The sequence below is a fragment of the Stegodyphus dumicola genome, chromosome X2 (genome assembly GCF_044657685.1).
Source record: "Stegodyphus dumicola isolate Sdum_Otavi_A_Nest chromosome X2, ASM4465768v1".
Lineage (NCBI taxonomy): Eukaryota > Metazoa > Arthropoda > Arachnida > Araneae > Eresidae > Stegodyphus > Stegodyphus dumicola.
In genome coordinates, this window is record NC_140781.1 from 106,849,021 (window position 1) to 106,971,257 (window position 122,237).

The following is a 122,237-nucleotide window of genomic DNA, read 5'->3' on the forward strand; positions in this document are numbered from 1 at the left end:
TCTTTCAGTTTTCTTATATTTCACCCCTTAGTTCTCCAGATTTTCAAAGGGGCAAAACGTACATTACATTATGGTAAAAATGTATATTCCTCATATTTGTGTAATATTTTCACAAAATTAATTTTGATTTAAAATGAATTTATAATACCCTTTAATTCAAAGACTTTAGTTTAGTTCTCTCGCTCCTCCCTCAAATTTAAGATTTAGTTACTATGTCTGTAAGAATGGATAAATCATAGAACCAGGTATGTTCAATAATTTCTTCATAAGTTTCGTTTCTGGATTTTTAAAATTCTTCTATGAAACTTTTGTAACAGAAGCTGGGATGGAACCCGGGCAGCCAGACAGAATGTCCCTTCCCTGACTGAAAAGTTCTATCATTTCTTTGAAAGTGACCTTATAATATTTCAGAATAAACCCTCGTAACACTAATAAATGTATATACATTTTTTAATGTTTATTTAATGTGTGTTTGGTTCTTAAAATATTTTGAGCTATTATATTACTAATTCTGTATGTGAATTAACACAGTTTAATATAGAACACCTGCTTCAAGGCTAAAGGCAAAGTATTTGAATAATGTTCTACCTTTCGTCTGTTTTCAGACGCAGGTTCTATTCTACAATTTACGGAATTTCTGGGTATTGGATATCTCACATTGCTGACAACATTTCATTCCTATGTTTAGGTTTTATAGTACAATAGGCTGAGCATCCCTACATTAGTATATGACTTTGATTCCTTCGAAAGAAAAAGGAGTATCTTAGTTTTCTTGAATTTTTGGTCAAAATTTTAATATGTAGGTAATTGCAATAGCTCTTTCACGAAATTGCATTTAAATTTCTTGCAACATTCTAAAATGCTGTATCATTCAATGGCACTTGATGTGTTTTGGCTTTCTGTATTAAAGCTGGGCTGAAACCCGGGCAGCTAGGCAACATGTTCTTTCCTTAAGTAAAAATAAATTCTGTTAAAAATACATTTAATTCGCTAAATGAAGAGGCTAAATGAAATATTCAAATCGTCTAGCTTCTACATTTAGTGTGATAGTAAAAAGTCTGAAAATAATATTAATTCTTTGGTAAAAATATCTTTGATTTGCAACACTTGGTATAAACAATCTCAAGTTATTTCTCAGAATAATATATAAAGCTGCATCCCTGAAAGTAAGCATTAAGTATTTAACAAATAGATTTGATCATATTTTATGCATCATGCAGACTATATTTCCAACTCTTTCATTTAAGTGCAATTTATTTCCAGTGTATGAACATGAAATATCTTCTAAAAACTGTACAAGCTTAGTCACTTATTCGTAATTTAATTCAGTTTTCATGTGAGAATTAAAATTTACCAGGATGTTGCTGTAATTTAACACTTTTGATTTTAATGTTTTCAGAAATTTGCTAAATCAAGTTTATCTTTGTGTGACCTTGCATCAAAGGCACCGATATTAAATTTGTTTTGGCATTCACTGGTTAAATTTTTAAATAAAAACTTATTGATGTAAAAGAAGGAACAAATTATATTTATCTTGGTAATATGTCTTATGTTATCATGTCTTATGATTATTTATGGTATCTCATGATATTGCAGTAACTTAAAGGGCATTTCATAGAACTTGTTGTTTCTTAAGTTGCATAACATGTTTTCATAACTTCTTGTCATCTGTATGTTCTACTGTTCCATGTTATGAAATATATATAAAAGGTAAATTTCTAATCAAATATTCTTCTATTCACAGCACAGTAATATAATGTGTGTTTGCATTTATTATACAGTACTGATCATTATTCATTATTGAGTTTTTATATATTATATATATTTAATTTATATCATTCTGTATTATATGATTTTGCTTTATAGAATATATCACAATATATATTTTGAGTTGCTAATAGAACTATTATGTTTTCCGTATGTTAATGAGATCTGTGTGTCTTTTAGGTTAATTATTTTCATAAAGGAATTAAAATAAAATCATACCCTTTTAATGCAATTCACATTTTATCATAAAAAAGAGGAATTTTTTAAAGTCACATTTGATAACATTATAAAAAATGTTGGTAGAAACTTTAAAATTATTCCTATTTTTATTCGCAAGTATTAAATATTCTTCACAAAATTCCATTTTTCAGCACACACCATCACAATTAATTTAATCAGTTTCCAAATAAAAATGAAATTCAGTATGTCGCAGAGTAAGTACCAAAAGTAGAACTGCATAAAACACACAAGAACATATCCATTTTTAGCCAATCACTGTTCACTTCTAACTGTTACTAATTGAATTTAAAAGAATACAAGTTCTATGAATAAAAGAACAGTTACACAAAAGAAAAAAAAATTTTAATATACATTACATCTTAATTCTATATAATTATTCTTTTGTTTTTCACTTGCTCTTGACATTAGTTGATGACAACTGATTCATGTAAGAAATATTTTTCCTTATTAAAAAAAAACATAAATTTTATGTTTTATATATAGAAAAATCTATGTACTCTTTTGTTATAGGGACTGGATTCAGAAATGTATGTATGTGTGTATGCACTTTTATATGTGTGTTTATACACAAACATACGTGCATATGTGAACGCATTCATACATACATTTCTGAATTCGGTCCTGATAACAGAAGTGTACCAAATTTTGCCGCAGTTGTTAAATGAATAGTCTAAGGCAGAATGGTTTTGGTTTATTTGATTACAGCAAAGCTTTCTCAGGCTCATCTATACCTAAGGGTATAGATGATGCCTTTGTATAGTACTTTCCATTGAAAACTGGCACACATTAATATTACATGTGTATAATCAGCTATGAAATATGCACCAAGAAACTGAAATTGTCAACAGTAATTTAATATACTTTATTCTGTGTTACATACGAATAATACACTGTTTTTGGACAAAGCTATATGAAGCATACACAATCAACCTCATTCAAATACTAAATATTTAAGTATTTTCTGAATATTTAACCTCTAGTTTCAGCATTTTATAAAAGTGTTAGGGTTTTTTTATGCATTCCTGTTACACATGCGACCAAAGACAGCGCATACAAATGGTTATGATTTTATAGTTAACCGTCATTTCACTGGCAAATAGTTTTTTTATCATAATAAATTACAATAGAATTCTGGAGTCTATGTACTTTTAAGAAAGAAAGTGTTGGATTTCTTTAAAAATACAATGTTTTCCCTAAGAATAAAGAATCAAAAATGTGCATTCTATGAAATTGTACTTTTTAAATGATAAAATTTTAAAATCTACAATCTAAATATTAGAATATGGTTGGAAAATTAGTGTAAAATTTCTTGTTTCTACCAAAGTGCTTTTAATATTCTGTGATGGAACGGGATTGCTCTTATGAAAATTGTGTTATGGTACTTGAAATGGTTTCTTGTTTGCTTAAGAATTCTAACCAGATAATGAAGCTCTTACAACAAGTTTTATCTGATTAATATAATTTATGCCTTTTTTTAATGAAATGGCTGTTGTATATAATGATTGTAGTTGTTTATCTAAGAGGTGTGTTATATTTTCCCATAAAACTGTTATGGCATACTAAAATTCATTAAGTATAATTTTTTTTGGTTGTTGCGTACTATATTTCTATTGCAAAGATATTATGGTATATTGATGATTATCTTCAAACTCCTAATATTTTTACTCAACCTTCGACCATTTTTGGCAAACAAAAACTGATAACAATGTATGTTAGCCCCAATAATGGATAAACGTGATATCAAAACATACTCATGAATTCTCGGTGGTTTCTTATAACACTGAGAAATCTTTAATAAACCACTTTTATCTGTTGATTATCAAACCAAATAAATAGTTTCTCCCAAATTTCAACATATAATTTTTCAAAGTTTTTTATATGCTATATCAGTATAGTTCCTGTTGATCATGTAACTCAAAAAGAAATATTTGTTTCTCCAAATATATGTCGGAATAATTTTTGTAAGGGCAATATTTCCATCAAACTTCTTGACTGACAGGAAAGTGTGTAGATAATGTGTGAAGTTATTATAACATAGGGAAAGACATGGCACACATTTTACAACAAATCTGAAATTTTTTTTGTGTGTCTTTGGTTACTCTAAATGCTATAATTTATTTAGGAAATTTAAATAATTCTTTGGCATAATGTAATTTATATCATCTATGTTGCTACAATTCTGTTTCAATGCAAGAGCATCATGTCAGTGTAAGATTTCCTAAGTGGAGACTTGGTTTCTAATCTTTGTGTAATATAATATGGAGAAGCTCGTACTGTGAATTTTGATATGTATAATTTATTCTTGTATTAGATTGGAATGGACTCGGTGTTTTCATTTAGGATGTTTCATATTCAAAGAGTTAGTTCAGTGTTTCATATTCAAAGATGATGAAGTTCATACAATGTAATTAATAGACTTATCACACTGATATTTTTAATAGACTTATTCTTAAATTTTTGGTTCAGACATAAAGTTAATAATTAGAAACAGCATTAGAAAAGCAAAACCGGTTAAAAGAAAACTTCAGTTATTTTTAAAATTGATATTTTATATTTAAATGCTTTGTTAATATAAAAACAACAATAAACACATTTCTAAATAATAAGGTTATTAAGAATCCTTAAGAAAATTTGAAACATTTATAAAGGTTTGCAAGGTGAAAACATAATCGATTTTGTTATAAATCACATGGTTTTGAGTATGCTCCTGCTGGAATGGTAGGAGCTTGGTGGTCCTGTTATGAACAAATCTTAACAGATAAAGATATAACATGTGAATATAGAATCTAAAGGAAAGGTAAGGTTAGATTAGGGTCTTTGAATATGACTAAGCACATTGGTTATCAGCCTGAAGAAGAATGTCTTTATGAAGAACTTTATAGGGGAAACTAGTTCATATTCAAAAAAAAAAAAAAAAAAAAAAAAAAAAAAAAAAAACTGCTTGGTTACCCGGATTTGAGCTGAGATTGAACTACCACTTTTAACCACTCGTAGGACAAATCTAAGGTGTTGGTGTATTTAATTATGGCAAAGCACACGAGGGCTATCTGCCTAAAGGGAGGGATGCCTTTCGTGGAGGACTTTCTAAAGGAAACTGGCTCGTATACACGTTACACATGGGGAAAACCACGAAAACGCCCATGCAGCCAGCCCGTTCGCGGGATTCGAACCTCAGACCGAACTACCAGTGTTCAGTGTCTTTACCGCTCGGCCGCTGGTGGGCAGACAAATCTAAGGAAAATGCTTGTTAATATTATGTCAAAAGTTAACTACATGTTATATGGCAGGATTGCTTTCTCAAGTACTGAGGTAGGGAATACTTAATCTGCTCTTTTTTTTTTAATTGTTTGGTAATGGTATTATTCATTGCATATATTTTCTATAATACATATAGAACACTAATATTTCTATTACAAGTGTCTTTTTTCATTTTCAAGTGCTTTGCTTGTTGATATTCTCAAAATTGCATCTGATAATTAGTGCTATTATGTATATAATAGATACATATATATTATGTATAAATTAAAATATAATGCTAATACATATAATGCTATGTATTATGTGTGCTATTATTTATAAATACAATAAACGCATATATAGATCAATATATTTTTAGTACATGATGATTCAAAATAATTTTTATGGAAAAAAAAAGACACTTTTGATAGCAAAGTTTTTTTGGAAATCCCAAGTTAAACACATATGAAATCATTTGTTTACAATCAGTGAACGTTAAAATCAAAACAGCGACACAATACTTACAACAGCCAGCAGTTCCTCCTTTTCATGAACAAGAAATGTTTTTTAAAAAATTTTATTTCTCCTTTTTCAACAATGAAATGTCCTTCGATTTCATGCAATTATTACGCTATAGAACTTATCCTTCAATAGGAAGCCAAAATTTGTGCATTGGGTTTTTCATGTAAAATTCCGTGCTTTGCCAAATGATGTATGTGCTTTTTAAAATTCTCTCTGCTTCAGTAATACAGCAAGAATTTATGCCTCCTAGAACAAATCAAACATTTCGGGAAAGCTAAGCAACTCCATTTTTGGATGGGCGAAATCAGATCACAAACCAAAATACCAGTTTTTATCCGCCATACTAATGTGTGAAAGTGCGACCTATATGTGAATTAAATCGCGGATAGAAAGAAAAGGAAAAGTAGTAGAAAATATCCTAAAAATATTATTGTGTCCATGGGTGTAGTCAAAAGGAGAGGAAGCTGTGATCATTTACAATAAATAGTGTCTCACAGTTGCATGTAGTGAGTATGTTTGGTAAGGCTGAATAGATGTGATGATGAGGTGGGGGGAAATGGATAGTGTTGAGATGCTTCATATTCAAGGTATTTAGCATGGAATACAAGGCAATATGTATGCTTTCATCCTAAGACACACAGCAAAAGACCTATAACATCAGACAAAAATATGTACAGTCAAAAGTCTTTAATCCGAACTCGTCAGGACTTTGCCCCCTCTCCCGTCAAAGCAGCGTGAAATTGATAAACATATTTCGGAATGGTTAGAGAATCAAAGGATATGCCTTTATCCATTTTTTGCAGCAATTCCACTTTTTGTTTGATAGCGAAACATGCTTTCGCATTGTAGATCCTTTAGTAGCTCCAGAATCAGAAATTCTTTTTGACATAATCGAAAGTTCAAGCTTACTTTTATAAAGTTGCGCTAACAGTCTGCAAAAAATAGCCGGATTCAAATAGAAGATTAAGGAACAACGCAATCTGCAACATTAACTGAAATAAATAATTAGATAATTTTAGCTTAGCTTATACCGTCCGTTATACATTTAACGTGCATGTGTAAATGTATTATGCACATGCGTAAAGGTATTATGTGCATGCGTTAACGCATTATGTCTTGACGCATTCGCAGAAGGTTTGTAGCTTTGAGGTCTGGATTATAGATCATTCCGGATTAAAGACTTTTGACTGTATTACTTTAACTAAAATAACTAAAGACAATAAACATAGATCCATGGTATTTAGTAATATATTTATCATAATTTATTAGAAGTTTATGGATAAGGTTCGAAGAACAGCCTTAACGCCAAAACGGGGAGAATCAGCTTATTATGGTAGACCACGTTATGGTTGTCATCCGATGACGTACTTCTTCTAGGAGGACAGCGTGATACTTTTTCCCTGCTAAGGGATTATTCGTAGCAGCAGATCGGGATACGTATTCGGAAAATATTATTATGTTTGCTGTTTGCTTATCAAGCAAAGAGTATTAAATTAGAAATAGCACATAATTGAATAAAATATAAAATATTGATAATATATGTAAAAATAAGTGTGTTGCACCTGTAAATATTTATTTAATGCTTTATTTTCTGTTTTTATTTGCTTTGTTATGCTTCCCTGTACTCATCGATGTTCAAACATGGTTTATTCTATAGCTTTTTAGTATTTATTTTATGTGCATTGATTGCAAGTAATCTATAAACATTTTATTGTACTTTCTTTCTTGCAATGTGTGCTTTCATATCGTAGTGCAATAAAATAAGTCAATGTGTGGTTTCATATCATATTCATAGTTATGTACAGTAATTTGAATTCAGAGGAACTTTAAATTTGCCTATAGAGTGGCAGTTTTACTTCACATTTGCTAGAAATATCTGGCTTAAACAGACCTAAGTTCGCAGACTAAACATATTTGCAGTATATTTGTTCTGGGACATTTGTAGCCTCAGTCTGATATTTAGTTTATAGCACATTTAATATTTTTAGTATTTATTGTACGAATTAGAAATAATAATGACTTTTTAGAAATATGTGTACGATAAATTTGTGTGCTGTTAGACATGGTAATGCTCTCAAGTCTTAATTGTTCAAAATTCGACAAAATGCAATGGTATTGTATTTCATTTTTTAACTGCAGTACAAATATAAAAATTTCATTAAACCTGCTAGAAGGATACATATTTTGTAGTATTTAAACACATATTTAGTTACATATGCATTATGTAATGGAAAGAGTAATTTGCATTAAACATTTCCTCATCTTTATAGTATTTTATATATATATAATGCATTATAAACTGAGAAGTCTCAATAAATTTTAATAAATTAATATTTCCTGATGTCATAAAATAAAGCTGGATGGAGTTAATAAAAGTGGATTTAAATGCTATAAGAATAAACTAAAAATAGTTTGTTTCATTTTTTATTTTAATTGTCATAAATATAAATCATCTCCAACTTGCAGAATGTGATAGTGAAAATTTTGCAGCATTTTCTTCATGATTTATTTAATTTAATTAAGTAAACTGAAGTCCTTGGTAATTGTTTATGATTATAGCAAGATATTTGAGAATTATTATAAATGAATTGTACAAATAGATAATGCAAACTTCCTGCATTACAAAGACAGTGGATCTTGTTTACAAAACAGAGATTGATTCTACTGCAGACCTTGTCAGCCAATTAGCATCACTGCAGCAGAGACTTGCTGAATAGCTTTCAAAGTATATGCCAGTCACTTCTTTGTCATTGTGATACATGTATTGCAGTTAGTAAAAGTTCATCTGAACAATTCTGATAAATATCAAGCATTATTTCTTGTAAATATCTATGATTAAAATGGCATTTTATTCTCTATGTTCTTTTCACTTAATATGTTTCTATATTCATGTTTCACATTCCACAATACATTGTATTGCAAAAATTATTACTTAAGCCATGCTATATTATACCTTAGAGAGTTGACTATAGAGGCAAATAAAAATTAAATTTTATGTATATTAGAAATAGTATTTATATGATAGTTGAATATAGAGTTCATAAGTCATATACATAACTACCTATCAAAATGTTTTGCAATGAAATTTATTATCCCCCTTTTTACTATATAAAAACAAAATGAGGCATTTAACACCTGTAAGCTATGTAAATAATGAGGCATAAAAAATCTGTAAGGCATGTAAATAATGAAACATGTAAAATCTGTTACTCATGTAAGAGCAATATAGTTATTCAACTAATATGTTTAACAATAATATTGATTCTAGATTAGCTAATTGCCCCCTTTCTTGGAAAAAAAAAAAAAAAAAACATATAATGCATAGGGCATTTTACAGAATTACAGCTAAACTCAAATTACATACTTTTTAATTTACTTATTTAGTAATAGTTTGACTTATTGGGATTTTCATTTTTATTTTAATTTGATTTGGCTTGGTCTGCATGATTTGTTTATGGCAAAGTATGTGAGAGCTATTTGCATAAGCAGAAGCATGCTTTCATAGAGGACTTTCTAAAAGATATTCACTCGTATCCTCATTACACATGCAGCCAATCTGTTTACCTAGAATTGCAGTTAGGTCAAACTACCAGCTTTGAGCTGTGATATTGAGACTATTGTGGTGTCATTTTGCAAATGACTTGTATTCATACATGTGCCCCCAATAATGTGTGTAATTAAAAACTTGCTCAATGCTTATTATGCAAAGTATTCAGTTTAAAAGTGTACCCTTCATAAATATCATAATTGTACACATTCATAAGACATACCTTGTATATACATTCAGGTTTCAGCCTTAGAAGGCCAGCGAGTGATGTTGTTCCATTTGGAAAGATTGATTGGAATGAGCCGGTGCGTGAATACTTCATAACAAGATAGATACTTCATTTACTGAAGAATACTACTGAATTATATAGATATTGAAACTATCAAAGTGGTAGTACAAGAATTGGATCAGAGTATGGAATCATTAATCAAGGGATACTATGTATGGCTCGACAAATCTACTCCATAGATTGATCTTTGCATAAATTCACCTTTGAAAACTGCCAAAAATATTTAACAAAAAAAAGGGGGGGAGAACTCTTAATGTTATGCAATGAAAGGAATGGGTTTTTATTTCTATAGCACACTTCCTGACAATAGATAAATTAAGTACACAAAGTAATGAAATCTGGCATCTTAAAAGGAAACCAGATACTTTTTCTGGTAGTAATGAAGATAATCTGAAGGTATTCCTAAAGGTTTTCTAAAACTGCCAGAAGAAAACTTCCAAAAAATTCTACTAAATATGTAAATAGTAAAAAAAGGTTGTCATCTTGTTTCATCTAAACCTCAAGATAGCAGTCAGCCTTCTACAAGTAACCCAGATAATCCTAATAGTCAAACAGAATTTGTTACCTCAACCTAGTTCAGTTTCATGCATCAAATGTCACAGTAGGCGTGAATGTCATTCTTTCTGGCATGTAGGCATTTGAATTCTGCTGAAGCAAAAGTTTCGTAGAGCAGCCGATAATAGAAAAAGATAAATACAAGACCATTGGCTAATGAGTTGCACTTTATTTTACATACACAGTCTTATGCTTTCAAATATATTTTCATTTCAGAGCACGTTTGCCAAAATGGGACCTTCATTTATTACTTACTTATCATTTATTATTTTTAAAAATTGTATTTATTACAGAATTTCAAAATTTTAGTGATCAGTTTATTAATTAAACTTATTTAATTTTTACAAAAGTAATTATTGATATATCTCAGGCTATTATAAATCTCAGTATATCAAAAATTTTAAGGTATGTATATATCTGGAACTGTTAATAAGAAATTAGCACATTCACATTATGTAACTAAATTCATTTCATAAACTTGGTATATTTTTAATATATTGGAGGTATTTTGAACTGTGAGTCATAATTGGTTGGGTTTAGTTGATTATAGCAAAGCAAACTAGAGTTCTCTTTCTAAGGGGAGGATGCCATCGTGGAGGACTTTCTCGGGGAAACTAGCTCATATACATGGTACAGGTAGGGAAAACCATGAAAACCCCCATGGAGCCAACCCAATTCTTCTGAAATGGAATAGGAACTGCCCGTATTCAGTGATTTTTTACCACTCAGCCACTGGTTACCTGTGATTTATAAGACATGTGCTCTCATTTACACTGAGTAAAATAAATTCGGCTTTATCGTAATTGATGACACTTTTGTATGTCTTGCATTAAACTCGTATTTAAAATTCTTCTACCGTAAATGCAAAATTCAAGGAGGGGAAAAATCTATCTCTTTCAAAAACATTGAGATTAATAGTTTTAGAAATTTTTATAATACCAAGAGTAATTTCTTGTAAATAGTTATTCAGAATACCAAGAGTAGTAAATTACAAATTACAATGTTATATAGAGAAGGGAATGGAATTCTAAAATAAAATGCGTTATAGATAGAATCATTGTACAGTATAGATTATCTTGTATAAATAAAGCAACAAGAAGAAGAAAGTTCACAAAGCTTTCAACTTTACATATCAGTATTGAAAAATGTTCTACAAAAGGATGAGAAGTTTTACACTGAATTTTGACCATGTGGTAATTTTTTATTTAGGAAATATAGCTACAAAAGCAAAATAAACAACGCAATGGCCCATCTTTAGCCCTAATGCAAGCTCTAATTCGGTTAGGCAATGACTCGTAGAGTTGGCGGATGTGCTCCTGGAGGATTCCTTGGCATATGCTTTCAAACCGGCAAGTTAGATCGGCGCCATCCAGGGAGGGTCGGACATGGCTCCTCAGAGCCCAAACGTGCTCAGTTGGGGAGAGATTTGACGATCGCGCCGGCCAGGCAAGTGTTGGAGACGCACGAAAACAATTAGTAGAAAGGCATGCCGTGTGCGTCCGAGCATTACCCTGCTGAAATGTAAGCCCAGAGATCCATGAAAGGAAGGGCAAAAATAAAGGGCTAGAATCTCATCGAAGTGCTGCCGTGCTATAAGGGTGCCGCACCAAACGAGGCCGGCTGTCAAATGAAATGGCACCCCATACCATAGCTCCTGGATGTCTCATTGACAGTATCCAGATGAGTATGCATTGCTGTTCTGAACGTCTCCAGACATGTCTTCGCTAGTCGTCGGAACTCACTTCGAAGCAGGACTCATCGCTGAAAGCAATTAATTATATTCCAGTCTGTTAGATCACAGGTCGAATACCTCTCGACCTGTGATCCGGTATTCGATCCGGTATCCGGTATTCGACCCCACAAACATGCTTAATGGTGTGCAATGATGATGGGTAGCCTTCTGTGACTTCAGCCCCGTTCCTAGAGTCTAATTATCACTTGTCATTGCACTGATGTTCCGGCTACACGTCGGATTAAAGCATCAGAGGCTGAGGTTTTGAAGCGTGTTCGGACGATCACTTTGTCCTTGCGTTCTGCCGTCGCTTTTGCTCGACCGTTACATTCTTGACGCTCTCTACAACCATGGTTCACCCATTCCTGCCAACATCATAGAATGGTCGCATCGCTCGGATCCAAATATCTAGCTATCCTGCGGCCACCCTCATTCCTTTATTATTAAATTGTGACAACTGCTCATACTTTTGACGAACCCGTCTACGAGACGTTGGTACAGTCCACCTAGATCGACAGACCCATACTCGCATGGAAGTTATGCATTATCAGTGGAATATCTTCCGTTTTATGTACCATCCGTCCATAGCTTAGTTGGCAGAGCAGTGGAGTGTAGAGGTGGTGACACAGTTATCCATTTCATCTGGATGCTCCGCTGGAGCTCCATAGCTTGTCAATCATTCAACACTAAATGTTAATCATTTCCATATTTCATCGTAAGGTATAGCCATACACAATTTCTACCTATTTGGATAACTTCTCAATGAGTCAATTTCTATGTTATAGGCTGTATGTATATCTGTATGTACGTACGATAGATTTCAATTTATTTACAACAGTACTTATTTGTCAGCTGATAACATTACGCTACCTCCTATTAAAATTGCAACATCATGAAGGCGACATGCTATAAATGTCAAATTTGCATGAACCCCAAGTACTGTATCCTGGTTATAAGAACAATTAGCATTCCAGCCCATGCGCGCAAAGCATGTATGAGTAATACCATCTGCATTGCATGTAAATGGGGGGAAAAATTGATAAACGGGTTTTTCATTCAGAAATCGTATTTAAGGGTTAGTTGCTCTGATTAGATTATATTACGCCCCCTATAAAAAGAAGAAACTCTTACTACTATGCATTGGAATTCGACCATGGCAAGATCGTGGACTCTTTGGACTACAATTCATTCTTCCGCAACATTGCTGTCCGTGTTGGTCGGGATCCCATGACTGTAAGTCGAATATGAGATTCAATGGGTCCATATTGAACGCCGTGCAAAATCTCAGCGTCCTTGGGGCATTAAAACCCGAGAGAACGTTGCTGGCAGTGAGATGACATCTGCAGCACCACGGACAGTCAGCTAGTTGAGCACTGTTGCTGCTTCCCATGATGCTACAACAGAAACAGGTGCACCTACAGTGGACGTCATCGACGACACTGGGCACAGGAGTGCACCATGTCATGATTCACACGAAACCCATTCTGCGTACAGCATGATACGAACGCATTCGTGTGCCAGGCACAGAGGAGAATGACGTTGCCAACTTGCATTCGTGAAAATCACATGAGCCCAGCACTTGTCGTGCTGGTATGAGGTGCCATTCTGCCTTCATCCTAGTTACGTCTTGTTCCCATAACCGGCAATGTGGGCAAATGGCTTTACATTTGATGTGTTAATGCCCGTAGCTGTGCCGTCTTCAAGGCCTGCGTGACACCATCTTTCAACAAGATGATACACGACCTTATGTTGCCTGTGCTGTCCTGAAGTTCCTCGAGACAGAATGTGTTCGAGTGTTGTCCTGATCAACATATTCTCTAGGTCTAGATCTCTCACTCATCTTATCATGGGTTGCCGGGAGATTGCCATGCCATCACTGGCCAGAAAATAGAATTGAAGCTGCATGAAATGAAGTACCTGTGTTTGCCACTCCATTAGTTCCATTAGATGCTCAGCAGGATTACAAATGTTGCCGCTGCAGAGAAGTTGGGAGACCCTCGAAACACCCGCAGGGCCATCTTCCATTAAAATCTGAGATGCAGCTTACTAGTTAACAAGACTCAGCAATACACAATGTACTTTCGGGAATGGACGGGTGCTTACCAATTAACTTAACCTACAATTGCCTTTTCCAGTTGGGATGTTATGAATGAAACTTCTATATGATAGAATATGTGAAAAGATTTATTTCCATAAAATTAAAGAGTGTTTTTAAACTTAATAGTCCTCAAATAATATTAAAAATGATTATTAACGGAAACATAGTGAGATATACCTAAATTTATTTACAATCTCTCCTGTATTCCCGAAAATTCTTATAAATGCTGTTAGTACAGGAAGTTTTGAAAGCTAAAAATTAAGAGCAACATAAATAAATGTACAGTGGGGGGGGGGGAGGTAAGAATCCAAAATGATTTATATAGTTTTTTGTGGTCAGTACAAAATCTTAATTCAGAGTGAATTAGTTTCGACGTTATTTGACTGATTGATAAATAGCGCTCTAAAATTATATTGGCTGGTTAAGTTTCGGATTACAAAACATCACCAGCATTATGTAGACAGACATTACTAGAAATGTGTATGTAGGAAGTCACTTGACATGGATTAATAGAGGAATGACGCAGTCCAGAGAGGTTTATTATAAGCAGTTACTATTTTTAGTACAGAAACTGAAAATACCTAAATTAAAAGGATGAGTTAAGGGCAAAACAAATTTAAATTAGAATTTTGATTTACATAGTTTTTATCTATCAATCTCTAGATATACGGTTAACAATATACAAGAAACATTAAAAAATTAATATTCTATTTTCTGAGGTATTTTTTAAATATATATGCGGAAAAAGACTTATATCTATAGTTCATAACATAATATCTATAGTTCAGATTTCAAACACAAACTGTCTGCCTAAAGAGATAGTTCAGATTTCAGACACAAACTGTCTGCCTAAAGAGATTTGGATTTATTAAGTTATGGAAAAGTATGCTAGTGTATATTCCTTGATGGAATAATGCTGTTAAGGAGGGCTTTCTGACGGAAACTGTCTTGCACTCATGTTATGCAAGGGAGAATCTATGAAAACGTGCATGCAGCCAATCTGTTTCCTGAGAATTGAACTTGGACTGAACTATCAGTGCTCAGCTGTCTTGCCTGCTGGGCTGTGAAGGAAAAAAGATGCCTTCATGATAACTTTCTACGAAGAACTGCCTCTGTTCATGTTATATATAGGGAAAACTACGGAAGCATCCATAGAGCGAATTTGTTCACCATAATTTGGGGTTTGTCTAACTATCAATGTTCAACAGTCTTACCCACCAGATTCCATGGTAGGCTGTATATACAGTCAAAAGTCGTTAATTCGGACACCCATAATCCGGACCTCGAAGCTACAAACTTTCTGCGTCAACGCGACGCATGCGCGTAAGACCTTTACGGCTTCCAATATGCGTGTGCGCATACCTTTTTCATGTATTAAGGTTTACTTTGTTAATGTAAAATTTACTATGAGAGTTTGATACTTTTAAATGAAACTTCTCTTTAAAAATTTTTCTCAACTGGCAAAATCACCTAATTTTTACCTATTTCAAAGCATCTTATTCAAAAGGCTCTCATGAATTTTCCAATGGACTCCCCGCCCCTAAAATGTTTCAATCTCATAACCACTTTTATACTTTTACCCTAACGGAAATGTTTTAACCCATGACATACTGTTATCTATATTTTATCCATAAGTGAAAAAAAAAATAGACCCATCTTTACCTTAAAGTTACATTAACACTAAAAAAATGAATCTAAACAAAATTTTGTAATATGCCAAAACAGAAAAAGAAAACGCTTACCATAAAAGATATTTCCGCAATCAAATAAAGTAAAAATAATTCAATTTCTTTCTCATCGACACTTGATAATATCATTCAGATTTCTTAATAATTACTTAACAATAATCCAGGAGATCCAAAATTCGATTTATTTATGTTACAAACATATAATGGCAAAATTCTTTAGGAAATTTCATGGATAAAAGTCTTCCAGCAGATCTTATGTCCAAATTTCAACTTTTTTTTCAAATTAGAGAAATCTCATGAGTAGTAAAGTTTTCCAAGTTACAGTAACACTAAATAAATTATTGTAAACAAAAAACTACTAATTAAACATATTTCTCCAGCCAAGATCAGTTTCTTTCTGACCAATACTTGAAAATATCATTTAGATTTCTTAATAATTTACGAGATCCAAAATTCGTTTCCTATTGATATTTAAAACATACACAAACTATATCCATTTTATTCATTATAAAATCGGTGTTGCATAGAGCTTTATTGGAATAATTGATCCATATAGTATGAAACAGCTTAAATTCTTTATGAAATTTCATTAGTATATTTTCTGCAGATGATACAGCAGGATGTGAAATTGTATTATGTTACTATATAATGATTTAATGCAGTTGAATTGCCATAACTAAATTGCATAATTAAAAAATGAATTTTAGTGCCTTGTTCTAAGTTACATTAACACTAAAAAAATGAATCTAAACAAAATTTTGTAATATGCCAAAACAGGAAAAAAAAAACACTTACCATAAAAGATTTCCGCAATCAAATAAAGTAAAAATAATTAAATTTCTTTCTCATCGACACTTGATAATATCATTCAGATTTCTTAATAATTACTTAACAATAATCCAGGAGATCCAAAATTCGATTTATTTATGTTTTCCAAGTTACATTAACACTAAATAAATTATTGTAAACAAACAAACTACTAATTAAACATATTTCTCCAGCCAAGTTCAATTTCTTTCTGACCAATACTTGAAAATATCATTTAAATTCCTTAATAATTTACGAGATCCAAAATTCGTTTCCTATTGATATTTAAAACATACACAAACTATATCCATTTCATTCATTATAAAATCGGTGTTGCATAGAGCTTTAGGAAATTTCATGGATAAAGTCTTCCAGCAGATCTTATGTCCAAATTTCAACTTTTTTTTCAAATTAGAGAAATCTCATGAGTAGTAAAGATTTCCATTAACACTAAATAAATTATTGTAAACAAACTACTAATTAAACATATTTCTCCAGCCAAGTTCAATTTCTTTCTGACCAATACTTGAAAATATCATTTAAATTTCTTAATAATTTAAGAGATCCAAAATTCGTTTCCTATTGATATTTAAAACATACACAAACTATATCCATTTCATTCATTATAAAATCGGTGTTGCATAGAGCTTTATTGGAATAATTGATTCATTGACAGTGTCTCACAAAAGTGATGGGACACTTGTGCTTTACAAAAGGAAACTGTAGTAAAATAAATTAAAAAAACATGTAAAAATTTTTTGTGGGTATGTTTCATACTTAAATTTAGTAACAATTATTACATAACATACATTTTCTAAAAATATTAAAATATTAATTTAATAAAAACACAATTGTTTAGAACAGAGCAAAAAATGGCTCACATGTGATGGGACACTTACTTTTCCATCAAATATTTATCCAAAAATTTTACTTTTTAGAAGGTTTTAATATTTTGTTCGATTTCCTTTTAAAACATGATTTAATCTTTTTGGTATGGATTCGACTAATTTTTTTTTTATGATTTCTGAAGCGATTTTACCCCATTCTTCTTGAAGCACCGATTTTAATTGTTGCTTTGAAGAAATGGTGTGTTTGCGAATTCTTGATTCCAATACTTGCCAAATATTCTCTATGGGATTTAAGTCTGGAGATTGTGGTGGTGTTTTTATTATTTCAGGATAGTTATACAGCCGCTAGAGTCTAACGTTCAAAGCAGTGTGCTTGGGGCCATTGTCTTGGTAGAATTTAAAATCATTATGAAGGTTCAATTTTCGTGGTGAAGATTTCAAATTTTGATTTAAAATGTCAATATACTTGTATTGATCCATTATACTGTCAATAAAAATGAGATTACCAACTCCAGCGGACGACATACACCCCCATTCCATAACTCCTTCTCCACTATGTTTTACTGTTGGCACCAAGTTCTGTTTGCGAAATTCTTCCCTGGGTTTTCTCCACACCAAGATTCTACCGTCAGAACCAAATATATTAAATTTACTCTCAACAGCAAATATAACTTCATTCCAGTAATCAGAATTTTTATTTATGTTGGATTTTGTGAAAGCCAGTCTGAGTTTTCTATTCTTTTCACTTACGAAGAATTTTTTCCTGGCTGCTCTACCGTGATATCCAGCAAATCGAATTACTCTTCTAATAGTCTCAGGATTAACAATTACTCCATATAATGCTTGTAAATCAGCAGGAACTTTAGGAGCACTCATTCTTGGATTTTTTTTTAATATTTCGAACGATAATTCGCTTTATTACATTGGATAGCTTTGATGGTCGGCCAGGTCTTCTTTTATCCTGAATCATGATTTTTTTTATATCGTTTAATGATATTGAAAACTGTTGAATGACTCAAGTTAACTGTTTCAGCAGTTTCTCTAATAGATTTTCCACGTTCAATATGCAAATTAATAACTAATTTTCGAATTTCAGGCAAAGTTTCTTTTCGTTTAGCATTCATGGCTGCACAGAGCTAAAAAACACAAACTGGAGAGAAATACTGCAGACGATTTTATAAATTATTGCCAATTGCTTTCGAATAAAAATAAAAACACACAAAAAAATATTTTTATTGTACTACGTAGTAGTATCTAATGGTGTCCCATCACTTATGTGAGCCATTTTTTGCTCCGTTCTGAGCAATTGTATTTTTATTAAATTAATATTTTGAGAAAATGTATCTTATGTAATAATTGTTACTAAATTTAAGTATGAAACACACACACACAAAAAAATTTTACCTGTTTTTCAAATTTATTTTATTACAGTTTCCTTTTGTAAAGCACAAGTGTCCCATCACTTTTGTGAGACACTGTAGTATGAAACAGCTTAACTTCTTTATGAAATTTCATTAGTATATTTTCCGCTCATGATACAGCAGGATGTGAAATTGTATTATGTTACTATATAATGATTCAATGCAGTTGAATTGTCATAACTAAATTGCGTAATTAAAAAATGAATTTTCTTTCGGGGATCATATAAATTCATTTATAATTAAGATTCCCCCCTCACAAAAAAAAATATACTTCTTTAATGTGTACTGAAAGTTATCGCATTAGTGTAAAGTCAGAATACACGTCAGATTGCCATTCTACAGATTGGTAAAAATGAAACTCTCCAGAATTTAACGTCAACACTTTTGGGAATCACAATAAAAAAGTTATAAAGAGAAAAAGCTAGTTTAAAAACCTCATTTTTCGAACGCATAACAATTTTTAAGTTATAAGTGAATAGCAAATTACCCTCTGAACGCGCATACATGCAACTCAGAAGTAAAAAGAATCGAAGGAATTAAAAAATAGGGAAAGCCTGATTCATCTTTCAAACCTTACAAAATTTTACAATTTTTCAAATCTTACAAAAAGTTACTTCTTTAACTCTTCTAATTAAAGAAATTCTCATGAGTAGTTTTGCGTCAAGTTTAATAATGGCTTCTTTTAATTAAAGAAATTACACACATAAATTTTTTGTGTATGTGTTTGTGTTTAGGGTATGTTAAAAATGTAAGAATTTGGTAAAAAAAAGAAAGAAATTGTTCTGTTTGTAGATTTTTTCCCCTCACATTACAAGAATTTGAAAAGTAATAGATTCATCTGGTAAATAATACTTTCAGTATTTATTCATAATAAAAAATGAAATAGTACATTAAAAATGAAGAAAATATTGGTTGACAAGATATTTGGAGTCGGGTTGAGGAGACGGTATGGTGTGTCTCGCAGTATCATTCCAGTAGAATTTTTCTTGAGGTAGATGAGGAGGAGGTACGATGTGTCTCGCAGTATCATTCCAGTAGAATTTTTCTTGAGGTAGACGAGGAGGAGGAATTATGTTTCTTGCAGTACCGTGCGCCTAGTTAGTAGATTTTGAAAGATCGGGATACGAGTTGTCCCCTGTAGTATCGTCCTCCCAGTAATTATTTTTGTCCCTTTCCGAAGTAGGGGCATATATTTTATGGACAACGAAATTTCCTGCGGAAATACTCGTCCAATACTTTGCAGCTTTGTTTCCCGCACAGAAATAATACCTTTTACTACAACTATGAAAAGGGCATTTGCTCATAGGTGGTGATAGATCACTATTTGTATAGTTTATAATTGTTATTTCATGAATTTCCCTTTCCAATATATCTAAGAAAACCTTTGCATTTTCGCTACCTTTTACGTATATATATTGAAAATTTTTTTGTTAAATTTTGCAAGATGTTTTTTAAGTCATCCTATGGAATATCTCCATCATTCCAATGTATTCCATGTCGCATGCGCGTTAGCCATTCGTTTGTTTTTTTATCTTTCGGGAATAATTCATCCCAACTAAAAGGAGGACCAACTACAAGGGACCCTGTGTGCTTTAGGTCAGATGAAACGTAGCCTAGTTCTTTCAAAATGTACTTGTAAACACTGTTAGGAGCCTTATGCTGAAAACCATCTAACGTTAGTACTATGAACGAATGACAATGACTGGACATTATTTTTTTTAAGCGTGGGTAAGGAACCTAGAGAGGGGGAGAAAGAATATTTTAAGAAATTATTATTAAATTTAAGAATTATTATTAACTTTAAGAACTTTTACAAATAATTCAAAATTAAGAAATTATTATTAAATTTAAGAATTATTATTAACTTTAAGAAATTATTATTAAATTTAAGAACTTTTACAAATAATTCAAAATTAAGAAATTATTATTAAATGAAATTATTATTAGTTGATCTTTGGATTATGGTAACTTGGCGATTTTTGGCGACCAACTCTGCTACAGCAATTCTCTATTTTTTTTTCGCCGCCATTTTGTCTTCACGAAGTAAAGACATGTTTCTTTTCTTTTTATTTACTCAACACTTTTTCCAACAATCTACTAGCCGAATTACACTGATGCTAGAAATTTTATGTAACAAAATTGCTTAATCATGACAAATATTAACTGCAAAATTGGGAAAAGTGCATAATCGCAAACTCCTTGAGCGTTTTTCAGTATAGCACATACACATAAACCATTTACATGTCAACTTATTTTTACTTAAAAAAACATCCCAGAATTGCACACTAGTTGCCTTGAACTAAAAAGCATCAGCTTTGTATAATAAACTTTATTGCCATTCTAAAAGATGAAATATTTAAGAGAAAAATTGCCTGCAACGCAGTGCGGCTAAGAACTATTCTGGAACATAAACATGAACAACTGTTGCCACTCACACAAACTTAATAGTAAATAAAGCACGTTGCCAGTAACAAGATTATTGCAAAAATCATAACATAAAATTAAGCAGTGAGGAAATAAAATATACAAAGAAAAAAAAAGGAATGCAAATATTAAACCTACATCCAACACACACACTCTTAACTTTATTCATCTACACTGCTATTTTCTCATAAATTACAAAAATTTGCACGAAAATTTTCTTAACCTTTAAACTCGATAAAAAGCACATATATGAAATTACCTGATCGCGAAAAAGTACATACCCTTTCCAAGGATGAACATTTCCACGTATAAAATAAATAAAATATCCAAAAGCTTTTACCTCTAAATTATCCATTATATTATAAACGTCACTAACGAATTTATACGCAAACATTAAAAATAGTTACAAATACTTAGTGTCAAATATTAAATTATTTCCATACACGTTTACTTCAACTGAAACGTATACCAAATTCCTACAAACATAAAATTCACAAAATAACTATCATTTAATTAAAATATCACTAAACCATGTACACGTCGACTTATTTTTACTTACAAAAACATTCCAGAATTGCACAAAAATGGCATTGCGCACACTCTTCACTATATCCATGTAAACTGCTTTTGTGTCATAAATTAGAAAAATTTTACGAAAATGCATGAAAATTTTGCGAATCTTTAAATCTGGTAAAAAGAACATATATGAAATTACCTCATCACGAAAAAGTATATACTCTTTCCAAGGATGAACATTTCCACGTATAAAATAAAATATCCAAAAACTTTTACCTCTAAATTATCTATTATATTATAAACGTCAGCAACGAATTTATACGCAAACATTAAAAACAGTTACAAATACTTAGTGTCAACTATTTAAATTATTTCCATACACGTTTACTTCAACTGAAACGTATACCAAATTCCTACAAACATAAAATTCACAAAATAACTATCATTTAATTAAAATATCACTGAACCATGTACACGTCGACTTATTTTTACTTACAAAAACATTCCAGAATTGCACAAAAATGGCATTGCGCACACTCTTCACTATATCCATGTAAACTGCTTTTTTCTCATAAATTAGAAAAATTTCACGAAAATGCATGAAAATACTCAACGTATACTACTCAAACGTATTCCAAAATACTACAAATATATAACTCACAAAATCACGATCATTAAATTAAAATATAATTAAATTAAAAAACACTACTTAAAATATAAATAAGCACATACATTAAATTAATAAAAATTAGATTACAATCCTAATTACTTTAAACTAAATCATTGATATAACAATTTTCCAATAATACCACATTAATTTATTTACTCCTTACATTTAGAACAATGCATAAAAATAATATCCTCAAATGATTAAAAATACTAACTTACCTAATCTTCTTCAGAATCTTCATTACGTGGCTGCAGTACTACTGCTAATTTCTAAATCCTAAATCCAGTAGTCAACTGGCAGTCTATTCACCCAGTAATAAGAAATTAATAAAATTTCACCTGTACTCAAACTACTTTCAGCAAACCACGTACCCTTCCTTACACTCCTTTTCACAAAATGTCCATTTTCACCATATTTCTTGCACCGCCATTTAAACTTAACTGTAATAGCCTTCCTTTCACACAATCTCAACTTATTATTATTATCAGATAAACGCATTAAAAATTTAGAATTCACTTTACATAGCGCCATGCAATCCGAAAATTAATCAACACTATTTCACACAACACACAATGAAGCTTAATACAAAATAATTTTTCCAAATTAACCCCCTTTTCCGATTAAAGAATTGTAATTCGTCCATTAATGTCGCGTTTCACACAACACAGAATAAAGCTAAATACGAAATTTCCAGATTTCCCCCCTTTTCCGATTAAACAACTGTAATTCGTCCATTAATGTCACATGACATATCTCATGATCTCTCATTTCCCTCACACAAAATAATGCGTAATCTGAACTGAGTGCTTCTCACATTATTACCAAAGTCCTAGGTAGTAACCTTTATCGCCTCTAAAATGTCGCCAAACTACCAGTTACCATATTCCAAAGATCAGACTTATTATTAAATTTAGGAATTATTATTATTTAAAAATTATTAACTTTATTAAATTATTTTTTACAAATAATTCAAAATAAAAATAAAAAGAAGGGTTTAATCCTAGTATCCGGTGCACACGGGATTTGGCTACTTTTGGCGACTTCTATAATGAGCAGTAAAAACAGGACATATACGATGAGTAGTAAACGGGTCATTCAATGAATATATATAGTTATACACAGTATATACTATGTATATAGTGATAGTATATAGTGTATAGTATATACATAGACATTCTTTGGGTCATTTTTGGTTTTGGCGATAATTTTCAAAAAAGCGCCAAGGCTGCACCGTATACTAGGATTTTACCAAAAGAAGCACTTACCAACAGCCAGTTAAGAAAAAATCCCAAGAGTTTACTCCTTAATAAGAACGCTTATCTGGGAAAGGATTTGAAAGCTGTCCGGTGATGCGTGAATGGTGAGGTCGGTCAATGACCCCGTTCGTAGCGTCTTAAAGGCGCTCTTCTGGTAGAAACAGGTTTCAATAGCAGACCACCTCCTTTTATATGCGCTGAAATGATCTTATCAGAGGAAGTGATACCCTAGAATAGTATTCATAACAAGCCAAAAATAAAAATTGAGGTTACTTTACCACGCCCAGTTCTTTTTATCAGTTTCTAGAAATCAAATTCGCAACGGGATATCTTTTCATAGAACCACAAATAATTTTTTTTTTTCAAGGAGAATGTCTTACCTTGTGCTTGATTTCGAAGGTTTTTAAAATTCCAAGATTCAATTCGTAGTGAAAGAATTAGCATATAGTAATTAGCTAAAAAGTAAAGAAAGATGTATTCTTCATCAAGGAGAATGTCCTACCTTGTGCTTGATTTCGAAGGTTTTTACAATTCCAAGATGCAATTCGTAGTGAAAGAATTAGCATATAGTAGTTTAAATGGAACTTGTCGAGGAATATTTGTTTTTAAACCTCCTTTTCCATGGTATTATATGGATGACCAAGAAAAGAAAACAGCCGTTTGGGCAAGTAATTACTATCACGGTTTATCTTGGTACGAAGGGGAAATACCTTATTGCCATTTACAATTTATTTTAAACATGTTGAGTAGGACATTTAAACAATTTCCAATTTATTGTTGAGGGGAAGGAAAACGCTTATTCTTGGGAAAATGGCTTGGGAGACCCGTTTATAATATTTCAGGATCGAAAGAAGAAATTAAAAAATATGATGAAATTGAATCGGTATCTTGCCCTAATCGTACAAAAGGATTTCATCATTGTGCTTTGCAGAAGGTGGTTAGATATTGTGATATCATCCCGTTCTTCATCCACCGCCTCATAGAGAAATAACTCCACCTTCTTGTATTTTTAAACATTTATTTTACAAACACAAAACTAATACTAAACTACAATACTAATAACTGAAATATATAAAGTAATAAAAGTGAATTTCGGTTTCATTAATGGCTCCCACGAGCCTTCCGTATGACCTCTTTGTCGGTCTCCCTCTTGGAAACTAAACCTTTGGCGCCTCTCCAGACTGAGAGTTAGCGCCCTCTATACATCTCGTTGGTTGGCGTCACCCATACATCACAGATATACCCATTATTTAAAAAGCAAAGGACCTTGAATACAAAATTCTAAATTAAAAAAAAAAAAAACACTTCCTTTGGTTGATTATAATTTGATGTCAAAACTTTTTTTACTTTATAAGAAACTACCCATCTCCCCGCATACTGAAAATCTATTTTTAGGTCCCATATCACGTGGTCTTCTGATATATAAAGGCGTGTGGAAAACATTCTTTCATATCATGGCAATTTATGGAGCCGGACAAGCGGCCATGTGCTGCATTCTGGCAATATACAAACAGTCAGTCAGTCAGTCATTCTTTCATACTTTTTTGAGATTACTGCTGCTGCTGCTACACACTACATAATGTTCCGTGTTTTGTACAATGAATTTGTATCCGTTCGCTGTTACGTAGATGAAGAGAGGCTGTTTTGGAATGCGGCGGATATTTTGCCATTGATACCTAACATCGAGCAAACGGACATTGGATGTTTTATCCGTATTTTTCCCCAAACCCCACACGTATAAAAGGATAAAGGATCTGAAAAATATCGGAAGAAAGGAGGATGGACATATCCTAACGAGCGAAGAAATGTTGTACCTAGCGGACAAAAATCCAAGTAATGACCAACTTCTCGCATGGGTATATACCATTTTGACACAACCACTTGTTCGTGTGACAACCAAAAAAGCGTTATACCGGCTCATGTATCCCGGGAAATGACTCAAATTTATAACCGTTTATAACTTGGGAGTTCGTGTTCGTCACGTACCGCCCCATCCTGGTATGAGAAGTACAACGGACCACACCAAAAGATATGTCACAGGCGCATATCAAACAGATGTACCCGAAACAATGGTTGTGGAGACACAAACAGATCCACCTAAAACAATGGTTGTGGAGACACAAATTGACACCATTGTTCTGGCTTTAAATTTCCACGGAGAAGTGCACTTCTGAAATGGAAAAATTTGATCCTCCTCCAAATTTTTTCAGGAACTTCAACTACTAGCCTCTTTCTTACCCCTTCTTCTTAAGAGGGGGGTGGAGAAAGAGAGGTCTGAGGAGGCAAAAGAAATGGGTCTGGAAGGAAACGGGTGCATTGGGAAAAAGATTATCTTTTTCCAAATGCACTCTTTTCCTTCCAGACCTTTTTTTTTTTGTCACTTCTTTAAGCCAATCTTGGAGAGTGATATGAGAAATATTTTTTGCACAAAACCCGTTAAATTCTAAGTTCCCTTTTATCATCTATTCTGAATTTTGAATCACTTCTTCAAGCCAATCATGGGGAGTAATATAAAAAATATTTTTTTTGAAAAATCCGTTAAATTCTAAGTTCCCTTTTATCATCTATTTTGAAACTAGATCGTTTAAAAAAAATTATTTTAAGAGCTGTGAAGCCAATCTTGGAAAGTGATATGAGAAATATTTTGAATTTAACTCTTTTACATCTATACAGGATCTTTTTATTTTATAAATTACGTCTTCGATAGAGTCATAATAACATTTTGAGTTCAACCCTCCCTTTTCTATGTATACAACTAAACCTATGAATGAATAATGAAATGTGGAAATTTTATATAGATAATTTGATTATTGAGAAACTAGTAACCTGTCACCGACTGTAAAAAATTTGTGAGAGCTGAGAGAGAATCTATAGTCTTTCTTTTTGCACTATAATTTGATGTCTACACTGTTTTGATTTTGGAATGGAAATCTATTTTTAGAAACCCAAGGTCAAAAAAGTGTCGACATCAAATTATAAAGAAGAAAGGGAAGGTTCTTTTTTTTTTTTTTAACATATTATTGTTCGAATTTTCTGAGCTAACAGAGATTGCTTGTAGCCATGTTTTGATCCAATGTATAGGCAGACTCGTTTTTTCTCCTTTCACAAATATTGCCCCTGCTAGGGCTGTTTGGTTCTACATTTACTCAGGAGTTTAGTCCTGCCATGGAGGATATCTGTACTAGAAAATCGATAATTTTACCCTTCAGGTTCGAGAATATACCCGTGACAATCTTCATTAATGAAAGATATTTATGGTTTAAAGCTTTGGACATTTCAAACTGCCTCAAACGACTATTTTTGAGTAACAGAGGAGAATCAGTCTTAAACGAATTTATCTCGAATGAAACGCTTCCATTCAGGGATACAGGAAATACCCCTGAACCCATCTTGTACCAAACGAGGATATTAAGAAATACCAGGTTCCTGATGTATCCAAAACTGAAGAGCCTCCTAGAGAAGTTGGGCCAAGACGCAATTTTGTTCTCAAACTGGCTAAACGACGTGTTAAACAGACCGCTTCAAATAAATGAAGATAGAGTCACTGGAGAACCCTATTTTACTATTATGGAAACTGAATCAGATTGTAAATTCCAAAATTTTTAGGAACTGTTGGATACTGCCTACCTATATGAACAAATAAACGTTCCTTGAATAGTATTATATGTGCATTTAGTTTTTTCCCGAAACATATCATTATGAGATCAAAACATAGATGTAAGCAATCTCTTTCAGCTCTGACCATCCTAAGGAACAAAATAAGTCAATTCTCATCTCCTTCCTAATTGATTTGGAGGTCTACTACGTCCCCAAAATGGTGAAAACGCAAAAAGGATTCCTATTCTCCTGTGGATTATTGAAACGGTAAAAATGTTCTCCTCATTTCCCTATTCAAAATTCTGGAGAGTTTGATAAGGAGATCAAAAAATAGGTTTTGGAAGGAAATGAGTGCATTTTCTTATCAAAAACAATGCATTCTACTTCCTTCCAAGACCCATTTTTGGGGGTTCCTTTCTCACCCAACCTGGGAATAAAGAAATATTTGTCAGTATCTTATCTCTTTAAATAAATGAATGTATTTTTGTAAAGGTTTTGGCATGAAAAGGAAAAGACCCAATGGTAGTTATCTTGGAAAAAATGAATCCCAGAGACGAATCGAGATAATCTCGGTTGGGTAAGGAGGTTCCCTTTGGAAGAGTAGAAAAGAAAGCTTTTTTAAGGGAAAATATCTGAACGGTAAACAAGTAAACAAAATGGTAAACAATGTAAACAAAATGGTAAACAATGTAAAAAAATGGTCAAGTAAAAAATCGGCTGGAGAAAATTTTCTCAGGTAGGAAAAAAAAAATAAAAAAATCTCTTCCTTTTTCCCATTATAATTTGATGTCTAAACTTTTTACTTTGGAATGGAAATCTATTTTTAGAAACCCAAGGTCAAAAAGTGTAGACATCAAATTAATATGCAGAAAGGAAGGAGTTTTTTTTTTTTTTTTTTGAGTGAGCTGAGCTTAAAGTAATGACATTTGCAAAGAAAAAAAAATTAATATATGGTACACAAATTATCCCTTTATAAAGGATCTTTTATTGGGATTCAGTCTGCTCAACTTATTGTTATGAATTCCTTCATTGTTCTTAACATAGAAGGTTTTGATTTGGTCCAACATAATGATGAAAATTACCATGATATGTTAGAAGTGTATATAATTAAGGAACTCGCATTTATCTTGAGTGATAATGCCAGAGGAGTTGTATACGTTAAATCGCCAAAAGCATGGAGTGATTTAACACCTTCCATGAGACGACGTTTTGTTTCTACCTACCTCCACCTAGCCTATTCTACACACGGATTTTCGTGGAATGAGGGCCATCTTCCTTACAAAGCGTTACAATCCTTTCTCGTTTCTTTAACGGCAGGTTATAGTAAAATTTATTGGCGAGAATTTTGGAAAGCTAATCTTTTACAAAAAATAATTGATCGGGATGTTGAGAATACATTATCATTAATGTCCATTAATGTATGTCAGAATAATTTAGCTTCAGATTTATATTCTTGCCTGAAACATTTAGGATTGAAAAATTATTGTGCTTTACAAGGTGCCGTCGTCTATTTTCGTTATCTTAAGGAATATCTATTGGACCGGCCTAATCAACTAAATGATCGACAATTAGGAGTAAAACAATGGATTAATGACATGAGATTACAATAAGAATTCTTTTATTTCCTCTCAGCACTTTGGAAAAAAAATAAAAGAATTTAATTAATAAAAAAAGAAGGGAATATTATTATACTCTCCTCTAATTTTCTGTTGTCACGGTGCCAATATTTAAAATTTTTTAGGCTCAGAAATTTTTCCTCAAGATGAAAATTTCTTTTCAACTTATTCCGATCTTCCCCCCCCCCAAAAAATAAAACAATACAACATGTTTAATTGTTAAACGGTCAAGTTTAAGCCATTTTTCTTCCTGTTTGATAAGTAACTTTTAACACAGGAAATGGGAGAAGGAGCTTGAAAACAGGAAACTAAAATACAGTTCGATTTCTGAGAAAGAGCTTCAAAACAGGAAATTGGAAATACATTTAGTTTTCTGAGAAGGAGTTTCAAAACTGGAAATTGGAAATACGGTATAAAACGGGAGGACAGAAAGCGTTACGAGTCATTGCCTGCTGAGCTTCTTTGACTAGCTACGTATTGAAAGCCATTATGGAGAAGTTGTGCGATGTGTTTCCTTCCAAATGTATCGAGTCCGTTGACGAGTTTCAACGACTGTCCAGCTTTAATGATGAATATTTTAAAGATCACTGCTGCGCATTTATACCTCATATACCCATGGATAAGAGAAAACTGTACTACAAACAAATTGATACCACTCAATTAATTTTGCAAAATATTGAACGGACTATGCTCGATTCAAGATTAGCTCGTGAGTGTGATCCTTATAAATGGAACAAAATTGATCTGAAACTTCGTCTACCTGTGAAATCCTAGAGTGCGGAAAAGAAATATACGGACACCTGGACAAGCTTCAGGTGGAACAATATGTTTCTAACCAAAAGTTACTTTACGTTTGGACTTAGAAGAACGGAAAAGGGAGAAGTACATATTTATCAAACAACTGCAGCCCCTATGGTATATAATGAACTTTGCCCTTCTCCCAACAATTCCTCTATGTTAGATAGAACGTTTAGGCCTGTAGACGAACTTAAATTTAAAAGGTACATTTTTCAACCGAATAGGCTATACCTTATCCCATCAGATACGGCATATACAATTTTGACAACTCAGAAAACATTGTTCGCGGTGGACAGGTGTGCTGCTGCTTTAGCAGTACAGATAAAAATGAAGCTGAACATAAAATTCAAAAACTCGCACAGTTACACGAAATTTGAGCTCTCAAAGGATAAGCCTATCGATCCCTATGAGAAACCACCTGCGACTCCCTATTTAGACGAAGTGGCAAAGTGGACGTCAACCTCGGTACCCAAAAAGAGGAAGAGTGAAAAAGCGGAATCAAAAGCGAAAATTGCAAAGTTGTTTGAAAAAGCAGAATCCGAATTCTATCAGTACTTATCAGATGAAGAAACGGGGAGCAACAAGAGGGCGGAAGAAGGAGAAAAGAAAGCGGAAGAAGAAGTATTTAAACAGCCACTTCCATCCCCTCCTGCTGTTGTCAAGAAACCAGCCTGTACTGAAGCATCTTCAACTACTATTTTGCTACCGGAGAATTTCATAACACCCATGAATGGTTCCATAATACTTAATCTAGAGGAATAAACATGGGCAAAAGATACCATGTCTAATTATACGGACTCTGAAATTCCCCAAACAGAACTTTTGTGTTTAGAAAAAAAACCAAGATACTTCACTGCAAGCAGAGTTAAGTGGTAATCCTACCACGAGTTTTAGTAATGCTCAGCCTGAAAACATTACATCAAGTGACTGTGCATTAGTTTCAACCGAAACGACTATTGACTGAGACTTTTTTGTGAGTGCTCTAAATGATTATAATAATACGGACGTTGAATCGTACAACTACTCATCACCACAACTAGTACAGACTGTTGTACAAGAATCGTCTTTTCAGCAGACTTTATGTTTTAAACAAACCCAATGTACCTCATTACAAGCAGGGGTAAGCGACAATTCTACAGCAAGTTATAATGACGTTCAGTCTCAAACTGTTACATCGGGGGACTCTGCATTAATTTCAATGAAACCTGTTGAAGATTGGAACTTTTTGACGGGTTCTCTAAGCGATTATAATATGGACGTTAAATCGTATAACTCGTCATCTCAATTAGAGTAGACCGTTGTACAAGGAGCTTCTTTTTCGCATCCTTCATGTATTACAGAAACCCAGGAGGCCTTACTACATGGAGAGGTAAACGACAATCCTACAACAAGTAATGTTCAAACAATTTCATTCACTGATGACTGGGACTTTTTGATGATGGACATTAATTCCTACAACTCGTCACCACAATTAACACAGACCGTTGTACAAGAATCTTCTTTTACGGAAACAAAAACTGAAGAAGAAAAATGTGGGAAGAATTTATGTCATTTTCCTTATCTTTAGTTTAGAATTGTGTATATATTTAATATAATTCATTGATTTCGTCATTGAGAATTATATTTAATGAAAAAAAATGTATGTATATCTTCCCATTTATTGGAACTCAATAATACTGTTTTTTTTTTTACGGAAATTTTGTGTTGTTATTTTGTCTTTTTGTTTAACTTTTAAAAAGTTTTTAAATATTGAAACATTAACGAATAAGAAACAAATTACACTCACTTGGTATTTACCAATAAATTATTATTTGTAGTAACTTAAAATAATCAATATATACATACATAAAATATTTAGAAAAAATAATTTAACACTAGTGGAACTGGCCAACTTTAGTCTAATTTCTCTTGTAATCTGTGTGTGTGGGGGGGAGAAAAAATTAAGCAATTCCCTCACTGGACTTTTTTAAATTTGCCACAAGTGTGTTATCTAGTTACAGCATTGTTAAGTTAACCCTTTGCGGCATGGTGGGTCAATATATGTCCCACCTAATTAATATTTATTTTCTCAGTTAGCAATTTCCGTTAGAAATTTTCTAATCTTTTAAAAAGAATCTATTTTAGTTATTATTTTTCTCAGTAGATGTCACTACTATATCAGGGCTTCAGTTTATAAGCAAAAAATATTCAAAATAGGATCACAAGAGTGATATCCATGTATCTCGCATTTTTCAATATTTTAAAACTTTTGGTATGCAATTTAGGATATGTATGATTCTTTTTAATATTCAAAGGTATTTTATTTTCTAAAATCTTAATTGGATTCAATATTTTATAACATTAATTTTGCAGTTGAAATAAGTGGGTTAAAATTTGTCCCACCACACACTAGAATTTCCGCTCAATAGATGGCAGCACTCACGATTATTTTTCTTTTCTTTTTTGCATCTATTTTTTTCGTGATTGCGCGCGCTTTTACATCCGTTGTATGCTCTGATGTGCTAAAATGTCTAGAAAAAAATTAACAACTCAGGAAGCTTTGGATCTTTTCGCTGAATTGCCATCCGATTGCGACTCAAATGCTTCAGATGTCAGTTCTGATTCAGATGAAATTGAAATCCAGGAGAGAATAACTGAGGTTGAAGTTATTGCTGAAGAAGAAAGGGAAGTAACTATAATTTGTTTCGCTTTTTAAAGACACAGACCCATCTATGCATGTGGCAGTGTTAATATGAATCGGAAGTATCTACTCACAAATTTATGTCAAGAGAATATATAGACTTTTCAGTTAGCGATGATTCAATTTATTGCATAAAATGGAAGGATAAAAGATCTGTTTCTATCCTGTCTTGCTTGGAAAAGGCAACTGAAATGAAAGAAATTAATAGAAAAGAACGAGATGGAAAGACAAAAAAAGTACTATGCCCAAACAGCACTATTTCATACAATAAGAACATGGGATATGTTGACTGATTGATCAACTGAAAGGACTACATGAAATAGACCGCAAAAGCAAGAAATGGTGGCACATGATTTTTTTTTTTTTTTTACATTTGTTCGTGAACCCGATCATGATGTAAACACAATGAAAGATTTTCTTCTCTCAGTGATAGAAGGTCAAGCAAGAAAAGCAGAAAAGAAAACTAAAATCCCCAGTTCAAATAAAAACCCGTTCGTACAACCAGAAAAGAGACTAAAAAATATAAGTCACACGCCAAAGAGAACGAGCAGGAGAAGATGTGCATATTGTAGCACATTGAAAGAAGAACGACGAACATTTTGGTTGTGTGAAACATGTGAAGTGCCTCTATGCTTACAAAAGAATGAAACATGTTTTTCAAAGTTTCATGAAAAATGACTTTTTTTCAGTTTTAATCATATATAAATGTTTGTGAATCAAGTGCCAACTTCAATATTTTATTTAGTATCATATGTATGTGTATCAAATTTTAATCTTAAAATAATATTCAAGAAAATATTTTCTTTTGTTCCTAAAATTTAAAAATATTAAAAATATATATATGCAAAATGTGCATATGCAAAATTTTACAAGTCATGCATATATGCAATATGTACAAAATGCATTTTAGTGTGTTTATTATGAATGTTTTAGAATGCATGCTTTATTTTGTTTATTCATTCCACATATGATTTTTTTTCCTGCTATACACAAATATGCTAGTTGCATGTGCTAGTTGCATGGTGGGACAAACGGTATCCCACCTTCCCCCGTAAAAAATAAAAGCGCAGAATTTTTTTGAAGCCTTAAAGACACTTAAGTAAGTCCATCTGACTTATTCTAAGGCATTTTTTTAAAGATTAAAATATATTTTAAATATGCGTGTCGCAAAGGGTTAAGGATATGAAAACAAAACAGATATTACATTAACTTTTGTTTTATACAGTTAGGGCTTTTAAAAAAAAGTTAAACAGCATTTAGTGATTTTTGCGTTTTCAAGATGGGTACCGGTGTTCAAATACTTTTTTTGACAGACTGTACATACAATACATTTTCTAATTTTATTTGTGTAACCTGACCCTTTAAGTTTCGAACTTTAAAATAGCCTTCACAAATACCATAAGAATTTAATTTAGCACCATTGGCTACAGTTACTATTTGTTTATTAGAGTCATTTAACTGAGAGAAAAAATTCTTATCACTCGTCATATGAGTTGAGGCTCCCGAGTCGATAACCCATTCTTGCGTTTGCGTGTTTTCATGCTTATTTTCCACTTTTAGAACTTGATTAAACTGAATCTGTGTATTTTCAGTTTCAATACTTTTAAAATACTTATTTTCTTTAAGTTTTGTTATGTTTTGTACACTTTGCGTATTTGCTATTTGGCATGCATTACTTTTATAATTTTGAGAATAATTTCTTACTTTACTATTATTTACATCCGTTTTCGGGGAAGTATTAGCGTTGCGTTTTAAATGAAAACAGTCATTTATCGTATGGTTATTTCTCTTACAATAATTACAATATTGTGTACTATACTTTGATTTATTTGCGCTTTTACTTTTTAAAGCAAATGAATCGTAGTTTTGTACTTTCTTAGTTTCCACACGTCTACAACACTCATCTATTAATTTGTTTTTAACATATTCTAGCGACAATTCAGCTTCCGATTTACTTTCTATTGCAGTTATTAAGGAGTTGTATGAATTTGGTAAAGAACATAGTAGTATTGCTATTAAGTTATTTTCTTTAATTTCTTCACCTATACTACGCAGCTTTTCAGCCAATTCTAGTACTCCTTTGATATGTTCCTACATTTTAGAACTTTCATTATATCTAATGGAATATAGTTTTCTAAGAAGAAATAACTTATTTGTTAAATTTACACGTTCATGGACACATTTTAACTTTTGCCAAACTTCTTTTGCAGATTTACTATGTAAAACATGGATAATTTGCGAATCCGAAATGTTTAGACATATTAAAGCTTTAGCTTTACGATCATTCTTTAACCAAATATCAGTATCATTTTCCGGTTTTTCTTCGAATACAACATCATCTAAACCTTCTTTTATTAGAAGTTGTTTTATTTTAAATTTCCACACTGAATAATTTTCATATGTTAACTTTGCTATACAAATTGATTCTTTTAGAATACACATTATTTGTTACAATTATTCTTTTAAACTTTGTAACTAGTATTTTCAACAAAGCGTTTTAATACTTTATGCCCCTGGAATCTTACAACATTACAAAATTTCAATTTATCAGTCTCATAATCTTTTGTTAGTTGTGCATTAGCACTGAAGGCGTAATGAGTACGTTTCCTCAAGCACAGAATTAAAGAATCATAAGTCAAAAATTTTAACTACGAAATCTTTATTTAATAAAATAGGATAATTCTGCTTAACTTAAGGATAACAATAAAGTAATAATCTTCACAGACATTAAAATTGAAGTATTCAAAAGAATAACTTACATAGAATCATCATCAGTACTAAATATCATCAGGCTTACCTATATTAGGCAATAAAAAAAGGAGAAACACGAACATACTTTGCCATCGTACTTGAAAGAGAAGAAAGTACTACTGGATTAGACCTTTGGCCAGGTACAAGTAGCTAGGGTGAAAAATCAAATATACTGCATTGCACAGGAACTTTACTTTCTCTCGCCAATATATATCTTGGTGCACCGTTCGTTTCGTATGCCTTTCGAGTTTCATTATGTAAAACACCTAAATTTATGCTAACAAAAGGTAATACAAGACATTCTGATGGTTCTGATGAAGTCATACATGTGTGCTGATTCATTTCAGTTAGCAATATTTCTTGAAATGTGTTGGTCCTGAAATCAGTTTCTCATGTATTTCAAGGTTTTGAAAAGAAGTAAAAAAAGTATCAAATTGGTTAAAATTTATTCAAAGGGGTTAAAACAAAAAGAGCGGCATTTATCTCATGTACATATTTTAATTCTTTTAGAACTTGTATTTTAGAACCATCAAAAATTGTTTTCAGATTTGTTCATTAAATAGCTTCACAAAACTCACTTCATTCTCTGACGACTGAAAGTATTAAATTATATTGCTTGTATTATTTGTTACTGTACTAAAAATGGTCTGCCTTAATAGATGTTGTGTATTATTTATTTTTAGATTATTATATTAGATTAAGTTTATTCTTATAGGAAAAAAAAAGTAATAATGTATATATGTGCAAGATAAGTTGATAAAAAGGTTAATCTTTTTGATTGTTTACTTAAAACATCCAACAGAAGTCATACACTTAAAATTTATATGTATAAATTGATTCAAATATTTGCATTAAACTGAATACTTTTAAATACATTATCTTAGAATAATAATGTACTTATGTAGAATTTACTATTATTTTACTTTATATACATACAAATATATTGCACTATTTCAGATTTCCATATTTAGATATTTGGATAAAAAAGGCCAAGCATTTTTAGATGTCACATCCGTAAATAGTATAAAGCAAAACTCTTACAGGAAAAAAAAAAAAAAAAAAAAAAAAAAAAAAAAAAAAAGGGGGGGGGGAAAGAAAAGGACATTCGAAGTACAGTTCTTAGGTGCTCTGAACCTGTAAGTTCTTTTGATAAAGTTAATGACAAGACATAGTGCTGCCATTTATTTCTTAAATAGATTTCTTAAATAAATTTTTCTTAAATTATATAAATATGTCATCTATTACTTGAATATAATATATATATATTAATATATAAATATGCTTGAATATAATGTATAATTATTTTCAGGAAAATATTTTTTTAGAAAATATTCATAACATTATAATTTTTCTAACAAAAATAATCATCTGTTATCATACTTCAATACCATAAAATATATTTGGAGGTAAAATGACTTTCCTGTATAACGTTTTATTTTTGAGCTTATGGGGGCAGGATATGATAATAAAACAAATACTGCATAAGTCATTTGTATTTTTTATATTCAGATTATTTTCTATATTCAGAGTGTGTAATCAGTCACATATATTTATAAAAAATACCTTAGAATTATCTTTATTATAATTTTGCACATATCCCCCTCCTTCTTTTCAATATTAAATATAAGAGAGTCAATTGTGTTTTAATAAATCATCAGGTACACTATCAAAAGGTCAAAAATTTTCACGTCTTTATATTAAAATTTGAGTTCTTCTAAGAGTTTAAAACAAACCCACCCACAAAAGTTTGCTGTAGAAACCAAAATTATGATAAAAAATTTCTAAACTTTTTTTTTAAGGAGCTGGGAGGTTTGTTTACATTCTTTTTCAGCAAGACTTTTTTCGAGACCAGACTCAAAAATGTATGTATGCATGTATATCTGTGCACACACACATATACATATGCTGCATGAACACCTACATCCGTACATACAAGCATATGCACATACATTTCTGAATTAATCTCCTGAACACACTCTTTATGTATATAAATGCTTCTGTATGCAATTTTATAGAAATATTTAGCTACGCATGACAGAAAAGTTACACAAGGTTTTAAGACGATTTTTCAATTTCGTTTCATAAGAATGTGATTTTACTGCTTGCATGCATGATTTATTTAAATCTGTTGATAAGAATTTCAAGAAATTTTGATTATTTGTGTAAACTCCGCATCAATATAAAATGATCAAACATTAGCAATTTAAAACAAGAAATAATATTTAGATATATTTAAAGTTCTTTATTTTATATAATGTTTTAGATATCTATCAAAGAATGATAGTAATTAGTCATCAAACGAAATAAAAAATAACTTTTTCTTGACATTCTAGCACTACACGGAAAAGCAATTCAACACAAATGTAAACAAACATCTCTTTACGACTGGTCGGGATGCGCAGAAATCACGAAAGTGTCTCTGCGCTACTAGTCGTACGTTTAGCATTTTTACCATGTTTCAGCTAAACGTCCGACGTCGTACGGGTAGACACAGCCAAGAAGAATCGAAACTTCAACGTTAAATGAATCGATTTAAGGAATCGCAATTTTTAAATAGGGTGCAAAGTTTGTTAAATGTTTCTCAAGGTTTTGTTGTAAATCGTACCGTTATTTCATGTTTGACTCGTCTTTTTATATGAATGCAATATTTGTAATTGATTTTTATATACACAAGTCCAATTCTTTTGTTTCTTGAAGCCATCAGAAGAAGCGTGAGGTAAATATTTATTTTTAATGTTTAGAGTATTTTGAATTGGGAGTGGTTCTATATTTTAATGTCAACATGCACCAATTTCCACCCTCGTTGGATCATATTAACGCAATATGAGTACTTAGTTAAACTCAGAAACTGCGAAATCCTTCACTCTCTTGAGATCATTAAAAAAATTAGGAAATATATGTGTATTAAATATAAATATTTAAAATTTTGATTGGGAGTGGTTATGTAATTGCAATGGAAACACTTATTAAATTTGAAAAATATGTTGTTTACTGCTGCTAATAATTTTTGATACATTTTAGATTTACCATTTTCAGTCGGTCTATTTTCTTGCTATTGCAAAACGAGACACTTTTAATATTATGGTATTTTTCAGATAGACTGAATTTTTCAGTTTTATCTGTAAGTTTATGTATAATGTATTTCTTACAGTTTGAAATATATGCAGACATACTTGGAATTTGATGTATGCTGAATAATTCGGTCAGTTCAGAAAATTTTAATGAACTGTTATAAAAATTTGCAGAGTTATCAAGTGAAGGTGGTTCTTCATAGAAATAAAATTTTGTAATTTGGCAGAGTCGTAGCTAGGGTTTTCAGCGCCCAGGGACAACTGAAGATTTCGCGCTCCCTATTGGTTGCCAAGGATGGAAAACATTTAATTCTAAAATGTCGAAACATCAGTTTTCCGCCCCTTGGTTTCTGCACCCGGGGACAGATGCCCCCCTCTAGCTACGCCCCTGTAATTTGACATTTGAACCTTTCTTAGATTGAAAATATAGATAATGTCTTATAGCCAAAAATTTTTATCCTACTGTAATTCATGGGAGCCCACCAGCAACAAAGCATGACATCCCTGAACACTGGTAGTTTGACCTGGGCTCTGTTCCTGGAAAATGGGCTAGCTGCATGGTCTTTCTCATGGTTTCTCGCATGTATAACTTCGCTACAATCCAGTTTTCCTTAAAAAGGCATTTCTTCCCCACTCAGGCAGAGTGCCCTTGTGAACTTTTTCATAATCAAATAAACCATCCAGATCATGGTTTGATTGTTGCAGGTTATCATAGTAACCATGGTATTCTGTTGATAAAAACATTTTTAGAACCTGCAGATCATTGAATTTTTGTCGTAGATAATAATACTAGAGCATAATAAAGCAATGGTCTCAAATTGCTTATGGAATGACTGGATGGGCAGGATTGTTTCATTTTTTTAACAAGACAAATTTGGTTTTTAAATAAAATAAAAATTTTTAAAGTGAGTTTTAAATTTCATTTGTTAAATATTTATAAAATCATAAATAAATGTATAATAATAATAATCCAAAGGAAAGAATTCAAATTTATATTTATTTTTTTTATCTGAAATCTAAAAAGAAAATTGGAAGAAATTTTTGTTGGTTACATTTTTTAATTCAAACATACTGACATCTAATTATTAAATTTTTTAGCCTGATATTTTTTTTAAATAATTCTAATATGTTAAATTGGCCACTAATGAACTTACTTAAACTGTAAATAAAAAAACTGTGAAAGCTTTCGAAGTGGCACAAAATGTGGGAATAAATAATGACAACTGGTTCTCTTTCTTACAAGTTTTTCTTTGACACTTACAAAAAGAATATGTGTGTTTGTATGTAAATAATTATAAACTTTTTTATTTCTTCTGACTACTTGCTATTTGGTAGTTTGGTAGCATTTTGATTTGGCTAAAGTGTGTAGCCTTGGTGAGAAATGACTTAAAACCTGTCTTCATCATAAATTGACTGTAGGAGCACGTCAGTCAATAAGGTTTTTTTTTAGACTTATCAATTTTCATATGGAGGGGGAAAAAAAACTATTTCTCATATAAATGTACTTTTAAATAAGGTATTATGGTTGATCTTTGGATTATGGTAACTTGGTGATTTTTTGGCGAAAATTTCGCGACCAACTCTGCTACAGCAACCCTCTATTTTTTTTCGCCGCCATTTTGTCTTCACGATGTAAAGACATGTTTCTTTTCTTTTTATTAACTCAACACTTTTTCCAACAATCTACTAGCCGAATGACACTTATGCTAGAAATTTTATGTAACAAAACTGCTTAATCATGACAAATATTAACTGCAAAATTGGGAAAAAGTGCACAATCGCAAACTCCTTGCGCGTTTTTCAGAATAGCACATACACATAAACCATTTACACGTCGACTTATTTTTACTTAAAAAAACATCCCAGAATTGCACAAAAATGGCATTGTACACACTCTTAACTTTATCCATCTACACTGCTATTTTCTCATAAATTACAAAAATTTGCACGAAAATGCAGGAAAATTTTGTGAATCTTTAAACTCGGTAAAAAGCACATATATGAAATTACCTGATCGCGAAAAAGTATATACCCTTTCCAAGGATGAACATTTCCATGTATAAAATAAATAAAATATCCAAAAACTTTTACCTCTAAATTATCTATTATATTATAAATGTCACCAACGAATTTATACCATAAACATTAAAAATGGTTACAAATACTTTGTGTTAAATATTTAAATTATTTCCATGCATGTTTACTTCAACTGAAACGTATACCAAATTGCTACAAATACAAAATTCACAAAATAACTATCATTTAATTAAAATATAACTAAACCATGTACACGTCGCTTTATTTTTACTTAAAAAAACACCCCAGAATTGCACAAAAATGGCATTGCACACACTCTTCACTATATCCATGTACGCTGCTTTTTTCTCATAAATTAGAAAAATTTCACAAAAATGCATGAAAATACTCAACGTATACTACTCAAACGTATTCCAAAATACTACAAACATATAACTCGCAAAATCACGATCATTAAATTAAAAAACACTACTTAAAATATAAATAAGCACATACATTAAATTAATAAAAATTAGATTACAATCCTAATTACTTTAAACTAAATCATTGCTAATAACAATTTTCCAATAATACCATATTAATTTATTTACTCCTTGCATTTAGAACAATGCATAAAAATAATATCCTCAAATGATTAAAAATACTAACTTACCTAATCTTCTTCCGAATCTTCATTACATGGCACGCACACTTCCCTACAGAAAGAATTCCAATCGGCTGCAGTACCACTGCTAATTTCTAAATCCGAAATCCAGTAGTCAACTGGCAGTCTATTCACCCAGTAATAAGAAATTAATAAAATTTCACCCATACTCAAACTACTTTCAGCAAACCACGTACCCTTCCTTACACTCCGTTTCACAAAATGTCCATTTTCACCAGATTTCTTGCACCGCCATTCAAACTTATCTGTAATATCCTTCCTTTCACACAATCTCATTTCATTCCCACATTTGGGACATTCATACTTATCTGCAATTAAACCTACACTCATACACCATTCAACCAGTTCTTTTGAATTATCAGATAAACACATTAAAAATTTAGAATTATCTTTAGATAGCGCCATGCAATCCAAAAATTAATCAACACTATTTCACACAACACACAATGAAGCTTAATACAAAATAATATAGTATTATTTTGTATTAAGCTTCATTGATATTTTTCCAAATTTACCCCCTTTCCCGATTAAAGAACTGTAATTGGTCCATTAATGTCACATGACATATCTCATGATCTCTCATTTCCCTCACACAAAATAATGCGTAATCGGAACTGAGTACTTCTCACATTATTACCAAAGTCCTAGGTAGTAACCTTTATCGCCTCCAAAATGTCGCCAAACTACCTGTTACCATATTGCAAAGATCAGCCGGTATTATATATTTTTATTCTTATTGTGAAATTTTGTAATTGTTGTTATTTAGCATTTGACCTGGGTTTATTAAACTGGCTGACATCTGCACTATTGACTCACAACTTAAGTCTTGGCTGTGGTACCATAAACAGGTTCTTAATTTCTATCTGTCTGGGCAGGTAGTATGATGGCCAGGTAAAAAGACATCAATATATTAATCTCCTCCTTTCCTTAGTGAACTGAAAATTAAAAGTTTGCCTCTCCAAGAATGGGTTCAGGATGGCAATGCTTCAGGCCTGATTTAGAACATCTTTTCCAAACCTGTTTATGGAGTAGAGCTGTAAAGATTGGCTGTGTAGTGGATAATTTAAGATCTAGAGCAGAAATTACAATCCTTCTCTTATAGCACACTCTTATATTAGCTCCCTACGCAAATTCTCTGGTGCATTATTTACATTCGAGCCTAAATCATTAAAATTTTTAAACCTTTTTTCCATTTCTTGTTGTAATAATGCTATTTATTGTCTGTTCGTAGGATTTTTCATTTGAAATAAAAGGACAGGATTTAAGATGAAAAATGTCATTTTCTAAAATGTCCTAGATTTATTAATTCCAATTGTGTTTCCCCATAATGTTAAATAAACTTTTTACGTTTTAATGTAAGTCTATATCAAATTGGAAGGGAAACACAACCATGTAAAATCTAAAATTGGACAAAACAGCAACTTATGTTGGTGTTGATTTTAATAAAAATTTACAAATTTTTTTTTTTGCTTCTGAAGAAGAGGGACCTATGTCTAATAGGTCTTGAAATCAATCAAAATCTCTACCAAATTAAGGTAATTAATTAAGGTAATTGAGCCTTCACCAAGAATGTGCCATTTATATGTTTGTTTAGAAAAGGCAGAATCGTATGCCTACTAAACCAAATTCAAAAATGCCATACGAATTATGGAACAACAAGAAACCCAACCTCTCTCATCTGAGGACTTCTTGGTGCAAGGCTTTTGCTTACATCCATAAATCTAAAAGGGATAAACTTGATGATACCATTATAGAAGAAATACTCATCGGCTACGAGAGCAGAAGTAAAGGATACAGAATTTTAGCCTCTAGAAACAAAATCATAATAAGTCGATCTGCATGATTTATTGAAAACACAAACTAATGAGCCTGTAAGCGTCTCTTTAAACCAAGATGAAGAAAATCCTAAGGAAGAAAGCTCAGAACAATGTAGGGTTTATATTTATTTTAACTAACATTTATTTTAAGTTTAAACTATCTTTCCTGTCAAGCCTTACTTTTCCCTGGAACTGCCAATGCCAGAATATGTAAATTTGAGTAGAACGCGCAAGGATTCAAATTATCAGCGGAAGTATTCTGATTTAAATAGAGAGGAAACAAGTTCGGTGTGTGATATTCTTACTTCACGAGCACGGAGGTAGTTAGCGAGAATTGAAGAACCCCGCGTTGCGGCCTATGTGCTTGGCGGGAAGTAGTGGTAATCGTTCCAGTGAGCTTCAAGTCTGCTGAATTAGCAGCGGTATTGTAAAACGCGGTGAGTTAGTTATTTTAGAGAGCCTCGTAGTTAGAATCTTGTCTTTAGTTTCTTTTCAGGTTATTATTTTTATTTGACTGCCGAGTTGGCACCATCTGTAAGCGTCAAGAGAACGCAATTGTAATTTATTACGTTGAATAAAAAGGGACTTAAACCCTTCACAAGGCTCTATCTTTTATACAAGTTTTCACAGTCACCTCTTGGTTGCGTGCAAGTTGGAGGCGCGCAACGTTATAACAGGAAGAAATAAAAATAGAGAAGAACCCGAAGAAGGCGAAATATCAGAATCTGAATAAGAATCTTTGGAACTTGGAAGATCAAACTGAGTCACAAAAGGTAAACCTCCTGATCGCTACGGATTCCATGCAAAATATCCAATCTCCTCCGAACCCAAAACCTGGAAGGAAGTTCAAACTTAGGAAGGAAATAAAAAAGAAAATGGGCAACAGCTGTTCGAGAAGAAATTAATTCACTAGAAGAAAACAACACTTGGAAATTAGTTGATTTACCAAAAGGAAGAAAACCAATAGGATGTAAATGGTCTTTCAAAACCAAGCTCAGTGCAGAAGGAAAAATTGAAAGATACAAAGCCAGATTAGTCGCAAAAGGATTTAACCAGAAGTTTGGATCTGACTATGATGAAACCTTTGCTCCTGTAGTAAAATACAGTCAAAAGTCTTTAATCCGGACTCGTCGGGACTTCGGTGATTCCGGATTATCGATTTTTCCGGATTATAGATCATCAGTTTAAATCTGGTAAGATGGCATGCAGAAATTATAAAATTAAAAATATGAAACCGTAATTTATAAAATAATGAGCAATTATGATCTAAAGGGTATCAAAATTTACCAAAAAAGAAGCCTAATATTTATTTGTTTACTTTATTAAACATTTCTTTCAACGCGCGGATGCGTAAAGCATACCTTACGCATAGCCGAAATTAGAAAATTGCAACCAGAAAACTATTTGATTTGTATTCGTGATATTTATAATGACGAGGAATTTGATTTAAATCGTATAAAGACGGAGTACATCGAAATTAAATACTACATTTAGTAAGGAATTATAAGCCGAATAAAATAAAAACATCTGCCCTGAAGATAACGATAGTGTTGACAGATCAACTTCCAGTTCATTGCGCGCCGCGACGTCCCCCCCCCTCCCCGCGCAGAGCAGCGTGAAATTGATAAACAGATTTCGGAACGGTTAGATAAACAAAGGATATGCTTTTATCCATTTTTTGTAGCAATTAGTTTTTGTTTGATGGACATTGAAACATACTTTCGTTTTCTAGATCCTTTGGGAGCTCCAGCATCGGAAATTCTATTTGACATAATCGAAAGTTCAAGCTTACTTTTAGAAAATTGCTCTTACAGTCTGCAAAAAATAATAAGCCGGATCCAATTCGAAGATTAAGGAACAACGCAATTATCAACATTAACTGAAATAGATAATTAGATAATTTTAGCTTATACCGTTCGTTATACATTAAACGCGCACGCGAAAACGTATTCTGCACTTGCACAGACGCATATGCGCAGTCGTAAATGTCTTGCGCGCACGAGTAAAACGCCTATGCGCATGCATCAATGCGGCGCATGCGCAGAAAGATTTTAGCTTTGAGGTCCAGATTATAGATCATTCCGGATTACGGGTGTCCGAATTAATGACTTTTGACTGTATACAACTCTACAAACTAATAAAAACAATGCTTCTTTTTCAAAAACATCTATGGAAAATTTACATGTGCAATATTATATGTAGATGATATGCTTATAGGAAGTGAAAGAGAAGATGTAAGGGAAACAATCCAACAACTAAATGCTAAATTGGAAATCAAAAACCTAGGAGAAGTCACCTACTGCCTCGGCATAAACATCAAAAGATTTAAAGATGGAACCTTTGCCATAAACCAAAAGAATAAAATCGAAGAAATAGTTCAAGAATTTGAACTTAAAAATGAAAAACCAACATATACGCCAATAGAAACTAACTACTGCAAATTAGAAACTGAAGATGATCTTCTAGAGGATAATACAGAATATAGACAAGCAGTAGGGGCATTATTATATATTGCAACAATCAGCAAAACAGATATAGCATGCGCCATCAATCTATTGAGTAGAAGAAACGAAAAACCTTGGAATATAGATTGGAATGCTGTCAAGAAAGTCATTCGATACTTGTATACAACTAAAGACTTTAATTTGTTCTTTAACAAAATTCAAGAACCTGTACTAACTGCATATTCAGATGCAGATTGGGCAAATGACAGAACAACAAGAAAATCCATGGTACAATGGATACATATTCAAGCTACGAAAAAACTTCATTTCATGGAGCACCAAAAGGCAAAACTGTATTGCACTATCTTCAACAGAAGCAGACTGTATTTCAGCAGCTAATACAGCACAAGAAGTGCAATGGCTGTTAAATTTGCTTAAAGATCTAGGACTAAAACAAAATCTGCTGATTACTCTCTATGATGATAACAAGTCATGTATCAAACTATCACAGATGGAGAAAAATAGCTCCAGAACAAAACATATAGATGTCAAATACCACTACTTGCAGGAACTTCAACAAAACGGGATCCTGAGCCTAGACTACTGCAGAAGCTCTGACATGATTGCGGATCTACTCACCAAACTACTAGGCAAACCTGTGTTCGAGAATCGCTGCAAATGGCGATCTTGCCCATCAAGCAGGGGTGTTGATATGCAAATAGTGATGGACTGTCACCAATAACGCGATAAACTGTGTAATCTGGACATCCTGCTAAGGAGTTAATTGTGTAACTCACTTATTCTTTAAACTCACTTTTTCTCACACCTTTCAGGAAAGGACAGTAATATGACACTCTCTTTTATATAACTCCCTTTCGATATACATATCTCAATACTAACGAATCTTAATCTATTTTCATGTATTAATAAAGTATGTGTTTCACTTACAATTTCCGTCTACAACCTTTTTTGGATTAAAAGTTAATTAGCTATGATCTCACTTGATGCTGTGCTGGATACAAGGTAAGAGGAATCAATTTGCTTTCTACTTTTATTAATTTGTTGTGAAATTTCGAGGCTATAAAATGTTTTACAATTCTAAGTAAGTATTTGAAACCGAGTATAAAAATTGGGGGTAAAAATATACTTATGGGTGCCCCTTGGCGATTTTTGGCGGTACATGGGCCACGAGTTTGTGCAATTCTTTGGCTTGCTACTTTGGCTTTCTGTAGCGGCGAATTTTGGCGCAAAAATCCCAAATAAATCCAAATCCGCTAAACAAGTCAAAGAATTGCACAAATTTGGTATCCATGTACATATCGACCTATATTTACTGAAAAAAAAAAATCAGAGAATTGCACAAACTAGGCATTGCGCGCTCCCTTGACTTTGTCCATGTACACATTGATCTATATTCACTTAAAAAGTCAAAGGAGCAGTCAACAAAAAATATATAATCTCAGTGAACTACATTTTAAATCAAACAATGAACTAACATAAAATAAAAGGTAATTCATCTTAGCACTACACAAAGAAATATCCACTTACCATACTTACAAATTTTCCTGTCTTCAGTCAAACAAAATTCCTTAACAGCATCCAAAAACTTCCTAAAATTACATGAACTAGAATCTGTATGCTGGCATCGCCACATAAATTCACAAAAGTAAGAGTAAAACATATCCTTCGTAGGTCAGGTATCCTCCGACGTTTGACCATACGCATTTTCTTCCTACAAACAACACTTATAATGGCAACTAAGTAAACCTTCATTTGCACATCAGTCAATCAGTGCTTTTTTCCCCTTTCGTTCCAAATTGAACTGAAACTTAATCTTACAACATTCAGCCATTTTACCGTGTAAACCACAAAAGAACAACACACTTCTTATCCAAACTCAAATCCGTCCCATCATTCAAATTCACCCCAATCATGCAACCCATTACATCATAATAGGGTTTCCATAAAATTCAACTGCCCAAGTTACCATAATGAAACAACAATTTGGTGATAAATGAAACAACAATTTAGTGATAATCCAAGGGGCACCCTGCAATCTACTGCAACCAAAATTGGATAATATATATGCATTTCTGTAATATCATGTTTATTAATTCTAAATCGTATGAAATTTCTTTTTTCATATACAACATCTAAAATATGTTTTTTTAAATTTTTCTAATGGTGGGCGATAGCCATTTTTAGGCTTTCGCCACTACTAAGGCCAAACATGGTGGTCATTTTATTATGGAGCCACCTAATAGGCAGCCTCCATTATTCCTATGCAGGGACAGACAATCTACATACATGCCTTCTCCAGGATTCGAAACCAGGGCCTTCAGTATCTCGGTCGGCTCCCCTAAACTACACCATCTGGGTAGCTACATCCAAAATATGTAGAACCATGTATAAATGAAAGAAAAAATACATGTATCACTGATTTAAATTTATATTATAGATGCATGTGCTTGAATAATTACAATGTATAGCTAATGATATATATATGTATATTTAATAGGTACAAATTTGACCTGTTTTCTGAAATGAAAATTCCTTTAATGTCCATGTTCATAATCAAGTAGTGATTTTTGGGTTGAAGTTATGGCCAATCTGCGTAGACATTTCAATTTTAGTACAAAACCATCTGTTCATCAAGATCGTGAAATGCCATTTCCTGTTTCTGCCTCCACGAAACCATCTTTTCAACAGTTTGATACTCATAGCCTCATGAATGATATATGTAACTGTTTAGACCTGTGCTGCTCCTACATTCAGGTATGTAATTGTATGACTTCTTTTAGTGTATAGTGAATGTGAACAATTTTTGGACATCAAACATTGTAAATAATAAGTGATGTTTGTTAAAAGGCAATAAATTCAAATGTAAGAAGAATATATCAGAAATTTTCATTTGAACATACTAAGTATTGAAAAAGTGAAATGACTGATAAATAAAACTAAACAGAAAAATAACTAAATAGATAACTTCCGCCTTTGATGGGTTCAAAAAATATTAATATACTCCATATTCCTTTAATTTTTTTGAAAGTTGAGTTATGAGTGCTATTTTCTTGGGTTGCTATTTTCTTGGGCATTTCTAATTGCTCAGATTCTTGATATCAAATCTGCTTGATCTTAAATTACAGAGATTTCAGCATTGTTCCATTCCTCTCGAATAGCTATTTTCAAATCTTCTCTGTTGTAGCTGCCTGGATGTTACTATATGAAACAAAATGCCCCTCAGCTGCTCAATCAAGCTATGCCATTGGTAAAAATATATGTACAGTAAAATCCGAATCCTTCATGCTTTTACAGTGAAATCTAAACTATCAGGAAAGCTTGGGAAGTGCCAAATAAGTAAAAGTTCTGGATAACTGAGTGTGTAAAAATTGTAGGAACAGCTGTCGTATACGGACTGCGTTGGCAGGTGAGAAACTAAACGATTTTTAGGTAGCTAAATTTTTTATTTACATTTTTCAAACTTAAATATTTGAGGAAATGCATTTGTCATATGTACGAAAACCACATTTTCTCGCATGATTTATGCTAAACGTCCGAAATAAAAAGAAAATAATTTAGATAAGTAAAAGCGTGAAGTTTCTAGCCAAAAATGTTTGAAGGCAAATTTAAATGGTAAAAGTTTACAATAGGGTACTCCTTGTCCCCCCCCCCCCCCAGATTCTTTTTTGACGTTAAGATCAGTGCCAGGAAGGTTAATTTCAAGATGGCCACTACACAAAACCAAAAGAAGAAGTCAAAGAATTACGCAAACTAGGTGTCCATGTACACATTGATCTATTTTCCCTTAAAAATAAGAGAATTGCACAAGCTCAGCATTGTGCACTGCCTTGACTTCGTCTATGTACACATCAATCTATTTTAACTTTAAAAAAGTAGGAAGTTAAAACCAAGTTAAAACAATCATGATAACCAGAAATGTGGTTTCCTCACCAAAATTGAACAAAATTTGTCGCCAACCGAACGGGCACCCAGCTCTACACTAGAGCCATTTAAACTAAAATAACAACAAAAAATTCAAAAAAATTTCAACATAAATAAATTCAAAAATTTAAAAAATGACAGCACAAAATTAAAGCAGTGCAACAATTAAGATAACTCTCTACAAAATTAAAACAATAAAAAAGCAAATTCACTTACCATTCAAAATAGTTCCCAAAGAAGCAAATTATTAATTTCAAACAAAAACATGTAAGGACAGACATATCACATAGTATATAATCCAATATACTTTCATTAATAAAACTACAGTAGTTGCACAAAGCGTGTAAACTCAAATGCCATGACTATATCAGATGCCTTTCTAATGTTCAAAATTTCAAACGCTAGATTAAGAATTTCCTCTAAAGTCAACTTACTGCAGGAAAACCGGGATCCAAAACTCAAACTTCGGTCAGAACCACATTCATTACCCTCAACAATGTTTGTGCAAATCCACATCAATCCATCAGAAATACAATTTTTTTTCTGAATCTTCATATCAGAGCCACACTTCTCACATGTCAGGTTCAGTTTTAAAAATCCTGTATTCCATAAAAACCACAAAAATTCTCTTCTCTCAGCATGAAGAGAACCATGAACATACGCTTCATTAATAACTCCAACAACATATCTTCTTGAACTAAATCTAGCTTGAATACATTCTAAAGTAGGGTTGGCCAAACTTCATGTCAGTAAGAGCTGCACGTTTGAATTCAGGAATGTCCGAGAGCCGCATCTAGAATTTCTAAAAGGCACAAGTTCATATTTACATCATTATAGAAGTAGTGGAGGAGGTTTTAAATAGAAAGAAATCCCTGATAACTTTGTAAAAAGAATCTAAACTAATTAATTAATTCCTTTTGGACACTGAATAGTTTTAGTTTAAGATATTTCATACATATATTTTATATGCATGAGCCGCACAAATTGCCTGTGAGAGCCATATCAAGCTTGTGAGCCGCACTTTGGCCACCCTTGCTGTAAAGCATGTGGCTGATATCTCTCCACAATTTCCTTCATGGAACTATATGCCATTTCTCAACATATAACCAAAAAACCACTATGATGAATTAAAACCACATTTCCCACAAAAGTTTGAATGTAAAAATGGTTGCAATACAAACAAAATCTCAACTAAACCATCCAATGCAAAGTATTGCCACATTTGGCTACCACATGTATCCCGGGCTGTATATGACATCTTAACCAAATTGTAGTTAATTGTAGAAAAGACAAATGAAATTTCCCAGTCTGAAATTATAAAAACAGGAACTTTACTTGTCATCATATATCACAGCTTGAATGTCATACTTTTAACATTGCATAAGATTTCAGAAAAAAATACAGTTCAGATGTGAAAGCCGATGTATTTCTGTAGGTCTTAAACATATGAAAGTAAAGCATTTTATCTTATTTCTGTCAATAATTAAAGATGGCAGGATACACCAGTTATTTATGGCTGCCATATTGCATCATCATTCTGTGTTTAATTAGATAATCAAGAGCTATAAGTTATGGATATAACATTAAAAACATATTTAAATTTTTCACATTGCATCAGATTCATTGTTTATTCATTTTCAAATAAAGTTGCATACCATGCCTATTAATGCTCACTTCTCTTGATGGCAGGATCCTGTAATCTTAAAAATACTCCAGCACTGCATGCGATGTTATTGAAGGCAGGTCCCAAATTTCAATTTTTCTATTCAAAATGTGAAGGGGAGGAAAGACTACAACACTTAAACACTTATTAATCACATTGACTAGAGCAATAAGTAAATAAAAAAATCTAATGAATCTTTCATTTAAAAAAATTTATTGTAAAATATATCGGCATTTTTCAGTTTTATTTAATTTAACAATATTTATAGTAAAATAAAGATTGTTTGTTTTTAAATATAAAAGTGCAATAGAAAAGATTAATACTTTGTAACATTTATTTTCTACAAATCTATGTACAATTTCATAATGATGTATTCTTTCATATATAAATATGCATTATTATTATATATGTATTCATATCCTGATATATTCTATGGATAGAATATTTAAATTATTAGTTGTCATAATAATTATCACATGTAATTTGTATTTAATTTCAGACTATTAAAATGATTGTTTTCTACAACAGTAGATGCAAGCAGTACTTAACTATGATCATTGAACTATTGTTTTCAACAATAAGTAAATTTATAGGTACTTACGTACTATCGCAACTGTCTTTGTAGAAGTAGCCAAATTTTCAGAAAGTGCCAAAATCTGGCAACCACGGGCATAACCATTCTTCCGGCAACCGGGCTCATAACAATCGTTTCAGTCTAGCAAAGCCACCATTTTTGTATGCATTCTACATTGGTTATCATAAATTAAGGAAAAATCACAAAAATCACGATTACTGAAAAAGTTACATGTAGAGTTGTATGAAACTTACCCACAATATACAACACATAGTAAGGTATCAAATAACATAAAAATAAATTACCAGACAATTATGGTAGTATAGAAATTAGCACATGTATAAAATGAACAAATCGAAGGTGTCAGTTTGCTCTAGGAAAAGTACATTCAGTATGGAATATGGTCGCCTCTAGAGGCAATACAGCACATATAGTGATGCGTGATGCTTTCAATTATGCGGTCTATCAGTTCCATAGGAAGCAAGGGTCTGAGGAGGCAGACTGAGAGCAGCTAGACATCTCTCTAAATCATCCCAAACGTGCTCGATAGGATTCAAGTTCGGGGATCGAGCTGGCCACTCCATGCGCATAATTGTTTCCTGTTGAAGATAATCATCTACAGTGCGAGCCCTGTGTGGTCTTGAGTTTATCGTCCTGTAACAGGAAAGCATCACCTATTGCCCCAGCACATGGGTGCACATAAGCATCAAGGATGTCATCTCTATAAACCGGAGCATTCACGGTTTCCATTGGAAAGACATGGAGGTCTGTGCGTCCACCCAAAGAGATGCCACCCCAAACACAGACACTGCCTCTTCTGTATGCATCTCTTTAACGGATGATAACGGGTTCCAGGTTCTCTCCATATCAAATAACGCGTACTATCGCTTTCTAGACTAAACCTGGACTCGTCTGTAAAGAGAACAGCCCTCCACCAATCAAGCGTCCAGTGGACATGTTGTCGTGTCTACTGGAAATGGTCCCTCCTATGACGTGACATGAGCGGCACGCAAATGGTTGGTCGTCTTGCATACAGACCACCATCGTGAAGCCTTCTATGCACAGTTGACGTTGACACCAACCCTCCAGTGGCTGCAGCAAGGGAGGATCTAAGAAGAGTCGAAGTAGTGATTCTATTCCTGCATGCACATAATGTCAAATATCGGTCATTAGCGCTCGTTGTAGCAGTTGGCTGTCCTTGGCTGAACCACCTAGAGGCTGAATCTGTGGTTTGAAATCGCCTCTAAAGTCTGTGAACCACAGAAGTACTCACATTTATCCATCTGGCCACTTCTGTTTTACTTTGTCCTGCCTCTAGTCTCCCAATGGCTTTCCATCGTAGTTCTGCAGGAAAATGATGCCCGGAATTCATTGTTACGAATTGGCTATCTCAGATTTCCGATGTCACTATCGCAATGAAATATGTGGGCTTGCTCTCAAACATGGACTTTTATTCTCCTCGCATATGATGTATTCCAAGTGCAGCGCCACTAATTTGCATATTGCATTTTTACTTAGCTACTCTTACTTCGCAACATATTCAAATTTTACACGGTTTGGCTTATTTTTGAGGGAGTTATCGCTATTTTTGTGATTTTTCCTTAATTTATGATAACCAGTGTATTTTATTGTATTCCAAGTTCCAATGGTTATCATACACAAATCATGATATTTTTTGCTTCAAACTTAGTTTTAAAATATGTGCTTGTGGAATTTGGCAGTAATGGAAAAAACTACAATAAAATTTCAGCAGCAATACAGAATTTTGCTGAAAATTTTCTAAATTGAACAATGAGGATTCTAGCTAGCCGCTTTGTCAAAGATTGCACAAAGCTGTATCTCTACAATTCAAAAAAAAAAAAAAAAAAAAAAAAAAAAAGAAAGAAAGAAATAGATTTTGAAGAAGAATGTATTTTTTTAATGTATGGTATAATTGTTACTTAATAATTCAAATTTATTTTAAATTGCTAAAGTATATTTTCTTTTCCTATGTTGATATTGTTTATCAAACTCACTATAAATATTGATAGTTTGGGAACCTTTCTAAAAATGAAGGTGCAAAAACCACCAACTTTCACATGCTATGTAACTTTTACTTTTTCATTTATAAAAAATCACCAAATTGCACTAAGATGGTTGTAGTACATAAGTACCAGTTTATTGTTTAAAATTTAAATATTTTGTAGCTAAACCTTGTTTAAAAACAACTGAGTATTCATTACACAAGGAAATTTCCTTTTGTGAGGTGATCACTCTGTTGTAAATTTCTGAATTAATTAAATATTCAAATCTCTGCAGATTTCCTCTTGTTTATTTCTGCTAAAAATATGTATTGATAACAATGATGTATCATTTTCCTACTGATAATTATTCAAAATGGTAGAAAAAATTCTGCATATTCAGATTTGAAGAATCCTTTTACCAGTATCCCTTGGCTGTAGTGCATTTAACCCAATGGTAAAGAGAACAAGTGAGAGATTGCTTAGTTAAGTAACATTGGCCTTTTTTATATATACAGTCAAAAGTCGTTAATTCGGACACCCATAATTCGGAATGATCTATAATCCGGACATCAAAACTAAAAACTTTCTGCGCATGCGCCACGTTGACACATGCGCAGAGGCGTTCACGCGTGCGCGTAAGACCTTTTACGACTGCGCATATGAGTGTGCGCAAGTGCAGAATACGTTTTCGCGTGCGCATTTTATGTATAATGGACGTATAAGCTAAAATTATCTAATTATCTATTTCAGTTAATGTTGATGATTGCGTTGTTCCTTAATTTTCGAATTGCATCCGGCTTATTATTTTTTGCAGACTGTAAGAGCAATTTTATACAAGTAAGCTTAAACTTTCGATTATATCAAATAGAATTTTCGATATATATTTGTTAATATGTAAAGGATCTAAAGCGAAAGTATGTTTTGAAATCCGAAATCTGTTTATCAATTTCACGCTGCTCGGCGGCGGGCGCCTAATGAATTGGAAGTTGATTTGTCAGCACTATCCTTATCTTCAGCGCAGATGTTTTTATTTTATTTGGCTTATAATTCCTTACCAAATGTAGTATTTCATCTCGATATGCTCCGTCTTTGATATGATTTAAAACAAGTTCCTCGTCATTATAATTCGCTTCCGATAGCGAAGAAAAGTGACAGAGGTTATTGAAAACAAAAAAATTTCGATTGACAAATTAGTAGCTGTTCTTGACACAGCAATTATAGGACTTGAACGGCGGAACTTTGTAACTGAACAAGAAATTATATCTGTTTAATAGAATTAAAAAGAAAGTATTATCACATGAAACGAAGCAAAACTTAAACAACTTACATTGAAAGAAATGTTTAATAAAGTAAACAAATAAATATTAAGCTTTTTCTTTTTGCAAATTTTGATACCCTTTAGATCATAATTGTTCTTTATTTCATAAATTACGGTTTCATATTTTTAATTTTAGAATTTCTGCATGCCATCTTACGAGATTTAAACTGATGATCTATAATCCGGAAAAATCGATAATCCGGAATCGCCGAAGTCCCGACGAGTCCGGATTAACGACTTTTGACTGTAGTGTAATATATTCTAATGGACTTTTGTGAAATGTAGCATTGCATTTACACAGAACAAACATATTAAGATTTTGCTTTAAGGCATTGCTTGTTTATGTGTACATTGTTGGCAAAACTTTTTTTTCCCTTTCATTCTAAATTTCCTTGTTTAAATTTCTTTGCTTCTATAGGCATTAAATTCTCTATGTGGAGCAGGATCTTTGTTAGCAAGAAATCTTTTTCATGCTGTCCAAGATGTGCCTGCATATCGCGGTATTTCACAACAGTTTCTTTCTGTTTGGGAAGAAGTAAGTAAAGCTACAGCTGGTGCAAGTGCTGCCGTTAAAACAGAAACATTGATGATGTTACAAGAAATCTTGAATACCTTAGAAATGAGATCTGGGGAAGCAGATTTAGATGATACTATAGCAGAGAGTTTTCAGGTACATGTGGCAAGTTAAATATGTCTATACTCACATTTATATATGATTTCTAACTATTAGCATATATCATTTCTTATAGAAAAATGCAGAAACGATTCATACGAAAAATTAAAAAAATGTTGGTATTAAAAAATTCGGCTTAAAACAAATGATATCTTTTTACTTGTAGCATTATAATCATAACCACATTGTAAAATGAGCATTGAACTGGAGTGTTGCTTTAATTTCCTCTGATGTAATACATACTTCATGGAAAATGGGAAATTCAAGTATCTTCTTAAAATCAAAATTTGGTGCATTTATTTGAAACATATTTAGCAGCAAGAACTGCAAGCAAAAAGTTTTTCATCTGTTACGATATCTAAATGAACAAACATCTTGGCCGAATGAAAAATGAAATGAATATCTTAGCACGGTGGTTCCGAAACTTTTCTATTTGTGGGACTCTTTTTAGAATAAATTTCTATGATGGAGGCTCTGTATGCCTATTCTGTTTATTAGATATTAATACTGTCTAGAAGTAATATTAGGGTGGAGAAAGAGGGGATAGATAATAAAGAAATCTAAAGAAAGAGATATCTAAACAATTGCACAACATCCATACAATTTAACTATTATAAAATGTATGAAATCTATGAATCTATAATATCTGGATATATTCTCAACTACCACCAGTACTTGTGGTGTTTACAAAAACTTTGGTGTATGTAAAAGTTATTTCAATGTCCAATAAATCAATCTAGTTGCATTCCAACAGATTATTGGTAGTATCTGTAATAAAAACTGTCCAAATAAGAGCTTTATTGTTATATTCCAGTTTTATCATTATATTCTATTCAGTTAAACACATGTTTCTTCATTATTTGTTATTAAAATTCTTGTTCTTTATAGAAAACAATTTCATTTAATTTTACACATTATAATGCAGCTGGAATACAATGCGCTGCAACAATAGGCCTTACTTAAGACATAATAAGAAATAGCACACAAATGATTGATTTGGTGGCATTTTTTGTCAATTATACATGCGTTTTCAATCCAACTGATGATAATTGCATGCATGTGCCTGGTTCTGTATTTATATGACTTTATTCTGTTTTGTTCGGGATAAAATGCAAGATTACATTGTGAAAAATGCTAACAGTTTCAACAATGCTGTTGTTGGGTAACATTACCAGTACCTTAACAGTGTGGCGAGTTTCTTAAAATGCTATCGTTATATTGTTATTCCAGAATGAGAAATCAACTCATTTTTAACTGCATACAATATTGGGAAATAAAATCATTTTTGTGAGGTTGTAAATGTAAGCTGCATGCTTGTTTTTCCACAATTGAAATTTTGATAAAATGTGCAGTATATATTTGGGCTAGTTGCGAATAATGGATGCGGTCACTAATAAATTGTCTAAACCACCCATAGCCAGTCTGAAAATTGCATGCAAACTAGGGCAAGGGGGAGAATTAAATCAGTCGTATGTTGTCTGTTATGGGTGTTTGTCAGAAGAGCCACCTGCAACAATCACGGGATTCAAATAATCTCTGCATTGTAATTCTATGAAATTTTTGATTTTCTAATTTTTAGCATGTTTTCAAAAAGTGGCAAGTAAAATTTTTTAAATAAATAATAACCTAATTAAGCCTAATTTAATTACCTATTGATAACCTAATTTAGTAATTGTCCAAAATTTGTAGGTAAATGTGAGTCACAAAAATTCCATTTTTTGTTTCTTTCATGATTTTTATTTTTAGTTTGTTTTTATGTTTTATTAACATTTGATGTAAAAGTAAACTAGGATGTATATATTTTTTAATTATGTGCAATTTAAAATTTTATTTTTTAGTAGTTCTTTGCTAGTTAATGATTTTTAATAAACCTTTCAAGATCTTGTAAATTTTCATAATTATGAAGTGACATTGTTTCAATAAGTCTAACAGGTGAATGCTTAACTTACTTTTTAGGTTATTGGGACTTGTCTGTGCTCTTTTATAGAACTTCAAGCACAGTTTTCATGGAGTACTTGGAAATCATTATCTAAATTATCCAAGAATTTCAACAGCGATTCCTTTCGACATAGTCTACAGTGGAGATCTCCTGACAGAAATCCTTCTAAAATCTCTATCAATGCAAATTTAAATGCAAATATAAAAAAACATTTTTCCCAGCTGTTTTGCAAAGTTGGAGTATCAAAAGTAAGTGATTCGGATAATACACAAAGTCATTTTTATACTTCACCTGTGCCAACTGCTGGGGATATGCCATTTTATTCACATTTTGGTTCTCAAAATATACCTGGCAATTCAGATAAAGTTTCGACATGGTCTCCAACTCCTGCTGTGTGGTCATCAACAGACTGTACTGAATCTAAATTTGTTACACCTGTGCAAACATCAGAGCAAGGTTTGTATCTATACCGTTTATAAGCTAGTTAAAATAGTTTATTTTGCATAATGATTTTTTTCCCTTAATCTCTGATATGGTGCAAAAAGGTGGGGAAGATATTTGCCGTGTCTGTATAGGTAGCAAATTTTAACTGTCCTTCTGACCAAAAGTTCCTAGTCATTTTGTTTCATACAGCCCTTTAGGCCTACCTTGTCTTTTAAGTTAATGATATGAGAGTAATGTTACAGAGCAAGGAAAGGGGATATATAGTAAGAGACTAAAGTATAAAAAGCTATCAAAATAATTGCACAATGTCAATGCGATGAAATTGTATTTTAAAACTTCGACAGTTATCATATATCAATATCACCAATACATGATATGGGTGTACACAAAAGTTCTTCCAAAGCTCAATAAATTAAACCATTTGCATTACAGTAGATTTTATATGATTGATGAGACCATCAGTAATGCATTTCTAAATTCTAAATATGCATTGTAAGCTCTCTTTGTTTTACATTGGCAGAGTAAAATAATAAATACTATTCATAGCTCATTAATATTCATAACGAGACTAATGCTCAAGATATTCTATTCAACAAGAATTCTCAAAACTGTTACATAATTTATCTGCATTTAAAGTTTGAAATCAAACATTCTGTTTCAATGTGTCAAATATGATATGATGGGCCACCAGTGACACTTAGCTCCCTTATCACATTTGATACTGTGGGTCCATGGAGGGAAACTGAAATATATAATATACTCGACATTAGAAGAATGGAAGACAGTTGCATGGTCCAATGAATCATGTTTTCTGGTCCATCACATCCATGGGTGTGTACTAATAATATGCCGATTTCCGAACAAAATCGTGGCTCCCAGATGCACAGTTGGATAGAGACAAGCCAGTAGTGGGGGTATAATGGTGTGGGCAATGTTTTAATGGAGTACATTAAGACCCGTAATCCCCCATAGGACAATCTCTGATGTCTGTGCTCTATGTGAACGTTGTTGTAGACCAGTTTAACCCATTTATGACAACAGTATTTCCGGCCGGAGGTTACCAACAGGATAATGCACCATGTCATAAGGGTCAAATCACCAGGGAGTGGTTTGAGGAACATTCCAGTGACTTTCAAGTCATATCTTGGCCTCCAAATTCACATGACATTAATCCAGTAGAATGTTGTGGTACCACCTGGAAAACCAAATTCGTGCTGCCACGCTACACCCTCGCAATGAGTGTAAATTGCAGGACCAGTTGGTTAGTGCTTGGTACCAACATACCTCAGACTACATATTGGTACCTTGTGAAGTCAATGGCATGCCAGGTGCTGACAGTTTTGAGGGCTAAAGTTGGTCCTACATGATATTAACAGGGTGGTCATAAAGTAATGGCTCTTCAATGTATATGTTTTAGAAGACAAGGTTTGCCAAACAATCATGAGGTATTTCTTTAGTAGGAGAGGATATCACCTAATAGCATTTATCTTGTGCACAATTTCTTTAATGAAGTAATCCCAAGGATGGGTCTGGATTCTGTGACATTATTATCCTCCATGCTTCCCATGCATTACATCTATGAATCTTGTTTTCTGGGGGTTTTGTGAAAGAGATAATATTTTAAAGAATTCTGTGTACTCTGCTTAAATTGTTTTTTTTTTTTTTTTTTTTTTTTTTTTTTTTTTTTGGCAGCAAAGAATGAACAGCACATATCTTGACCTATGAATTTCTGTTGTAACATAGCTGAGAGATTTTGAGAATGTGTCAGAATTGATAGTGGATGTTTTGAACACCTTCGAAACCATTTGTGTTTTGTGCATATCGAACACCTGAGAGACTAACAGTGTTTGTTAAGCCCATATCACACGGCGTTTGTTTCGCACGAACAACTGTTTCGGACAATTTTTCTGCCTGGTTTACTGTTGAAAGAAAGACGTGCGACTTTTTCCTTCCTTTCGAAAAAAGTTGCAAGTTGTTCATTTTCAACCAATCAGCTATCAGCGCCGAATGCTGTTAGCTTGTTTGTAATGGAGAACCAGTTTCCCCTGTGTTAACCCCAAAGCGAGCTGTGGTGATTGGCTGTTGTGACAAAGCAGAAAAATTGTTCCAAACAGTTGTTCTTTCGAAACAAACCGACGTGTGATAGCAGCCTTACTGTAGTGAAATATTCACTTTTGGTGCAGAAGTTCCGTAAAACTTCATGAAAGTATCTATTTCATGTATTTAATGACATTTTAAAAGTTAATTTAAATGCTACTATTAATAATTTAATACTTTAAAGATGATTTTAACAGAAAATTCAAAATATTTTTAATATTTAAAATAACATTATTGTGATATTGTTACATGCATATGGGTTCATAATAGATTGAATGCACGCAGCTTCAGTGATTGGTTGATAAAATGTATTTTATCACAAGAAACACTTCAGAGGTCTGGAACTTTCCACAAAAGTAGTCTTACAATGCTTGACAATATCACAGAGTAGAATCGGTAGTTACATGCAAATTACTACGAATGTTAAGCGCAACAGAGTGCAACTAAAGAGTGAAGCTAAACTGGAGATAGTTGTGGGAATTCATGCCGAGCTAACGGCTAACAACAAAAACTGAGAGCAGATGCTGTCTCTAGCCTTATATAGTTTTCGCTTGGCTGCCGAGATATTTCTGGTATTTTCTTTTTCACAAAATGACTTGAAGGCCATATGAGAGTCAAGTTACAGTTACAGCTAATATAGTGATCAATTACAAAACCTATTACAGTGATACAGGGACTGGAACAAAATGTCGCCAGTGCCAGCTTGGCAGTATCTCACGAAATTACCATCTAAGAAAAGAAAGCCATCTATCTATTGGTCATGCTCAATAGCATGGTGTGTTATCATCTTGAAAGATGTAAACATTGCTTCGAAAGATCCTAAAAATTGAAAAAAGAATTTTTCTTTCAAGCATATAAATATATTGGCCTGCATTAATTTTTCCTTCTACAGTACATAGTCTGCCCACTCCATATGCCAAGATACAGCTCCATGTCATAATTACAGTAGGATGCTTTACTATAGCTGTATTACGATTTGGTTTAAATCTTTTAAAATAATAGCATTATATAAATGTGATTTCTGTATTAGGTATCAAAGGAAATGTTGATTTATCAACATTTCACTCTAAATAATTCACTCTAAATAATTTGACACCATTATCGATCTACAGGCAATGCTATGATCATGTAGCCATTGTAGTCACTTGAGTCTCAGTTTTTCATGAAAGAAAAGTTTCTTCACAAGCTTTTGGGCTCTTAAGCCATTTTCAGTCAGTCTTTTATTTACAGTCCACCTTAAGTGAACAGCTTGTCTGCCACTTATATCTCAAGTTTTCATAACTATCAAAATAATCTTTTAAAAATAAATTCATGAGATTTTGCTAATTTTGTATTACTTTTTGTTTCTATGGTGATTTTCCAAATATATAGTTAAACTGATATTATTACTGCATTTACTAATTGTTGAATGTTAACAGCTAAACGTCATAGTAGTTTGATGGCAAGGTGTTCTTTTGTTACACTTTTTGATATTTTATCATGCGTAATTAATGTTCTTTAAAATAATGTAAAAGAAATTCAGAATTATCATATAGAGTTAAGCAAGAAACTAAACTTTTTATTGTTTAACTGTGCTTTTTATGAGCTTATTTTCCTTTCACAGTTTTTCAAATACAGTTCAAAGTCCGTAATCCGTACTCGTCGGGACTTCGGCGATTCCGGATTAAGGGTTTTTCTGGATTATAGATCAATTTAAATCTGGTAAGATGGTATGCAGAAATTATACAATTAAAAATATGAAACCGTAATTTATGAAATAAAGAACAATTCTAAAGGGTATCAAAATTTACAAAAAGAAAAAGCTTAATATTTATTTGTTTACTTTATTAAACATTTCTTTCAATGTAAATTTTTTAAGTTGCTTCATTTTTTGTGCTAAACGCACATATGTGTAAACATTAAACGTGCATACTTAACATTAAACGTGCATGCTTAAACGCATTACGCGCATGCATAAAGCATACAAAAAAAAAAAAAAAAAAAAAAAAAAAAACATTTGTGGCTTTGAAGTCTGGATAATGGATGTCCGGATTACAGACTTTATACTGTAATACCATTCCTTTAAAGTGGTTAAAAGATTTAAATTCTATATAAAATTTGACATGGTGTATAATTTATTAATTATTTAATATATTAGATGGAATTCAAATTAATTTTAAAATGTGATTATATGCTCCAAATTCGTGTTTTCAAGAGATTTTGCAGAACTTTTGCACCAAGCTTTATCTCCTTTTGCTGCACCCTTTGTACTTATGTCATTGATGAAAATCTACTAAGCACCCACCTCTCTCGATTCCAATACAAATTCAAACATCTCTGCATCTTTTATATATTACTGCAAAGTTGTTGACATTTTCTGATGGACTATTTCTTGATGGGGGTTGGAACTCAAGTCCAAGTACCCAGCTGTTGCACCATTATTACCAGCATAAATGTTTCCATATTTATGCTTTGAATGGGGAGAGTGAGCTAATTAGTGTTTAATTTTTAAAGCAGGAAACAGTGTTCCATAGCAGTTTTATAGAACCTTAATTTTTTTTTTTTTTTTTTTTTTTTGTATGGCTACATAAATATTTCTTACCATATAGTGATAAGATTTATATGATGATATGTACTTTATAGTGCTGTTTGATTCTTCATGAAATTGATTGAAATGAATGTTTTGAAATTTGATAATATGTTACTCAAAAACTGGAACTATTTCTGTTTAGTCAGTTAGTAAATCTTTTTTTTTTTTTTTTTTTTGTTTCAGACTACCAGAATTCAGTATCCACAAATACGGGTTTGGATGAAGTAATTAATCTTTTATCCTGTGTTCCTGTGCAACAATCAAGTAACAAGTTGAATAGTTCAGACCAAAATTATTTTTCTTATGCTCCTACTGAACAAATGTATCGTTTAATACCAAAAGGCTCCACTTCAGTTTCTAGAAATTTTAATGCAAATCATTCATGGTCCAAAGGACCTAGAGACATTGCTTTAGGATATGATTCATGGATTTGGAGAGTAGATAACATGAATTGCTTTGGTTTACCATCAAGTTCTGATGTCGTGAAGAAGCCTTTGGAAGGGAACAATAAACTTCTTGCTCAGTGGGAAAATAAAGAACTTCAAAAGTAATGTGTCATTAAATTTTAGCTTATTTATCATTTTTTTCCTTCAGTACTTTTCTAAAACTGCTGTTAAAAATAGCTTAATTGCAGTTAGTACTGTGTATAGTTCTTGATTTTAAAATATAATTTTTAAGTAGGCTATGGAGATATTTTTGTGTAACTGAAATCCTATTAGAAGAAAGTTTTGAAGTTAGGAATTAATAATAAACTTAAATTGCCTATTTATTTCCTGAACTGTGTTGGTTTCCTGTAAAATGATAATAATGTTAGACTAATAGAGATGTGACTTATATCAAAGTACCAAAAGTTAAAAATGAAGTACAAAGATTTTAATTTTTCATACTTATATTTTTGTACTTTTAATGCTGATTTTGAGTATTTGAATTTGACACACATGTTTTAGTATAATGTCATGGTTTTTTTATAACTCGCAGTTGTAATAAGAACTTTAACTGTGCCCTAATTTTAAAGTTATTTTATACTGTCTGTATAATTTTTGATAATTGAGCTTATTTTAAAGATGTATAACAAATGCTCAAATTAAGAGTAAAATGAAATGTTAAAATCTGTAATGTGAACTTTTTCTCTTGAAAATTGTAAATATCATAAAGAACTTGGAGAAGTTGAAGGTAAAGGAAAACTTGTAAATATCATAAAAATGAGAACTGTTTATGTTGTGCCTGCTAGTCACTGAATGACCAAAGCCATGAAAGACTGGTAATTTCATACTAGGTACTTAATTCCTTGCAGGAAAATGGGCAAAATGGTCACAGGTGTTCTGATAGTTTTCGCATGTTTAAAGCTATTATGAACCAGTTAAATTTATTCACAAGGTTCTTTCCTCAGTATCAGATATTTATCAAATAGTAAAATCTCAAATTGGATTTCATTTCATTGTATATTGGTGACAGTGCAGACTCTTTTGGAATCGAATGCAAGTTTCGTAAACTTTATTTTGAACAATAATAAACTGTGTAGAGCAATGGTTCTCAAACTTTATTGCTGTACTCTCCTTTTGTCATTATGCAGTTGAGCATCATTCATCCCTTGCCAAGTTTTCTCCCAGATGGTGCGTTCTAAATAATATGTAGAACATAAAACTGGTTTTCTAAATTTTAATGTGGTATACATGTGCAGTTAAATTTAAGCTTAATTGTATTTAATAAATTTGTTTACTAATTTGCGAATTATTAATATAAACATTTATATTTAATAATATTTAAAATATATTTTGTAGAGGCATTAGGTTATTTTGAAGCAGAAGAAATGAAAAATGAGCAATGCTCTTGCCGAGACGCGAACCATGAACCTCTCGAATTTGTGTCGAGCGTGCTGACCACTGCACAACCAGGGCATGCTAAGAAGGCGGACGAAATATGTTATAATTTAATAAATATAAATAAATAAATGAACATTTCTGTTGACTTCGTTGTGATCAAATAATGTCTAAATTAAAAAAATTCAGTCATTTTGGGTCAAATGATTACTTGACTGTTCTTCGCTGTAAGCTTTTTGTGACGATTTGATTGTATGAATCTGAAGTTGAATCAAGTCTACCTGAGACCAAAAAATTCCTTAGTGTTTAAGAACCTCTAGTCTTTTGAGTTTTAATGGTATAAATATGACTGTTGCTTATTGCATAATCTTAAGTCGTTCACTTTGTCATTTGCTATTTAGATTTTATATATATGGAAGACAAGTATTTCTGTTAATGTCATAAAAATATGATATTGATAACCATAAGTTAATATTTATTGTAAACAGAAAATTCATATGCTTTATATAGCATATGTGCAGCTTCAATGTAGTTACCAAGCTGTGCTGTAACATAATTAATTTAGGAAAGTTATTCAAATTTAAATACTCATTTTTAACAATTTTAAGGATTTCACTGTGACTGAAATGTCATAAGCCTTTTCCTTAAAAATTGTTCAAAAGGTCCAAATAGTGGCATGTTATGATTTTCACTGAAGAAAGTTTGGTTTCAAGATTTTTTTTAATGCATAGGTAAGAACAACAATGCATATTTTGCTGTAGTTAATATACAGTTTGAGAGCATGGATGCTAAAATTAATTGCATTATGTTATATTTTTTAATGTTGATGAATGCAATAAATTAATGAACTGATCATAATCTATCTAAAGGAAGAACACAATGCCATCAAAATTATATATTTGTCACATCACATGTCTTGTGCGGCATTGAAAAGAAAGATATTTTTATACAAGTAGAAATATCTGGTATAGTCTACTTGTGATATTTTTTGTTTTTATTGAAAGTATAAATTTTCAAAAATATGATGAATAGGTGGTCAAGTGCGCAGCATTGTTAAAACAACACATGATCAACATGTTGACCTTCTTGCTTGTTCACTGCTTTCTTACACATGCTTTGGAATAATATGCTATGAGGGACTGCCTTCACCTTATTGAATCTGTTTATGTGGTTGAAACTTGGAATTACTGCATTAGTATAGAAAGAATTCTCTCACGGTGACCGTCCCTTTTGAAAATAACTAATACTTCTAAAAATATAAGTACTAGTAGTAGGTATCACGTACTGATACCAGAGCTTATCCAGGTCACATGAAAAATCTGACTGCATATGAATGCCACACTTTTCCTTTTAATGATTTTTAAATATTAAGCAAACATTTACTGGAAAATAAGGATGTTAGGATATTAGCATTGACCTATTTCACCATTTTTTGCACATAATTATCTCTTAATCTGAGGGAATGAGTTATGAATTTGCATCAGTGTTTCTGCTTTCCATTTTTGCTTTTTAAAAATAGTTTGTCGTGCTTTTAAGGTATCATTCATTCTGTTTCAGTGCAGTTATATCTTCTTGTTATTTAGATGCATAGATAACTCCATTTTTTTATATTTAAATTTGTCTGTAATGTGCAGTGGTGTCAGTTTGTATCACCAATAATGTGTTTTGAAAAACTTTTATATCAGATTTCTGTATAGTGCACTCAGCCCACTAGTGGCTAACTGCACAAGACCATTGAACACTGGTATTTTGAGCTCTGTTCCAATTTGATGGACAAACTGGACACTGATGCTGCCAGTTTGTTCATCAAATTGGAACAGAGCTCAAATATATAAGCCATGTGTAACATGAATATAAGCCAGTTTTCCCAAAATTCTTTACAAAGGCACCCTTTCCTTGGCAGAAAGCCGTCATATTTTTTTTTGATTAAGTAAAAGCCTTGTTGAGAATAATAAGAATCTATTAGTTATTTAGTAGCTAGTAATAAAGAAAATTTGTCAGATAAAGATTTCAGATCACCATTATTATACCCGAAACTTCTTTAGCCTGATTATAAATTGAAATTTTTGTCCTCCCATTATATTTCCAGTTTGGATTGTAAGCTAATTTTTACCAGTAGTTTATCACATTGGCATTGTATAATGATGTTTCAAAATAAAATACATCAGTTCAGAATATCATTAGATCAGTTGAAGTGCTTAAATATAGATGAATAATATAAAATGTAAGGGATTTATACCTTGTGCCTATTTATTAGAAATGAGTATATGGCAAAGTAAGTTTTAGCATGATTTTAAGAATATACACACTTTGTTCAATATGAACATCACATATTTACACAGTTTTCTTCTTTTGGCTTTTCATAAACTCTGTCAACAATGGCAATCAACATACTGCCTGGAATTCTTTGATACATATTAGTCATGTTCTTAATTTCCTGAGCAGTCTTGGCAGCTAATTCTTCAGGAGTTAAATTTGGGTCATTTGGAATATGTGGAACAACATAGGTTCTTAATTTTACAGGAAATCCACCATAAATTGAAACCACAGGCAGACGAGTCTTTTCATATACTTTTCTTAACCAATGACTGCCAGTCTTTACAGATATAAAAGCTTCTCGTAAATTCTGTATAGAAATTGGAATTATTGGTACTTCTGTCTCTAAAGCTACTTTTGTGAAATCGATATTCTTCATTACCAAACTTAGCTTCAAGAACTCCACCAGGTGCTAAGGCAACAAGATGCCCTCCTTTTAAATACTGGATGCATAGTTGAAAAGAACCTACAAATAAATAGCCCACACATCCATTAACAAATTTCAACCTGGTATTTTGAAAAGAAAATTATCTTCCACAGATTTTGTACATCTTTTTTAATCAGGATAGTCTTAATAAATTATGTAATAATAGTCAAGTGGAATTGCTTCATGATAGAAAATAAGTAATGCACCACCCTCTTTAGAATCTGGAATGCTCTCTCTACCACCTACTTCATAGCCAAGCCACAGCCAACCTAGAGCATCCCATGCTGTAGCTAATGTGTTTCTGGCACAGTCCCATACATCTCGGTTGTATGTGTCATGTAATCGATACTGATACCGATTTGCATGTACAAACAGAGCAGACAGAAAGAAAAATATGAATAAGATAAAAGGTAACACAAAAGCAACCAGAATAGGAGAGAATAGTCAGATCAATCAGGATACAAAATAAATATCTATGTATTGCTCAAAGATATGCCAAGTATATGCCAAGTGTAAAGATGAGTAAGTATGGTTTTCAATTTTCTCAACTAAATCACATATGAAGTTCAGAATGGCAGGATGATCCTTTCTCATATGTAGCTCATATATCTGTTCTCACCAATGAAAATCATCTAAATTTTGATAGCTTTCAAAGCATAATACAGTCAAAAGTCGTTGATCCGGACTCGTCAGGACTTCAGCGATTCCGGATTATCGATTTTTCTGGATTATAGATCATCAGTTTAAATATGGTAAGATGGCATGCAGAAATTACAAAATTAAAAATATGAAACTGTAATTTATGAAATAAAGAACAATTATGATCTAAAGGGTATCAAAATTTACAAAAAGAAAAAGCTTAATATTTATTTGTTTACTTTATTAAACATTTCTTTGAATGTAAATTGTTTAAGTTGCTTCGTTTCATGTGATAATACTTTCTCTTTAATTCTATTAAACAGACATAATGTCTTGTTTAGTTACAAAGTTCCGCTGTTCAAGTCCTATAATTGCTGTGTCGAGAATACCAACTAATTTGTCAATCGAAATTTTTTCGTTTTCAATAACCTCTGTGTCACTTTCTTCGCTATCGGAAGCAAATTATAATGACGAGGAACTTGATTTAAATCATATCAAAGACGGAGTACATTGAGATGAAATACTACATTTAGTAAGGAATTATAAGCCAAATAAAATAAAAACATCTGCCCTAAAGATAAGGATAGTGCTGACAGATCAACTTCCAATTCATTGCACGCCGCGCCGCCAAGTGTAAAGATGAGTAAGTAAGGTTTTCAATTTTCTCAACTAAATCACATATGAAGTTCAGAATGGCAGGAAGATCCTTTCTCATATGTAGCTCATATATCTGTTCTCACCAATGAAAATCATCTAAATTTTGATAGCTTTCAAAGCATAATACGAGATGAAATACTACATTATAAGTATCGAGATGAAATACTACATTTAGTAAGGAATTATAAGCCAAATAAAATAAAAACATCTGCCCTGAAGATAAGGATAGTGCTGACAGATCAGCTTCCAATTCATTGCACGCCGCGGCAGTTTTTTGGGGAACTTCAAAATTTCAAGGCCAAACCCATAACGTTGGGATGTTTAAGCACAAAATGATATCTACCAAACATGTTAATTGAGTAGTTTCAGATATTAAACTTATTTTTAGTCAACTTGAATAGTTTTATATTGTTACCACCAAACTGTAATACTGATTGTACTGTTTTAATGCAGATATTTATATGTTTCTTATCTTTCTTGTCTTATGTATTTTCAGATGGAACTCTGCAGTTTGTGAAACAGGAAGTTCCAGTGATGAAGGGTCATCTGTCCATGGACCAGAAACTGAGTCCTCTAGTATGAACAGATCATTTAACAGAAATATACTGACCTCATTATCAAGCAGGTATATCTGCATTGTTAATTGATCTGTTTCTAATTTGAAAGTCTAGTCAGTAACTAGTAGTTAAAAGTCAGATAGCATTGTTGTCCTGGAATCAGTTTCCACTGAAAGGTCTTTATGTAGTATAAATATGAGCCAATTTCCCTTTGAAAGTTTTCAAAAAATATTTTGCCTGGTAAGACAGGCATCAAATGTTTGCCATAATTATATTAGGGCCCCAAATTAACCTTTTGCATTTCCCAAAAGAATTTTTAGAATGTGCAAACAACTTAAAGCACTTTTAACTTGAAAATTTTATTGCAGATATTAAAATATTCTTTCTGAAATCCATTGATTTTCTACCATATAGTGCCATTTGATTGCTTTGCTATCTCGATAACCAAGAGGTTAAAGCAGTTGAGTGGTGAGTTTCTCTCTGGATGTGATTCTCGTGCTACAGATTGTTTGACATTCCTTTTTGCTTTTGGAATGAAAAAAAAGGATTATTAGCTGTCAGAAATGGTGGTGATACCAAAAAATGGCACAAAAAATCACCCTGTAGATTTGTTTACTTTTTCTTCCTCATTATATATATTGTTCATTTAACACAAACAATATATATTTGATGTTTATACTTTTGGGTAGCAGTTTAGCAACCAACTTACCTGAATCTTTGTTAAATAACTTTTATTAATTATGATATCATAACTTGCATTAAATCCATGATTGAGAAACATGCTAATTTAAGGTTGGCCAAAATTCAGCCCTAGCTTGTCATAGGTCTTAGAGAAAAAGCTTTACATTTTGAGGCAAAAACCACAAAAATCCATAGTTATTCTAAAAATGAAACAAATTCTGTTCTTCAGCCAATGCTTGTCTTTTGCATGTCAGCCATTTTATACCGCACCATCCTGTATAGCCGTGCCCATCCTTCCGTCTTCCCTGTTCTGGAGGTTTCCACCTCCAGGGCATTGCAGGTGTGTGGAGATGATAAGAGTTCCATTCTGCTGAGTTACATAAGGGGGATATGGAAGAGCTGACAATGCTGATTTTATGGAAATGGCTCTGCTGGTAGTTGTGGTCTGTAGTCAGTCTGAAGATGGCCACAGCAACGTCTTGAGGCGTATTGTTGGGAGGGATCTTGAGATTGTTTCCCATTTTTTACTAACAGCAACTACCCTCCATATGTTATCCATGGTCTTTCTTGACTGTTGATGTAATTTTTCTCCGTATTATGTATGTTGGGAGTGCGTTGGCAGAGGCATAGAGCATCCTTCCTTTGCCAGTCTGTCTGCCTGTTCATTTCCTGTGATGTCACAGTGCCCCAGGACTACATTCTATATGAATATCTGTTTTCTCCTTAGTTTGAGGAGTTTTTCCTGGCACTAGGTTACAAGTTATTCTTCATAGGGTTCTGTCTTCATAATTGCTTTTATTGCAGCTATTGAGTCCAACAGGAAGACTACTTTTTTGTTTGATGTCCAGGTGAGGGCATTTGCTGCCTCCCTCACAGTCATAATCCCTGTCAAAATTTGTCATTGATTTGGCAAGGAGGGAGTAAAAGCTGGCTCTGTTGTTGTTACTGATACCTGACCTATCTGTGTACTTATGAATCCATAAGGGCCCAGAGTATTTTATAGCAGTTATTTCTAGTGTTGCTTGCAGGACATATGGACAGACTTTTTATGCATCTATGCCTAGGAGAGAGATCAAAAAAGGTATGTCAGATGTTTCTTGGCTGCTCGTGGGTCTTCTAATGGGCAGATGAGAGAAAAATTCTGCAAGATATTTGCTGTTGAAAAAAAAATTTATGTTAAATTTTTGCAGTTTAAAAATTGCTTTAACTTTTTTAATTGTATGTAATTTTGCATTTAAAAAATATGGGGTTCTGTGCAAAGTTGTGCAAAATCACTTAACAAAATTAGCTACTTCTGATTTGATATATTCTTTTTCTGCTTCTTTTCGGAATAATAGATTGTATAAAAAACATATAATGATAATTCTAAGTAATATCAGACAGGTGAAGACTCTTCAATGGAAAAAGTTGTTCTTGTATGCCTTTTTTAATATCATATTCTTGACAAACTTGTACTGTTAAAAAAATTGTCCTTTTTTGTTTCTATATTTTATTGTATTTGACTGATCTCAGAATAGAGTAGCACTTACTTTTGATGACTTATTCCTTATTATTATTTGATCCATTATCTTGAATTTTTATGTAATGCATCTTATCTAGTTCTTTAAAAAATTATTCTGCAATAATGTGTAATAAAAAATACCAAATTGGTGTATTTTTATGGAGTTCCTTTCAGTGCTGTGATTTAAATTTGAAACATAAGACGTGCTGTTGTCAGGCTTACAATATATCAGGGGTGGCAAGGGGTGAATTTATTAAAAAATTACGTAAATTGTAATTTATGATAAATATTATTTTTTTGGTGTTTGAAAATTAGAATGTAGCTTTCTTTTACCTTATATGCTCTACTATTTGCAATTGTATTAAAACAAATATTGTTTTCATTGAAGTAATCCACTAATAACACATTTTATATGAAGAAACATATTGATAAGTCAAATCCAGTTAGCCTTGAAAGAAGCAGCTTAAAATTTAGAAATTGTTTTTAGTAACAGTGGAGACAAAAAACTTGTTTTTAAGATGCATTTTTCATATAAGATCTGAATATTAGGCTAGTCATTCAAAATTCTGTTCTGTGAAGAAATACGTGTAAATTTATTGTCATATATTTTTAAGAAATATCCACTATGATAATTAAGTACGATTTTAACATTCAAGGAGATTGTGCACTGTTTTCATATCTAAATTAAATAAGTGTAAAGTATTCTAGAACATAATAGCTAGAGCTAGTGATTTTTCTGCAAGACATCTGAAGAGTCTGTTCAATCAGTCGAGTTAACTGTACAAGTACTGAAATATGACTGAAACTGGCTTATTAGAAATTGAATAATTTCCTGGCTTATTTGAAGTTGAGTAATTTCATTTCAACATGCTTCAAGGTTAATTATTTTCTTTGAAACATGATTCTGCAATTATGAGTATTGCAAATATTTCTTAGTAAAGATTAGATTTCTTAAGTATTGTAGTAATTATTATGATGATTTAAAATCATAATTTTATTCATTAATTCATTCATTCTTTCAGTAATGATGCAGAATAATATGGCATATATGATATTAGACATATGCATACAATTGGTTTATAAATTGTACACTATTATAATTTAAAATCATTTCATGATAGTTTTATTCATTAATTCATTCATTCTTTCAGTAATGATGCAGAATAATATGGCATTAGACATATGTATACAATTGGTTTATAAATCGTACACTATTATAATTATTGTCTTATCGATTAACTATTTTATTTATCAGCTACAAAATTTGAATTATCAGAACTGACATTGCTGTCACGTGTTTCATACTGAGTCGATCTTAAACTTTACAGGTGGCACAATAATGGTGAAAGCATGCCAGGTGGATTGGAAAGTGTATCAGAATCCAAAGATGAATATTTATGGGTATTGCTTTTATTTCTTTTATCTTTTTTTTTTTTTTTTTTTTTTTTTTTTTTTTTTTTTTTTGTGTGTGTGTGTGTGTGTGTAAAAATTGACTTAAATTATTTCTGAAGGCTCTTAGCTATCAGATTTTCTTTACATATAATGTTGTTACTTTTATGAATTTTTAATTCATACATATTCTATAAGGTATACTTTTTAAAATTTTTATTGCATTACAAAGTCTTTTAACACTTAAAAACAGCTGTTACTGTTTTCACCACACCAATAAAACTTCATTGAAGAGCCAAGACATGACCATCTTCTCAATAATGCATTGTGCGACCTTTGTCCTGCAGAACAGCTGCAACTTGCCTTGGCATAGATGCCACGAGTTCTTGATAGATGACTAAAGACAGGCTATACCTATTGTCTAGGCATGGAAAGTCAAGATACTCTGACATTGTGGTGATTGAGCTCTGAGTTGCCACTCCATGACATCCCAAATGGGTTAAGATCCGGTAAGTTAGGTGGCCAGGACATTAATTGGAATTCATTCTTGTCTTCCTTGAACCACTCCAACACAATTTAAGCCTTCTGACATGGAACACTGTCCTGCTGGAAGATTCCATTTCTAGCCAGAAGGACAGATGCCATATAAGGATGCAACTGATCCGCAGTTATGTTCAGGGAGTCCGCAGCTTTCGTGGTCTGTTCCACCATGACTAAGGCTCCCACAGCTGCCAATGAGAATGTCCCACAAAACATACTGCCAGCCACCACCAGCCTGTGTATGACCTTCTGTACAGGGAGAAGCAGCTATTCACCTGAAAGACAGCATACCCTGACATGACCATTGACATCATGAATGAGAATTAGTGATTCATCTGACAAGGCAACTGTCTTCCACTAATCCATGGCCCAATCTCGATGTTCTCAGGTCCACTATATGTGTAGTTGACAATGACGCTTGGTCAACAGAGGCACACGAGTGGGATGTCTGCTGTGCAGTCCCATATCAGACAGTTCCGGTGAATTGCATGTTCCAGAACACTTGCACTCAGACCTGAGCTATATTGGGCTCTCAGCTGAGTCACAATCTGGTGCCGATTTTTTTGTACCAAGTGAGACAGTCTGTGATGTCCTTTATCTTTGATGATTCGTAGATGTCCAACACTCTTGGCATCTACTGTTGGTTTTACCATCATCTATCCGCTTTGCCCAAATATTAACAATGGCAAATCATGAAAAGCCTACTAATCGTGCATGGCAATATAACTCTCATGTGGTTTGCTATAACCAATTAACCATAGAAACATTCATTGAGGGAAGTGAAACACTACATGTCAAAATAGAAAGTTGTTCTTATTAAAGTTAGAATAGGGAGAGGCACAATGTATACTTCATATGTGATTATGGGTGCAACAGCCATCCACAATACAGTTACATTTTAAATGAAGAAGACGGCCAGCAAGCAGAGATGCGAGTTATTCAAGGCAGAGCAAGCAGCAAAAGAGGATGCACAGAACACAGCTGAAGTATAGGGTGTTTCATATTGAATGAATGGGACAAAAGAAAGCATACTTGTGAATGTTGTAATTACTTAATTTTGATAAATCAAATTTACAGTGAAACTATAGTTATTCAAGTTTCTATGCATGTTCTTTGTGTGTCCCATCAATGACATGGCAAATAACTATGTGGCATTCCTGTGCCTCCCACACTCGTGATAGAATATCCTTTCTTAGTGATTCGAGCACTTCAGTTATTCTCTGCTTCGGTTGCTGTTAAGTCCTGGGAAATGAAGACATGAACACTTTGACAAAACCTGATAGGAAGAAATCACGAAGGGTTTAGATCTGGGGATCTCGATGCCCAACAAAGCAATAGTATATTGTTTGACCCACCGCAATTAATCTGCTGCATTGGGCCAAACCCAATAAGCAATGGGGTAGACTATCGTTCATGTGCTAGTGTACATTTTTATGCCAGTATAGTAGAGCATCATTCTTGCTGCTGAATGATGCCAGGAACCACTTGCTCCAGCTGAGGGAACAACCACTCTGATAGCATATCTTGGTAAATGCAGCCGTTAATCGATTCTTCCATGAAGAAAGAAGGATCTGAAATTACTATTGTAGGAAAAACTATTGGAAATGGCACAGAAAATGTTCACCTATGTATTGTCATGCACATGTTCCATTACACCATGTGGATTTTCTGTGCCTCAAAATTATAAATTATGGAGATAACTTTGCCAGAAGTGTGAAAAGTGGCTTCATCTGTAAACACAAGTATATTCATGAAACCACTTACTTCCATCTTATTTTGCATATTCTCACAGAAAGCTTTTACACAATGGTTCCTCGGAACGTTTTCAATACCTGCACCGCGTGAAAGGTGTATGACTGGAATTGTAGACATTTCCGTAATACACGCCGCACCATTACAATACATGCCACACCATTACATCAGGCAGAATGAGTTCAGAATTTGCACAAGGCGTTTATTTTGTGGGACAGTAAAAATGTTTCATGAATTTTTCACCTACTCCAATTCTGGCTGCTCTTCATCCTGGGCTTGTTTTGTTTCACAAGCAGCCCATGTCCTAAAACTGCTTTACCCACTGTTTGATTTGTCCACTGTTGTGATGCTTCTTTACTGAATTTTGTGTGAAAATATCTTTGAATGAAAATAATTGATGATGTTTTGAGGTATACCAAAATGCATTTTACCGCTTTTGGTATATGTATGCAATCCTTCACTCATCCAACACTCCCACCGCTTTCGGACTTCAGCTTTGAAGGATTTATTACCTGACAAATCTAATGGTTGTAAGATTTTTGTCAAACCACCAGGAATTATTGTTTCAATCGTAGACAATTTTTGACATTATTTGGTTTTCACTGACTCAAGTAAATGAGCACACATGGAATCCATTATGAATAACCCTTTTGGTTGGAAATAAGATCCCATACAACGCTGCCAAACTTTTTGTAGCCACTGATGCATGATTGTTTCGCACATCCAGCCGTTCTCGTTTGCACAAATAATTACGTCATTAGGAAAATCTCCCTTCGAAAGGAATCCCCTTTAGTCTTTCGTTTAAAAATGATCATCAGCTTTAGCTTGCCACCCTTTGCGGCACAAGCTAACACACATGTAAATGACGTTCTTTCATGCCCTGTCGTAAGCACAGATACAGTTTTTGCACCAGTTTCCAGTTCTGTTTGCAGGAGAGTCGAAAGCTAACGGCGTTTCATCCATATTTATTATCTGTGACCGAAGAAGTTTTTTTTTTTTGTCAATAATATCTGTCGCATATTTTAGAAAAGATGCCTTTTTATCCTGCCAGTCCATTGGTAATTGTTGCCTGACTTGTTCTAGTATGCACAGAAATATTTTTTTCTTTTCATAAATCTGCTACACCTCCTTTGAAATCATTTATGTTCATCCATTTTGCTATAAACTTTGCTTGTAAGTTAATTTTTACAGTCGAAATTGCCATTCCCTTTCCTCGTTGCTCCTTTATCCAGTTTGCAAGGTCGTCCTCTAGATTCAGCCACCTTAGAGTACCACTTCTTTTGGGTCGTTTCTTTTGTGGCATATTTTTAAGTTCTTTTTCAGTTCTCCAACGTCGAATGCATCTCTCTTCTACATCAAACTCTCGAGCTGCTGCTCGATTTCCAATTTGTTCCCTTCTTACTTAAAAACTATCCAACAAGTACTTGTACCCAAACTGATGGGTCTTTATCTGGCAGAATGCCAAGAAAAATCTATTCATGCTGAAGGGGAAATACGTCAGAGTTTGTTATTGCGAAGCAGGTGGAGTCGTGTCCGCCTTTGAAAAAAATTGCAGAAAAGGCGGGGGGGGGGGAGGGGTTCTGGAAGATTCATCGAATGGCAGAGGAGAGAGACTATTCAAACTGATGAGAATGTTGATTTGAATGGGGGAAGAATGTTATTGTTCTGAGATCTTGTTTAGGGTGAATAAGGCATGTAGGTCCGTTCAAGGGAAAGAATGTAAACAAAATAACGTTCACAAAAAGCAACTGAGTGGTCTTTTGTGTGGGAACAGCACCAGTCTATGCACAATGACAAGGCCATCCAAACTATGTACAATGACCATCATAGGAAATATTTTATTTTTAGTGTGCAGAAACGGCGCACCCGCTGAAAATTTAAGTTTTAAACACATAAATGCAGCGCCGTTTCTTCCAGAAATTACGGTATTTATTTATGCATGAGTGTATATCTTTCATTATACATGTTACATAAATCCAGAATTTCATTAAAATGTATACTTTACTCAGGATGCAGTAAAATTCACAAGACTGTTTACAAATTTGTAACAAAAATGAACGATTTATAGTATGAAAATGCAGCTTGCATCAAAATCATACCATGAATTTAGATTTTTTTTAGCAAGGGGGATGGGAATGCTGACAAACAATGTTGCATTCTTATCCTGCTCTTTGGATGTGAAAGTAAGATTGCCTAGATGCTATAAAATTGCTTCAGTACACTGGGCTTCTCATTGTTAAATGTTCAGTATACCTCCACCACATGAAATCATATTCTTCTGGTATATGATCATACCATTCATCAATGTGTTAAGTGTATTTAGGTCCATGAAAGCAATTTTACTGTGTATATACTATTTTAATTGTGCTACAGATGATGAGCTGCTATATACACCTGGAGACTTGAGATAACCCCATAATAAAAAATTCATGGGTTTCAACTGCAATGATCGAGGCCAAGTTTTCAGGATATGAGTGCTTAATCAGTTGCTCAGAACAAAGTATCCTACTGAATAATACTGCAATGTGAAATATGAAGGGATTCAAACATGGTACCACATTCACATGTAAAATTTTCCAGTAGCAATGTCCTCTTGTGTAACACATTTTCCAATCACTTTTTGCGAATGGTTTTTTGAAAAAGAATGGGTTAATGCAAACATACTCAGAAACTGTTCCACAGAATGATGTGTAGCAAGTGGTTGTGCGTAGGGATTGCCTTTGTCCATATTTGAGAATTGTGAATATTAATACTTCTGCATAATGAAAAATATGTTTCATTTCCCAAAAAGGTATTTTGAAATTGCTGTGTATTTTTAGCAGTGTTTTTCAGTGTCCATATGGGCCAAATAATTCTTATGTGTATTTGAGCTGTGGCAGTTTTAAAATATTAAACAGTAAATGTACTTGAGAGATTTTTAACTTTTCTAAGCTTTTATATTGAAATGTTAGTGAAGGTAATACAGGCATGATTTATGAAATTCGCTTGCTTCTAATGCACTTGAGAGATTTTAACTTTTCTAAGCATTTTAACATTGAAATGTTAGTGAAGATAATGCAGGCATGATTTATGCATTTCACTTACTTATATTCATTACAAAAATTCTGGTGTTCATTTTTTGGTGAATATAAGCATGCAAATTATATAAATGTATAAAGTTTGATATGCTTGTCACCAAAAAAATTTCTTAAATTTATTACTGTACTTTTTAAATAAAGTTTTTTTAATGTTGTTATTTTACATATCCTAAGTCTATAACAAATTTAATATTTCTGTTAGCTTAGCACCAATTTCATTATTTATTATTTTATTTTATCATAAATTTTTAGTATTTTGCTTGATATTTCAGTACAGTGTGGTAATTTGAATTATTACTTACATAATTTTTTCTGTTCATCTTAGGAGGTGCGATCGAAAATAAGTACATGGCCATTGAAACAATCAGGTTTAAGAAATTCTGAAAATGAATGTCAGGAAAATGAAGCTTGTTCAGAATATTCTGATTTATATTTCTCACAATCTTGATCTGTTACTGTAACGTTTGTGTAAATATGTACAGAAATATATTTTTTATATTTTGTTTTTATGTTGTATTTTAAAGTTATGTGTAGATTTTGCACCACAGCCTTCAGGATATTGCTTTTGGGGAGAGGAGAGCATCTATTTGACTTAACATAAGCTGTCAGTTAAATAGTTTTGAAAGATTTGTTGTATCAAACAGAAGCACTGAAGTTGTTTGATTTTTATATTTCAAGAAAATTTTAAAATGAGTGCTTCTGGACTTTTAACATGTCACAGTACGTCTTGCAGTTATACTTAATTTCTTGGCATACCTTAAAGGGTAAATAATTTCATAGCACACTATGAAAGTACGTATTTCTATAACTCGATTAATTTCTTTTATTTGATGCTAAAGATTCAGTTAATAAAATTATCCTTTAAAATATTTTAGCGTTATAATACATAAGCATTCCAGTAACATTTTCTTTAAATTTAATGCCATGTGATCTAATGAAGATACAATTAAGTTTTGAATGCACTTGGAGCTTTCTCTCAAACATGTATGTATGTTACTCTACCTATTCTGTTAGTTTTTTTTTTTTTTTTTTTTTTTTTTGATCAAGTCCGTAAAACAGCAGAATAGAGTTAGCCATTTCAAGGTACCATTTTTCACATTTTCTAAAGCTTATTTTTTCCCCCTCCTCTTTCTTTCTTTTTTTTTAATTCATTAATTTGACAGTGTAAATTAATATATTTTCAGGCAGTCCTTGCCTTTTTTTTTATTAAGTTCATTTAGATATTCAAATAAGTCAGATGAGTTAGGTTAGACTTTGCATCGCACTTGCAGTTCTTTCGTGGCACATCAGTTGGGAATCACTGCTTTCCATGACAGTGTTCTTTAACTAACTCTATGTATGCACTCACATACTTAGTTCAGAAGTCCATTGCATTTAATGAATATGCAGTTTGTTTTTTAAAATTCAGTTAACATTATATTCACAGATTTTATTGAAAAGGCTGTTTAAGCTATTTCTTGTATCCTGAACAAGTATTTCTGAAGAAAATATTCCTTCATCTTGCACCTTTTTAATGAAAAACAACATAATTGCAGGATTTTTTTCTTTACAGTTTTACATGAAGATCTGTGAATCATATTTTTGCTTGCAATAGCAAATGAGAATCGTGTATCAATCTTGCTCTCTAGCAGATTAATTTGCATTGGTTTAAAAAGGGACTTTTCTGTTAAAGCTGCAACAGAGGCTATTTTTTTTTTTTTTTCATATTTCCTTATTGTCAAGTTTGCTAGTTTAGTTTTGCTTCTTTTTTGCCAGTAATTATCTTTATAACTATTGCTCACATACGCTTTTCATCTAATCAGTTTTTTCCCCATCTGGCAATGAATCTCACCATTCGGGTTTGACCAAGAGCCAAATGAGCAGTTACCTTGTTTCTTCTGGGAAGAGATATATTCTTCACAAATTAAGACTGCAGTTGAATAACTAATAAAATTAAAAGCTTTTCCTGGGGGCTTGAGCATATCTATAACCTCATGCAGTTATCACATTAAATAAGGTTAAAAGAAATTTAAACGGTGATGGAAATTAAAATTTTGTTTAATGGAGAGCATTAAATGGCTGACTCTTATCAGTTTGTTTTTGCGTACGTTGCTGGTAGAATAACTGACTAAATAACTACAGTATGTAAAAGGTCATTTTCTATATAACCCATGAGGCATGAAGGCTATTTGCCTAAGAGGAGGGGTGCCTTCTGAAGGGCTTTCTAAAGGAAACTCCCTTATACAGTACAAAGTCCGTAATCCGGGCACCCATTATCCGGAATGATCTATAATCCGGACCTCAAAGCCACAAACTTTTTTTTTGTATGCTTTACGCATGCACGTTTAATGTATAACAGATGGTATAAGCTAGGCTAAAATTATCTTTACTCATTCTAAGGCATTTCAGTTAATGTTGCAGATTGCTCTGTTCCTTAATCTTCTAATTGAAACGGGCTTATTATTTTTTGCAGACTATTAGAGCAAAAATTAATTTTAGAAAAATTAAGCTTCTGATAGTGGAGAAAGTGACAGAGAAGTTATCGAAAACAAAAAAAATTTTGATTGACAAGTTAGTCGGTATTCTCAACACAGCAATTACAGAACTTGTACAGTGGAACTTTGTAACTGAACAAGAAATTATGTCTGTTTATAGAATTAAAGAGGAAGTATTAGCACAAAAAAACGAAGCAAATTAAACAACTTACATTGAAAGAAATGTTTAATAAAATAAACAAATAAATATTAATCTTTTTTTTATAAATTTTGATATCCTTTAGATCATAATTGTTCTTTATTTCATAAATTATGGTTTCATATTTTTAATTGTATAATTTCTGCATGCCATCTTACCAAATTTAAATTGATTACCTGTAATCCAGGAAAACCCCTAATCCGGAATCGCCAAAGTCCCGACGAGTCCGGATTACAGACTTTGTACTGTATACATGTTACACATGGGGAAAATCATGGAAATGCTCATGAAGCCAGCCTGTTCACCAGTATTCAAGTTACTAGTGGTCAGTGACTTTACCTTTTGGCTGGTGGGCCTGGAGCCCACGGGGAAAAATTAAAATGTGACTCAAAGCGAAAATGGCATGCAACTTTCGTCCTTCCTGAGAAGAAAAAGGTATCTGAACACACCTATGTCTTTTTTTTTTTTTTTTTTGAATAACCCCTTCTGTTTATTATTGCTCATTCATTTACTTAGATGTTAGGAGTTAACAACTATTAATTTTCACAAAGCTTGCATAAAGTGATTCACAACAACACTTAATTGGAATAATTACATAACACAGGCATGTGCGAGTTCTTTGTTATCTTGCACTAACATTCAAATAGTTGGATGCTACAAAACTGAATTGAGTAACACTTTCTTAAAGATAAAATAATAAATGTAGGCTGTGTTCTGACACAATAAGCTTTTGGAGTATTTTGCTAGGAGATTAGAGAATGTTTCATTGTTACTTTTCCCAATCATTTGTTTTGTTAAAATCCCCAAAATAGAATTTAACTTTGATAAATCTTCCATTAGTAATGCATGTGATGTCTACAAAATTCTAAATGCTCCAAGAAATTAATTTTGACTGTAGTTCTCTTTGAGAAACAAATTATATGTATAAGCCATTCTCAAATATTACAAAATAATAATTAAAAAAAATTTTACAAACACACAATTCAGAAATGCAACAGGTATTAGAATAACTTTCAGAATAACAGCAACTAAATTACTGATTCAAAAGAAATATTCTTATTGAATAAAAATTAAACAGTAGTGGCACAGTTTAAATGATACAGATAAAGCCTTTTTCACTTTTTAATCATTTCCATTCTCAAAGAGGAAAAAATATATCCATTAATATTATTCATAAAATAAAATACAACTCATTCATAGATAGCAATACAGTTATAAAAACTATGCACACCAGAAACATATATCAATCAGAAAAAAAATAACATTTTGCCTTCTAAAAACTTTTCGTTCGGAATTGAAACAAAATTTTACTTGTTTTCACTTTCAATGAAAACAAAATTAATCTGCAATTAGAAAAAAGAATTAAAGCACAGGAAATTCAAATAAAAATCATATATTTAAAATAATGTAAGACAATATAAATTTTTAAAGTGCAACATTGCTAAAAGGAAAAGAACTAGAGCTTATATATATATAGCTATATTTTTATTCTGTTTCGTTTTTATGACAGATTCCATTCCAAATTATTAAAGATGTTATATTTAGAATATTGTATTGCATATTAACTGAAATTTTTTCTGTTATCTTCAGGTGAAAATGAAACTGATACTTCGTGCAATTTCCAAAATAATCTTCGAGTGGACACTTCACTAGTAGAAGTATTACCTAAAACCTGGAAAAGAATACGAGTCAATATTCTGGAGTCTTAAACATGTTTTTTTCTCAACTGGATAAATCATTCGAGTCATGCACTGGGTGGCCAGCTGTAACCAGGACAAAGAATATATATTGTTAAGAAAGAAAGCTTCGCAGCAGTAGGAGTGGCTCCCTCCGAACGAAAAGGGACACAACTGCGCATGCGTGAAATATCTGTCGCCGAAAAGCGCCAAAGCTCGAAGCTGATGTCGAAGTTCGAACAGGTCCGATGGTCATGTTTATCAAGAGTTTAAAGCTGTGTGACTCCATTTTTTTCCTACATATTGACAGATATAAAATCAGACATCAAACCGCGATATGGATAATACAAGTTCAACTAGTAAAGCAAAAAAGCACGAAAATTAGAGTTTAAATTATCACGAAAAGTCAAAGAACAATTCATCTTAACCCGTGTTCCTCAATTTCCTGCACATGTGGCGAAGGTAGAAAATCTTGGCCAGGTACATCACAAAGGGAGAAATTCCTTGGCGAATTGTCCCTGTTCTTTCTAGCGGCGTAGAAGACAAACTGGTTTACATTACGTTTATGGAGCCTTTCCTTCTTTCCATAGACTTTCTTTGGCCAGGACGCTATAATTCTAAGTCTGTTCGGGTTAACAGTTAAATAGAATTAAAGGAATACTAACTAAACAAAAGACCACCTGAGTTTTAATTAGTTTCGATTCTGAAACACTATTAAAAAACATTACACTTAAGGACATTAAACATTGAAGTTACAAAATAAATCTCTGGGCAGAACACCATGTTTAATACATGACTCCAATACACTGACTGAAAGGCTATTGTCTTTCAGGCCGTCATTCCCTCCGACAGCCGCTAGGTAGTGCACTTAAGAGCCGTAGGATTACAATTATAATAATTGCTTTCCAGCTGAAGTGTATTAACCTTTTACACGCCAAACTATGATGCGAAAGTAAAGTAAACGTTTTGTTGTGAAAAATCGATTTAAAACTCAAATATAAGAATTATGAAAAAAGATAAACAATATTTTTAATGATTTATAACATGTTCCATAAATGGAACATTGGTGGGAAACAGTTTTTTTACATGATTTTTGTAAAACATGATTATCGGCATTCTAATTCGAAGCTTCATTCTTGTCTTCACTTTTTCAGCATTAGCAAGTGAATTTGCCAATGTTATTCGGAAGTAACATAGATTAAGCAGAAAAATAGGGCCTACACCTTTATTACCGCAAAGCTACTCCACCAAAATTTCTTAGGAGAAGATATGAAGCTTCCACAGAAAAAAGCTTTCGTAATAAATTAAAGCAAAAATTACATAGTTGATAAGCAAAAATTTATAAAAGAATTCTACATTAATTGTTAGCAGTTTATACTGAAACAAGGAAAAGAGTTGTAGAAATAAGTAACAAATAATCTCCATACAAAAATTCACACTGCAGGAATGGAAGATGCCGAACTGTTGAAAGTTTTTTTCCAGTTCTTCATAAAAAGGAGAAACTTTTCCTGTTTTATCTCCTAATGCCACTTGATTATTTATAATATGAAAGTATTTTTTCAGTTTTCGAAATCTACTTCTTGGCATTATAGAAGAAACTACTAGGACAGATAAATTTTCTTGAATGCTCCAGTATAAATCTTCGCCGGGTACTCCATGATACCCACTAAACAACAGTAATCCAAAAAACTGTCCAATATCGTTTTCGTCTACTGCTAAAACTTCTCCTTTCTGCATTCCGTAAAGACCTGTCATATTTGCTAAATGCAGCAAATATTCTCTAGTTAGGCATTTGTAAAAAATTTCAACTGGAGATAAAGTAACTAGTTCAGGAAACACTTCGCAAATATTTTCAATGCTGCCAGTTTTTAGCATTTTGTTAAAATTTAAATTTTTCCCCCACCAATGTTCTCTGTTTTTCTCTTTCGCTTAAAATTCTTCCTTCCCTTTGAAGATGAAGGTTCTTGAGGATGGAATGAATCTTGAGATATTTCATCATCTATTTTATTAGAAATTTCGATTTTTCCACATACATCCGCTGACAGAACAGGCTAAAATATATCTTCAGTTACATCTTCCTCATCTGTCAAACATCCAGTTTCTTTTGGAGGCAGTTGACAAATATCAATACACTCTTCATCATCTGATAATGTATAAAAATATACCAATGCTTCTTCAATAGACTGAAATGGTTTTGAATGAGCCATCTTATCAGCGTAGCGTATTTTCACGAACTGGAAAAAAAAAAAAAAAAAAAAAAAAAAAATGCAAACAATGGGAAAATAATGAAATCCACATTCCAAAATATACATCTTTTTCACTGAGTCATAAACAACCTCTAGCGTCTAGCCTATCCAGAAACGCCACCTGCTTTTCTCTAGTAGCTGTAACTCACTTCAAACCCTTATGGAAATGTGTGAAAGGAGAGGGGGGGATATACGGGAGTCTAAAACAGACAGTCATAAACGTCTGTTTTCCACACTTACTGGAACTTTCACAGTTGGAAAATCTTTCTCCATGCCTCTATTCACAGCAATCAAAGTAATTTCATCATGTTAAAAAATATACCTTTACACGCCAATGTTCCCTTTCTGGAACATCCACATTTCTTACCTCATAGTAAAAAATAATAATCATCTTTCTATGATAACTTACGGTCTATGCATAAAATGATCCTTTTTAAATATCCTCATCGAGTTTTAAAAACATGTTGAATTTTTAATTTTATATGAATTTTTGAATTTTGCTCTTAGAAAAGAAGGAAAAAAGGTGAAATAATGAATTTTTTTATCAAGATAATTTTTCTTTTAGAAGAATTATATTGCTACTAAAACATCAATCCATATTTACTCTCCATGTAATAATTTATACAAAGCAATATTAATAAAATTGTGTTTTTTATAAAATTTTAAATTTGATGTTCCATTTATGGAACATTGGCGTGTAAAAAGTTAATTTATTAATTAGATATTTCCATCTTCTTTACCTTATGTATATATGTAATATATTCAGGAGAAGGAATTTTGATTGCGTAGAAGTGTTGATCCATAATGACTAGGAAATTGGAGGCGAAGGCAGATTAAATCTTCAGTTTTATTTTCAGCAACATGTTGCGGTTACACACAAGTCGGCACATTAAATGTGCCTGTTCCAAAGGGCTTATATTTTTGATAGATTTGCTGCAAAAAAGAAGAATCAGACAGACTACAGGCAAAGTGTAGAAAGAATGTGCGTAATGTTCAGGATGATATCTTAAGTCAAACTGAGTTAGTTTTGGCTCTCAAAGCATTTTGATTGGATAGTTAATATTGCTGTAAAATTACTATTGGCTGCTTGAGTTTTAGTTCAGTTAACATCAATGGAATTACATAAGACTCATCTGACATAGATTTTTCTCGAAATGACGTTGTGCAAATAGATGTTGCTATTTTTAGAATATAGAAGGGAAACTAATTTACGCTGCTAATTTCATCTTTTACATATTCTTTATTTTTCTTACATATATATATATATATATATATATATAAAGAGAGAAAAAAGCTTACCTTTATAACTTATTCTATAAAAGAAGACATGAATTTAAAACTTATAAATGAAAAATAATATTTTATGGATTATGCATAAAATATAACTGCGTAAGTGCAGTCGCCTTTCTTTACAGATGCTCTGTATTTTAAGCACTAGGTATTTTTAATCTGTTTCACTTTTTATTTGTTTTGCAGTAACAGTACATTTTAGTTTTATATATTATTTCATTAATACTTAAAGCTTCTAGAAACACAAGAAATTTTTAAAAATTACTTCAGCTTCTATGCAACTAGAGATGTTCATAATATGCATTATAATCTTACTTATCTAAAAATTGCTAACATGCTTTACTTTCATAGTTCATAAGCAGAAATAAAATTTTCCGATAACATCGAATTTAAGTATGTTAAGAGTCCCGTAAGTTAAATACAGAGACATCTGGTGGCAATGAATGCAACTAACCACCGAACTTCCGTGAGCTCAAATCTAACGTAGTAGTGTAAATGGTCGTTCATCTGCGTAGGCGTTTCTCCCAATGACGCTATGTGTTTAAAACGAACTAATGGAAACGAGGCTTAACACTTTTCAAGATTGCTGAATGTAAGCAAACTTTCGACTATGTGATATCATCATCGTGGGGGAGTAACCAAAGTAGCAAGTCAAAGGTTCCAGTCTGTGTTCCATATTGATGCTTCTTTCTGTAGACTGTAGCTACACCTGTCCAGCCTGGTGACTAGAAGATGTCCACATCTGCTTCCACCCGTCACCCATATGTCGAAAAAGAGTCAGAGACTGAGTGCAGTGTGTAGTCGCAAACTGTTGTATTTGAAAGGTGGCTCTAGATTGCTAATGAAGAACGACCTCATGATTTAAGACATCTCTGATGAAATGCTGACGGGTCAGAGTGATAGATATGCGTATCAAACTGAACTCGTATCCATTCGCACTACATACTATAATTCTTGGTGTATAAGTAATTGCTTTATGCAATGAGCGCTCTCCATGATGGCACATGTCTCTCACGATGTTGCATGTAGGAAGTGAAATTTGTCTGGGAAGAGGATCTGCTACCATTCATGCGTCCATGTCGATTCTCATCACTGAATTCGAAGACGCCTGTGCTGTATCATTAAAGCTAGGTAAATCAATGATCTCTATATAATCAGCTCGTGAGACTCAAGACGACTCTCATCGTACGTGCAGACACACTCTGCCACACTACGAGTGTTAAATACTTCGCTAGAGCGCGCGATGTAGCTGTATATTCCGTAAGGACCATTCACGGAAAGTGTTAGTCCTTCTGGGCACTGGTACTTAGTTTGAATATGCCCATGATCTTTCTAGACTAGTCGGTTCTATAATCTAATGACAGTGGTTGAATTTTAATTAATGCCAGTGGAAACTTGACTGTATAATAGACCGCAGTCATGGTATGTTATTATTCACCCACTAATCACATTGGGATATAAGGTACTGTACGCTCTGACTTCTTATTTGGAGATTACGCCATGCATTTAGTCAGCTATAAGTGCAGGCATAAGTGTGCGAGGTACCAGAATATGGCCACATGGTAGTACACGTATAGTCCCACCTCACTAATTGCGCAGCTTCGCCTCAATTTCGATGGGCCCGGGGAGGATGATCTGGGGGTCTCTAACCAACACCTTCTAACAGAAGAAAGCCAGGACACTGAAGCGAGAGGAAGCTCTGACATCACAGGTAGTCGTCTGAGCTACCTCGCTTCTTCCAACAATCTCAAAGCCCCGTAGGTTAGCGACAAACATGGCGCGATTATTTGCGTTAGCGACAAACATGTGATTTTATAATTTTATAGGATGCTTCATAAATGTGCTGTAACCACTTGTTATGGAAATTTTAAATATGGCCCAAACGTTGCTGTGTTTTACTTTTCATCTGAGCCTGAACTGAAACTTAAATGGATAAGGAGTCTAGGAAGGAAAGATGGCTTTCAGCTTACTAAACATATCGAAGTAAGTTCGATTTTTGTTGCATTTTTTATGTTTTGTGTCTCTATCAACTTTTTAATCTTTTAGTGGCACATCTGTGCTGTTTATGTTTTCGTTATTATATTTTAATCTGTTGATAAAATGTTTATGGTTAAAAGATTTTAATCTCGCCTGTTTTTAATTATTTCTAAGAAATATTTTTCTTCAAAGTGAAAAATTTTAATCATGAAAATTGTAATATTAACTTTCTTTAATTCTTCATTTGAATAAAACTAAATATGAATGAAATAAAGTTCCATAAAACAGGAAGAATTATAAATTTAGTAGTTACATAAAAGCCAATAACTTGTAAATGCTTTCTACTATAATGTGCAGGCAGGTTTTGTAATTGTTCCAAATTCATCATAATTTATATGCTAAGTAACTACCAAATGATGATAATAGGTTTCATTTTAAAATTTTCATAATGATGTATAATAATGATGATAAGTTTGGTATCAACATAATTAAGGTTATTGATTATAATCGATACTCAACACATCACTTATAACACTTATAAACAATTATCTCAATTATATAAATTTCTTTAAATGCAAATAATGCTGTAATGAACATGATTAGCATTCTAGGTATTGCAGATCACTTAAGAAAATTATATATGTAACTGAAATCATATTACTGGCTTTTTAATTGGTATTTATTTATCAAAGTACTCATTTAAATCATAGGGCTCTTTGACTTCTGTTACTAAATATTAACATAAATGCAACTATTGTAATCACAACAAGTTAATTTTAAAATATTTTGTTTTACAGGTGTGTGACTTGCATTTTTGAGTGGATGAAGAAGCACAAGAAATGGAAATGTATGAAGGAGGTGTTGGTACGGAACTAGCGGGTAGCCTATTTCGTTTCTTTATCTTCTCGGAGTTTCGACTCAGACGACTACTCGTGACGTCATAATCCAGTGTCCTGGCTTTCTTCTGTTAGGAGGTGTTGCTCTAACCCCTCTTCGATTACCAGCTAAACACACATTAGAGTTTTAGGTTGGCTAGTATTTTAAGTGCCCCCATGCCGCAGAGATTCTATAAACTTATAAACATCCATGTTTCCTCCAGGATACAAACCCAGGCCCGTCTGTATGGTAGCCAGCTTCGCTAACTATTATAATGACGAAGGTGAAACACATTTTCCGTATTGAAAATGTCCTTCTCTCTTCGCTTTCGTGCTAATTCCAGATGGCGTTACAAGCGTCGATTAAATGCATATGCTCTGCAATACTAATAATTTTCATATCCTACCATATGTAGCTTTATGTATTATGCAAATTTCACCTCGATCGACTGCTGCTTTCGAGAACAAATTGAATATATATCGACTGAAATGGAGGAGTAAAGTGAACACGAGCGTAACAATTGTCGAAAGAAATAGTAATGAAATAGGAAGAATTAAGATATAATAATTCTAAAAGCGTTAAGGACTGGACTGAAATGTATGTCATTAACTAATGAAGGCTTTTTATTTTAAATGTGAGAAGTTTCAAGCAAATCCAATTCAACAACTGAAGAAGCAAGCTTTATTGATAATTTTCATTAAATGAGATTTGTTTATTTCTCGTTTTCGAACATAACATTCGTGTTCCTTGACGACAAGTTTTAACTCTGTTTTAGTTTGACCGATATACCTCAAATCGTAGTGATAAGATATGCTATAAGTAGCCTAAAAATTAAAGTGAAAGTTGGGATCTTTAACAATCGAACAACGAATTTTGTTGATAAGTGAAAAAACGACCTGAAAGTTGAACTTCTAGAGAATCCATGCAATTAGATAACTAACAGAAGGATGAAATGAAATGACGGCAAGGTTATTAATGTCGTTTATAACAGCAGCATAACTTCTTTGACAATGGTTTGTTTGATGGCGAAAGGTTTTATCAATGAACATGGAAAAAATCTTTTACTCCTGAAAACCGATTTCAAATAATTAAGTTCACTAGAAAGAAACGCTTCCCAAGAACCAATAGCATGATATAGTAGGTACATAAGAGTACAAAGAAGCGATTGCTTGTTTAGCTAGTTGACATAATTTAGCATGAGAAGCTGAATTAACCGAAAAATGTTTATGGTAAACAGTGGTGCTGAAAATCAGCGTCACTGCGAATAGTTAGAATATCAAGGAAAGGAAGGGAATTGTCAGATTCAATATTAAGAGGGAAACTAATGGCTGGATCAGACGAATTCATGACAGATAGAATTTGGGTTTAATCTCCTTTATTACCATTAAAAAGCTCGAAGGTGTCATTTACATAGCGAATGCAGAGTCGGCATGATAGTTTTTCAAAAAATTTGACCTCAATGTAGTGCATGTAAATGTCAGCAAGTACTAGACAGAGGAGTTACCTATAGCTAACTCTTCAATTTGGCGATAATAATTATTTTGGACAACGAAGTTGGTTTAACTCAAAAGAAACTTTAGTGAGAGGATTTAACTCCTCAGTTTTAGTATGTATGAAATGGAATTCTCGAAGTCTAGTTTCAAGACATTGTAATGCTGTCTCAATTGGAACATTAGTAAACAGTAATTTAAAATGAAAAGAAAGGAAATATACCTGAGCGCTGGGCAGAAAGATCATTAAGTTTGTCAACGACTTCAAAAGAATATTTTATAGCGTAAATATTATTGTAAAGTAAAGGTAAGGAAAATCTAGAAACTAACATTTTGGCTAAAATGTATGATGCTGTTCATAAATTAAAAATTATAAGAGCGGAAAGGAATTCCAATTTTTTTTTAACTTCGAGAAGAGCATGAAACCTAACAAGAGGTGAAACGAGCGATTTTTTTTAAACTGTAGAGAAGTCTGGAGGGGAGGGGACTGAGTTATATGGGAAGACTTAATAACTATTTTAGTTTTCGCAAGGTCAGAAGCTGAAGTATCTTTAGGTACCGAGCAATAAAAGTTCCTTCATTTATCAGTTTCATTACTTCATCAATGCATGTTTGTTTGTTCATGACAACGATCTATCCACCTTTACCAGCTTTGGAAATAATAATGTTATAGACAGTTGTTGTCATTACATAACTATCAGTACCAAAACAACGTTTTCTAATATGAGTTATCCATTCAAATTTGTCAGTGCTTAACATTTGAAACTGCAATTTAAACTCGGAGGCGAAACTAATACCCAGAATGGTGTGAGCGGTTGAATGTCACTCACGTTAAGAAGCATGGAAGAGTAACAATAGTAAACGTTAACTGTTTATAAATGGCGTAACTCTTCACTTACTGTCACTAATGCAATTCTGTAAAATGTTCCCAACTTTCAACATTGGTTAAATATATATATAGTATATACCTTTATTTCCAACCCAGACAATAGTTTTCAAGTTTTTTTATTTGACGAGGAATGAGATATTATATTTGTTTGGCAATTTTCCATGAATATTCTATATGTACTTCCCGCTTATACGTTACATTAGGTTAGGTTAGGCTTCTCTTGAATATGGCAAAGCACACGAGAGTTATCAGTTATCAGTTAAGGGGAGCGGTGCCTTCATGGGAGGACCGTAAGGGAAGCTGCATTCCAGTCATGGTGCACATGCAGAAAACTACGAAAGCCAAGCGTGTAGCCAGCCCGTTCATCTGGCTTCGAAACCCAGGTCTTAGCGGTTTCAACCACTCTGTCGCTGATGGGGCCATGAGTAGGAGTAGATAGCGATTTACTGTTTTTAATGTTAAATTATTTTCTTTTAAGATCTGCGAAATTACTCCATTTATTTTCATTACGTATCCCTTTATTTAAAATTTAAAATCATAAAATGGAAAGAAAATATGCATGTTTGCGTTGATTTGATTAAGCTTTAGATAACAGAAAAAGTTAACGTTACTAATACCTTATATCAACTGAAAACAAGTTCACCGATATTCGAGTACCAGAGAACAAAAGACTGGCCTCATGGGCGTTTTTGTGGTTTTCTTCATGTGTAATGTGGCTACTAGCAAGTTTTTCTTAGAATGTTCTCCTGAGCCCAACGATAAAATTATAATTCCTGCGAATACTTACTCTTCATTCGCACATAAAATGCTATTCTGGAACTTGTTAGTAATTTTACATTATAATTAAATACTGGCAGTATCACTGCAGATAATTAAGGACGATACTGCTCAGGCAAATAAGAAAGTCATTAGGCTCGAGTTCATAGGAACTGTTCCATACCAGCTGAAGGCTTAAGAAATTTGGCATATTCGTATATTTCAGGAGATGATTTTAATCTAAAGCAGCAGGCTGAAAGTTCATTTTTACGCAAAAGTCAGCCTGTTGTATTGTTAAGATAAGAAAGAGCAATATGAATTTCTGACTTGCTTTCACTTCACTGTCATAAACTTGCAATTCAGAATTGTAGATTACAATACTTCAGATTATCGGTGTCACGTTTTCTGCAGGTATATTAGAAACTATCGTCATCCAATATTGATCGATAAACACGTCAGAAAATAAAATTTTATTCAGATACTGATTATCATACTTGAAATATTTGAAGCAACTATTGTTTGATAGAGAGCTGACTTTTCAGGATATAAACTTATCTTTGAATAAAAAAGCAGTTTCTTATTTGGCTCGTAAATATTCTCTGCGGCAGAAAAATGGACTTACTATTTAGATTCTATGATAGTGTATGCTAATATTTGTTTAATATATTATATTAAATTTTTTCAGAAGAATTTAGAATGGTCAGGAATATTGATTAATATAAAATATTTCACAGTACCTTATGCTTGTTCTGCACTAGTGTCTACAGACAGTGAATTCTGTAACTAGAATGATTCACACACAAACACAAACTGCAGCTATATTTGATTTTTTAATTCGTATTAAATTCCTTTTCAGGTAAGAGCCTTACATGCAGAGAAAACAGCCCTTGTTTTATTCCATTTTACAGCTAAGAATCAATATATTAAGGGAAACCGAACAGTTTCTTTAATCTTCAGTTACGTTTCGAAATTTGAAATTTAAAATATTAATTTTTAATTAATATTTTAAATTCAAATTTTAGTAGATGTTTGCTTGCTTTACTGTTTGTCTGAAGATAGGGATGTCATCTTAGCGGGGAAACTGGGGCGTATTTACGTTTCACAAGTAAAAACCATGAAAACGTCTAAGCATTAGCCAACCCATTCAGGCCAGACTACCATTATTCAACTGTTTTATCCCATCGGGCGATTGGTGGGATCTTATCATTTGAAGTGTATTTAATTGGAATACTTAGAGAGTGTAAAGGAAATAACGTAAAGAACGTATATTCAAAAGAGATAAAACTATTATATTAATTTTTATGATAATTTTGGAATATTAAGTTTGGGATTTTCGTTTAGTACATGATAAAATGTACTTATGTTTTAGTCCATCGACCGTGAAAGTTCGTTACCATCGAATTTTTTTGAAGGAACTGATGCCTCTTTATTTAATAAACAATCAACATTCAACCCGCCTCATTTTTGAGCTTCTTCGAAAGGCTAAGCCCCCAGATTTTGCGGGAAGCTTTGCTTAGAACGCTATTAGTACAACTTTTCCGCAGGTAAATGTTCCGATCTATTACCGTTTTGTCGGCCATATTCAGAGGCTTTTTTGACGGTAGGACACCAAAACTTTAAAACTAGTCCACTACTTGTTGTTCTATTGAAAGCGGGTCCCAAATCGTAATCATTTTTTTTTTTTTTTTTTTAACATGCAAAGAAGAAAAACAGCAGCAAGAGTTATCCTTGTTCATATATATCCTTGTTCATATATATCCTTGTTCATAAAAACTAAAGTTAGATCGGAGATACATCAAACGAAAGGGCAAGCGTTATGAGTGTTTTGTTACGTTACGCTTGTCCATAACTGGCTCTAAATCACGCTGCTTGGGGATGGTTTCACGGTTGATGGCATAATACGTAAGTACCCGACAAAAATTTAAAAGAACCTCAAAGTTCTGGTTTGTGTTTTTCCTATTTTCAGTATTTAAATCTGAAGTTTACCGCTCTGATTTCTTTTTAAATAATTATGATAACACCTATTGTTAAAGAAGGTATAAATTATTCATGTAAATATTTATGTTTCCAGTTCCAGTTGCCTCTGTCGCCGCGTCTAGCTTGCTAAGGATGCAAGTTGTATACCGGCTATCGTAACATATGTGCTTCCAGGAGCGATGCAAGTACAAAATGTTTGAGTGGGTCCAGAGTACAGGATGCAAGTTGGCGACTCCTTAGTCACGTGAGGGATGTGAAAAACATTTAACAGAATTAAATAATACATAAAACATAAAATATATATTTTCCCCAGAAAATAGGCCACTATTTACAAGTATATGCCATGCTAAAATAGCAAAAAGCCTTACAAAAATTAGGAAAATATTTAGAATGCTTGCACGATATGAAGTTGTAATAATTTTAAATCCTATGTAGAAAATTTTGTTTTTTCGTTTAATATAAAAGCTGTGAAAAGGCGCAAGTGCTGATCTTCTTGCAGACTTTTATAGTTGAAGAGATTAATATGATTCATGCAATCTTTTGTGCTGTGATGGAATTGCTTATTAATCTTGTGTAAGAACTTTGCAAAGGGTTCTACTTTGAGGTCATCATGAAGACACGTATTCCATACAAAAAACTGGGCATCTGTTATGATATGCAGGTATCTGATTCATGTTTCGAGTTCTGGATATCTTTTTATATTATGCTCCTTATTGTTGGAAAAGCAAGAATTTGCATAAATATTTTTGGTAGGAGAGTGGAGCGAAGGAACTAGTGCCTTGAACTTGGTCAGCTCGGCCACTGTGGGACAGGACTGAAATCTGAACTGAAATCAGATGTGCAATTTGATTCAAATAATTAGGCAAAAATAATTTTCTAGCTAGACTCCACTGATTAAATGTCTGGGTATAAACGTGGCAAAGCCGTTTCATTAAAATCCTATTCGTCCGAAAATTCATCGCACCCGTCGAAGTGCACACTGCACCTCCCACTCCCTCCTCTCCACTCTCCCAGCAGAGGGCTCATGGAGGTAAGAAAGGAAGGAGTGGCCAGCTCAGCACTAAGAGTGAAAAGTTGCTCCGAAGCTTCCGTCCATCATGACAGTTCCATACAAATCGAAAAACGAGACACTTCCGCATAAAAGAAACATACATTGTGTGATGGATAATAGCAATTTGTATAGTTTAGTGACATTTATGTAAAAATCACCTCTTGAATATTTTTCGATAACTAACAACAGCGATTTTGATTATGAATTTGTTTTATAAAACTCTAAGCTGTTGAACTACAAAAATATTATGAAATTAAAGAATGAAAAATACCTTACGGTACCTTTAAAATTGTATACGTCTTTCGGTACCCTTGATAGAATATTCGTTACTTTTATTTTATGTTCCAAAGGCAAAAATGTTTCAAATAAAATAATTTTTTTTGTCATCCATATATTATTGTAACATGTACTTCTTAAGAATTTTTAGAGGAGAGGTTTGGTTTATTTAATTATGGCAAAGCACACTAGGGCTATCTGCCTAAGGGAAGAGATGCCTTCGTGGACGACTTTCTAAAGAAAACTGGATAGGGAAAACCACAAAAACGCCCATGTAGCGAGCCCGTTCGCGGGATTCGAACCTCGGACTGAACTACCAGTGTTCAGCGACTTTACCGCTCGGCCGCTGGTAGGCTTTTAGAGAAAAGACAATATAGTTACTTATATTAAACTCGTCATTTTATTTTTATATAACTGAAAAATAATCACTTTATGTTTACACTTTCTACTTATCAGGGTTAATTGAAAAGTAAAATTACCACAAAATGCTGCAATCCTCGTCAAAATTAATACATATACACACAGATATGCCAATAAGTTAACTTTTTCTTGATTTGTAACCACACATTTGTGTAAAATTATGTACAGTGTCATACAGATGTGAGGAACAGAAGACGGATACTGTGATAATTACTGTGAAGAAATCTAATTACTAAATGTATTAAATTTATAATGATTATGAATATTATCTAAATATATAATAACCTTAACTTTGAGTTGTAAACATAAACTGAAATATGTTGACAAAATGCGTTTATAAAACTATTTAATCAAGAATTATTCGTACTGGAAAGCAATCTGTTAAAAGGTATTGTAATATAGAATATGCATTATATTGTATGAATATGTATTGATTGTGGAATATGTATTGTTGAAATTAAGAGTAAAAGAATTATTCCCCTTACATTTTATAATAATTCTGTTATAAGTTTTAAAAAATTATTTAAAAAAAATCCTTTTCTTATTCCCTTTGAGAAATATTCAGAGAAAGTTAAGTCCTTTTTTACGTATTTCGCTATTAAAAAAAAGGTGTTCTAATTTGAAATGGACTGAATAGAGCATTAATTATAAATTCACTTAAATTTTTCGATTTAAAAGATGCCCCAGAAGCTAAAAAATTATGTCATATTTGAGAAAGTATTTTAGGAAGAAGAAATATCAAATGGGAAACGATAAATGCTTAGTGATATTTACTCCAGATCAAAATTTTTAAAGCTTAAGTTTCATATTATTTAATAGTTCGTATTTAAAATAGATTAATAAATTTTTTTAATCGTTTCAGTACAATATATCAGTCGTTCCGAAAATTACTTATGCCTGTGTTATCAAATAATAATTTTCGTATTTTGGAAAGAAATTTTGTACAAAACGTTAATTCTATAATTTATTAGCAAATGTGAGCCAGTTTTCCTTGGAATGTCCTCGACGAAGTTTTCCTCCTTCCTTAGGCAGGTATTCTTTGTTTGTATTTAGATGTATTTATGTAAAGCTTAGGATTATTACGTTATGGGAAGTCACGCGGGGGCTATCAGCTTAAGAGAACGGGTGCCTTCGTGGAGAACATTTTAAGGGAACTAGTTCATGTTACACATCGGAAAACTCATAAAGCCATCTCAATCACTGGGATTTGAACCCGGGTCGAACTACCATTGGTAAGCGGTTTTACTACTCAGACGTTGGAAAGCCGTATTTATTTACCCAAACTTATTTATTAAAAATAATACGTCCCTGATGTTTTTTACCTTCGCCAGGCCCGTTTGGGACTCATTAAGAAACTGGTAAGAGCAGGATAGGAAATCTCCTACTGTGGACCAGTGTGTTATAAATGTATTAAGAATGACGGATGCCAGTGCCTTCTAAAAGTATCTGACATAATAAATAAAAAACACTGAAGCATTTTGAATTGTATTGCTAATCTTATTGACAAGCTTAATAAATAAATCTTAGTCGTACTTCTAAACGTTTACTAAAAAATAAGCTTTCTAATTTTTAGAAAATTCTAGTTTCCACGGATTTAAAAAAAAAAATAAATAAATAAAAAATTGATATCTTTAAAATAATCTATCTTCTGAATCCGGACTTCGACATTTATTGATACCGAGCAAATATTGCAACTGTTCAGAATTTGCCATATGTTTTTTTTTTTTTTTTTGTTCCTTTTATCAGAAGAAAATGAGTGTTACTGAATATTTCTGTTTCCTTTGAAATGGGGATATAGTATTTTATCAGTAAGATTACCTTCTTAATTGCTCATGCGCCGCTCTTCCAAAAGGATAAAAGTAGCAGATACTGATACAGTTCTTCCAGACAATATCTTCGCAGTTTAGACGAGGTAAGTATTTTGTACAACATTTTATTTACATTCTGCGTTTCGTTTTAATTGATTATTTTCATATCAGTCATTGTACGATTATTTATGTATGTTCATTTGAGATTTTCATGTTTTATATTCACTTCACGTATAAGGATAATAAATAATAAATGCTAAATGTAAAAATAAATGTGATTTGTTTTATTTTCCATTATTTGTAAGGAGAACAAACATTTCTTGACATTTAAGCCCAAAGTGATTATGCAAAGTCAGAAATTTTCAACTATTGCATTACAGCACATCGTTGTACCGCGAAAAGTAGTTTAGAAGAAAGTTAAAGACAGGAAATTTAGAAACGCATCTTGTAAATTTTTAGATCGGAACATGTTTCACAAAAATCTGATAAGAATAAAAGCTCGGAAACGTTTATTAAAATATCTAACTTGTTATCATTAAAATATGAATATTCTTACCGTTACTGTTTATACAAACAAAATAAATAATTGTAAATGAAAAAAATATAGCAAAATAATATTTCGTCATCTAGAGCACTACGTTATTCAAAATTTGCTTTTTTTATTTCATTAACCATTTCATATTCATTTGACAAGAAAAAGAAAAAAAGGAAAAGATACTTTAAAGCTCCCAAAACTTATATGAATGTGTCCGCTTTTTATTTACCTTTTCTCATTTTAGCAATGACAATAATGCAAATATTGACTTAAGAAACATTATTTTGAAAATCATTACTTTAAAAATAACAGAATGTCAAAAATTTCAGTAACTCACCTCTCGAACATAGTCTTAATACTCAGTTTTTGAAGCGATTGTGCGATTTAGCGACTTTATTTTCCCTGTTTGGTATGCTGCGCTAGTTAAATTTTTTGAAAATCTTTGCTGTAACAAGAAGAATAACACAATGCAGTGTTTACTAGATATTGAAATTTTATCTATGAAGAAAATCAAAAAATTGTTAAGACAAATCATCTTTCGAACATTTTCGAGATATGTGTTAAAACCATTTTTTCTTTTATTACATCATATTTACCCAAATAGACAAAATTTGTCTATAAATTTTGTATGCCCATCTGATGTAAATAAAAATATTTTGTGCTTTTTCAGGAACTCAAGGACTGCCACTGGAAAATGTTGCGTACATTCATAACGGTTTTGCTTGTAGCAGGTAAGTTTCTCAGGATCTTTGGTTGACAATAAAACGCAGTGTTTATTTTTTCTTGTAAATGTATACCTGTCAATGGCAGAGTATGTAAGACCTCTGAATAATATTGCAACTTTGCCCAGGTTCAAATTCATGCCAAACTGCTGGCAGTAAAGGAATTTCAAGGTTTTCCCCACGTTTAACCTCAAATAAGACCTATTTTCTCTCAGAAAGCCCTTCATGAAAATCATCCTATTCTTTAGGAAAATATTTTTATCGTCCGATTAGGATCTGAGATCTCGCATGTCACAAGCGTGAGGAGACTCGAGTTCCAAGGAGCCATCAAATCATTTATAAAATTTTAGAAACTAGTAAAAATGCTGTGTTCTAAGATGAAGGTCTTGCTTTGTGAATTTTTGCAATATTCAAATAAGCTAACCTCTAACTCTTAACGTAATACATGAAATATCGCTTTCCTTAGATAGATCTCCTTCATGCGGTTTGCCATAATAAAAGAAAAAAAGCAAACTTATTTTAAAAACGCTGTTTGTGGTATGAATCAGAAGGCATTCAAAATAATCACCGAGACAAAATCATGTTTGTCCTATCTGCAAACAAGGCCCACCAGCGGCCGAGCGGTAAAGTCGCTGGACACTGGTAGTTCGGTCAGAGGTTCGAATCCCGCGAACGGGTTGGCTGCATGGGCGTTTTCGTGGTTTTCCCCATGTGTAACGTGTATACGAGCTAGTTTCCCTTAGAAAGTCCTCCACGAAGGCATCCCTCCTCTTAGGCAGATAGCCCTAGTGTGCTTTGCCATAATTAAATACACACACCACCTATCTGCAAACATCATCAACAGACGTTAAACATAAAGTACACATTAATAACTGATGCTTGTTTACGAGAGACTTACTAAGGAGCTTTGTTAAGAGTATTTTAGAAATACGCAAGAGTTCTGTTAATCAATGTCTATTATAGGCTGTAATCTGTGTTTGAGTACAAGCTGAGTCTGAGTTAAGACATGATGCATTGTAATTTGTTCAATCATTGCATTAGTGCAAACACAGATTATTAGAATATTTTTAATTCTTGTTGATAAAATACATATTGATCTATGAATATAGAGTAAAATTTCACGCTGAGCGATAGTGATTTCTTGTGAGTTCTAGATATCCGGTAAACAAGTTGTCCCTTCTATCGAGGAATTGCATTCGTTAAATGAAAGGCAAAAAGTAATTTTCTATGATCAGTTATACTAATTATTATTATTATTAATTGTATCAGTAGCATTTTATAATTTATCATTCATTGATATTCTAGATAAATGACACTTTCATGCTATTATTTTTTTAAGGATGATTTAATTTTTTGTTTAAATCTTGAATTATTTCTGTTTGGTTCTTGATGCCGTTATTATTTTTCTGAACTGTTGCTTTAACTTGGTCTGTGCTATAATTGATTGACGCTGTAAAATAGGGAAATCACTATAAAATTTTATATATACTATCAGAGTTCATACCTAGTTACTATCATAATTAGTGGTATTTAAATAATTTTTTACAGTCTTCCTTTAAGGTTTATTTTAAAATATTTTTTTGCCAAATGTCGCACGTGACAGAAAAACATGTCAACTATAATGGAAGTATAAGTTTTCGTTTCCATAATGACATTACTAATACATCTTCCAGGCTAATTTTACTGCTTTCCTGGTTTAGTAGATTTCTAGCATTCCGATATGGTTTCGCACATCCTCGACTCTGCTCTAGAGCACAGGTACATTTTAAGAATTTCTTGCTGAGTTAAGTTACTCTAAAAGATTGTTTCTAAAGATGGCTTAAATTCGATTATTTAATTTAACTGAGCACATGAGATCTATGTATCAAAACTCCATCCCTGTTTTGACAGCACCTTAGGGATTGAAATCTAACAACACGAATCCATCCAGCATTCCCTAACGTGAACTTCTAAACATTGTTTTCAAATCCACAGATATCAGCGCCTCCATTCCGCAAAAATATCACAACGTCCCTAACTTGGCCAAAACTGGAACACTAGCCCATCTGGGTGTCTAGTCAATATCGTGTTAAGTAATATACTGTCAGGGACAGCAAAACTATTAATTTTGAGAAATAAATGGTCGTGAACTATTAATAATTTTCTCACTATATTCTGCACTGTAATCTCACTTTGACTGAGAATGGGTCAAAAGCTAGTGTGATCTAGAGCATTCATGAATGCATAATATTAAGAACTTCCGAACTACAAAAAATACAAAAGTTGACGTTTTACATTGCAGTACTAACTTTTTTAAGTGACATGGTAAACATTCATGGATCAAGAGGCACATTACCTTTTGTCAGTCTGAAAATATGAGTTGCGATAGATGCATTTACTTAAATAATCATGGATTAGATTATTTGGATTTCGGCAAAGTATGCGATTGTTACCTGCTTGGGAAGGATGCCTCCATGGAGAACATTTTAAAAGAAACTGGCTCATATTTACCTAAGACACGGAAAAACCACAAAAAAATCCCCTGCAAGTAGCCTGCGGGTCTAAATTACCAGTATTCAGCAGCCGCTGGTGGGCTTTAAATAATTCTGATATGCTATCAAGCGTTTAATACCAATGAAGTTTTTTTGTCGCAAAATCTGTTTTTACTGCATTCAACGTCAAAGAATACAAATAAAATTTTTTATAATTTGTTAATCTCTGAAATGAATTTAAGTATCGTTTCCGGACTCATCGTTTAAACTGCGAATGCATAAATAATTGTCATTTAAATTTATCTAATGCTAGTAAAATGACGTCCTCCAGAAAATAACTGGTTTAAAAAAGAATACATAAATTTGAAAAAGTTTAGATAAGTCAATGTATTCACGGTAATTTTACAGAGCGTAAACAAAATTAATTACATCAAATAGTTTTTTTTAATGAAAGAACCACTCTGTTCCCATGAATTCCTGTAGCATTTTTTTAACACTTCAGTAAGTAACTGTTATTCGTTTCTACAAAAATTGTATAATGAACACATAAAATTCCAGCCCATACTGATGATTAAAGATAACTTCTTTAAAGCGTTTTAGCTGAGATTCCTAGAACGAGTTTTTGAACGAAAACGATTCCATAACAAATATTACGATATAAATTCAGACACATTTCGTAATTGAACCTTAAAGTGCGTAGTTAAACAGAAAAAACAAAACAAAACAAATCAAAACAAAACAAAAGAAAAAACTGTCCTCGTATGATTTACAGGATAGCAACATGGAAAGTACTTCCAAAAATTATTTGTAATTTAATTTTCTTTTCGTTTGCAATGTAACTTGAACGTGATGTGGGAATTCAAATGAAATACAATTAGACTTCCAAAAGCTTATAATAAAGTCTTTCCCCTGTAAGTAGATATCGTTCACGTGGTTTAGCTTGGTCAGTTAACCAACCAGTCTGTCTCATACTCTATAACAATATAAAAGATAAACTTTCAAAACTGACATCACTAATTTATCCGAGTTACGCTACTCTTGATTCAAAATTAGTTACATGTTATATGTTCAACAAAGAAGTAGGGAATTAGATTTATATCTCAGTTATACAACTGTGAGAAGTTTGGTTTCGCTTAATTAATTACGGCAAAGCCTCAAGGGCTATCTGCCTAGTGATGCCTTCGTGGAGGATTTTCTAAGGAAAACTGGTTCGTATACACGTTACACATGAGAAAAGCCACAAAAGCGTCCATGCAGGCAGCCGTTCGCGGGATTCGGGCCTCAGACTTAATTACAGGTGTTTACCGGCTTTATCAATCGGCCGCTAACGGGCCCCACTATGAGACTTATTTATTTAAAATAAATGAAGTTTTAGTTATCATTTGATATAATGTTTAACGGAATCTCAGTTATTGTTTAATACGTTGGAAAAAATTTGGTGATACATAAATTTAACGCGTTTCTATCGCTTAATGTGTATATTGCATTTTACATGTCTAAAGTAACCTTGAAAAAGTCATTCATAATTCCCATAGCTTTAGAAATTTAAAGAAAATTGCTTATTGAGTATGATGAGAAATTTCTCACGCTGATAGCAATATGCAGTTATGAGCGGGAATAAAGAAATTTCTCACGCTGATAAGTTTATGCTGTTATGAGCATGAATAAAGTTTAGCGGTATCTTTTTTTCAAATATTTAACGGCAGGCAGATATTTGAATTCTTGCATTCATTTGAGCTTACTCAAAATCTGAACTCTTTTCTTTAAGTATGGCTTATCTGTATTTAATTCTCTATGTGATAATGCAGTCTCGAAATCAGTAGCGCATGTTCTGCAAATATGACCCTTCCCCGGCCAAAAAAATAGCGAGTTTTTTTATATGCTTATAAAGCAGAAGTGTTCAAATTTCTGGTGTCATTTAAACTTTATCTTCCAGATTTTAACCTTGACAGTTTAATTCTGGCAATGTAAATGTCAAAGATGATATTTCTTATCTCATTCAGAGTATTACAGGCATTTACTTCCATTTTAGAATGTCAGTAACTTATCTTTATTCTTTTGGGAATTATACTGACTATCTGATATTTCTATAGTAAAGATGTAAGGTCGATATTTCGGAAAAGAAATTGTCAACTCTGCTTACAGTTTTAATTTTTTTATTTATTACGTGCACCGCCATTAGTTACTACACGGAAAGGAATCGATGCTCCATGTAGGACGATTCAGGGAAACTGGTTTGTATCCACGTTAGATATGGGGAAAGCCCCGAAAGTGTCCAAAATTATGAAGCCAGCCCGTAAAAAAATAGAGAAATGAACTACTGACTTTTGATATTATCTGTCTCGTGCCTGAAAAGTTCTTTGTCTCAATTTAGCCTATTACTGTTTGCGTACAAAGTACTGAATTCAAAAGGAGACTTTCGTTGCGTAGTCAGTATCATTTGTGTAGGATTTATTGCATGATTTAGATTAGGCCAAAGCATGCGAGGGCTATTTTTCCAAAAGTAGAGCTGCCTTCGTGGAGTATTTTTTAAAGAAAGTTGGCTCGTATTTAGGTTACATATAGAGAAAGTTGCGAAAACTACGATGCCGCTAGGCCTTCGCCGTGATTTGCGGCCGGATCGAACTAGCAGTGTTCAGCTGTCTCATACCGCTCGACAGTTGGATGGTGGGGGACGGCTACATTTTAGGAATAGTTTCGGCTAATTATGGTATTATTTGTGTTGTTCTCATTTAGCAATGTCTGATTTTAGCCTTTCTACAGCATTTTTAAAAAAAAAACGCCAAGCTGAACTATTAGTTTAGGTTAAATGCGTAATGATATTGAAACTAGTTTAGCAGCCTCAAGACGAATTCGAGCAGACCATTTCTGTTTCTTAGTTATCTATTGTAGAATAATAAGAAAATTTTCTCAGTGTAAGAAGTGCTTTTCCTAGTGAAAGCAGTGCTGCCAGAGATTTTTTGGGAGAATAAAAAAATATCAAAGTAACAGGTGACGCGAAGATTACGTTGACTGCTAGTGACTTCATAGGCTCATGAGATCACATGACGCCTGACGTGATCACAAACTGTCTCCATGTGTCGCGTTAAATTACAGATTTGTAATTCGATTCTTGGTTGTTTTGATTAGACATATTAGGATTCACGAAAATCTTAAAAACGTAATGCTAATTTTACATTGTTTAAGTCTCCGTTTATTCTTTTAATTGATTCTCAGTTAATTTAGGCCATGATTTTTCAGTTCATTTGTTCATATCCATTTAAGTTGCTTGGATTAATACTGTTGTACTGATTCTTTGAATATGTGATTTATTTTTAACAACAACAACAACAACAAAAAAAAAAAAAAAAAAAAAAAAAAAAAAAAAAAAAAGCCTTCAGTTGACATATACATAGCTTGCAATAAATTTTTGTCTCATCCACTTTCCTTCTGTCTAACCAGTTATGAATGAACTTAAGCATAGTTTTTCACTTTACTCATAATTCGTACTTTAATTAAGACAGCAGCTATAACCTGACTTAATAGTTGGAATCTAACTCGCAGATCTCTAAAATATTAAACAAAGCAATCAGTCAAACACGAGGAACAGTGCGTAATTTATTGCTGTGTTCACTATTCCAGATGGTATAGTGGTTAGGGGAGCCTATTGCGATACTGAAGGGCCCGGTTTCGAATCCTGGAGAAGGCATGCATGTTTGTAAATTTATAGTGTCTTTGTTGGCATACAGGTATACACTCTATATACATACCGAGCTGAAAGTCCCGTCGAGAGGTTGGTGGCACGGGAAGAGGGGTAAGAGACCCTCGGACCCGTCACTCCCCCGGGGTGCTCATCAAAATTGGGGCGGAACTGAGTGAAGTCGTACTGTCACTTGTCACTGAGTGAAGTCGTACTGTCACTTGTATCACTGTCACTTGTCACTGAGTGAAGTCGTACTGTCGTACTGTCACTCAAGGCTTTAGCAAACAACAGTCGCAATTTTGCTGTCCTGTTGTTTGTGTTGTTATATTGTAGCGGCTTTGTTGTATTGTATATTGTAAAATAGTATTGTATTGTTGTGCAACAACAGAACAAAACTTTACAGTTCTAGCTATTACTTTAGCCTAGATAATTATTTTTATTATAAATTCATTTTAATATATTTATTATAGTAACATGTACATATTTTATCATTCATCAAAAATTTATTAAGGAACTAAAAAGTAGCACAAACAAATGATGGTGTAGCATTCGCAAAATCGAACGGACAAATTCGCAAAAATTCCCAAATCGCATGGACATATTCCAGGAGCATAAATTTCTGAAAAGTAGCAAATTTTCGAAAAATCGCAAGATATGTCAACACTGAAGGAAAGACGAAACCACTCTTTATTACTTTCACAACAGTGGAAGAAACGAGTAAGAGAAAAAGGAAATAAAATTTATTTCGTCACAGTCTATCGATTCGAACGATTAGATAAGGCCCACCAGCGGCCGAGCGGTAAAGTCGCTGAACACTGGTAGTTCGGTCCGAGGTTCGAGTACCGCGAACGGGCTGGCTGCATGGGCGTTTTCGTGTTTTTTCCCATGTGTAACGTGTATACGAGCCAGTTTCTTTAGAAAGTCCTCCACGAAGGCGCATCCCTTCCCTTAGGCAGATAGCCCTTGAGGCTTTGCCATAATCACTCACACGAACGCTTAGATAAATGAATGTTTGTGCTCAATTTTAAATGTGAATTTCAAGAGTTCAATTTTATTTTCAAAACAATAAATGCTCTTTAGAATGTGATAACACATACTGTGTCGGTCACCAAAGCAGAATCTCCTCCCATATCTTTCTGATAACTCTTGATATTCCATTCCGTAAGAGGTGTAAGTCACATGCGCATGAAATGTTACGCAGTGTCAATCTTAACACTAAAGAAGCTTTTAATGAGTAGTCTGTCACTTGAATTTTTCGTTTGAATGAACTGATATTAGGCAAAAATCGGCTTCAATGATAAAAATATGCAAGTAAAATTTGTTTTAATTGTAAACAGAAATGAAATTTGACTGGGCAACGTAGCATCTGCACAAGCACAGGACTTTATTGCAGTACGCTGTGTATGAATTTCTGAATATTTTGAATTAGGTCTGAGTATAATAATTATATATAAGGGAAGTTTTCCAAGCTTAGACGCTCATTTTTTCCAATTGTATACGAGCCAGTTTCCTTTAGAAAGCCATCGATGAAGGCATCCGTCCCTAAGGCCTATAGCCCTCGAGTGCTTTGCCATAATCGAATAAACCAAACCAATTTTTCTGAAAAATTGCATATGAATTTGCTCTTCTAGCCCCTTCGCGCCGACTGTCACGTATACGTGCCAGCAACGAACGCACTTACCTACCGGCCGACACGCAGGCGTGCCAGAGGATTGTTCCATTCTCTACCGACTGTCACGTATTTGTGCCAGTTCTTTGGAACGTTTTTAAAACTATAATTTCTGCCACAAGATGGCACTGTATGTCCATATGGTTTCAGATACATGTAAATTAGACCTTCTACTCGAAATGAGAGAAGCATGACTCACATACACGTGTTTTTGATTATATAAACAAACGGGGAAATAAATGTTTCCGAATGGCGTGATTTATGACGTCTTTTTAAATCGCACTTTATTCGCACGTGGTAGTTGTTTACTGTAAGTAGAGAAGTTTTATTTGCTCTAAAGCGTTGGGTATTTCGGTTTGCAGTTCAGTTTTTAGAAAATAATTAGATCTTGTTAGACGTGAATTCTTTGTTTTTACCGTTGCAATGTCGAAGTGTCGAAAATGTTTAACAGAGCATGAAATAGCAGAAATGATGCAAAATATTTCAGATATTGATTCTGAAATTCTGAAAGATTAACTGAAAGACATTTTCCAAAACTTTGTTCAGAAGAGACTGATAAGAAAATGAGACGACGATGCTTCGTTTGTTCACATTCCCGGAAAAATCCTCCAAAACGGCAAATGAGTTATTACGAGTGCAAGGAATGTAACGTAGGACTGTGTGTAGATCCCTGTTTTCAAATTTTTCATACGAAAAGAGAATTTTAAGTAATATATTTAGTTTTCAGATGTATAATGTTAAAATTCATAAAATGGTGAGTAATTAAAATAAAATGTGTAAAATATGCATTTAAACAAGAAATAAGGTAATTAAAGTTTATATATAAAATATTTATAAAGCATAAGCCGTTTAAATACTCTATAGAGCATTATTAAACAATGCGTTGATACTTCGGAAATTTCATGGATTTAGGCCTAGTAGCAAAAAAGCCCCCGGCCCTGGAGAGACGCTCGCGTAAGACACTGTCGGCTTCAGCGATAAGCGCGCGTTTTCGCTACCCGGCTCGAAGAGGCTAGAGGTATATAACAATGAAAAATTTAGCTGTTGATGTTAAATAAGAGGTGGTCCGAAAGTTTTAATAAAAGACATGATATGGCGATTTTTGAAATTAAAAAAAAATTTTTTAAATTTGAAATTTTGAAAATATCGCCAAGCTGATTGATTCACACATCGAAAATAATAGGATAAATGAAGCGATAAAAAGCGAAAGCTACACATTGTGGGTGTTAGTATGCAGTAACTTAAAATGAAAAGACGACAAAAACTGGAAATTCTAGAGGGAAGTCATTTATCTTGCTGTAGAAAGATGTCTCACAGTTAAGAGTGATTAAAAAGTGTACACGCTTTTTGTGATAATAAATAGGTCGACTATGGATTGAATGCATAGCGCAGATGAGGAGCAGTTAGAATAATCACAGCAGTAACCTATTTTACACTAATTGAAATTAGCGACCTGAATCGAAATACAAATTTCAGAAATGCATGCTGCCCGGCTACCCAGCGGAAAGACCATTAAACACAGGTAGTTGGACATTAACACATCCAGACGAAAGTTCTGGCTACTTTAAGGGATTTTCACTAAGGGTAACATGAACACAAGCCAATTTATTTTAAAGTTCTCTGTTTCTTTTTTCAATTTTTTTTCCGAGCCTTTTAGACTTTTGGAGCTCTTTCTCTCAGTAATAAAAATGATACAAATTTTCTACCTGTCTAAATTAACGTTCAATTTATTTTGGACACATTAAAGTTACGCGTCATTTTTTACATCTTTTGCTATGCTTAAATTATACTGTTTTTTCTTATAATCCCTTGATATGTAAGGCATTTCCACCCCCCTCCAGATTCATTATTTGACAAAAAATTTGTGAATTCATTCTGAAATGTATTTTCAGATTCAGTTTCTTCCATTTTTTCGACAACCATAATTTATGTTGGGCTTTCATATTCTTTTAATAGTCCCAAAATAAGATGACGATATTTCAGTTTAATAGTCTCTCTCATAAAGTCTGTTAATTTCAATATCTCTTTGTATAAAGCAACATTTGGACCACATTGTATGCATTTATATCTCCAAACTGAGACGTAGTTTATAACTAAATATCTCATCTAAATGGCTAACGATTTTTTTGCTTCATTAATCAACTTGACTCGAACTTAGTTATTTACATTTTTCAAAAATGGAAATATTTAGGTGAAAAAATGTTACAGCTTGCATATAAGTAAATACATATAAGGTAACCTAGATAAAGCGTAAAACAACTCTTTTTTAATTATTTTAAAGAAAAGATTGCAATGTTGTTCATAGCGGGAAATAGTTTGAGAAGATTTTCTTTACCTAAGGCTATTAAAAGAAAATAATTTTTAAAGCGCAGCGGGAAGAATTCTGCCTGCGAAAATGTTTGCCTCGTGTGAATAAAATTTGTATTTCTTTTCTGCTCATTTTAATTTCATTTATAGAAACTTAGCAGTTAATGTATACTTAATAGCTTTCAATGCGAGTGCGTATAATTTACTGCAGTTTTTTTCCTTTCGAATCAATTTAGTTTAGATTACAGTATTACTGAGAAATTCTTTTTGTTAGTTAATATATTAAAATTATCGGAATACACATAAAACTACAAATAGTTTTGTTCATTTAAATAGAAACACATAACGTTTAAAATAGTTAATTTCTAAATCGATGTGAATAGGAAACTGGAAATACACAAATCTAAGTAAATTTGGCTATGCATTGCTGCTTCAGAGATTCTGGGGAATTTTAAAATTCTGCCCAATTTCGTCCAAAAATTCGCCATTGGAAGAAAGAACTCTGTATTTATTATTACTACTGTAATTTTTGTATTCGCTATAGAATATTGGGGGGGGATAAACTTTTCTACTGGTATGTATTTCTAGGGCCCACCAGCGGCCGAGCGGTAAAGTAGTTGAACGCTGGTAATTCGGTTCGAGGTTTAAATTCCGTAAACGGGCTGGCTGCATGGGCGTAGTTTTTCCCATGTGTAACGTGTATACCAGCCAGTTTCCCACAGAAAGTCTTCTAAGAAGGCATCCTTCCCCTTACGCATATAGCCCTTGTGTCCTCGACCATTAATGTCAAATAATGAAATATTATTTGACATTAATAATAAACCAACTGGCAATCAAATTAGAACGACTGTCAAGCTCTCTAAATTTCTATTTTGCAGATACTTTTGTATTAAGCCTCCTTGTCTTTTATGAGAAGTGGGTTCCAGATTATTATTTGAACATATTCTGCGTATTCTATCTAGTGTATATTGAAAGAATATGAAAAAAAAACTTTCACAAAACTTTTTTCTAGGTATCATCTGTGAATAAAAACTATGCCTTTAACGTAATTTTAAATGAAGACTGACGAAATAACTCCCGGGTCCTTCTACTCCGTACTTAAATTGGAAACCTATTCGAGTACGCGGTTTTAATTAATGTAGTACATTACAAATGTGATAATGATTTCTTGCACCAAATAATGACAGTTTCAGATACCTTAATTATCGCATAACTGTGTTAATTAGCAATTGTAAGGATAAAATTACCTGGATAAGCTACTGAAATTCTGCCTGTTCCATTTTCTCCTTCAACCTGGTTACGTAGTGTGTGTGTATATATGTGATAAAATCGGCGACACAAAAGCAACTTACCCTAACTGGCATATAGCTTAAAGGTTGTAGAACACTAAACTGTGAGCCAGAACTAAATTAAAAATCTCAACAGTTTATCTCTTCTGGACCTATTTTACAGTTTTTTCTCAATTTTATGTATATTTTCTGGAACATTCACTTAATAATTATATTTTAAATGCTTTAAAGCTATAGCTTAAATTCTACTCGAGTATAGAGAACGTAGGCTGTGGTATTTCTTAGTGTATTTGTAAAATCGTAATTTCAGTCGCAGTCCCAATTAAGATTAGCTCCAGTGTTTTAATTTATTATTTAACGATGTCATTTAATTAGTTAAATATTTAATTTTATTATTTATTAATTTAATCATTTTCGTTTATCTTTTCTGACGGCAAACCTTAGGACTTTATTACTTTTAATTTTAGGAAAAACCCTATTCGAAATTGATAAAATTTATGAAAGTGTTAGAATTTTTTTTTTTTTTTTGATTAAATATTTTAATTTTTTTCATCGAAATCAGAGCGTAGTTTCTATTTTATTATTGTTAACATGTAATTACAGCGAAAATATGAAAATAGCGAAAGTTTTTATTTGGGATCAACCTTAGCATTGATCTTTTAAGTTTCCTTCTCTAAACCCCATTTTCTAATTTAAAGAAAAATTAAACATATTTAATATATAAGAATCTGCAGCAACTAAACAGGATATATGATCTCCTATTTATATATCATAAAAGCTCATTTCTTATAAAAAATTAAAGCTAAAAATGAATGTACTTGAGAGTAAACATAAATGGTTAAGTCTGTGCTATTTACAGTGTAGTGCTTTAAATTCAGTAAAGAATAACCGCAATGGAATTCATGCTTACAGATGGATATATATATATATATGTTAATGTAAAACAAAATGGCAAATAACATAGCCTTTTGTATGGAAGATAAATATATAATTTACTTGAATGAAATCCGAAGTATAAAATATTTCTGTTTTTTCCTAAATTTTAACATTGGTAAAAGGAATGAAAATACAGCCTTGTATTTCCAAAAGTTTTCATTTTAAAGGATGCAATGATAACAGTCCCGATCGCTGGTTTTAAATAACTGTTCATAAATAACACAGATTGACCATTACCTCTAAATATTATTAGTTTAGCCGGGTAAGTTCCTTGGTAAACATGGTGGCTGCAAGGGGTTTTCGTGATTTTCGCCATCTGTAATGTGAATTCAAATTTTATTTGTAATCTTTCATGAAAGATTGCCTTCTCGGGCAGATAGCCTTTGCGTGCAGTAAAGGCGTAATCCGTTACATTTCCCTTGCTTGCTGCAAGAGTAATTTTTCCATAATTAGTTAAACAATCATTAATCGGCATAATCAATTAAATAAATCATGCATTCGTGCAAATATTAAAATAGCATTAAAATAAAAGTGCATAAAAACATAAAATACTTGCATATTATCCCGTCGACAATGAAAATTGGCTACCATCGCACTATGAAGATTGGCGGAAATCCCGCCAAAACTGCACTAGTTATTCATGTAGACTTCTGAGCTATGCTTTTGTCTTGAAATCTTAACAATAAAATACAATCAGTATCCTTTCATTATGCTAAATAGCCGTTGCTGAAGTATTCGAGCCACTTCGTTTTTGTGATTCGTAAAAATGTTTCCACCGACTTCTGTTACTTTGCTAGGCCCTTCGATTTTACCGAAAGCATTCTTTAGAACGCTTTATAGGTACAAATTTCCCACAGGTGGTTGTTCCAATCTATTGCTGTTTTGTTGGCCATATCCAGCTGTTTTTTTTTTTTTTTCCACTTTATAACAGATATTAATTCTTTCGACCAGCTATAAATGAACCGGAGTTCGGTCACGTAATTCTACAGCCATCGAACTTCCCCGCCTTTTTTTTTTCCCAAAGTGCAAGGAAAAAATAAAGCAATAAAAGCTAATATATACCCTTATGAATAAAAACAAATAGTGGCTTATCAAGAATCAATCGGGTTACATCAAATGAAAGATTATATGGGTGCGTTATGACGTCACGCATGCCTATAATTAGCACGAAGTCACTCTGCTTGGGTGCAGTTTCCCGGTAGACGGGGCGACTTGATAGCGAATATAGTTTATAATGATCTTCATATGTTTATAAATGCAGACTTAATACTAAAGAAAACATTCAGAGTTTTAAGAATTAATCATTAAACGTTTCATTCAACATTGCATGAAGGATTGGATTTCTTTGATTACGGCTAAGCACACTGTGGCTATTTTCTTAGGAAAAAGGATGCCTGCTTGGAAAAGCTTTTAAGATGATGGTTTTAAGAGAAATTGGCTCGTATCCACAACTTGTGCGTGGCTAAAGCAGTGAAAATGTCCATGCAGCAAGCCCGCCCGTCGGGATTTGAACTCATGTCGAACTATCACTGTTCAAAGAATTTACCGCTCAGCCGCTGGTGGGCGCCTACGTGTACAAGAGATTTATCGTTTATCGCTGATGTTGAATTTTGATGTCTTTCCAATTTAATTTATTTATTTAAAGATTAATTTGTCGTGGAACATGAGAAATTATAATTTCTATTAAAGAAATTTGCTGCCTTTATGTAGTAAAATTCCTTTAAAGAGTGGAGATCAGCAGAAGTCCAGTGTTAAAATCGCTGAAAAGTGATATTTTTGTCCGGAATTCGGATCTCGCCGAACGGGCTGACTGCATAGCCGTTTTCGTTGCTTTCCCCATGTGTAACGTGTATACGTGGGGGGACACTTTCCATAACAAACCCCCCTTAAGTAGTTAGCTCTCGGATGCTTTGCCATAGTGAAATAAACCATACCAAACACTTTAAAGGGTATTCACCTGGGTATGATGAATGGGAAAGATTTTTAGAAGACTGATTGTATATTTATTGCCTCCATATTTTATTGCCTGTGACTTTCTTTCTGCTTACCACGTCGGTTGAAAACATAACACTATTCCGTACATCATATTCTAGCTCCGTGTCCAAGTTAAGAACCATTTTGAGCAACAGATGAAATCTAATTAACTGTTTTATCATTTCTTTTACAAAACGGTTAATTACTCTAGATTTGTTCCTATATAGATTTTGAAACAGTTTCTTTATTGGCAATATAGGCTTTCAAAGGCCAAGAGTTAAAATTTAAGTCATTATGTAGGTTAAATATATAAATATTGCTTTCACAAAATGCAAGATACAGCTACAGTAAGTGCAATTATCTGCAATGCAATTCATTAATGAATTTTTTTTACGGACTTTACTTAGTATTTCATCTTTATAAGTATGTTTTCCACTGGGACTACTTGTGCTTGATGATGTGTAATTCTCCGAACGTATGATTTTAATTTAATGTATTTAATGTTTAAAGACATCTACAAAATTTGGTTAGACTTTTTCTTGAAGTTTTCTATCTAGCATGCTATTTCTTGTAGATCAATCACTTCCAGCTAAGCATTCACCAGCGGTCCAGCGGTAAAGTCGCCGAACGCTGATTTCGACCTGGTTCCGAATCCAGGTAAATCACCTGGCTGTATGGGTGTTTTTATGATTTTTCCCATACATAATGTGGATACGAGCCAATTTTGTCTCGGAAAGTGCTCCTTGAAGGCATCTTTTCCCTTAGGCAACTTTGACATAGTCAAATAAATGAAACCAAACCATAAACCACATCCAGTTAACTGTAGAGAACGGATTTATAGGGTCCCCAAAATGTCATGTGAGGCGGGCCTGCCACTTCGTAAATCCTCAACTGATTGAAAGTTATGCAAAAATTCTCAGATGGCGCATTTAAATGGATTTTTGAAGCATGAAAATTTCTTTTGTTGTTGCGTGAAAGCCTGAAAAGTGTTGCTGAAACTAATTTTTTTTAGAAAGTAAGTAGCTTTGGCATGCTTTTGCCTTGATCAATTACTGTTTGTCACGAGAGCTAGTCTCGCCGTTATGTTTAACTGGAGGCGGTTAGTGTAGTAACAGGCTTTGTACATTGCAAATAGGGATGAATCAAGTGAAAGGTTTCGTTCTTACTTTGTTTCGGGTGAAAGTTGCCTTACGGGAAGGACAAAACAATACCATTACGAGTACTTTTAGTAAAAGCTAGAATCGGGAAACTTTGCCATTACGTGCACTAAGATGGCAAACTTATTGTTTTTCAAGTCACCCCTTTGAAAAATGCCTTGCCGTAGAAATAAGAACTAACTCAACTGTAGACATTAACTGGAGGCGCTCTTGTAGAAAGCAGTTAGCAACCAATTTGAAAGAAATTATTTAAATCGCAGAAGAGTAAGGGAAGAGAAAATTTTCGTTTCATAATTTTTTTGACAATACTATAAGCGTATAAACGAGAGTCAAACACCAAAAGAATAGGAATAGCAAATATTTCTATGTTCTACTCTTGCTTAGTACCCTACAGTAGTTAAGTGAATAAGCCTGTTGAATACTGAAAGTTCAGTCAGTGATCGAATCCCAGCAAAAGCGGAGTGAATATGGAAATTTATCCTTTTTCCCATGTGAGACGTAAATACGAAACAGTTTTCTTTAAAGTCCTTTCCGAAAGCATCCCACCCCATAAGGTTGATGATAGGCATGACCATTACCTAACTATACCCTAATTATGTCAAAATCTGTCTTTCCGTAGGCGAAGGGCTTCATATTTTGACTACTTGTCAGGTATTGTAATCGAATTAGATATAAAATTTATATGAAATATTTTCAATTAGTGTTGTTGTTGTCTTGTCCATATTACATGAAACAATAGTTGCCAGAGAGAGGTTGGATTTCTATTTCCCACCCCCCAATTTTGATTGAGAGCATCTCGGGGGGGGGACGCTTCCGAGGATCTCCCCTTCAACCAATCCACATGAGAGGACTTTCGGCTAGCCGCATATTTAGAGTGCCGCCATGCCGCATCGACATTATACATTTACAAACATCATGTCTTCTCCGGGATTCGAACCCAGGCCCTTCGGTACTGTAGTAGGCTTCCCTAACCATTATACCATCTGAGCGACTTCAGTTAGTGTTAAATTATGTATGAAGTATTTTCGAAATTTAAAACGGCAAAATAATTCTTAACTCATGGGTCTATATGAAAGCACTGCGCGACTTTTCTACTAAACTAGTACATAAAAGCATTACATATTTATATATACATGCATAGTATAATAAAAAAGCAATTGGTAAACATTTAAAGTCTTATTTCATTAAAACTGCAACAGAAGAATAAAAACTAACAAAGTAGCGCATAACTACTATAGAAAACTGTGCTACTCATATAAAAAATATTTCCCCCAAAATAACAACTTAAATAAGATAAATAGGAAAATTATGTACAGATTTATTGAAAAAAGCCCATCAAAAGTCGGTCAACCCCACAAAAGTCATCATACAGTTGATTGGTTCTTAACTAAATTTCCATATGTGACTGTTTTTTTCCCTTTCGGGTTTATAAGGACACCTCAACCATGCGTGAAATTCAGAATCTTGATTCTCTTTTTCAAAGGTGATCGTAGTTTAAATAATATATACAAGGAAAGAAATTTCTTTAAATGAGAGTAGCTCATTGTAAACTTGCGGCATTAAAAGAAATCTGGTAGTGAAATAGCTAAAATTATTGGGAAAAGTAGTGTAACTGTACAGACCATAATTAAAAATTACAAATCAAGGAGAAACGTGCCAACAAATCCGGAAATGGTCGTCCAAAGAAAATTAGTCGTCGTGAAACACGAACTTCAAGTAAAAAAGTATGCAAAATTAAGTGAAGATCTAGTGACGATAATAAGAAAAAGTCAGTCCAGAAACTGTGCATAAAATTCTTCGATTAGCGGGCTTTAATGGCAGAGCTCTAAGAAAAACAGTACTATTTAGTGATAAAAGCAAGTTAAGTGTTTCTAGAAGCGAAGCTTGTGAAGAAAGATTTCGCGATGGAATAATGAAGAAATGAAATCGAAATATTTGATACCAAATGTTTAACATTGTCGTAAGTGTGTAATGGTTTGGGGTTCAATGGCAGCGCCTGGAGTAGGTAAATTAGTTTTCATAGATTGCATTATGGACCGATTCATGCATGTGAAACTATTGCAAAAGTAATCTATCATTTTTTGAAAAATTGGGACTAGGAAGCAGTCTTTCAACAAGATAATGATCCCAAAACATAGTGCTAAGATTGTTATGGAATATCGGCTTTATAAAGCACCCAGTCAACTGCAGTCACCACCCCTGTCACCAAATTTAAACCCTATAGAATATATATGAGATGAACTTGATTAACAGAGATCTGCCAGTATATTATTACAAGCAAAAAAAGTCCAAAGGCACCAGTTCAACGAGCATGGTTTGAAATTACAATAGACACAACAAATCTCGTTCTGTCTATGCCAGAAAGGTTACGAGCAGTGATAGATTGACCACCAAGGTATTAATACTATTTTTTCATTCATTTGACCAAAAAAGCAGTTTTTCTTCTCTTTGTATTTAGAATTTTTCATGCAGTGTATCAATTTTTGTAATATTATGTTGAAACTCAACAAACTATGTTTCATTTTCTTGATGCTAATGAAGGTGTTTTTACGACTGCATGTAGACTTCTGTGATGATGCGTGTGTATATATGTATATAATTTTTAGAACCCATTATATACAATTACGTTCAATACGTCTTGGTCCTAATATTAGCATAAGAGATTAATAATCTTATATATTAGGTCTGAAATCGTGATAATTACATATGATTTTATATGACAGTTGCTGTTTCCTCCTAAACTTCTAAAACTGCTTTGCGGCTATAAAATGTAACATTTCACGATTATGCGAGTATGTCAAAAATGTGGCAAAGGAAATTTCAGGCTTTGAAGCTGTATGTGCATGATGTTTCAAGTAGGTTTAATGTAGATAATTAGATGCATGTAAATTATTTCTAAAATATAATAAAATTTTATTTTACAGGTTCGGCTTTGGCATCCCCTTTAGCCAATCAGTATATAGATGGCGTTTTGAATTCAGCGCTGCGAAATGAAATCAGAGCTCAAAGACTTGATCCTGCTGTTTTGCAAGATTTCCACACAGAATTTGAGGACAAAGTAGCTATAATTGGCAAAGTGAAAGGCAGAGCTGATTACACTAAGGGCAAACTTACTGGCTTGTCTGACGCTCGAAGATACTCTGAGTGCAACGGGCCCTACTACAGTTTTGGAGCAAAGAGCATCAATTGCACAATTTCCTTCGATAACCTGAAGATGGAATATGATGGAAAACTGAAGTACGGGAAAATGCCCAAGGTCAACATCAAGGCCAAAGCAAACATCACGAATACTGTTATATTCATCGAGGTCTCAAGCGCAGCACAGCATATTCCTCCCTCGCTGAAAAATTTCCTTTTCCAGCATGTAGGATACATGCAGATGAAATTTTCTGGCTTAGGACCTCTGAATAAATTTACGAAATTTTTAGAAGAAGGTTTTAAAGCCTATGCAGAAGCACAGATTTTTAATTCCATGACCCAAAGATTTCAGTTGGCCTTAAATAGGGCTGTTAGTCTTGTTCCTATGCCAAATTAATAAAATATCTTGAACTGTAATTCATGTCAATAAAAATAATAGTGCGTTTAATGCGAGTTTATTATTATTATACATTATTTTATACGGTATTTAGTAAATATATTTCATTTGTCTGTTTACACCTTTGGATCATGGAAAGGACAATTAAAATGTTTATAGGTTAAGGCAAAATATATAAAAAGTTTATCATTTTAAATAATAACTTGCAGTTACGCTTGAACGTAATCGTTACACTATTGACGCTACTGATTAAATGAAGAGCAATTCGAAGAAATGTAGTTTTCAAAATACCGTATATTCCGACATATAATGCGCACTTTTTAGCACAAAAAAAAAAAAAAAAAAAAAAAAAAAAAAAAAAGAGATCGAAATTCAAAGGTGCGCTTTATACCCCGGATATAAAAATGATAAGTTTTAAAAATAAGGAAAAGATAAGAATAAAAAAATTTATTTTCTACATATACCTAAATGCTGTTACTAGCGATTTTGATGATTTTCTAGGATCCAGTTGGCAACATTTTCTTTTAGGATAGGCCATTTCATTACCCTTTTCCGAAAATCATATTCATTATTTAGCATATTCATTATTGTGCTTTCTTTCTTCCGCTCATGTATGGACCTTTTACCAGTATCGAGCATCCTTGCTGCAGCGTGATTTCCATTTTCTTTCGCAAACTGAATGACTTTACATTTGGAACCAGCACTATGTTTGTTCCGTTTGGTAGGAGCCATATTTACTTGCTAAAAGGAATGCTAAATGAACTGCATTTTAGTTAAAGGAAATGCGATTTACAAAAGCTTTCGATGTTGACTTCAGAATCACGACTTATAATGACTACAGAGAGTCTTCCGACTCCGTATTCCGCGAATTCATTCGGGTCGGAAGTACATTCGTATCCCAAATTATATCCCCCATTCTCTCGAAACCTTAGAATAACATTCTTGTGCGCAGCTACATTGAATACAATCAATCCTTTTTGCAGATTTACTCCCTCAAGCACTTTCCCCCATATACATATTTTTCCTCTTATCATTTGCTAGTTCAGCATTGTACGAAAGCCTGCGAAAAATGTTCTATTGAATAACTTCAGAAGATAACAGCATCACACATGTATCTTTCAGGTTTCTTCATAGAGAAAAGAGTGCTATCAGAAGTTTAGATTTAAATTTACAATATATATAAGTGAGCTTTTATTTTTAAAAAAATAAAAAAATTCGTAAAGCTCAAAAACAATTTTCATTAAATGTTATACCTTAAAAAATAAATGTTTTGATATGATTATTGCACTTTTTTCGTATTTATAATACTTCTCATCACTTCTAGAAGTTCCTAGAAAAATAGCTGCCATAGGGCTCCAAAAATGCATTTCCCGAAAACTTCCAGAATGTTGTCAAGTTAGCGAGAAATCATCTGTTGCCAAGTCCGTTCAGGTGTGTTTCTGGCCATATTTCGCATTCTGATTGAGATAGCTTTAGAGTTCAAATGCTGATCGGTTCAGAATTAAGATCTCTAAAACATAATACACGGAATAAACCTTTACAAACACAACAAGTAGCCTCTGATTCGGCTATACAAAAATACTGAATTGAATTCCAAAAATAAATGGCACTCAGTAAATAAGTTGAATAAATAAAAAAAAAAACAAGACATAACACAAGGAATACTCAAAAGCTGAAGAAAAAAAATATTTACACGAATTTACAACAATTTATATTTGCATTAATACTTTAATTTTTATGGTTCTATGAAATATTTTTCGTGTTAATCTTTTATCGCAAACAGTTTTTATGCGTAAACCACGACAATAAAAACTTATTAATATTGATCTGTCATATTTCAAGGTGAAGTGATAAGTGCATTCTTTTTATGTAGACCGTGCAGAAAGTATTGGGTCAGTTCATAAATTCGTGCTCATTTTTTGGTAAATTTTTAAATAATATAAAAAACACAATTTAACATTTTAATCAATTGTATATTTTCCTTCATTATCTACAATGTTTTGCCATCTTATGGGCAGCTTTTTTATGCCATTGAGTTCATCATGCCGGGTTCATCATCAATGCTGCTTTTTCCAACTTTAAATTTTTTAAACCATTTCTGGGCAGTCCTTACACAAATAGTGTGTTCACCATGTACACTATTAATTTTTATCGCTGCAAACCTGGCAGATTCACCACACGAAAATAAAAAAATGTAGCACAGCACGTTTGTACTGATTATCTATATTCATCTTCTATGGGTACTAAAATGCGTTCGATATTTACGAAAGTTGGTGATGAACTGAATAATATGTTAGTCAAACGATGACAAGTTTCAACAGGTTCAAAATTGTAGTGTTTTAGTAAATGCTTCATAGTGAATTCTAAACATACTCTTAATGCGCATGAACTTATGGACTGACCCGATAGTATCCGATTGGTTATAAAAATGAAAGGAAATCACTTAGTTAAACAAAGCCTTTTTATTTGAAAACAAAAACTTTGGGAAAATGCATTTCATACCAGCATCCACCGCACTGAGGCACTTATCTTGCTAGATGACAAGATTTTACTTTTGCACTTTTGCTCGCAGTCCATTTCGAAAAGCAGTTAGTTTTCTGAAACTCTTTATTGTCAACAAGGTAATTTCCATCAAAAAGTGTTCTAATTTTGTGAATAAAAAGTAATAGCTCAGATGAAAGAGTGTATGCTGCATGCTCCCTCACTTGAAACTGAAAATTCCTGAAGTAAGAGATTATTATAGAGGATGATCACTTTTTTGACAGAAAGAGGTTTGCTATCAATGAATTCCAGCAAATGGGAGCTCCCCTTTTTAAATGAACTGGCTGCAAAAAAATAGGATGATACCGCACAGAAACAATGTTTCCGGTATGAAATTGCTCTGATTGATTATATAGGAAAGGTACCCAAGATATGTGCTTTCCATAAAATCAAAACAAACAAACAAACAAAGCCTCTCTCCTCACTTCCTTCTCTCGTTCTATTTTCATTTTTAAAGAAGAATTGTAGTAAAAAATCCGATAATCCGGCACCTGTGTATCTGACAGGAGTGTTATTGAGTTGAGAAACAATTGACAATATTCAGAGACAGTATATGTTGTAAATATTTATATAACAAATTAATACAGTAAGGAAAAGAAGCAATTTTTCTTACCTTGGCTTCTCGACAGCGTCGAGCATCATCATAGTCTTTAGCAATCCGAAAGAAGATTGTATACGAAATGGTCGACGAAATAAATTTATTTAGCACATTAACAGATGTTTAGCGCAGAATAAAAAAATAATTAAATTTTTCGCAGTATATATATATATAGTGTTCAGTAGAGAGTTGTTATGACACAGTTTTTAAGCTTTCCCATCGGATGAAGCTCACACAGTTCCTTCATTAAAGCACACCTAGAGTAGAAAGTTTATCGCCTTATTGGTTGTTGAGGATGTCCATCATTGTTTACTAAGAGTATCATAATGAGCGAATGTTCTGTTGAAGAAAGTAAAGTCTTATGATTAATTCGTTTGCAATACTAATTTGTCTTTTGCCTCACTTTCTGAAGATGAAAATTGCAGACTGGAATAAAAAAGCCAAATATGAGCCAGTTATGGAAATTCAAGCTAAAGTGAAGCGTGATTAGGAAGAAGGTTTTTATTAACATTACTTGATGCAAGGCTGATGAAGCATTAAATATATTTGCGGAATTAACACGACATAATAACCACAAAATGGTGGAGAAAAATGAATTTTCCTATTCTCCTTTATATCTTTAAAAAAAGGTGGATATTCGAACTTTGAAAAGTCTTCATGCAAGAGCAGTATGGTAGATTCTAGAACGTAAATTGATTAGGAATAATAAATTTTGCATATTTTGTTTGTCTTCTAGTATATTTTCAGTCATTAAATATATTTTTAGAGTTACTGTGTGCAGAGCCTTTTTAAAGTTTTGCCTTCTTACAACAAGTTAAATTATGGTTACAAAATTGGATTTTAATTTTGAAAAGTCCAGCTTATTTAATAGTAATTTAGCATTATCGAAATCTGGACCTTACCGGATTATTAAATGTTTACTCTATTTCCTGGGTCTACCTCGTATGAAATAACATGTGGCTTGCAATGCAAAAAAACACCTGAATTCTGATTGCACAATCTTTGAAATAACGTAATATTTCGAATCATTAAATAAATTTCAGTGATCTTTAACAAGGATGAGGAGCTATGGATCAAAGTCCGTTTTGGGTGCTCAGCATTTTTACAAAAATCGTATTCGTGCAGCCTTTTTTATTTCTTTTTTCCAGAAAAACAAGAAGTCTGATAGGATACGAAGAAAAAGAAAATGCTTGATGGATAAAATGCATCATTTGAAAAGCTGATCTCTATATAGAATATTTTTGCAAATTACTGCTGAATGTATAAATTACATCTATAAATTGAAATAACTTTTAATGGGATAGCATTCATAAAAACACATCGCAAATACTTTTGATTAATTCTTGATTAGTATACTGTTAATAACATAGACTTAATCACGAAAAAATGAGACAACGTACTCGTAAACATGACTGCAAAGCTTTATTTATTTCATTTTTGAGCACAGATTGTTAAGTGTTCCTATTTATCGATGTATAAGTGTTTATTGTTATTATTAATCTTGTTCGTAGACTCGAGCATTGGCTGTTACAAAAGCATTGTGACTCTGTAGAGAAATTAGGTTGTTTTTATAACAGGAAAGGTGAAAAATGAGCAGTGCCCTCGCAGGGATTCAAACCTCTCGGATACGCGCCGAGCATGCTGATCACTACACCAAGAAGACATGCTAAGAAGGCGGGAGAAATACCTTATAACACGAAAAAAATACAAGGTCTTTCATTTATTTTCCATGGTTAATCAATGTAT

At 32.8% G+C, this 122,237-nt stretch overlaps 2 protein-coding genes and 1 pseudogene across 3 annotated transcripts; 2 read left to right on the forward strand and 1 right to left on the reverse strand.

The window, feature by feature from the left end:
* The first annotated feature begins 37,561 nt into the window (after positions 1-37,561).
* LOC118202872 (uncharacterized) lies at positions 37,562-82,796 on the forward strand. 2 transcript variants are annotated; one of them, XM_035375081.2, is made up of 9 exons: positions 37,565-37,775; positions 47,611-47,867; positions 55,011-55,262; positions 57,222-57,660; positions 62,498-62,861; positions 68,670-68,798; positions 72,241-72,313; positions 77,996-78,138; positions 81,934-82,796. In XM_035375081.2, the coding sequence occupies exons 2-8, from the start codon at positions 47,694-47,696 to the stop codon at positions 78,116-78,118; spliced, it is 1,554 nt and encodes a 517-aa protein (XP_035230972.1). In that variant the 5' UTR covers positions 37,565-37,775; positions 47,611-47,693; the 3' UTR covers positions 78,119-78,138; positions 81,934-82,796. The 2 variants fall into 2 exon arrangements, with proteins under 2 accessions (XP_085665446.1, XP_035230972.1); XM_085809320.1 differs by lacking the exon at positions 77,996-78,138 and having other exon boundaries at positions 37,562-37,775.
* On the reverse strand, positions 66,422-67,471 carry LOC146992876 (DGAT1/2-independent enzyme synthesizing storage lipids pseudogene; annotated as a pseudogene).
* A 14,295-nt stretch (positions 82,797-97,091) lies between the features above and the next one.
* Positions 97,092-117,403, forward strand: LOC118202870 (uncharacterized). Its single transcript, XM_035375080.2, has 3 exons — positions 97,092-97,179; positions 98,281-98,341; positions 116,742-117,403. The coding sequence occupies exons 2-3, from the start codon at positions 98,305-98,307 to the stop codon at positions 117,350-117,352; spliced, it is 648 nt and encodes a 215-aa protein (XP_035230971.1). The 5' UTR covers positions 97,092-97,179; positions 98,281-98,304; the 3' UTR covers positions 117,353-117,403.
* Positions 117,404-122,237: the final 4,834 nt, after the last annotated feature.

Excerpts from the sequence above, each read along its gene's own strand:
- LOC118202870 (XM_035375080.2), top strand. The coding sequence starts at position 98,305 with ATGTTGCGTACATTCATAACGGTTTTGCTTGTAGCAG. Across the intron at positions 98,342-116,741 it reads AACGGTTTTGCTTGTAGCAG|GTTCGGCTTTGGCATCCCCT; the intron begins GTAAGTTTCTCA and ends TTTATTTTACAG.
- LOC118202872 (XM_035375081.2), top strand. The coding sequence starts at position 47,694 with ATGGCCAATCTGCGTAGACATTTCAATTTTAGTACAAAACCATCTGTT. Across the intron at positions 55,263-57,221 it reads CTATAGCAGAGAGTTTTCAG|GTTATTGGGACTTGTCTGTG; the intron begins GTACATGTGGCA and ends CTTACTTTTTAG. Across the intron at positions 62,862-68,669 it reads GAAAATAAAGAACTTCAAAA|ATGGAACTCTGCAGTTTGTG; the intron begins GTAATGTGTCAT and ends ATGTATTTTCAG.